The sequence below is a fragment of the Kogia breviceps genome, chromosome 13 (assembly GCF_026419965.1).
Source record: "Kogia breviceps isolate mKogBre1 chromosome 13, mKogBre1 haplotype 1, whole genome shotgun sequence".
Lineage (NCBI taxonomy): Eukaryota > Metazoa > Chordata > Mammalia > Artiodactyla > Physeteridae > Kogia > Kogia breviceps.
In genome coordinates this window covers 74086865-74231043 of record NC_081322.1, presented here as the reverse complement: position 1 = coordinate 74231043, position 144179 = coordinate 74086865, and the positions used below count along the sequence as shown (strand labels likewise).

The 144179-nt window shown below is 40.5% G+C and overlaps 1 protein-coding gene across 1 annotated transcript; it reads right to left on the bottom strand.

The window, feature by feature from the left end:
- Positions 1 to 36025: 36025 nt before the first annotated feature.
- SAMD5 (sterile alpha motif domain containing 5) lies at positions 36026 to 96999 on the bottom strand. Its single transcript, XM_059083497.2, has 2 exons — positions 96450 to 96999; positions 36026 to 37462 (listed from the first exon to the last, which is right to left on the bottom strand). Exons 1-2 carry the CDS (start codon positions 96912 to 96914, stop codon positions 37400 to 37402), a joined length of 528 nt encoding a protein of 175 aa, XP_058939480.1. The 5' UTR covers positions 96915 to 96999; the 3' UTR covers positions 36026 to 37399.
- Positions 97000 to 144179: the final 47180 nt, after the last annotated feature.

Here is a 144179-nt window from a genome sequence, read left to right as displayed (position 1 = left end):
TCACTAGTCAAAATATCGGGTTTAATCTTGAAAAAGGGAATAAAAAACTTAAAATAATGCATTTCCCCTCCAACTCTGACAAATGCTATAGCTATATTAGATTAGAATTTACATCTTACTTTAATCATTAAGATGGAGGTGATATATCAATGTCCATTTTTATCCTTATAGAAACCTTATTTCATTGCAAATTTTGCATTTTTCTGGCAAGCAAAAGTGTCTGGAACATATCACAACATGCTCAGTCTCCTTCATCTTAAAAAACAAACCCGTCTTACCTTTTCTTGCCTCTTTTTTTGCCTTCTTTCCTACAAAGCCATGCTTCTTTTGAGAAATCTCTATTTCTACCTTCCTATTCACTTCTAAAACTATGACAGTTCGGCATTCTTTGTCATGACTGCATAAGGTCACCAATATCTTGGCCTTGCCCAATCCAAGAGACACTTAGAATCTGTCCAGTTGCCCACTTGCTCCTTGGAACTCTTCCTTTGTCTTCTGTGACACCACCCACTGTGGCTCTCATGCCCCTCCTGTCCTCCTCCTACTCCACCGATCACACCTCCTTACTGTTCATCACTGACCCCTCTTCTTCTGCCCTCCCTGTAAATGTCTCTGTTCCCCACAGGTCCATCCTCAGCCTTTGGTTTTTTTAAATTTGCATACATTCATGCTGGTGACTTCAGATGGGTCCACAGCCTCAACTACTGCCCAGGGCTTTTTCTTCCCTCCGCTTCTCTTCTCTACCCTTATGCACCTGGGACATACCTTCAAGACATAAATCAACACAATGTTGGACACATAATGGATGCACACTTAGCACCGTAAGTACCGACTGAGGAATGGATGAATGAATGAATGAATGCATGAGTCTGATGTACAGAACGTTCTTCCGAGGTCTGGGTTTCCAAAGAGGAGCCTGGATTACATTCAGCCTTTCAATACCTCAGAGCTACCCTGTAAAGTCAGTATCATCATCATTACCCTCTGTTTAATATATGTTCAAATCCAGGTCTTTCTGGTTCTAAAACTGATGTTGTTTTTTGCTATATTATACTGTCCCACAAAAAAAGAGGGGAGAACCATTCCTTCCCACTTTTAAAAAGAATACCCTGCAGCTTTGTCACCTCATGGACTCCACTGCATCAGTGGGTCAGTGAGGCTGCGCTGGACTTATTATGCCTGGCATAATTGAGCCAAAGTAATGTAACTCCAGGAAGGAGACAGCTACACAGCAGGACTGGCCAAGCAGAGCTGAGGTGCTGGGTGGCCTTCTTCGGAGAAAGGTGGTTCTATCTCTGCAGTAGATGCATGACAAAGGGACAGAGCAGTTCAGCCAAGCCCGGAGGAGGAAGGCAGGAAGGAGGAAGTCATTCCTTTACCTACTAGACAATGACTCCCTGGGGAGTCCCAGGTATTGTCCCAGAAGGGCTATTCCTGGGACCTGGAGTCCCTCATGAGCTTAAAGCAAGACTCAGGAAAGTACAGTTTGCCACAACAATTTTAACCTTAGAAAACAGTAGCTCTCGAAGAAGTCATGAAATTTAGATGACTAGAAATATCAGTATAATTTCCTTGCTTTACTGAAATAAATAAATCATGTTTTAGAATGTGATGACTCTTCTCTTTTCAGCTGGAATATTTAATGTTGTAAATACACTTTCCAGTAAGCTAAGGGGAAATACATCTGAAAAGCTATTACGATTTTATCAAATGTTATCAATTCATGACACAGAAGGATGTCACATATGAGAGTGAGAAGGAGATCCTGAAATAATTACAAATAGATTTTTGCTCATAGCAAACCCACAACAAGCTCTGTTATAAATAGTCTCCTTTTACTGTAAAGTTGAGTAAGTGAAGGATTAATCCGTGGTCTGAAAGCACATCCCAACAGTGCTCAAGGGACAGTATCTCAACAGACATCTGGAGAAACCACTGATTAATTAACAGATTAATTAATCAGACAGCTGTACTCTTAGGACAGAATTTAATTGTTTAGATTAATAACTCTACTAATTAATCCTAAAAATCAACAACCTTACAGTTGAGGAATTGCTGATTGTCTAAAGACCTATCTGTATGATAAATATCCTTCTCAAACACTCACTGGCTAACTGGACAACAGGATGCTCAGTGCCATCAAGAATCTGGGTGATTTTTCAGCTGGGTCAACACTCTTCCCCCCTTTCCCCCACCATCATAACCCCATAAGCCCTTGTGGCAGGAAGGGAACAGTCCTTAGATGGTGTCTGTTTGAAACCCGAAGCATGTGGCACCAAAAAAGTATGCCATTTCCTAGAAATAAGGCTTGAATAAATTTAAAGAAAGATCACCACCAGCTGGGATAATTTGTTCACATGACAGTTTTCAGGATGAAATAAAAGCAGGCAGACCCTTCTTCCATAGCACCTATCTAACAGATAAAGTAGGAATGTACAAATATTAATAAATGGTCATGTTTGTCAAGTAAGGAGGAAAAAACAAATTTGGGGGTAGCGGCTTATTAATAATTGGGGACAGAGCTACACTAGAGTGTTTGATAACTCACTATTCAAATAGAATTTTTTCAAGTGACATTCTTAGAGCAAAAGATGATGCCGTTTCTCTGGAAAATGTGTGTTTAGAGAATGGACGTTAGTCTCCAAGTATCACCTGCATATACACACAAACCAAAATTATGCCGGAGTAGCAATTATGGCCGTAATTAAACACTAGTAAGTTTAATAAATAGGCAACCAGAAACACACTTTGTAATCAATTTTTTTTCAAATCATATTAAGTTTAACAATTTGAGAATATTTTATAAGGAAGTTTATAGTAATGAATGTACTGAGATAAAGACCACAGTCATGAACCAAAAAGTCCATCTACATTATGACATATTGTTTGACAAAAGTAGAGGAGTCATTAAGAAAAAAAAACCTTACAGAGAAAACAACAACAACAAATACATAATCCTCCTGGCTAGGAGGAAAAAGGTAATGAAGATAAAAGAAATACTAAAATAATCTGGGTTTCTAGAAAAATTTTAGTTACTTTCACATGGCCTTGGGTATCTTACTGAACTGGGAACCTGGCAAACACAGAAGGCATTACAGCTAAACACATCATGTAAACAGGATGTATCCCAAATATATTTTCCTTCGATACCCCTGGCCAGCAAAATCTAGCTGCATAAGTCTATATCACATTCATTTGTGTCATAATAATAAAATAGTAACACTGAGCTGTATAAAGGACAGTTGTTATTGTTATTTTCCAGATAAGAAAACAGAGGCATGAACAGTATGGATGATTTGCCTACAAATTAAAATTTAGGTAAATGCTGAAGAGGGTGTGGAGAAAAAGGAACCCTCCTACACTGTTGGTGGGAATGTAAATTGGTGCAGCCACTATGGAGAACGGTATGCAGGTTCCTTAAAAAACTAAAAATAGAGTTACCATATGATCCAGCGATCCTATTCCTGGGCATATATCCAGAGAAAACTATAATTCAAAAAGATACATGCACCCCAAAGTTCATTGGCTATTTACAATAGCCAAGATATGGAAGCAATTCAATGTCCATCAAAAGATGAATGGATAAAGAAGATGCAGTACATATATATGATGGATACTACTCAGCCATAAAAAAGAATGAAATAATGCCATCTGCAGAAACATGGATGGACTTAGAGATTATTATATCAAATGAAGTAAGAGAAAGAAAGACAAATATCATATGATATCACTTATATGTGGAATCTTAAAAAAGGATACAAATGAACTTATTACAAAACAGAAATAGACTCACAAACATAGAAAACAAACCTATGGTTACCAAAGGGAAAAGGTGGGAGAGGGATAAATTAGGAGTTTGGGATTAACATATACACACTACTATATATAACATAGATAACCAACAAGGACCTACTGTATAGTACAGTGAACTATATTCAATATCTTATAATAACCTATAATGTAAAAGAATCTAAAAAAGTGTATATGTATATATATATATATATATATGAATCACTTTGCTGTACACCTGAAACTAACACAACATCGTAAATCAACTACATGGCAATAAAAAATTTTTAAAAATACAGTAGTGCAACCACTATGAGATGGGGTAGGAGGTGAGGGGCATGTAGCCCACAGCACACTGACTCTCAGGGAGGCCAAAGAGCAAGGGGATAAGGGCTGTGCTGAAGACGTGAGTTCGAATCTGGACTCCACTGACTAACTCCTGGGAATGTTACTCTAAGCTGCAAACTATTAAATGGGAAAAATAATAGCTCTACCTCATAAGGCTGATGTGAGCATGAAGTTATTTATTGCATATAAAGCTTTTTGCACTGTGTTAAAACGGTAATGCTTATTGCCATTAGTATGAAAAAAAAAAAGATTTCACAGTCTGTGTAAGCATTTCAAACATAGCGGGGACTTTTTCAGGGGTTGCTCAAGAAGCAGTGAGTCTCAGAGCTAGATCAGTTCTCAGAATGACATATAATGCAGTGGTGTTAACAGGTAGAACAAGTTCTAAGGCAGTTTATGAAAATTATTCTACAATTTAATAGCTTTACCCAGGTTTTCTTCTGTAGCTTCAGGCAAGTAGACTAAATTCTGTTCTCCAGTTGGGACTGGTGGAGGGGATGTTCAACTGAATAAGTATTCTGGTAACAGAACAGTCACATTTCAAGGTGCACATATCACCAACTTCTAAGGAAAGCATACACAAATATTTTTAAATGACACCAAAGGTACTTCAGTTTTTTATAAGTCTTCAGAAGATGCTTCAAGCTCTTGAATTACCAGAAGACCATCAGGTTGAACCTCAATTTTCCTCACATGGCCAGAATTCGGACTCATGCCAGTTGGTGACAATCTCTGATTAACTGATTGTTAGTGAGGAGTGTTTGGAGTTTTCATCCTGATGATATGGCTCTAGTTTGGATGAGCTCGGAACTCCCCCCTGCTCCATACTCCTGCCTAGTATCTTTCTCCTTTCACTATTGGAAAGAATCAGCCATAATAATAACTCTCCAAAATCTGTTTAATTACATACCTTAAAGTGTAAACAGCTATTTACCCATACCTGCCCTTGTAACATAATAGATTAGATGAAAACTTGCAAAATACACTCAGTCTCAATTATCTCCGCTGCTCAGAACTTGGAATAATTAAAGTCGATGGCATTATCTGTAAACATCATGATAATCTTATTTTACCTTCAATCTTCCCAGTCACCAGAACCTGTTACAAGAGCTGTTAATCAAAAGAAAAGAGACTACTGCATTCTCCTCTTTCTGCTCTTACATAACCTCTGATAGAGCCTTAACAAGCAAAGAAATGAGAGAAAGATGAGCAAGAGAGGGGAGCAAAAAAGATCAAAGTTCTCAGATAATACCAAATGGATTAATTAAGGCTGGGAAATGGAAGTGCTCTTGGTTGCACTTTCCTCTTTGGCTCCTGGTGCTTTTTATTTTACTTTCATGGGAACGAGTTTGCACAAAGACTGAGTAGACCTCCTACAATGGATATGTTCTCTAAGCCTCAGGACGTGGAGAAGGAAACTACGTACAAGAAATAATTTGGGGGAAAAGGCACAATGGAGTCCGATGTTGATGAATTTTTTTTCTTTTTAAAAATAAATTTATTTATTTATTTTTGGCTGAGTTGGGTCTTTGTTGCTGCGCGCAGGTTTTCTCTACTTACGGCAAGCCGGGGCTACTCTTTGTTATGGTGCGTGGGCTTCTCATTGCAGTGGCTTCTCTCGTTGCGGAGCATGGGCTCTAGGTGCACGGGCTTCAGCAGCTGAGGCTCATGGGCTCTAGAGCGCAGGCTCAGTACTTGTGGCTCTCGGGCTCTAGAGAGCAGGCTCAGTAGTCGTGGTGCACGGGCTTAGTTGCTCCGTGGCATGTGGGATCTTCCCAGACCAGGGATCGAACCCGTGCCCCCTGCATTGGCAGGCATATTCTTAACTGTTGTGCCACCAGGGAGGCGCTTGATGAATGGTTTTACAGTTTCAATTCTTCTGAAATTCCTGTTCAAGTCATGACAGTATCTGGGACAACCCTTCAGATACAGGCAGCCTGAAAAGTGCTGCATTCAGCCAACTGCAAATACCTGATAACCAACACCTCTATACAAAGCTGGGGCATTAGCTACAATTACAAATACAAATAACTATAAAAGTAGATAGCTAGTGGGAACCTGCTATATAGCACAGGGAGCTCAGCTCGGTGCTCTGTGATGATTTAGAGGGGTGGGATGGAAAGGGGAGGGAGGTCCAAGAGGGAGGGGATACCTGCATACATACAACTGATTCACTTCCTTGTACAGCAGAAACTAGCACAATGTTGTAAAGCAATTATACTTCAATAAAAAAAAAATCCACCAAATGTATTGACCAAATATTTTATAGTACTGATATCAGCTCTATTAAATAGTAACTTTTTGTATAGAAAGCCTTTCTTGGTCCCTCAGTCTAAAGTAGGTCCCCCCACCCCCCATATAAGAGAAAGACCCAAGAGGTGGTTCTTCTGAGAGCCCATCATATAGAAAAGAGACCCAAGAGGAAAGCTGTGTGCAGAGATCCAGGAGATATTTCAGATGTACTGCCTTCAAAAAAAGGTCAGGATATATCAGAAGATCACAGTCTGAATACCCACGTGAAGAAGATAAAGCAAAAGATACACGCTACTATATATAAAATAGACAAAGGAGCCCTGAACCAAGATGGTGGAGAAGGACATGATCGCATTCCCTCTTGTGAGAACACCAGAATCACAACTAACTGCTGAACAGTCATTGACAGGAAGACACTGGAACTCATCAAAAAAAGATACCCCACATCCAAAGACAAAGGAGAAGCCACAATGAGACAGTAGAAGGGGTGCAATCACAGTAAAATCAAATCCCGTAACTGCTGGGTGGGTGACTCACAGACTGGAGAACACTTATACCACAGAAGTCCACCCACTGGAGTGAAGGTTCTGAGCCCCACATCAGGCTTCTGAACCTGGGGGTCCGGCAATGGGAGGAGGAATTCCTAGAGAATCAGACTTTGAAGGCTAGTGGGATTTGACTGCAGGAGTCTGACAGGACTGGGGAAAGCAGGGACTCCACTCTTGGAGGGCACACACAAAGTAGTGTGCACATCGGGACCCAGGGGAAGGAGCAGTGACCCCAGGAGAGACTGAACCAGACCTACCTACTAGTGTCAGAGGGTCTCCTGCAGAGGTGGGGGGTGGCTGTGGCTCACGGTGAGGACAAGGACACTGGCAGCAGAAGTTCTGGGAAATACTCCTTGGTGTGAGCCCTCCCAGAGTCTGTGATTAGTCCCACCAAAGAGCCCAGGTAGGCTCCAATGTTGGGTTGCCTCAGGCCAAACAACCAACAGGGAGGGAAGCCGGGCCCACCCATCAGTAGTCAAGCAGATTAAAGTTTTACTGAGCTCTGCCCACAAGGGGAACAGCCAACCCTACCCACCACCACTCCCTCCCATCAGGAAACTTGTACAAGCCTCTTAGATAGCCTCATCCACCAGAGGGCAGACAGCAGAAGCAAGAAGAACTATAATCCTGTAGCCTGTCGAACAAAAACCACATTCACAGAAAGACAGACAAGATGAAAAGGCAGAGGGCTATGTACCAGATGAAGGAACAAAATAAAACCCCAGAAAAACAACTAAATGAAGGGAGATAGGCAACCTTCCAGAAAAAGAATTCAGAATAATGATGGTGAAGATGACCCAGGACCTCAGAAAAAGAATGGAGGCAAAGATCGAGAAGATGCAAGAAATGTTTAGCAAAGACTTAGAAGAATTAAAGGACAAACAAACACAGATGAACAAAACAATAACTGAAATGAAAACGATACTAGAAGGAATCAATAGCAGAATAACTGAGGCAGAAGAACGGATAAGTGACCTGGAAGACAGAATGGTGGAATTCACTGCTGAGGAACAGAATAAAGAAAAAAGGATGAAAAGAAATGAAGACAGCCTGAGAGACCTCTGGGACTACATTAAATGCAACAACATTCACGTTATAGGGGTCCCAGAAGGAGAAGAGAGAGAGAAAGGACCAGAGAAACTATTTGAGGAGATTATAGTCAAAAACTTCCCTAACATGGGAATGGAAATAGTCACCCAAGTCCAGGAAGCGCAGAGAGTCCAGGCAGGATAAACCCAAGGAGAAACATGCCGAGACACATAGTAATCAAATTGGCAAAAATTAAAGACAAAGAAAAATTACTGAAAGCAGCAAGGGAAAAACCACGAATGACATGCAAGGGAACTCCCATAAGGTTAACAGCTGATTTCTCAACATAAGTGCTACAAGCCAGAAGGGAGTGGCATGATATACTTTAAGTGACGAAACAGAAGAAAATACAACCAAGATTACTCTACCCAGCAAGGATCTCATTCAGATTCAATGGAGAAATCAAAAGGTTTACAGACAAGCAAAAGCTAAGCAAACTCAGCACCACCAAACCAGCTCCACAACAAATGCTAAAGGAACTTCTCTAAGTGGGAAACACAAGAGAAGAAAAGGACCTACAGAAACAAACCCAAAACAACTGAGAAAATGGTCATAGGAACATACATATCGATAATTACCTTAAATGTGAAAGGATTAAATGCTCCAACCAAAAGACACAGGCTCGCTGAATGGATACAGAAACAAGATCCATATATATGCTGTCTACAAGAGACCCACATCAGACCTAGGGACACCTACAGACTGAAAGTGAGGGGATGGAAAAAGATATTCCATGCAAATGGAAATCAAAAGAAAGCTGGAGTAGCAATATTCATATCAGATAAAATAGACTTTAAAGAATGTTACAAGAGACAAGGAAGGACACTACATAATGATCAAGGGATTAATCCAAGAAGATATAACAATAGTAAATACATATGTGCCCAACATAGGAGCACCTCAATACAAAAGGCAACTGCTAGCAGCTATAAAAGAGGAAATCAACAGTAACACACAGTAACAGTGGGGGACTTTAACACCTCACTTACACCAATGGACAGATCATCCAAAATGAAAACAAATAAGGAAACAGAAGATTTAAATGACACAATAGACCAGACAGATTTAATTGATATTTATAGGACATTCCATCCAAAAACAGCAGATTACACTTTCTTCTCAAGTGTGCATGGAACATTCTCCAGGATAGATCACATCTTGGGTAACAAATCAAGCCTCAGTAAATTTAAGAAAAGTGAAATCATATCAAGCATGTTTTCTGACCACAACACTATGAGATTAGAAATGAATTACAGGGAAAAAAACGTAAAAAACACAAACACATGGAGGCCAAACAATACGTTACTAAATAACCAAGCGATAACTGAAGAAATCAAAGAGGAAATCAAAAAATACCTAGAGACAAATGACAATGAAAACATGATGATCCAAAACCTATGGGATGCAGCAAAAGCAGTTCTAAAAGGGAAGTTTATAGCTATACAAGCCTACCTCAAGAAAGAAGAAACCTCTCAAATAAACAATCTAACCTTACACCTAAAGGAACTAGAGAAAGAAGAACAAACAAAACCCAAAGTTAGCAGAAGGAAAGAAATCATAAAGATCAGAGCAGAAATAAATGAAATAGATACAAAGAAAACAATAGCAAAGATGAATAAAACTAAAAGCTGGTTCTTTGAGAAGATAAATGAAATTGATAAACCATTAGCCAGACTCATCAAGAAAAAGAGGGAGAGGACTCAAATCAATAAAATTAGAAATGAAAAAGGAGAAGTTACAACAGACACTGCAGAAATACAAAGCATCTTAAGAGACTACTACAAGTAAATCTATGCCAATAAAATGGACAACCTGGAAGAAATGGACACATTCTTAGAAAGGTATGTCCTTCCAAGACTGAACAAGGAAGAAATAGAAAATATGAACAGACCAATCACAAGTAATGAAATTGAAACTGTGATTTAAAATCTTCCAACAAACAAAAGTCCAGGACCAGATGGCTTCACAGGTGAATTCTATCAAACATTTAGAGAAGAGCTAACACCCATCCTTCTCAAACTCTTCCAAGAAATTGCAGAGGAAGGAACACTCGCAAACTCATTCTATGAAGCCACCATCACCCTGATACCAAAACCAGACAAAGATACTACAAAAAAAGAAAATTACAGACCAATATCACTGATGAATATAGATGCAAAATCCTCAACAAAATACTAGTAAACAGAATCCAACAACACATTAAAAGGATCATACACCATGATCAAGTGGGATTTTTCCCAGGGATGCAAGGATTCTTTGATATACACAAATCATTCCATGTGATACACCATATTAAAAAACTGAAGGATAAAAACCATATGATCATCTTAATAGAGGCAGAAAAAGCTTTTGACAAAATTCAACAACCATTTATGATAAAAACTCTCCGGACAGTGGGCATAGAGGGAACCTACCTCAACATAATAAAGGCCATATATGTCAAACCCACAGCAAACATCATTCTCAATGGTGAAAACCTGAAAGCATTCCCTCTAAGATCAGGAACAAGACATGGATGTCCACTCTCACCACTATTATTCAGCATAGTTTTGGAAGTTCTAGCCATGACAATCGGGGAAGAAAAAGAAATAAAAGGAATACAAATTGGGAAAGAAGAAGTAAAACTATCACTGTTTGCAGATGACATGATACTATACATAGAGAATCCTAATGATGCCACCAGAAAACTGCTAGAGCTAATCAATGAATTTGGTAAAGTTCCAGGATACAAAATTAATGCACAGAAATCTCTTGTATTCCTATATACTAATGATGAAAAATCTGAAAGAGAAATTAAGGAAACACTCCCTTTTACCATTGCAATGCAAAGAATAAAATACCTAGGAATAAACCTACCTAGGGAGACAAAAGACCTATAGGCAGAAAACTGTAAGACACTGATGAAAGAAATTAAAGATGATACAAACAGATGGAGAGATATACCATAGTACTGGATTGGAAGAATTAACATTGTGAAAATGGCTATACTACCCAAAGCAATCTACAGGTTCAATGCAATCCTTATCAAACAACCAATGGCATTTTTCACAGAACTAGAACCATAAATTTCACAATTGTATGGAAACACAAAAGACCCCAAATAGCCAAAACAGTCTTGATGGAAAAAAGCAGACCTGGAGGAATCAGACTCCCTGACTTCAGACTATACTACAAAGCTACAGTAATCAAGACAATATGGTGCTGACACAAAAACAGAAATACAGATCAATGGAACAAGATAGAAAGCCCAGAGATAAACCCATGCACCTATGGTCATCTAATCTATGACAAAGGAGGCAAGGATATACAATGGAGAAAAGACAGTCTCTTCAATAAGTGGTGCTGGGAAAACTGGACAGCTACATGTAAAAGAATGAAATTAGAACACTCCCTAACACTGTACACAAAAACAAACTCAAAATGGATTAGAGACCTAAATGTAAGACTTGACACTATAAAACTCTTAGAGGAAAACATAGGAAGAACACTCTTTGACATAGATCACAGCAAGATCTTTTTTGATCCACCTCCTAGAGTACTGGAAATAAAAACAAAGATAAACAAATGGGACCTAATGAAACTTCAAAGCTTTTGCACAGCAAAGGAAACCATAAACAAGAAGAAAAGACAACCCTCAGAATAGGAGAAAATATTTGCAAACGAATCAACAGACAAAGGATTAATCTCCAAAATATATAAACAACTCATGCAGCTCAATATTAAAGAAACAGACAACCCAATCCAAAAATGGGCAGAAGACATAAATAGACATTTCTCCAAAGAAGATATACATATGGCCAAGAAGCACATGAAAAGCTCTATAATTATCACTAATTATTAGAGAAATGCAAATCAAAACTACAATGAGGTATCACCTCACACCAGTTAGAATGGGCATCATCAGAAAATCTACAAACAACTAATGCTAGTTGAGAGGGTGTGGAGAAAGGGGAACCCTCTTGCACTGTTGATGGGAATGTAAATTGATACAGCCACTATGGAGAACAGTATGGAGGTTCCTTAAAAAACTAAACATAGAATTACCATATGATCCAGCAATCCCACTACTGGGCATATATCCAGAGAAAACCATAATTCAAAAAGACACATGCACCCCAATGTTCACTACAGCACTGTTTACAATCGCCAGGTCATGGAAGCAACCTAAATGCCCATCGACAGACAAATGGATAAAGAAGATGTGGTACATATATAGAATGGAATATTACTCAGCCATAAAAAGGAACGAAACTGGGTCATCTGCTGAGACGTGGATGGATCTAGAGACTGTCATACAGAGTGAAGTAAGTCAGAACGAGAAAAACAAATATCATATATTAACACATATATGTGGAACCTAGGAAAATGGTACAGATGAACCGGTTTGCAGGGCAGAAATAAGAGACACAGATATAGAGAGCAAACGTATGGACACCAAGGGGGGAAAGCGGCAGGTGGATGGGGGTGGGGGTGGGAAGAATTGGGGGATTGGGATTGACATGTATACACTGATGTGGATAAAATGGATGACTAAAAAGAACCTGCTGTGTAAAAAAATAAATAAAATTTAAAAATAGTGCTTCCCTGGTGGCGCAGTGGTTTAGAGTCCACCTGCCGATGCAAGGGACACGGGTTCGTGCCCCGGTCCGGGAGGATCCCACATGCCGTGGAGCGGCTGGGCCCGTGAGCCATGGCTGCTGAACCTGTGCGTCCGGAGCCTGTGCTCCGCAAAGGGAGAGGCCACAACAGTGAGAGGCCCGCGTACTGAAAACAAACAAACAAACAAACAAACAAAAAAAAACAAATGTCACTCAGTGAGGTCAAGTAGACTTCTTATTACTGAACTTTGTTCCTGGTAAACAAGAAGTGGAAAGAAAAAAAGACCGTGAAATCCAGCAGTGGCTGACACCCTCCTGTGGGCTGCAACCCCCTTCACTTCCGCAAACGCTCACTAGTTTCTGACGGGTACAGGCTCTCATGCCAGGTACGTGACGGATACGAGATACTTCATTCGCTGAAGAAGCTTGTATTCCCCTGGAGTTACACCTTCTTTGAAGAATGCTAAAGAAATAAAATTTCTCCCAGTTCTTATGTGGAAATAGCTATGGGCCATTTAAGAGATAAATACAATCTCTCTCTCCTGGAAAAACCCAAAGAAATATTTAGGACCATTAAAGCATCACAATTCTGGCTCTGACTTCAAATAAACAGGACAAATAAACCCTCCTTTCTCTGCATTTCTAATTTAGCAAAGCCTTTATACACCCTCTAAGAGCAAGTGAATTTCACATTTGCATCTGATTCCAAATGTGCTGGCATTTCACTAGATTTTTTAACTGTAGTTTGGCAGCACTGAACTGCCTGTGTGGGGATACAAAGAAGTATCTGTTCAGAGTTCCTAATTCTGGGTCCATATATACACACATACGAATGCACATATTTAGGATATCTATGATGAATATATTTTTGCTGGGATGAGGAGGGAAAAAAACAGAGACATGCCAGGTCAGTATCCAGTAATACCACTAGATCTCATTTAACGAGTGCTGACTATATGTTAGGCACTAGCCTTTATACCATATTTAATTCGCAGAGCACTAATAACAATTGCTAACATTTACTAAGCACTTTCCATTTGCCCGGCTTTATTTTAAGAACTTGTATATACGTCAGCTTGTTTAATGCTCTCATAGCCTTAAGTTGCGGCAGAGCTTGGATTCACACTCAGGCAGCTGGGCACCAGAGTCTAGGCCTGTAACTGCCTCCCAGTGAAGTGCTACTTCAACCCCATGTGCAAATGAGGACACTGGGGCTTGGAGGGCTGGCTAGCTGGCCCAAGGTCTCACAGCCTGCAAATGGTCAAGCTGGGCTCTCAAACTAGCTCATCTGTCTCCAGCTCCCAATCCTTTATGTCCTCATGGTATAATGGCCATTTATCTCTGTAGCATATGTGAGAAAGGAAAGCTTGTTGTTAGAGAAGCAGAGGTGGAGAAAAGTGGGAAATGTTTAAAGTGTGAAGAGGTTGTTCTGAAAGTCCTTATAGATTGACTAACCACATAAGTTACTGTCTAAAGTTTTGAAAGTGAAATGGGCGCTGTTAATAATAACGCCAGGACCACAGGTGTAAACCAAGAGGTATGGTCACCACCAGAACTCTGATAAAATCATGCCCATATCTCCATGAATCATGTTATTAGCTGAAGTGAGTAAAAAGATGCATGGGGGAAAATAACCCACATACCACTTTTTCTAGGTTAGGGGATCCTTACAAGTAACAAAAGTATAAAACATCTTGATAAGCAAACGACGTTTTTTTAGTAGTCCTCTAAAATCTATTTCAAAATCACATCACAGAGTAAGAAAACAAATTTTATTCAGGGAACTGAAATGACTGTCTGAAACCAGTTAATATTATTCACATCATATATTTATCTAAAATACTTGAAAACAGATTAGATGTTTCAGACTCCTACAAAGATTTGTTAATTAGCATATAATGATTTCTCTCAAGAATAAATGAGGGAAATTTAAAGCAACTTTACCCTGGTCTTTGTTCCTCATCCTCCTATTGCCTCACGTGATGGCTTATTTCACCTTAATTTCTTTGCTTCCGTTTTCTAAATCCTGTAACGGCAAGTACCTACCATTGTAAGAAGTCTCCAGAGAGAAGTTTAAACTTTAAAAGTGGAAACAGGTCCTCATTCGTTTTGCAAAAGGCAAAGCTTCAAACATGGAAAGTTTCCAGGTTGTAGAATATCCTTCAGGGAAATGAATCCTCACAGCTCACCTCTGTTACTGGAAACTCAAAGGTGAAACAGAGAAGAGGGGCTAACTTCTAGGAGCTTAAGAAACAAAGTAAGTCCTTACTCTGGCAGGCTGGGAGGGGCAAACTATGTCAGACTGTAGAAGGGAAAACTCGGAAGAGAAGTCCCACCAAGTCTTGAAAAAGCTGCAATAAAAAAGTAATCACATGGTAAATTCCGTGGCCTGCACGTGCATCCCTGTTTCTGTGCTAGTATATTCATTAAGACATGAATGAAGAGTATCTCTAAACCGTCTATATTTATTTATTTTAGATTTGTTATACTGGATGATACTTTTCCAGAAGAGCATGTCTTCAAGAGTCATTGAAAAAAATATTTTTAGCAAGAATTATAATAGTTGTTGCAGGTAGTGGGAATACAGTGATGAAAAAGACACAATCCTTACCCGGTAGAAGCTTACAATCTAGCGGAGAAGACAAGAAGTAAACAAGTGGACACACAAATAAATAAAGACTCTTAAACTCCATTAACTAAATCTAATGGGAAAATAACATTCGTTTTGCTGGCATTCACGCTACAATCAACATTGCAGAAAAGCAGCTATTTTCTTCAAAGCTTAAAATAACATAAAACCATAGACGAGGAACAACGGAATACATAATTTATGTACTAAGAATTGTTTGTTAGTTCCCATAACCTTTCCTCTTTCAGCCAATTGGAAAGAGAAAGACGAGAAGCAAGAAAAATGGAAGAATGCTAATGTATTTCTTCATTTCGGCTTTTCTTTTACTAATTGGCCTTTATTTTATTTTTGCTGCTGTAGGCGCTTTTCCATACTCTATCTTTAGGTTCATCTTTATGTCATGTATATCTTTATATTATTGCAATATAAATTATAATAGCTGATACTTTCACCCCCATTATTCTCACAGAGTATGGAGGAAATGATGATTTTTAAAAAAGTCTAGGCAACGTGGACTTATTTAAGAAAGACCACGGTATTGTTGATTAGTTTAAATGTGGAGGTCAGGCAGAAATATTCTAGTCTCTCCACTCAGCAATCTCTCTGTAAACACCCAAAGAGCTATCATCAACAACATTAACACAAATATTTCTTCTCTAGTTTGTTCCCCTTGTGAAAGGCATAAACATTTTTATTAAACATATGAGTGAAATTCCATAAGATTGGGTGTTTCTGAATATACGTACACAAGGATTTTTCCTCACCCTTTTAAAATAAGTTAAATATTTCTGTTTCCAAACTTTCCAAATACACACATCCTAACAAATTGGTTTGTGATGATATGAGACTAGGCAGCTTGCCCATAACTGAAGATATTTTGCCAACAAGTCACAGGCTGCCAAGAGAAGCGGTGACAGCGCTCTGAATATGAGTGTATGATCCCTATGTAAATACCCAGGCTTTCTGCCCTTTTCGAAGCAATGATTCAAGCCCACATGACTGGCAGATACCTTAATTAATAATGGCACCTCGTGACGGCCATCCTTAAGGATGACTGGTATCTCAGCTCCGAGCTAATATTCATTTCCCACCCCATTCTTTGATGTGACCCATTTGTTTTTGTCATGACCACATTGTTCGGAACTGAGGCACCAAGAAAATTCCATTTAAATTACAACTCATCTTTTTTGTGGTGCTTTCTGCAGAATTTATGTCAACACTGAATTTTCACTTTTTGCTAGCTGTTTTCTGCATTCACGGCATGAAGATATGCATATATTTTCTCTCTCAAACTGAGATGGCATTATGACTTAAGAAAATCAAAGTTCTTTCGAAATTCATAATTAAAGACCAAAAACAAGAATCCTTGAAATGACAAAGAAATGGCAGGTTCTTCATACTGTATATGGGGTTTGTTCCTCCTGAAAAGAAGGAAGTAATTCGCTACTCCTTTGGAACACTTTTTCAGGCTATTAAGGAGAGATCTCTTATGCTAGAGTAGTAATTTATTAAATGAATTCCTAGTGGCCTGAGAGACTTAATGCACCTGCTAACAGGAGTACTTTGCTGCCTTCTCATTAATAGTTCTTGCCTAGTACATAAAGTTCATAAGAGGCAGCAGTTAACCCATCACAGCTCTTAAGAGCAAAATCTTATTCTCTTTGGTCAGATTGATTATTGACTTTGGGGGTATGTTTTCTGACTTAACAATCACTGGAAAAACGGTTCATGCTATAACTCCATCAGCCTCCTCCTTTCCTTCCTCCATTCCGTCTCATAATATTTACAGCTGCATTTGGAGTTATCTCTGTAACTTTTCATTTGAAACTGTCAATGTTTAAAAATCCTCCACTGGCCTCCATCTCTCTCCATTAACAGATCCTCATCTAGTTGCCGTGATATTCTCCAAATTCTTATATCACTATCAGTGGTTCTCAACCTTTTGTCTGTACCAACACAACTCCCATAAATAAAAAAGGCTCACTCAAGAGGCTGGGGCATCAGAGTTTGGCAGCAAAGCATATAGAGTCAATGTGGATGGGTGCAATTTTTAGAACGCCCCCCCCCAAATTTTTTTTTTTTTTTTTTTTTGGCGGTGTTGGGTCTTCATTGCTGTGTGCAGGCTTTCTTTCTCTAGTTGTGGCGAGCGGGGGCTACTCTTTGTAGCAGTGTGCAGGCTTCTCATTGCGGTGGCTTCTCTTGTTGTGGAGCACGGGCTCCAGGGCGTGCGGGCTCAACAGTTGTGGCTCGTGGGCTCTAGAGCGCAGGCTCGGCAGCTGCGGAACACGGGCTTAGTTGCTCCGAGGCAATGTGGGATCCTCCCGGACCAGGGATTGAACCCGTGTCCCCTGCATTGGCAGGTGGATTCTTAACCACTGCGCCACCAGGGAAGTCCCCCCACAAATACTTTTAATATAACCATACATTTATACATCCTTGATGATATAAAGAACCATAGATTTGCTACATCTATTTCTACCAGCAAGCTACTTTTGTGAAGTCAACGATTTTCTCTCATGCTCTTTTTCTCCTTTCCGTCACATTTTCTAATAAGGGTTTTATAACTGATGCTGCCAAAGATAACACACAAGTTACATTTTGCCAGGCACCCACAGAGCTAATCTAATTAGTTGCTTGAAACACTTAACAATAAATATGTGTCCTCATTTACTTACTCTAAGAAGGTATGTTACACTAACAAAATATGTATATAATTGTAATTTATATAATAATTCATCAGTGATAAGACACTGTGTAGAATCAGGGGAACAAATGTCATCCAAAGCTATGTTCCCACACCACCTGGCATGGTCCCTGGGCTTCTTATCCAGTAATAAGGAGAGGGTTGTGGACCAGGAACTGGCCAGAGCAGCAGCTGTGAGGCCAGATCAGCTCTGGCTGGGCTGGAAAAGCAGGTGGAAGACTTGGGCTCTGGGCAGCTTCAGGTTAAGTGAGCCCTGCTTGAAACCAGTGCCGTGGTCCTTGGTATCTTAGGGTACGGAACATGAGCGGCAAAGAGTTAAAGAAGCAGTGCATCAAATTACAGGGAGTAAAGAATTCTGTTATAAATCCAATATAATGTAAAGACAAATGACAGTTCTTTGAGAAACAAAAGGAAGTCCTTAGTCAAGACCATCTGAATGGTGTTCACGAACTCTCTATAAAAGTGTGTGAAACACTTAGGGGTTTTTTTGGTGGGTTGTGTTTTAGTAATCATGGAAGTCATACATGCTCAGAGCTAATATTCATTAATAAAGGAAAAATCATAACAATGCCTACAATCATACCAACCAGAGATAAAAATTATTACATACTGGCATTTGACCTTCCAGTATTTTTCCTACATGGATAGACTATATAAATTTTTACTGAAATCCTAAATGCTTCAGAGTATGTTAGAGTATTTTAAGGACTTTTTTTTAACTTGGCAGTACAATTGAACATTTTATCTTTATACATTTTAGAAACAGAAGAATAGTCCAGAGACATAGTTTACATTTGTAAAAAAAAAAAAAAAAATCAACTAGTTTTTTTCTAATGAACTTCTTCCAGTCAACTTGCCAATTTTTGCAGGTTTTTTTAAAATCCACTGCTTTACATAATTATCAGGTAACTCATTCTAGAGCAATGGAATCCTTCCATAAATTTCTCTTGCTCTTCATTTTACCATTCCTTGCAGAATGGCAATAGGTTACACAGACTACTTTATGAGTAGCTTTTCACTTCAGTATAGGGCTGATGGTTCCTGCATAAAAATTACCTATAACCTTCTGGATCTATCTTTCAAGTAGCTATGCATATGATTTAATATGCTGGCCCAGGAATAATTAAAGTCAGCTAAATATATGGATTGTATGTGTCAGCTCTTTCTCATAAATAATAATGTTATACTTTCTCTCTCAAAACAATTGGCTGCCACAATGACAACTGATTGTAGGGAAAACAAAGAGGGTTCCTTGTGATGGATCCTTAATGGATTTTAAATAATAAAAATTACAACGTGATAAGCACAGAAGCATAGCAATTACATTTCCCTTGTTCAGAATGCAACCCAAATTCTCGCATTAATTCCACGCTGTGTGTTTAAATTTTGGTTCACTGAGGCTTACTGATTAGACCAGATATATCTGGTGGTATTTCTTTCAATATCTAACTAACTGTGGTGTTGGACTGAGTAACTAACTATTCCCTCCAGAGCCCTGATGTGGCATCTGGAGAAACAGCTGCTCTGTTTCATACTGGAGAAATAGTCACATAATGAAATGTTTATGTTTAAAACTAGATATGGATATTTTACATACAGTTTTTATGTAATGAAAAGAGTATGTTATTTCAAGAAATCATTAAGTATTTTAATGTTTAGTCATATTTTCATTTTGCATAATAAGACTTTCTCAGAAGCTGATGCCAGTCAGATCCCAACCCACCCCAGCCGATTGAAGCAACTGTGTTTTCCAGCACCTGTGAAGACAATGACGGCTTCAGCTGTGCACCAAAGCAGCCAGGCAGGCAGGCACCACAGACCCCTGTCTCACACAAACAGGTGCTTCTAACACTGGGCCTCTGGCTGCAGCGCTGATCCAACCCGAAGCATAGCTCACAGCTTTTAGGGCTCTGCGCCTTAGAAACTCAAGGATGCGTTTTTGTAGAGTTTTAAAAATTAAAACCACACATGTGCATTACAAGCTGCAGAGAGGAAAACCCCAAACAATTATTGTGCCCGCTTCCAGCTTTTAACTTACTCAAGGGGGATACCTAGAGCTCCTCTTGATTTTATTTTTTTTTAATTTATTTATTATTTGATATTTATTTTTGCTTGCGTTGGGTCTTCGTTGCTGCGCATGGGTTTTCTCTAGTTGTGGTGAGCGGGCTCCAGAGCACAGGCTCAGTAGCTGTGGCGCATGGGCTTAGTTGCTCTGCAGCATGTGTGACCTTTCCGGGCCAGGGCTCGAACCCGTGTCTCCTGCACTGGCAGGCAGATTCTTAACCACTGCGCCACCACGGAAGTCCGAGCTCCTCTTGATTTTAGAGCCTCAGGACCGCTTGCTGCTGAGTCCTGCAAATGACAGTGAACCCGTCTCTTTCATAAACCCTAGACCAACTTCAGAAGCACAGCTGATTTGGATGGGGACTCTTTATGAGCATATTTCTATTAGGGTAAATATAAAGGTCACTTTAGGGATACAGAGAATCTTAGACATAAAACTAGTTTTGGCAAAGCCAGCGCTCAGACCGGACTTTCTCACCATCTACTGAGTCTCTTAACTCACCCGTGGCCACACCGGTCCTTTCCACTTAGACTGAAAGTCACCCCCCTCTCTGCCTAAGGTTGATGTCTCCCCCTCCACCCGTTCCCGGACCCGAGCCATCCGCCCTTCTCATGAGCCCCCTCCCTGGATGACCTGCTCACTCCCTTTCCCATATCACACCTTCAACCCCTCTCTATGGACCCCTCAGCTTGAGCCAACTCTAACCTACCTTTAGAACTAAACAAAACCAAATCCAAACACCTCTCCACCCATCTCGCTTTCCCTCAGCTACAGCCATTCCAGCTCTCTCCCCATCACAACCAAACTTTTTCTGAGTAGTGGAACATACTTGCTGTCCTTGTTTTCTCACCTCCTACCCACCCCTCAAAGCTGTGTCACCCGTTCTCACTGGAGTCTCTACTTCCCATGTCATGTGGCTTCATCGAATGGCTACTTTTCAGTCCCTCCTTAACTGGACCTTTCCACAGCACATGACACTGTCAAATATTCTTTTTCTTGAAACTGTCTCTCCTTTTGTCTTTGGTGACTGTCTTCTCTTGGTTGCTTCCTCCTACCTCATTCAAAGCTCCTATTCTTCATCAGTCACGTAAACACTGATGCTGTGGCTATGTGCTGTCTCTCGTCCTTTCCTTTTCTCACTCTACACACTGTGTCTGGGCCATCTTATCTTTCCTGTGGCTTTAATTAGCATATGCCAATGACCCCCAGACATGTATCTCCAGAACAGATCACTCTCCAGAGGTGCAGATATACATCCCCCATCCAACTGCACATCTCACCACAAAGACCTTGAACTCAACATGTCCAAACCGGAACGCATCACCTCCCTGGCCCTGCTGATGGATTTCTTCTCTCGTGCACCCTTCATGAACGAATGGCACCGCACATGGAGTTGCCTGTCAGGTCATACGTGACCCCTCCCTCTCCTTCACCCCACAGCCCTTAAAAACCAGGAGCCAGTGAAGAGGAACCATATCATTTTGCAGGGGACCTTTTTGTCTAAACAGACCTACCTCTTCTCTTTTGCAATTCTTACCCTGAGGTAGCTTGTTTAGAAAAGGGAAGAAGAAAAAAAACCCTGTTCTTTTCCTCGGCTAGAGACTGGCAAGAGGTAGATTAAAATAAAAAGCCACCGTAGAGCTGTACCCCCGAGCTGGCATCTCTTTCCTGCCTGCTACTCTGACCGGAGGACCATGTATAGACAAAGAGCAAACAGCAATGTCACTCTCCTGCTCCTCGATCTAGTTGAGGATTTTTAATTAAAAAAAAAAAAATCATAGATTGGCTGCAAAAAAGAATTCCAGGTACTTGAAAACTAGAAAAATTTGCCAGATATATGATTGTCAAGGAAGTAGAACATGGCATTGGACATTTTTTTATGAACGTCTAGATCTACACTAATATGTTACTGCTAGCCACCTAAGGCTATTTAAATGTACGTTAATTAAATTTAATTTAATTTAAGGTTGCCTTCCTCAGTAGCACGAGCCATAATCTGCACACTCAGCAGTCATGTATGGCTAGCGGTTACTGTATTGAACGGTGCAGAATAAAACACTTCCATCTCTGCAGAGAGTGCTACCTGACAGTGCTGATCCAGAAAAACACAATTACAGAAATGAGAACGGTAAATAAAGCAAAGAGAGGTAAGACTGAATGAGAGGAAAAGGCCAGTGGTGGCTCTGCACTGTCAGGAGCTGCGCCTTTAGCCTGTATGGTATAAAGGTGGCGCCGACAAACCAGTAAGAGCAAGTCTCAGGTGGAGCCCAGCGGAGGGCTGCCCGTGAACTCATGGAATGACGGTGCTCACAAGACTAGCCTTTTGTTTGTTTGTTTTTCACACCATGCAGCATGCAGGATCTTAGTCCCCCGTGCCCCCTGCAGTGGAAGCGCAGAGTCTTAACCACTGGACCGCCAGGGAAGTCAAGACTAGCCTTAATATTAGCATCCTCTGGTTTCTTCTCAGATCGCATCCCTTCCCTCCTGAGCGGCAGTTGTCAGACGCTCAGAAGAGCTGGCATGGATTTTGAGTGTACCAGTAATCTGCTGACAAGTATATATAAAGCAGCAGTTTGTGCATAATCAGCAATTTTATGCACTAGGCTCTTCCTATCATAACCACATTATCATGGATTTGCATTCTAATATGCCTTCTTGAGTTAAAGACGAAAGGAATAGCCACTAAATGACCCACACCTATATTTCTCTAGAAATACACTCTCCATGATGGCAGGATTATGTCTAGTTTTCCCTAGCACTTAGAACAGTACCTGGCATGAGTCATGAATCGATACATATTTGTGGCATGAAAATACATTGTGCGTGTGAATGCCATCCAGCCGTACACCCCGAGGAAGAAAAGCTTGGGGCTTCCCTGGTGGCGCAGTGGTTGAGAGTCCGCGTGCCGATGCAGGGGACACGGGTTCGTGCCCCGGTCCGGGAGGATCCCACATGCCGCTGAGCGGCTGGGCCCGTGAGCCATGGCCGCTGCGCCTGCGCGTCCGGAGCCTGTGCTCCGCAACCGGGAGAGGCCACAACAGTGAGAGGCCCGCGTACCGCAAAAAAAAAAAAAAAAAGAAAGAAAAGCTTGAAAAGACCCAGCCTACAAAATAAAACATGTCCTCTTAGCATAATATTTAAAGATCTGAGACCTGCTTCCAAGCTATGACAGACGTATCTTTCTCTTATTCACCTATCTGTCCTAGGTTCCTAGGCTCCAGAGCCACTGGCCAACATCCTGTCCTCCACAGACACCACACACTCTCATCCCTTTAGTCCTCTGTTCGTGCAGCTCCCCCATCTGGGAATCCCTCCCCCTTCACTCCTCCCCCAGCCCCCCAATAATCAAAATCCTACCCACCTGTTAAAGACTGTTCACATCTAAATCATACACATCTCTTGACTTCTCATCATGTCCTAGGAATTTACTTGGCGCTAGTGCCATTTTGTTTTGATGGAGTTTGAATCCTCTGCACACCCACCTCCTCCTATACAGTAAATCCTTTGTTCATTCCCCCCTGTGGTCCCCGCAGAGCCCGATGCGGTACCTGTGGCCACACTGCTCAATAATTTCTCCTCAAACAGCATCGTTTAGGAAGTGGGCCTTGGTTCATCACACAATCTTAACAGTATAGTTGTCAAATATGAAAATGAATTCTGATGACAACTGCTAACTAACATTTATTGGGCACTTACTATATGAATAGAACTACACAAATAGTTCATATAATCCTGACATAGGTGAGGTAACTTGCCCAAGGCCACATCGATTTAGGTGGCAGAAAGGAATTCAAAGCCACATCCAACTCTTTTCTTTCCACTGATTTTTCTTTGCACTGTGTTTTATCATCTGTAATAAGTGTGGACAGGTTTGATTTTTTCACTTGGAAGATATTACTCTTGATGCTATCTATAAAACATGAATGATTATTACCCACCAATGACTTTCAACCTCTGCCATATGTTTTTCCTATGGACATTAACTGCAAAACGTTTGAAAGCAGTTTTAACTACAGGATGTGGACTGCAACGTATTAAGATTTATCACTCTCTATGTCTACTGTAACCTTTACCATCAAGGGGAAAATCATGCTTAATTTTTTTCTGTGACTAGATAATGCCTCAGAATTATTTCTGAATCACGCAAGAAATAAACTCATCCTTTATTGTGAAGAAATATTTAGTCTCATGCAGTTTTTGTTTATTTGTTTGTTTTTGGCTGCATCATGTGGCACACAGGATCTTAGTTCCCCGACCAGGGATCAAACCCATGCCCCCTGCAGTGGATGTGTGGAGTCTTAATCACTGGACCACCAGAGAAGTCCCTCTCATGCAGTTTTTTAATAACTGATGTGAGTTAAAAGCTCCCTCAGTATCTCCAAGGTGAGCAGAGAGGTGCATTACCCAGTGCAGGTTACCCTCCTAACTTAAGGTCACTCTTCTTCTGGGAGGTGGGAATGAAAACGGGCAGAGCATTTTAGCCGCTGAACATTCTCTGCTGTTTATGAAGCCAGGTAAATTATACATAAGTAGACCCTAAACATTCTACTAACACCACAACTAAGCAGCAGAGTATCAAAATGATTAAACCTTAAGCAACTATTAATTAGAGTCAAAAAATCCTGGGGCATCCCTGGTGGCGCAGTGGTTGCGAGTCCGCCTGCTGATGCAGAGGACACGGGTTCGTGCCCCGGTCCGGGAAGATCCCACATGCCGCAGAGCGGCTGGGCCCGTGAGCCATGGCCGCTGAGCCTGCGCGTCCGGAGCCTGGGCTCCGCAACGGGAGAGGCCACAGCAGTGAGACGCCCGCGTACCGCAAAAAAAAAAAAAAAAAAAAAAAAAATCCAAAGGCAAGATTCAAAAATCTCATAAAGCAGAAGGGCAATAAACTTCTTCCAATGGATAGTAAACTTAATTCCCAGAACTTTCTTGTCCTTCCTTATTCCGTCAGTTGTATGTAACTCCATGAAGTAGGCTTTGTAAATGTCTTCCAACTTCTCCTCGTTGTATGACACAGATGCTTTGCCTTATTCCTAACATTGCATTTAACAGACCTATTATGTTGATAGATTGGACTTTTTAAATAGTATACTCAATGTTAGAATACAGGCCTCATTGGTTTATTCTTTTCCAATTATTGGTTGAGATGACACTATGGTTTGTGTTATAAAAACACTGAAAAAAAATAAATAAAAATAAAAACACTGAACACTAGATTTATATATATATTTAGTTGCTACATGCTTTTTTTAAAACTCATTCATCAAAATCACATACAACCTAGCTATTTTCCTTACTACAAATAGCTATTTTGGTTTACATCAATGATGTCTCTGGAGATTTTAAATCTAAAAGAGATTTAATTTTTCATTCAAAAATCACTTTTTTTACCAACACTTTCCTCCCTCCAAAATCTAGGAAACATGCCAAGATTTTCAGAAAATATATTTACTTATTCTTTGAATGTACTTGGAAGGAGAGTAAAGCATAGAATAATAAAAGCAGATGAATAGGACTTGTGGGCTGAAAGAGATATATTTGGTTCATTTTGTTGTCACTTCCAAGGAAGAAAGAGAGAAAAAGAAGGAAGGAAAGAAGACAGGCTCAAAAACTTAAGGAAGTGATTTTAATGTTTCCAAAAACTATGCCTTAATCAATTACATCTATCAAATTCTTGGACGGACTTCTTTGTCTTAATATGTATATAAATACTACCCTGTTTTGTATTTTGTTGGGGCATTGAAGTGATTTTCTAAAGGGAATATTTCTAATGCTAACACTGGGATTTTATCAAGATAGGAACTATTGGAAGTTATAGTTTGTTATGTATCTAACTGGATGATTATTGGTTCATTAAAAGTACAGAAGATATTAGGTTTTGTCACCCACAGGTCCAATTAAAAAATATTTGGTCACTAAATTCCTTCAGTTTAGGCATCATGGAGAATATTCACAAACATTTAGAAATGTTTGGTCCTTGGTATGAAGCTGCCTGCAGGGTTTTCTGAGTAAAAAAAGGGATTGACATGTACACACTGCTATATTTAAAATGTATAACCAGCAAGGACCTACTGTACAGCATAGGGAACTCTGCTCAATATTCTGGAATAACCTAAATGGGAAACGAATTTGAAAAAGAATAGATACATGTATATGTATAACTGAATCACTTTGTTGTATACCTGAAACAAACACAACATTATTAATCAACTATACTCCAACATAAAATAAAAAGTTTAAAAAAATTAAAGGTTATCAGTCACTTAAGACAAAACATGAAAAATCAATATGTGTAACAGAAAACGACTTGGGCGGGGGGAACAAAAATTCCAAAATGTTTATTTTTCCTCCCAGAATGTATAAGGCGATTTCAGATGGCAAATTATTACACCTTAGGGCATGCATGGAGGAGGAGAAAAGCAACTAAAAAACAGTGTAATAAAATTAGTTTCCATTTCAAGCACCTGATATATGCAGTGTGTTTTCAGGATATGGCTAGTACTCACAAGTAATCACTTTTATAAATCTAAGGACACCTAGAATGAAAGAGGTGAAATAACTTTCCTAAGAGACTTAAAAAAGTCTCTGAGTCTTAGTTTCCTCATCTGTAAAATGGAGCAGTAGCAGCAATTACTTTATTGGGCTATTATAAGAATTAAATGGAATTTGTATATACTTTGCTCTGACCAGTGAAAGCACTTGGTGTTTTTTCACCAAGGCCACTCAGTAGAGAGTTTGGTATTCCTTTCTTCCTGGTCCCAAGGCCCCACCCTCTTTCTGCCACCCCACCCATAATACTCTGAGCACAAGGAATGGAAGCCTAATAGCTCCTGAAGACATTTAGAAACTTCAAATATTTTAACAGACCCTAATTTTTTTTTTTTTTTTTGGTGGTACGTGGGCCTCTCGCTGTTGTGGCCTCTCCAGTTGCGGAGCACAGGCTCCGGACGCGCAGGCTCAGCGGCCATGGCTCACGGGCCCAGCCGCTCCGCGGCATGTGGGATCTTCCCGGACCGGGGCACGAACCCGTGTCCCCTGCATCGGCAGGCGGACTCTCAACCACTGCGCCACCAGGGAAGCCTAACAGATCCTAATTTTTAAAGGTCAAATAGTAAATTATGAGCTGCCACTTGGAATTCTAACTACAGTATAGAGTATTTCTTACCCTGAGGCATTAGTGAGAACAAACTCCTGCTTGAACGGTGGGCAGGTACATTGGTGCTATGATGGTTAACTCTATAATGGGGCATCATTATTAAAGGACTCAAATAAAAATTATCATTCCATGGGGGAAGGTACTAAATTCTAAAAAATATTTAAATCATTGTTTACAGACTCTCCATGAGCCAGAGATCCCCATGAAATACAGAATGCAGTAAGCCAAATTTACCAATATGTATTATGTGGCTATGGGGTAAATCATGTCAGAGAGCCACTGGAGAATAATACTAGCACAGGCTCAAATACAAAAAAGTCAAAAGAAATTCTTATTGAGTCTAAGATAGTTACAGACAAAATTACTAATATATAATTATCAACAAAGTAGAGGAACATAAAGTAAAATGAGACAGGTGTCTAATTTTCCTCATAACTTAACACACAAGTATATTTTGTGGATTTGAATGCACACTTTGTCACATTTCAACAACACCAGGGCTGAGAACAATGGAGGGGGAGCTACAGCTGCTGTTGACCTGCGGCTAGCGATGCAGTTGCCCCTGGGTGCATGTATGCAAAGCGGATGCCATTCCTGGTGGCACAACTGCAGAGCCGCAGGCCCACATTTCAGCTTACAAACCACTTAATGATCATTTGAAAAAAGAATGAGCCGGAAACCTTCTGCAGTCAAGTAAGATCAAGATAGTACCAGCCTCTAAACTTGCAGAAGGGTTTGAATGAAATCCAGAGATGACAGAGGCGCTCTCAGACAGGCTGCATTAGCCATCTTCCTGCTGACCATGACACTGTGAGGATGGACCTGAGTCCAAAAGTGACTCAGAAGAGTCTGCCTAGAAAAATGCTGATTACCTCCTACTTGCTTAACTTTACTTTTATAGTTACGTATGTCTGAGTGATAAGTCATAAACATCTATGTATAAGTTAAGTCTAAGACAGCTCTGTCAATCAGTTGAAAATAAAAATCTTAATGGAAAAAGCAGTATCGTGTACCAGCTGAACATTTCTTCTTTCTCAGTGGCACTTACTAGTGGTCTTACCCTTTATGGCACCTAAGACTTGCAATATATTTCACACCTTCTTCACCTTGTCTCCTGACCCCTCAAGCACTCCCTCTTTTAAGATAAACCCTACTCTCATCCTCCTGCCCTCTCCTACTTCTTAATTTATGGCCCTTATGTTTGGTCTCATAATAATTTGGCCCCATAAATTGTAAATAAAGGTTAAGGAGAGAGACTTAAAGTTACACGGCTGAGATTCAAATTCTGGTTTTCCTGCTTGCTGGCTGTGTGGCCTCAGGGAAATTATCAAAAACCCGTCTTTACTTCAGTTTCCTGAGCTGTAGAGGGCAAATAATGATGACATCTAGCTCATGGGGTTGTCGAGAAGATTAAAAGAGAACATACATGCAAAGTGCTTTGAACTGTCCTGGGTGCCATATTAAATATCCTTTAAAGTGTTGACAACTATACGTTTTAATGTTATCTGTAATCAAGTCAAGGCGGTAAGCTTTTTGCTAACAGATCTGGAATACAATTTTAGCTCATGAGTCACAAATTGTTTTTCTATGTCCTGCGTCTCTACTTCCTACCTGCCAATATTGCCCACCGGATCTGTGGTAAGGACTCGTGTTCCTTCAACACAAGACCTTCTCTCGGCTACGGGTTAGTTTGTTCAATTTCCACAAGACCTCTTTGAGAGGGTTTTATTAACCTCACGTTTCAGATGGCAAAACAGACCTGAAAGAGTTCAGTAACCCGCTACAGTCACTGAGCCCAGTGTGGGGAGATTTGCAACCAGGTCTTTGTGGTTCCAAAGCCTTAATGTTCTTCCCTTCCTTCCACGTGATCCACACATACCAGCACAACAGAAGAAAGACAAGACATGTGACCATTGTAGAGTCACAAGTTTCCTTCTAGGTCAAGTGACTGTAATTCTCAGTGCTCTCTGGGATTCAAATCCAGTCGGAACAACCCTGGAATGACTGGGTTTTTAAAATTTTTATTTTAAATTGGAGCATAGTGGATTAACAGTGTTGCATTCGTTTCAGGTGTACAACAAAGTGATTTAGTTATGAATAGACATATATCTATTCTTTTTCAAATTCTCCTCCCATTTAGGTTATTACAGAATACTGAGTAGAGTTTCCTGTGTTATACAGTAGGTCCTTATTGGTGACCTATTTTAAATATAGCAGTGTGTACATGTCAATCCCAGACTCCCAATCTATCCCTCCCCCCACCTGTTTATATCACTCGTGGAATGACTATTCTTAAATACTCCACTCTTTTTTTGCCTTTCTAATGGTAGAAGGTAAACATAATCTTTAGGGAAGAAATCATTATTTCCAAGGACAAAACCATGGATCATATATTTATATTAAATATATCTAAAAGGCGGTGTGTCCAAAATGCAACAAAGAGGGAAGTTACAATTTGTAGGACAGGTTATCAAAATATCTTTGCATGCTGTCTAGTAGCACACCATACACTAGCATGCATATGATAAGTATATTCATCATAGTTTGATTAGCTTTAATCGCAAGAATAGATTGATATTTTGTAAGCTTTAATCGCAGGAATAGGTGATATCCCTCTCACAATTCAGATTAGGAAAATACAGCCAAAAGAAAATCAAAATTCAAATAGTGTGTCATTTTAATACTTCCAGATGCCTTCACAAATTATAATATTTAATACATTTCTGCAGAAGAAAACCTAAATGAGCATGTAAATTTTTATTTTATAAAATATTTGCATTTATAGTTTTATATAAAAGGAAACAGGAAAGCCAGAGGACTTGAATAACAACAAAACCACACCCCAAGGTGAACTTCTGATAAAAAGAAATTTGGTTTCCCGCTTCTTGGAGTGAAAGGCAGGCTCTCCTTCAGACACAAAGGGCATGGAGTTCCTGCAAATTCCCTGAGACCAGGAAATGCCCTGGTAGAACCAACTGATACAACTTCAGTGTTCAGTTTCCTTAGGCACGTGAGAAAGTTCACTTGGTTCTTCATTCATTCAACAATATTATTGAACACCTACAATGTGCCAGAAAATACACCAGAACTACAGAAGTACGAAGCCGTGAACAACTCTATTGGTGGTGACAGAGACATGCTCACAGCCTCGGGGAGGTCATAGTAAAAAACCAGACCATGTCGCTCTGTGCCTTTCTTCTAAAGGGCCTGATGGTATTCTCAGATACCATCTGTTTCCCAGACCTTTCACAGGGTATGTTTCGGTAACACGGTTCTCTGGACACTTTTACAGACGTGAGAGCAGCAAAGGGGTAAAAAGAAGTGGTTAGACAGCTACTCACCAAGAAAACCAAGACTGGATTGGATTCAGGGCTTCTGATTTATCAGTCAGGATTTAGAAAGAAATTAAATGTATATTCTTCACTCAAAATGGCTATTTTTGCAAATGCTATTTTGTAGATTGATTAATTTCCAAAATGAAGTTGAAGTTAAATTGATGGAGCTCAGCGGATATAAAAGAACGCACACGGAATACATACAGTTCGTGACTGGGGCTCATTCTTCAACCAAGAAACAGATGAGATTCCACAGACATCCTGTTAATGGTACATGGATATAATAAAGTAGAGAAGGTGGGCCAAAAAAGTGTCCATAATTACATGAAGGCACTCTGTCCTCAGAGTAATTCTAGGGTAGGGGAGGGAGGGAAGTAAGTTTTCACTTAAAATGTTCAAGATTCCTCTTTTAAATTAAAAGGTCCTCAGTGGGACAGCGTATGACCTGGAATGAGACTAAAAGGTATTCATTTTCCAGATTCAGTTGACAGACTTTAAAGGCTAGCTTATTAAGTCAAGTGATTTTATTTATGATATAAACCATCCTACTCTTTATCAAACGCTGCTTACCCGGGATTTCTATCGCATGCTCACATTTTCCCTTTTTCAAAAATACATTTTAGTGCTGTTCACCAATATCACTGACTTTTCTATTATTGACTTTTGCGCTGACAGATCAACGAAGTCTTGAAGCATACGATTTTAGAGCTGACAGATTAGGTTTTCAAACCATAATGCTGGCCCCTACAGAACCCTGGGGCTGGTTGGAGCTTTAGTTTATGAACAAAAGCATTCTAAGACTATGTCTTGAGAACCATGAATCTAAGTTGAAATTTCGGACAGTATAGAAAGATGGGTCTTTTTTTTGAAGATGCCACATATCTCAGGTATACTTTCTAGGATCTGACATCAGACAAAAAGCTGGGATTAGAGGACCTGGGAATAACATCGACTGTCTATCACCAGCCCAGTGTCACGGCGGGCGTGTCACACACTCTGGGCTCCTTAGTGTCTTAACTACACAATTTCTGAATCCATCTAGGACATCCTGGTCCCTTTTCATTTCTAGAAATCAAAAATGTAGCTATTTCTTCCTAACATTTACCCCACATCTTCCTTGCTTTACATTTACTTTCCTTTCATTCTGTATTCAGCGTGAATAAAAACAGCTATTCATCATCATCAAAACATATCACATGATGCCATTTATACAGAACCCAAAACACTATTCCAAAACTTCTCTGAATTAATGTTCAGGGCTGCTTACCATGTGCTAATTATCGTGTTAAGCATTTACAAGAATTATTCCATTTGCTCAAGGTCCTGAAGGAAGAAAGTAGTAAGGCTGGGATTCAAATCTTTAGGTCTCATGACCCCTGAGATGCTGCTTATCTATAGTTGAATCACAACCTTTGGGTGGAGATTCAGGGACTCTGGCAGCCACAGCAGGATCCCATATGGAGAAACTCCACATATGACCCCGCCTACCACCTAATATACACCACCACGCCACCTCCCACTGTGGGGGGGGGCACAATTACTGGCACAGAATCACATGCTATCACCCTCAGAAGTATTTTTTTAGTTAGAAGCGGGGTGGGGGGAGAAGGGAGAAAGCCACAACATACATGTATATATATAACCATCACACAAAAGCATCCAAGCAAACATCATTAAGGATTTATTTGAATTTTGCAGGCAGTGTGGGGAGGCCCGCTTTCTCCTCTCTTCTGGGTTCGCACTCTGATTTCCCATGCTCACCATAATGCTCCAGTACCATAAACATTTATACATTGTTCATTTAAATACCCCACATACTCTGTCCCATTCATCGAAATGTAAACGATCACAAAAGAGCCAAGGCGGGAACCGCGGTGAAAGCTGTAACATTTATTGAACAGAGGACATATGTTTGCAAATTACAGCGCTGCACGAGCACACAGTCCAGGGTTCATAATGCTGTTCCAGTTCAGCTCTCCAAAGGGCCTTCTCACGCAGTCCCTTTTTAAAACAGTAACTGAAAGGAAAAACTTGTCAATTTCAGTTACATGCACAAAACCACATGGCAACTTTCATTTAGAATGAATCTCTACTCTACTACTTAGATGGACACAACGTGATTCTTCAGGTCCATGCACACGTTTTTGTACGGTCAGAACTTTTCAAAGAATAATGCTTTCGTAACCCATAGAGTAACTCAGAATAGTGTCGAGATTAACAAGCAGGGCAACAGCTTCAGTGAACAACAGAATTTCTACCATTTACGCCAATCAATATCCTACTTTGCCCTCAAGAAATTCAACACAGCACTTCATTTTTGGAATAACGAGGGAAAATTCATCTGACAAAGGACATGATACGGAATACACCTATAAAAGGTATTTCTCATCTCAAACAATGTTTAATAGTCGACTTCTTTCCTTTTATTCTGGTGGAAGAAAGGTTGGTCAAATTGTCAAAAAAAATACCACCAGGTTCTTGAGGTAGACTTTAACCTCCAATTTTCCTCTAAAAGTTATCTTTTAACAACAAAAATTTTTAAAAAACTTAATTTCCAGGAATTTAAACAATTTAAAACAAAATATCAATTTTTATAAGTAAAAAACGTTATGTTGTTCAATTTTCTGAACTACCATTCTATCTCTTTTTTTTGCCTTTTAAGGAAATATCTAAAATAGTGATCATGGAGTAGAAAGTTATTAGATTTTTATCTCCTTAGAGATTAATAATAGAAAACTGAAGAGGATTTTCTAATCAAAGAATCTGATAGTATAAAACATCTGATGTAGGAATACTTAATTCATGACCACTGAGACTGCTAATAAGAATAAAATTAGAAAATTCTAGGAGAGAAAGTCTAGCTGATTCACTTTGCTCTGCACAACTTATCTGGTTTAATTTAATACAGCATCTATGATGATTTTATTCTAAGCATAAGATGCCAGCTGGTCTCTTCTAAGAATTCTGCTACTCTGTCCTTGGCCTGAATGGTGAACTGGCCATTTCAGAGGTGTAGCTCTTGCTCATTTCTTGCATATGTCTGTGGATATAATTTTCTACTCTTTATTCCTTATTCACTTTGAAATGCAGAAATCCTCCACCTGTCTGCACATGATATTTTGACATGTCATTAAATATTACATGTAAAAATTAACCATTTTGTCAAAGAATTTAATTTTCTTCAACCTTCCTTTTTGTTACTGTTCAATGCCCATACAAAGGACCTGTTTACAACACCCAGATTCTTCATGGAGGACAATCCAGACAGGCTTATCTCAGTTTGCTGGCAGGTGCAACCCCGTCACTTGCGCATCTGGTTTCTCTTTGCATAGAAAAGAGTTTGCCGATCCACCATCATCTGCTTCATGTCTTAGATGGATTTATCCCAGCAAAGGCTATGGGGGAATGCCCATTTGCACTCTTAATTTGTAAATCACAGTTATAAAATCAGAGAAAATGCATATCTGCCACTCTCTAATTTGCACACTAAATTTATAAATCTAAAGCTGTTTTAAAAAGGGGCAACTTAAAGAAAACCTTTATATGCGTCTATGTGACAATTTCCCCAGACTTGAAAAATGTTGGCCTTAGCTATTCGCTCACTGCTTTTAAAAATCACATTCTTTTCATTCCATCAATAAACATTTACTCAACTCCTACCATGGGCAGGCACTGTAGCTCTCCTTTATCTTTCCTAAAAGAAAGCAAAGGCCTTATTCAGTGGGTTTAAGGCATCAATAAGGACAATTTATGCTTGAGTCAATTTATTCTTGAGTGTTCTAGTCAGTTTTAAGGTAATCTCTTTCATATAAGAGGAAAAAAAAAGGGAAGGGAGAGAGGCACTGCGCACCTACTATGTGTCAACACCGAGTGAAGAACTGTGTGGGTGTATGTTGCAGAATTCTTAAGCCTCTTAAAAAAGAACTAAGGGAGAGTATGTATTCTTCCCATTTTATGGACAAGGATAAAAAGCTTTGATGAGCTTAATAATTGTTCAAGATCATTTCTCATGCTACATTCTTAGCTTATGTTCTTAACAGATTCATGACAGGAAAAAGCTATCAACGTGATTCTAGAATTTGAACTCAGATCTGAGGAACTCCAAAATAAAAACTCAATGCTTATTGTTCCTGTTATTAATTTCACAACACCAAGATGCTGTAAATTTCTCTGGATTGAAAAACTGCTTAAGTACAGCTGTTCTACGTTGCTGTAAATTCCTTTGTGAGGAAAGAGCCCTTAAAATCATCCATTCCCTATGCCAAGAATATGTGTGTAAAATCTTTCTTTCCTCACCTTAAAAATTTTGTTTTAAGATGAAATGAAGAAACTGTTGCTATAATCCTCCCATTTCCTCAATATTACGAAGTAAAAGTCTGTAATTAACCTCTCTTGATGTTCTAGGAAATACAAATCAAGATAATCCTCTAGTTTTGATACTATATTTATTTGTCCCTCCACTATTTCCTTTACCTTAAAATATTAAGGATATCATGAATATTAGATAAAGAAAAAAACACTATGAAAAAATTACTCTTCTTACGCATAATTATCTCCAGATATAATTCATGGTAAGATTACTTCCTTTCTCTTATGTCTTATATTCTAACTCTTAACTCATCTTCATTTAATGCAAAAGAATTAATGGGCTTCATTTAATATTTCTCTGCTTATTTTAAAGCTTTCTTCCTCTAGCTTTAGGTAAGAAGTCCTTAAAATCCATGGGCTATTTCACCATTCTAAATTGTGATAGAGGATTGTTATTTTCAAATTCCAATAGCAAACACAAAGAGAAGATTTAAATTTGGCAAAATAATTGAAGCTAGACATTACATAAATAGAAAATAAAACTTGCAATGACCAAAGAGCCCGCTTTTTGGTTGCAGTAGATTGCATCATAATGCCCACAGTGAAAATACTAGATTTTTCAGAAATCGGGTCCTCTCTAGCAACAATTCAACAAATGCATGTAAATGTACATCTGTGAAATAAATCTGCCACAGATCCTGCACCTGGAAATGAGGTCTCGAACAGGAAGCCATTTATTATCACAATAAATTATATCTATAATCTATAGAGACCCCCACTCCTTAAAAAAAACAAAAACCAAAAAAAAAAAAAAAAAAAAACCTAACTTGGAAATTTTAAAGACTCACTTGGAAAAAAAAAATGATGAAAGGTTGATTGGCATATAATTCTTACAAAACTGCAAGCAGTTTTTTTTCAAAACATGTAGTTTAAAAGACAACATATAGGGCTTCCCTGGTGGCGCAGTGGTTGAGAATCTGCCTCCTGATGCAGGGGACACGGGTTCATGCCCCGGTCTGGGAGGATCCCCACATGCTGCAGAGCGGCTGGGCCCGTAAGCCATGGCCGCTGAGCTTGTGCGTCCGGAGCCTGTGCTCCGCAATGGGAGAGGCCACAGCAGTGAGAAGCCCGCGTACCACAAAAAAAAAAAAAAAAAAAAAGACAACATATACATGCTTTTAGAGCTTAATTTCCTTGCATTTGTACTTAAGAATGAGACTGACTTTACCCGGTGTCTAAATTAATCTCTAGAAGTAGCTAAACTATGTCAACCTTAGATTTTTAAAGCAGTATTGTAATTAAAATAGCCCTTGGAGACCTTAACTGCCTACCCATTCCCATATGCACCAGGAATAAATGAATGTACATCTATCTCTTTTTCTCCGAGGGTTCCTACTCTTGAGCATTACAATGTGATGTAAGCTTCAATCTCTTTTGTACTTCTAAGTAGTGCAGGGAAGATTCTGGAATACAGTACTGCCTAGCTGCTCTCAGGAGCTGTCTGACCGTGGAGCTTGCTGCATGTCTAGATCTCTTTTGATGATCTCCTTTTAACTAAGTTTTGGGTCTGGTCAACATGACTGGATTTTCTAAGCAGAAAAGAAAACTGCCAACATCCAAAGGCAAAAACAATAGGAATTAGAAGAACTCCAGATTCATCTTAATTTCTTCCTCCCACCTCCTTCTACTCCCCTTTTTGGCTGTGGTTATATAGGGCTCTTAATGTCCACTGCCACGGCCCACCTCTCTGCCCCCCCCCACCAAAGGCCTGAAATCAGAATCTGGGGAGGGAATCTGGGCCATGGCGGTGTCCAGGGCTGAGGACAACTGGCTTTCCAGTCACACAGCTGGCCCTTGCTCCGTATACATCACAGTAAGACACTCTTACAGGTCCTAACACTCAACTTCAGCCAGATGAAACTTAAAAAGAGAAGTTAGAAAAAGGTTTCTTCCTTTGCAGATGTTCCTGAATTTGTCACCTTTATCATTGTACCTACATATGAAATAACTATATAAAGCACCTTACAATAAGAATTCCTTCACCAAACTATTCTATAGAGAATTCTATAAAATACTTCACCTATGAAAACAGTCCCATATAATGTGCAAAAATCTGTTAAGATACAAAATTAAAATGACTATTCTCAAGTTAAGGCTAATTTGGAAATGATGTTATTTCTAGCTATTGCCAGAAATCTTTTTGTCTTGTATGACCACTTAAAATTAGTCAGTACCCAAATGCCTTAGCCAACCTCACTTATTTTCAGCAAGAATTCATAGTACCGAGGGCAGAATCCCCAAATATGTAGAAGACTGTATCTCACAAAGGTATGTCTTTAGAAAATGAACTCAGTACTTCTTTATGTGTGATATTTCACTGCCTTTTGTCTAGCTATTGTAAGTTCGTTACCCAGTGTCCTAAGTTGATTATTCCAGAATTTTTCCAAGCAAAAAGTTAGGCTGATGAGTATTTCCAGGGTCATCATCCATTTCCCTTTTTGAAAGAAGGTTCTAAATATGCCCTTTTCCAGTCTTCAGACACCTCATCAGTCCTCCACGAGTTCTCAAAAATGATATCTAGCGGTTCTGTGATGACTTCGGCCAATTCATTAAGAACTCTAGGATGCCAGCCATTGGGACCTGTGGATTTGAACATATTGGGGTTATTTAAGTTCTCCTTTACCCATTCTTCCCCTAGTCCATCATGGATTCCTGCTCCAATTTTTAAGTCATACTTGTCCCTTTCTGGTTACCGCATGGACTTTGGAAAACTAGCTTTCAGTCTCTGCTTTTTATCTATCAATTTCTCTTTGAAGCTAAAAAGAGAAAAATGTATTTTATTCTTCTCAAGCCTATGTTTTGTTTAAAAAAAAAAAAAAGGTCTACTCCTCTTTCCTTTCATGTTTCTTATAAGAAAAGGAAAGTTAAAAACAATAAATAAATAAAAGTGTATCTTGCCTTCCTAAATCACATCAATGAATTCTACATTCTGGCAGCCTTAGTCATAGGTAACAGTCAACATACTGCAAAACATTTCAAAGGCTACCTAGCTCGTGCTCGGAGGGTATATATATCTATCCAGCTTGTCTGTGCAAGTGCTAATTCAAAATGTACCTTCCAAACTAAAGATTCACAATCATTTTTATGCACATAACTTTAACACATAGGCATTTAAAAAGCATAGTTGTGCATGAACTGAAAAGAGATGAAGAAGGATTTCTTACAAAGCAGTAACTTAGTTGAATTCATCTGCTATCGTGTGGTCATCTGCACCAGTGTTCTGGCGTTGATATTACACTAATTATCTCCAAGCTCTGACCGGTGTTGACAGTTTTAACCCCTTCGTGGTCACCATGATTCCTCCAAAATTGAAAGACAGCAACAGATTACAGTTTCCTGCCCATCTGTCATAGTTACGCCCTGGGCCTAGAATCCTTTGACAGATCGAGAATGGACAAAGGAGAAGAAGGGAAAAAAAAGAGTGCAAAAGGAAGAATGAGGATGCCTGGGTCTCTCCTATGATTTTTGATATGAAAGGCAGGCTGTGCTGCTTGGATTCAATGATTTTCTTGGTGGTGTTTTTTTAACTGGAAAAGCTTTTGGAAAAGGTTGAATCAATTTTGCTCTCTTTTGGCTTTGTTTTGTTTTGTTTTTCTAGTCTGTATCTCTCCAGTGGTACCCCCAGTTTTATCTCTTGCAAAAAAAAAGCATATTGCAGGGATTATTAAGACTTTTAAGAAACAATTCTGCATATTTCTCTAGGGTATAGTAATTTGTTTTAGCATATGCCATCTTCACCCTTGCTCAAACCTGCCGATGGCAATATGTTAACTAATATGTCACCATTAATTACTTTGGGTAATATCATCCGGCAGTTGCATCTAAATGGATAGGAAGTATTACCAGCCAGGCTCAGGAAGTTTCTTTCTCCAGAAAATCAAGCTGTTTTCAGGCCTTTTTTGCCCCTGTAAGACCAAGTAATAATATCTTACTACTCACTAATATATTCACATAGTCACTCAGATAAACCCATACCCAAGCCAATCAATGCCTCTATGAAAACCAAACTCCTGTTATAAACTATGTAAAAGTAATGTTCAATCTGTCTTGACAAACTAAGCTTTTATTTTTTTTGAGGGGGGAGTGATCAAAGTTACCTTAACATGAAGAAGACAAAACTTTCATTTTTAATGCTCTAATGAATGAATGAATGAAAAAGCATTGCAACAAAAATTGTATTTGCTATAGAGTGCAAGATAACTTGCTATTTCTATCTGAAAAACCAGGAAGAGCCTCAGGTTACAGCATTAGGGTTACTAAGACCTCAGGAAGACTATAGCTGAATTCTGAAGGGGTCACAAAGGAAGGAGGCAGCATCCTGAGGACATTCTTATTAAAATGATTCTCAGATGTCTGCACCGCACCTGATAGGCTCTGCCTGAAGTCAGCAAGATGACCTTGTCTACTGTTAAAGGTCATTTTATTCCAGGAACCTGTGGAAATAAAGAAAACGCCTTTGTACAGACTGTCATCTAGTAAACGGGCAGACACCCTCCACCTTAAACTTATCTAAAGATGTGGATCACGAAGTCATTCACAAATCTAGCATCAACCTAACAGCCTCGGAAACCTCTTATGTCTTTGGTTCAACAAAAATAAATCGCATTCATTAAACAAGCCCAGCCATGCAATTTGCTACTTTTCATTCTTTGGGGGAGGGGGTGGGAGGCAAACAGGATTTCCACAGTTGGGTCATGGAGAGTTTCAAGATGTGAGAGCAGTCGCAGAGAACAGTAATTAGCTGAGCACATGTTGCTTCATGATCATAGGAAACATGAGTTATTTCCATGCTAGGAAGGCTCCTTGGAGCTCTGGCGCCTGGCATGCATTGTGACATCCCAGATTCTGCTCCTTAAGACCGCAGTCCTCAAGCCGAATAGAAATGAACAGATGTTTACAACTCTGACCAGCTTTAAGGAGATAACTGCTAGAAATACATCTTACGGGCAAACAAGCGATACCAGTCCAACCTAATTTCACAGAGCTGCTCCTACCACCTCACATTTTTTCCCTTTCATTTTTCCCCCCTAAATAATCCAGCATACTCCTACAAAGAAAAAAGCCCTTTCTCCAGTCCACGAAGAAAAATAACAATCTGTTTATATGTGTTTACAGCCTTCTTTGGATATGACTTAACAAATCATGAAAGGAATTGCCTCATATCTGGTCCTTTCTTAAAATTCATAAAAGTCAACCTCTGGACCAATAAATAGCAAGTTATAGTTTTGGTTCTACTAATGCTCCTGAAGTTTTCCTGTTTTTAAAGTTCGTAAAAATTGAAGGCCAGCGGTTTGTAATATGCCAAATTACTATCTATGTCTAAGGAAACATTACGAAAAGGTTTATACTCTGGTTTGGCCTAATTCTTCCCTGATCTGCCTTTGAGCCCACTCTCAGATAGTTCCTACATCAGGGCCATACAAACCTAACTCTTGGGCTGAACTGTGACTTTCTCAGTTTTATTTGCTCTAAGCTCTTATGGGGGATGGGAGGGGTACAGGGACAGTCTTTCATTTCACAGATATTTGGCAATTCTAATCTATGTTAGAGTTCCAATCTGAGAAACAGAGGGGGTGGGCAGGGGTGCAGAAAAAGGTATTTAAGGAAAAAAGAAACTATTATCCTGTGGTTAAAAATTGTTACGAGATTACATTTTTTTTTTCTCAGTTGATTATTCTGATTTTTAACTGGCTTCCAGTCTGTTGATCTTTTCAGCTTGTGATTTTCCCCCTAATTAAAAGACAATCAGAGTTATATGCAGGCTAAACCATTTAGAAGTTATTTCTCTATTGTGATATGAGTTTAAAGGATGTAGCTCCATTACAGATGTAGAACCAATAAATTCTCCACATGTGGTGGCTGAGATAAAAAAAATAAAACTGGTGACTGTACAATAATAGGCCATGCAATTTCCTTACGGGGGGGGGGAGGGAGGGGGACAACTCTCTCATAGGAAAAAATTAATAAAGGACAGTGGTGCAAATATTGCCTTCTCTCCTGGATGGCACAAGGCACACAAATGTGAACCTTTGGGCCGCTGGTGATAAGATTTTTTTTGCCGCATAACTTTCTCAACATTCAGCCATGTCACACTACTTATTGTTATAGAAGGTTGGTAATTTGATAAAAGACTGGGGAGGTGGGCGAGTGTAAACACAGCCTCATTTTAGCTGTAAATTTCTCCAAAGGCAGAAACCACATTTTACACTTCTTTCTATCTGACTCGGGAATATTATATATAGCATGTCACACACTTCTACTGCTGATTGATTCAACTGTCCACAGTATAATTTTTACATACAATTTCTCAGTAAACGAAGTTACTATGGAGAAATGTTAGTCTAGCAAGTCAGACAGGAGTATAGTTTCCTTTGCCTACACAATAGAGAATAAAATAGCAATATGTTCACTAAACCCATCTGCATCTTCACAGTCATCTTTCAGTTCCTCGAAAGGCCTCTAGGGGGGCACCTCTCAGCTGCTGGGAAGGCTGGGGCTGCCTCCCAGCCCCCAACAGGCTGGAGGATGCAATGTTACGTTACACAATGAGCTGGCATATATGTCCTTTTTTCTATAGGAGTCTTGCAGGGTAGGTTTCCAGGGATTCTATAGAAAAATGTTTGGCCTGCTCCAGAATGATCCACGTATATTTTCTTTTTCTGACTTTAAACACAAATACCCAGACGCATGATAAACCATTCTGTACAACTATCCTGCCTCCATCTATGGTGTGTACTTGGTAAGTACTGATTTACTATCTTAATTCCTGGAACATAATAGGTTATAATAAACTGAGCGGCTTCTCACCACCTTCTCTGGACCCACAAGAGTTCTAAGCTTCACCCAGGACTGAATCTGCAGGTTTTAAGCAAATGGAAAGTATACCGGAGAGGATGGAAATTTTCCTACCCCTTATTGTTCAGAAAACTCTCAGGAACAAATTCAGAGGTTCAAAGACAAAAGCATCTTTATTTATGCTCTCCTCAGGGCACTCACCGATTTTATAATTTTTCCAAGTGAATAGCTATGTAAATTCCCAATTTCTTAAAAGCACTCCGTCATAGTCATCTTGGACATATTCTGAACATGCTAAATTCCCCCCACACGGAGGACAGCCCACAGGGCTGTGGCGGCAAGCGGCAGCAAACTCAAGGAGACCACGCTTCAGAGGCCCGGGACCTCCTCACTGCCCAGAGTTGGGTCATGTCTTATCTCTACCAGGAAGAAACGATCAGGAGTTTAACTGTTGGGAATTCTGAATTCTTCTTTCAACAATTTTATAATAATTAACAGCTGGTCACAGCATGAAACTGGGGCCAGGTCACCACACTTTCAAGAAGTTTAATAGTGCTGTTAAGGAGGCAAAATAGTAGCTGGAGGGGACAGTGCTTTTAAGAACAAAGAGGGATTCTGAGCATGTTTACAAATGCAGTGGAGGGATTCCATGGAGAGAGACCAAATGCAAGAAAATAAAGGCATAATTATGACTAGGGCCAAGAGTAGATACCCAGAGGAGGGATTAGTCTTAGAGGGGAGAGAGGCAATTCCTCATCCGAAACAGAGGGAAAGAAGAACAGATGGGCAAAGATGTCAACACACTTTGAGATGAAGGAGAGAGCGAGGGAGGTAGCTCGTGTGCAACAGACTTGCAGTTCTCAGGAACGACCTAGCCAAGGTCATCTGCGGAAGGGGAGGTGAGAGGAGCAAGGGTACAGTTTTAAAGAGCCCAGAAGAGGTAAGGGGGGCCTGAACTGGGACATGAAACCAGTTCGACAGCTGCAGGAGGGCAGATTCAGCTGGGCTGGACTGCATAGAATTACAGTGACATGAGCTTTTAGAGTTTTTCTGTATTATGCTTCAAAGTCTCCAAATACTACCCAAAATAGTGATCAAGACATAGGCCTGGAAATGCGCAACAGAAGTCCAGAATAGAAATAATAATAAATGCTACGGTATGTTGTATATGAGTGTTCTGTCTTCCAGTAAAGCTCTTTAAGGCATATTTGATATGCCTTTGAACGAAACAGTGCCACTGATGACTAGCTTGGTCTGTTTGGGCTGCTATAACAGAATACCACAGATGGGGTAGATTATAAACAACAGAATTATTTCTCACACTTCTGGAGGCTGGGAAGTCCAAGGTCAAGGTGCCCACAGGGTCAGTGTCTGGTGAGCCCGTCTTCCTGGTTCACAGACACCATCTTCTCACTGGGTTCTCACAAGGACGAAGTGGCAAGAGAGCTCTTAGGCCTCTTTTATAAGGGCATCAATCCCTTCCTGAGGGCTTTACTCTCATAATCTAACCACCTCCCAAAGGCCCCATCCCCAAATACCATCATATTGGGGATTAGGTTTCAACATATGAATTCTGAGAGGACATAGACATTCAGTCTATAGCATCAACTGTCTCTAACCAGGCTCCCTGGCTACCCATTTAAGGGTTTCTCACCTCTTTGTCCCTCCCTGTCTCCTTCTCTCTCACCTACATACTTACAGTAAAATCACCCTTTATTATGTACTAATGGTGCTTGAAACCACCATTAACACTAACCTGCTAACTCTGATTACAATTATCACCAATGTAATTGCCATCAACTGTACGTTTATAGTACATATTACAATTATTACTACCTGCCTACCCCGCCAGCAGTAAACAGCTATGAACAGTAACTGAGCGACCTTCTTCTGTGCCAAGCACTGTGCTAAGGACACAGTATATTTAAACATAATCTCCCTTACTTCTTACCACAAGCCAGTGTGTTGGCTATCAGGGACTCAGTTTTACATATGCGGAATCTGAGGCTTTAAAGTGTAGATACCCTGAGAGGGTCAAAGAGCTAATCAGTGCTAGAGCAGTCCTGTCCCACAGCAATACCCAACCTTGTGAAAGTATGTCTGCACTCCCCATCATTTTTGTTTTTATTTATTTATTTTGGTCCGTGCAGCATGCGGGACTTCCTTGACCAGGGATGGAACTTGTGCGCCCTTCAGTGGAAATGCAGTCCTAACCACTGGACTGCCAGGGAATTTCCCCCCCATCGTTTTTGACTGTGAATGTATAGTAGTTAAATAGCATCCTCCAAAATTCACATCCACCTGAAACCTCAGAATGTGCATTTGGAAATATAGCCTTTGCAGATGGTTTAAACTCTGGAGATGAAATCATCCTGGATTTAGGGTGGGCCCTGGATGCAGTCACTGGTGTTCTTTCAAGAAGAGGAGAAGACACAGACACACACTGAGAAGAAGGCCATGTGAAGACAGAGGCCAAGAGCGGAGTGCTGCAACTACAAGCCCAGTAATGCCAGGAACCACCAGAAACTGGGAGGGGCAAGGAAGCATTCTCCCTTCGGGCCCTTAGAGGGAGCATGGCCCCCCCCCAAACTGTGATTTCATATTTCCGGACTCCAGAACTGTGAGAGAATAAACGTCTGTTGCTTGAAGCCAGCCAGTTTGTGGTACTTTGTACAGCAGTTCTCATAAACTAATAGGGAATCCTTTCACAGAAATACTTAATTTCTCAAATGCTCTTGGGAGTATTTTTAATCACTCCATCGTTTTTAGCAATACATGCAAATGTGATTTTAGGCAAAAGGTATTTTATTTTTATTCAGGATACAAAATGTTGCGCATAATGCTTACTTAGATATTATATTTAATGTCATTCATAATATATAAGAAAAATTTAACTTTGTCCTATTAAATAAATGATGCAAACTGTTATATGATTTGTAAAAAATACATTAAAAACTATATGCTGTGTTTATGCATCCTCCGTGTATATTAAGATGCAGACTGAGATTTAACTATGTCCTACAGCATCAAAAATAGAAAATAATCAGCAGTTGAGATGATTGTTTTCATCTTGCTTGATGTCCACTAGTTTATTTACTTGAATATTTATGATTTGCTTTAAGTTGCAAGACCAGAGGGAAGTGACTGTTTGTAAGCATTTCTCTACAAATAACGTGCTATATACATGGACATTTTTATTTCCAATAAGTTAAAATTGAATGTAAACACCAGTATTTTTCTGTTTTGATATCAGTTTATTGAAGAATGTGAGTTTAATGTGCAATGTAAGCATATCTGAACTCTAATGAAGCTCTCATTTTACAGGGGAAAACATTTAAATAATTTTCACTGATATACTTAAAGATATATAATGAAACAGTTACTATTCCCAACCTGGAAAACTTTCTTGACTCTTTTGACAGCTCAGAAACCTCCAGCTAGATAACATGGCAGTTTCTATATTAGCAGTTCTCAAACATTTGTTCCTAGGAGCAAACTGCATTTTTAAAAAACACTGACGAGGGCTTCCCTGGTGGCGCAGTGGTTGGGAGTCCGCCTGCCGATGCAGGGGACACGGGTTCGTGCCCCGGTCCGGGAGGATCCCACGTGCCGCGGAGTGGCTGGGCCCGTGAGCCATGGCCGCTGAGCCTGCGCGTCCGGAGCCTGTGCTCTGCAACGGGGGAGGCCGCGACAGTGAGAGGCCCGCGTAACGCAAAAAAAAAAAAAAAAAAACACTGACAATTCCAAAGAGCTTTTGTTTATATGGGCTATAATTATCGACATTTACCATATTTGAAACTGCAACTGAAAAATGTTTAAAATATTTACTTAATTCATTTAAAAATTAAAATAGTACATGTATCATGTTAACATAACATTTTTATTAAAAATAGATATATTTCCCCCCAAATTAATAATAAGCATGACATTTTTGTTTTGCATTTTTGTATATCTCTTTAATGGCTAGTTTTATAGGCTACTGAGTTCTCATATCTTCCACACTTGAACTGTGACAATATGTTGTTTTAGTTGAAATAGATGAAGAAAATCTGTGCCATTAGAGAAAGGAAAATATTTTAATAGCTTTTTAAGATAGATAACTGTAGATATTCTTTTGCTACCATGCCAAAATTTGACAACATATAGATTCTTAAGTCAGTTACCATGTGAAATCTGAAACCATATCAATGAACTTTTTGTACTCCATCAACTACATGAAAATCTTTGGTCTGTCTTCTACTGTTAACAGATCTCTTGTCATACGTGATTTGGCAACATCATACATTAATCATTTGGAAAATGTTAGGTTCCTGAGTTATGCAGATCTTTAAATGTTAACACATATCATCATTCAATATCAAAAAAGTAACATTTGTTACTATCACCACCCATCTCATCAAAAAAGCCTTCAAGGGCTTCCCTGGTGGCACAGTGGTTGGGAGTCCGCCTGCCGATGCGGGGGACACGTGTTCATGCCCCGGTCCGGGAAGATCCCACATGCCGCGGAGCGGCTGGGCCCGTGAGCCATGGCCGCTGAGCCTGCGCGTCCAGAGCCTGTGCTCCGCTACGGAAGAGGCCACAACAGTGAGAGGCCCGCCTAGCACAAAAAAAAAAAAAAAAAAAAAAAAAAAAAAGCCTTTAAGTCTTGGGAAACTGTCAAGCTCACTGTGGCAGACACAAGTTTTTTTTTAAATGTAATTTTTACTTGAATATTCAAATTTTATCATTAACAAATATTATCCATTACTTTTCTTGAAATATTAGGTTCACTTTACTCACTTTCAAGAAATTTAGCTGCCGGGACTTCCCTGGCAGTCCAGTGGTTAAGACTCTGGGCTTCCGCTGCAGTGGGTGTGGGTTCGATCTCTGGTTGGGAAACTAAGATCCCACATACTACGCAGCATGGGCAAAAATAAAATAAAATAAATATTAAAAAAGAAAGAAATTTAGCTGCCAAATACCCAATAAGTAACCACAATTTGTTCCTCAGTTGTTCTTCTAAGGCAAAATGCTGTTCCATGACTAAAGCAGCTAGTTCAGCTAGTAACTTAACAGCAGAAGTGGTTAGTGAGGAGACAAGGTTCACATGCACTTCCATTTGCAACAGAAGTCTTTGTGAGTAGTTCTCATTTTGTCACACAGAATATCAAAAAAAAAAAAAAGTACTCAAAGGTTGAGAATTTAATAAACCTACTAGGGCTTCCCTGGTGGCGCAGTGGTTGGGAGTCTGCCTGCCGATGCAGAGGACGCGGGTTCGTGCCCGGGTCCGGGAAGATCCCACATGCCGCGGAGCGGCTGGGCCCGTGAGCCATGGCCGCTGGGCCTGCGCGTCCGGAGCCTGTGCTCCACAACGGGAGGGGCCACAACAGTGAGAGGCCCGCGTACCACAAAAAAAAAAATAAATAAAATAAAATAAAAAAATAAAAATAAACCTACTAATTTCTACTGCTTCATCCAGGATATTTTAAGGAAAACAGCTATTTTTTGGCATGTGTGCAGGTGACGAATGCCATAAGCACTAATGCAGTCTGATGCCACTGCCTTGATTGGCACTATTGTGCCAGCATTTTTACCCACTGTGGCTTTTGTGCTACCAATGCAAATGTCCACAATGTGAAAAAGGCAAATAATGTTACAGTATTGTTATGAAATAATTATTACCTCAAAGACCCCTGGGACCCCAAGGATCTGTGGACCACACTTTGAGAACCACTGTCTAAAACCACTTCTAGATGGTACAGGCCACAAAATCAGCACCAGTAGATCTCAGACCAACTCATCAGTCTGGAATATAATTCTGCCCTTTGAAATGATAACTCCTTCCTAACAATCGCTCTGTATTTACCCTCCTGGCTCCCCACCTGCCTCAGTCCCATGAAACTAGAAAGTCTGTAGCCTTCCTGCCATGAAGGTGAGTTGACTTTCCTCCTGTGGGGAGAGGGTTTGCAAAGGTAGCTGGGCTGGCTAGCAGGGGAAACGCTTCTCGGAGGGACAGTGCTTGCCAGCTTTGACGAAAGCAAGAGCTTTTCATGTGACTTAGGCAATTCTGATCAAAAATAACCCGTGGTCTCTTGGCGTCCAGTTCCAGACCCCTGAACAGTGAAGCGTGGCCTCCACTAGGCCTTAACCTCATCTGCCAAATTGGAATGGGCAGGGAAGCAAGACAACTGTCATAATCCTTTTTAGCAATTCCTTGGAAAGCACATTTGCATGTATAGCGGCAGCCAGGGTGAAGCACTACCCAGGGAATCTGTGTTGTTTTCCATTACTCTACCTCTTCTCTGGTTTGGGCAGGGGAAAAGAGGGACTTTTAAAAATGTCTCAAGAAAGCCACAAGCTCTGATGCCATCATTCTGGGTCTTAAGGACCATCAGCTAATTGCTTTAAAGAAACAGTACTGGGCTTCCCTGGTGGTGCAGTGGTTAAGAATGCGCCTGCCAATGCAGGGGACACGGGTTCGATCCCTGGCCCGGGAAGATCCACATGCCACCGAGAAACTAAGCCAGTGCGCCACAACTACAGAGCCTGCGCTCTAGAGCCCGCCAGCCACAACTACTGAGCCCATGTGCCACAACTACTGAAGCCTGAGCACCTAGAGCCCGTGCTCTGCAACAAGAGAAGCCACCGCAATGAGAAGCCCACGTACCGCAAGGAAGAGTAGCCCCCCCCTCGCCGCAACTAGAGAAAGCCTGTGAGCAGCAACGAAGACCCAATGCAGCCAAAACCAAAAAAAAAGATAAAAGAAAGAAAGAAAGAGTACTTATGAAGTCATCTGAATAATCCTCAAGATGCTGGCCTTGTCCAAATAAATTCTGAGGACATGTAAATGGGTTACCTGAAGCAGCAAAATATGTAAATAGGACTGAGTTCCATCATACACTGAAGGTCTTTACCACACACACACTTGCTGTTATGAAGTGACACTTCTAGGTTTGGGAGCAAAACCCAAATCGCAGGCCTTCACATGGTTACAGTTCAGGTAGCCTAATGTCACTGTGTCCAGAGTGAGCCCAGAGTGGCTCTGTGTGTGTGTGTGTGTGTGAGAGAGAGAGAGACAGAGAGAGACAGAGAGACATTGAGGGTTGGGGGTGGGGAATGGAAGACACCTGGGTCTACCTCCTCAAACCAAACCAGCCTATCCTCCAGGTGTCCTCAGCAGTCAGTGCATCCCTTCCTGCCAGGACAGAAGTGAAAGCCCCTGGCAGGAAGCAGTGCAGGGCTAGAGACCCATGCTCAGACTCTGGAAGGAAACGCCAGGTTTACTACTTTCTGGATGGGTGGCCTTGGGCACATTACTTAACCTAACTGCTCTGTGCTTCAGTGTCCCATCTGAAATGGGAACAACCAAGTGGTACCATTTCAGAGAGCTGTTATGAGGATTAAACGAGCTAACATTTGCAAGACTGTTTAGAACAGTATCTGGCACAGTGTAAGCCTATATAAGTGGATGTTTCTTCTAACACGTACCCCATAAAAAGCATGGAACTCTATTTCTTCATTCAATCACCGAGTGATATAAACCCATCCCTAAGGAGGCACAGATACTTAGTCACATCTTCAGAACAAAAACATAATGGATGTACGGCAACGTTATTAAGTTAGTCATCCACAAATGTTATTAGAATAAATCAGGAATAATGTGTATGCTTTAAGCACTGTCTAGCCATTAAGTTTGAAAAATTTCATTTAGCTTTGTGAAGCATGCCCTATAGAACATAACTGCCATAGCAGTCATTCTCAGCTTGTTCAAGCATAAAGACCCCTTTAATTGTTTTAAAACGTTAAGTCACACCCCCCGCCACAGGGCACATGTGTGAGTGCACACATACACACATAAACACACACACACACACACACACATGCACAAAAGACAGTAACTTCACTATTAACTTATTCTTACTTTCCTACCACTCTTTGAGAAAAATTGTTGCTTTAAAAGTGACCAAGAGGGCTTCCCTGGTGGCGCAGTGGTTGAGAGTCCGCCTGCCGATGCAGGGGACGCGGGTTCGTGCCCCGGTCCGGGAAGAGCCCACGTGCCGCGGAGCGGCTGGGCCCGTGAGCCATGGCCGCTGAGCCTGCGCGTCCGGAGCCTGTGCTACGCAATGGGAGAGGCCACAACAGTGAGAGGCCTGTGTACAGCAAAAAAAAAAAAAAAGTGACCAAGAATGTAAGAATACCTTCAAATAAATGTATATGAAACATATTTATGTACAGATCCACTGAGGATAGTTGGTACCCAAGTAGGTTCCAACTTTTTTTTTGGCTGCACCGTGCAGCTTGCGGGATCTCAGTTCCCCAACCAGGGACTGACCCAGGGATTCCACGGCTGTGAAGGCCCAGAATCCTAACCAGTAGGCCACCAGGGAACTTGGTTCCAAGACTCCTGTATTAATTCCTCAAGGGTCTGGGTTTCTCAGATTAGAAGTCGCTTTCACAAAGGAATGGAATCATCAGAAGCTAAGGTCGTGTTCTTGAAGAAATTCAAATATATTAAAATAAAAGTTGATTAACCAAGTGAAAGTCAAACCTCAGGGTCCCGACTTTTATCTAACACCGAGTGGTCACTGCAGGCTTGCATGGGTTAGCATATGGCAGGCGAGAAGTATTTCAGTACAACTGAATACAGCAGTATTCCAAGAAGCTAAAGGCCAACATTTTTTATGACTTAAATCAGAATAGCTTGCTTTCCTCCCCACACAATCTTCCACAGTTGAGCCTCACAATTTTTCACTGTTTACTCCTTCAGGAATCTGCCCTCTGTAGCAAAGATGTTAAACAGAGAAACAGATAATCCCATGTAGTTTCTACAGGAAACATGCCTGGTTCCAGAGATAATAGAAAGGACCCAAATTTCCTGGAACTCATACAGATCCATGGAAACATCCCCAGGCAAAAACAGAGAAGCTCAGTGGACTGGACACTTTTTAGACAATTCAAAACTAGGATAACAAGAGATTTCAGAAACTCACTACTGTTTTGTTTTTTTTTGTTTTTTTGGGGTTTTTTTGCGGTATGCGGGCCTCTCACTGTTGTGGCCTCTCCCGTTGCCGAGCACAGGCTCCGGACGCACAGGCTCAGCGGCCATGGCTCACGGGCTTAGTTGCTCCGCGGCATGTGGGATCTTCCCGGACCAGGGCACGAACCCGTGTCTCCTGCATCGGCAGGCGGATTCTCAACCACTGCGCCACCAGGGAAGCCCGGAAACTCACTACTGTTGATAGGACTTTGCTCTGTATGACATGGAACGCAATCCCAAGAGCTGACTTTTTGTCCCTCAGACAAAATAGTATTTGAAATAGGTATAAACGTCTGCTGAAATTACGTTTAGGAACAAGTTATTCAGTTATTTTCATCTGTGCTTCTCATTCCCTTTGAGAACAAATGTAAAACAACCTCTCACATAATTGCATTTTGCTATCACTTTAAAGGCAGAGTTGTTTTTATTTTAGGACATAATGTGCAAAATCATGCTATTTGACACTACATTATACTCACGGATCATGCAAGCTAAATAAAGACACCTTGCTGATTTCTTAATATAGATTCAGCTAAGATCAGTTATGCATCTGCCACCTGAACATTCAGATTGGGGGGAAGAAAAGCCTTAGTTAAAAATCACACTTGCATTGGAAGCACTTCTAATTTCATGGTTCATTTAAGAGCAACACAATCAAGAATTTAATTATGTCAAAAAAAGAACGGTATCTTTTTAACAACCAGAAGTGGATCCCTCTCAATTTCTCTCCTCCCCAGCCACCAAAGTGGGTCATTCTTCTTAACCTTTATGGGCTTGTTTTCTGACCTAGGAAATAACAAGTGTGATTAGATGATCTTAAGATACCCTCTGTTTCTATCATGCTGTGATTTTAAGATTTCTAAGGAATAGCCTGATGAGGCAAAGGGGAAACAGAGCCAAGATGCTATGGGAACTTGGCCAATTCAGTTCCTAAACAAGGCAGTATTTCCCAAGGTGCAGACACACATCCCAGTGGGCACTGTCAGTGGACTGGCAACTCGAAGCTACCACAGAACAACAGTTTCACCAAAACCTCAACTCCACATTAACACTTACACATCTGCCTACACACTGTATTTAATCCATTCTATTGTTAATGCAAGGATCTCTATGACACCTGTTAAAAAAACGAAATATTCAACTGAGCATTGGCTTTTAAAATAAATAAATAAAAATGAAACCAATAAACATTTGCCTCACAATATGCCTTTCAATAAATCACTGACCCCACCCCCCAAAAAAAAGAAAAAAAAAAAAAACATGGATTCCTCCCAACTAAGGTCTGTGTCACTGCATCAGAATGGACTGAGAACTAATGACAGGAAATTAACCTTTGTAGGGGGGAAGGGGAAAGTCTTATTTTTGGATCATCAAATCTAACAATAACTTCCAGGTTGAGTAACAAAGTTCATGCTTTGCAAGTTTCTATAAATGCACAGTATAATCCTTTACACCGCTGAATTACTTAAATAATTCACTCTGGCAGTGGATAACGTTCTGATTGGTTCAATGAAATGAATGTCTGACTGGTTCCCCCACCAAACAGAGCCTGAGACAAAAGCTTAGGTGCGGGTCGTTTATTTGGGAATGTGATCCCAGAGAGCAGAAGTAGGGGCCAGGGAGAGTGAAAAAAAGAAGGGAAAGCCAACACAAGGCTGCATCTGGACTTGGCCACTCAGTGACATGCTGTTCAATTCTGTAAGACCTTCAGGGGAGCCTTAGGAAATGCATCTCAGAACCATGCATGTGAAAGAAGAAAGGAGGAACATTTAGACCTCATCTTCTATTACCCACTTGTCAAGGTTTTCCTTGTGGGTAGCAATTTTTCTGCGCTTTGTATTTACACACGGTGAGAGCCTAGTCAGCTCCCATAGGAGTGAATGACTAAATCAAAGAAGCTCCTGGTTGTAAAGCAAGAAGCACAGGCTTGAGCCAATGAGCCGTTAGGCTACACTTATGTGCTACCTGTTTAATCCTGTGCAGAAGTGTTCACTCAGCAGTGGGTGGAATAAGAAACAAGGCTAAGATGATTTGAACTGGTGCACACAAGCATCAGGCATGTGTATGAGTCAGGATGGGCCAGTTATGCCGCAGTAACAAATGACCCCACGATTTTAATGGCTTACAATAACAAAGGTTTATTTTTTCCTCATGCTACAAATCTAAGGTGGGTCTGCTATGGCTCTGGGCCATTTTCTTCACTCCAGGACCAAAGCTGACAGATCAGTCTCCATCAAAAAATATAGCCAGTCACTGTGACTTGAGGGAAAATATTATATTTGTGAACTATGCACAGTTTTATAAAGCTTCTGCCTGGAAGAGGTCCACATCACTTCTACTCACCTTTCATTGACCAAAACATGCCATCTGCCTATTCTTAGTTTGAAGGGCTGGAATATATAATCCTCCTGCAGGGAGGGGAATGTAGGAAGAATGACTTGGAGTACAGTAATACAGCCTATTACTCTATACTTTCATTTGCATGAGAGAAAAGCCAAGGGTAGGAGGAACAATTAACTTTAAGGAATCTTGTGAAAATTATTTCATAGCACCATTTTTCTTTGGGCTCATGGCAACCAATATTTAGGAATATTAAGTCTCAATCAAAGAAAGCAAATCTTTTTTCCAATGAGAAACAAAAAGCATGGGGGATACCTCATGGGGAAGGATAAGAAACCATCTACTTCCTGTTTTGTGAATTTCTTCATTTTATAGATGTTCAAATGATCTTAAGAAATCCCAAATGAAGTGACTCCTGAGGAAGTTAATGACAGACCTGGGACTAGGCTTCAATTCTCTGTATTCCCATTCCAGGACAGAGTTGATAGAAAACATTAGTCATCATTTTATGTTCAAATTACCAGAAAGGTACATACATTTTACAGAAAATATCTGTTTCTTTTATAAAGTTAACAACCTAACGTAACAATGAGACAATTTAAAATAGCGAGGTGAGCGTATAGTGCTCACCTGACAAGACAAAATTCAATTTAATTTGTTAATAAATTAAAGGAAGCATGTTACAGTTAGAGCATTTGACTTACCAGCCTGCTGACCAGAGACATCGAGTTCTTTGTACAAACTTAAGAACCATCAGAATTTTGTCAGATGAAACAACCAAGAGGGAAGAGGCAAGAGGTTAGACGAGCCTCATTTAAATAAAGGGAGTCCCTATTTGGGAGAGGAAACTGTAACCTCCGAGCCTTTACCTAATTTGATCTGCCTTCGAGGCCAATGATGAAAGCCTGGCAAACTATTCCATCCGCTCATTCATTCAATCCGCTTTTACTGAGCGCCCATCCTGTGCACAGCACAGTTCTAGGCACTGGGCTGACAGTGAAGAGCAAGGCAGCAACGTCCCTCCCCTCATGGAGTGTACACTTTGGGGAGGGGATGGGGGGGGTGCAGAGAATAAACAATTAGACATGTAAATAACCAAGATAACTTCAAATTAGGGTAGGTCTTTTAAGACAGTAAAACAGTGGTTTGATGGTAAGAGGTAGGATGTCAATCTGTAAGTGGTGGTCTCTGAGCAGGCATCATGTAAGAAAATTATGACACTATTTATGTAAAATCACAACCCGGTTGTTAGTAACAATCAGCGACATTATCCTTTAAGGGCTATTGTTACTCTAGTAAGATCTCTGAATGGATTTTACGCCCTGTACTTTCCCTCCACTTCCCATTCCCCACTAAATCTCTCTTCTAACTGCCCATTACTACATTTTTCTTGTTTTATTTATGAAATGCACTTTTATGAATTACAGACAATTTAAAAATGAAGCTATTTTATATCCTCATTACCCAAATTAAGTTGCTTTTTAAATATTTTCTAAACATCATGAAGGCTTTGAAAGAAAATTCATCCTCCCTCCCCACCACCCTCAGTTACCCCCTCTTCTCCTACCTGCATTTCATTCTTGCTGTGGAAAGATTTCTTACCATGCAAGTCTGGATTTGGGCAAAAATACAGGTTCTGCTAAACAAAAAATTCCTTTCTTACCTGTCCCGGGCAGAAACGCATACAAGAGGCAGAATTCTAAGAACGGCCCCAGTGACTCTTGCCTTTGTCCAAGTCCCTGCCCTTTGAGTGAGGGTGAAACCCAGGAATCCATGATGTCACTCCCATGATTAGGTTACACCACTGTGTGACAAAAGGCAGATCCTTCAGGTGGGCTTAATCTAGTCATTTAGAAGCACAGTGCTTCTCTGGCTAGAAGACAAGAAGACAGCGAAACTGGGAGCATGAGAGGATTTGGCTCACCACTGCTGGTTTAAAGATGGAAGGGCTACAGGAGAGGGGAGGCAGTCAGTATCCAGACGCCCACCGCTAACAGCCAGCAAAGATTTGGGTTCACTTTGTTGTAAAGCAGGAACTAACGCACCATTGTAAAGCAATTATACTCTAATAAAGATGTTTAAAAGAAATAAATAAAAATAATTTTTTTTTAAAAAAAAGAAGATTTGGGAACCTCGAATCTACAGCTGTGAGTGGAGTCCTAGCCACTGGACGGCCAGGGAATTTCCTGCAAGGAACTGGATTCTCCCAACAACTTACCACCTTAGTAGCAGATTCTCCCCCAAATCCTCCAGATAAGAGCCCAAGCTGGCTGATACCTTGACTTTGGCCTTATAAGACCCTGAGCAGAGAACCCAGCCAACTTGCCCGGAGTGTTGACTTACAGAACTGTGAGATAACCAATGGGTATTATTTTTAGCCATTAGGTTGGTAGGAATTTGTCATGCAGCAAGAGAAAACTAATACAACATGTAACCAGATTTATCAACTGACTGTTCTATCGTTAAACAGCTAAATAACGACTCTTTCCCACCTTCAGAATATGCACCATTAATTCTAATGAAACGAGGGGAATTGTCTGGGAGAAAAGGGGGAGGAGGGTCAGTGATGGAAAAGTAGGACCCAGTGTGGGACAGACTAATGGCAAACACTGTATCGTTTACTCTGCCCGGTTGCAGTGTCACATGTGCTGGGCCACCAACTACAGTACTCTAAAGGAAGGGAAGAGGCAGAACAGCTAGGAGAAACTAAAATGTGCCACGGCACAAAGTGACAGGAAACTGGGTACAACCAACTGTTTTTCTTGTCAATTCTTAGTACATGGGGTGGGGGAGAGAGGGGAGACGATGAAATTGCTTAAACAATGTCATGCCTTTCTGGCATTTTTCCAATTATAAATTCACAAGATTATATGCAGAGTTCCGAAGTATTTACATATTGCAGCAGAGGAAACACTGTGTGTTCACCTGATACCCTTTCCTGTTCCTTGGCACAAAGGAAGGCTACCATTTCAGGCTCCCCTACAAATATGTTGGGAATATGATGGAGTTCTGGCAAATGGGATGTAAGCAGAAATAACAGAGGTCATTTCCAGGCCACCCTCTTCAAAGATATCGTGAACCAATCGGAAGTTCTCTTGTCCCTGAAGAGGCCACGTGTTGAGGGAGCCTGGATCTCTGAGTCACTGCATGGAAGAGAGTCTCCACCAAGGTACACTGGACTTTGTTGGAGCCAGAAATAAGTATCTCTTAAGGTTTTCAGATTTGGGGTGGGGGGGAGGGTAATATTCTTATTACAGCACAGCTTAATAATATTCACTTATCCTAAATAATACAAATATATTTTCTCCTTGGATTTAATTTAACAGGTTTAGACAGAATCTCTTTATCTTAGACTTTTTCTTGATTTAGTGCAACATCCAAGCATTACACAAGGACATTAACACAGGAATTTGAATATCAAATTTAATTACTGTTACAAGACACTCACATTCCGACACATCTGATATTTACACTGGATAATTTCTGTCTTACGTAAAAATACAATGAGGAGAACACATATACATGCAAATTTACACACATACACGTAATTATTAATAATAGGAATAATGACAAACTCCTTCCTGCAATGCCAGTTTAAAGTATACTTAATCTTGTGGAGACTTATTTATGCAATAACAAGACTTTTAAAATAAAACTAGTGTAATAAAAAAGAAAAAAAGTACATGGAACCTTAACCACATCTCCATCCCCCACTGCCCCCACCCCGACCTCAGAAGATGGGCCCAGGAGCTCTGATCTTTTCAGCCTAATGTAAGCGATCGGTGTCAACCTGGAACAAAGACAAGTTTAAAGAGAAAACTAGCATTTGTTTAGCAGGCAGAAGGACTCACAATGAGAAGTCAAATTATTTTTCCTGAACATTCAGAAAAGGTGTTAACCACTTACAAACCAGGAGGCAGAAGTGAATATACCAGGCCTTCTAACCCAATCACCCATTTTGCCACTTACTTGAAATGAATTTCAAAAGATCTAAGAAGAGACAAAGGGCTAACACGTATTCCCTTAATGTACAAGATTATAATTAACCCAAAGTCTGTTTCAAATTTACTGTTAGCTATTAAAGAGTAAATAATTTTACAGCCCTCTAATACAGCTCTTAAGCTTTAAATCACTGACCAGAACGAATAAGCAGCTTAATAGCAAGAACACCCTAAATAGAGCCACAGACGGCAATTTCACTGAGCATAAATCATCATCATTTTTAATGCAAAGGCAACAGCAAATCTCTGTAATTACTGGGTGCATTTTGAATCACTTTTATTATTACTGCACTGGCCCCATTAAAAATCCAGAACATTGAGCTGCATGGAATATAAAACTGGAATTATGATATCCTACAAACTCGAATTGAAATCCATAAATTTTCTGCCAGTATTCAGAATCATTTTGTTGCCAAAGAATTTCAGCTATTCTGAAATAACTTTGAAAGCGTTTGCTTTGTCTAGAGCAATAAGTAAGAGCATTTTACACTGCCAAACTGGGGGAGTTGATTTCGGAGCAAAACTTATGTGGATGGTTTCTTAAGCACTCAGGATTTTACATTTCTAAAGCAAACCACAATATGCAAAAAGAAAAACAGAATAGAAAAATCAAATAGAATCTACCATCCACGAAAGGATATTAAATGGTGCGTCCCTTCCCAAATCACTTCCATAGCCCCCTCACCCAATGGGATGTGATGGGGGCTACAAGAGACCCGGCAACATCAGCATCAACCTCCTTACTACAAATGACCAGGGGGGTGTCAGGACATTTACAAAAAAGTAACAACGACAACATTGTTATCTGTGTGCATATGAGCAAGGAACACAGGATCGGCCACCAAGCCACTGGGAGGGATGGTGATACTATGAATATAACTCTAAGTGTAAGTTTAATAGCTAATGATCTAATAACTCCCTCTTAAATATATTCTGTAAGTGCTGGAGTTCACATGAATGGATGTATCTATGTAAGTGCTGGAGTTCACATGAATGTATGTATCTATGTAGATACAGTATTTATTATTTACATCACATGGCTGAGTATGCAGTGTAATCATTCTATTAAAATTAAATTTCCTATATACTAACTCCTACTAATTTACCTGGTGTCCACAATAGATGTTACAGCCCTGAAAGACCAACAGTTTGTTTTTTTTTTTTTTTTTTGCAGTACACGGGCCTCTCACTGTTGCGGAGCGCAGGCTCCTGACGCGCAGGCTCAGCGGCCATGGCTCACGGGCCCAGCCGCTCCGCGGCACGTGGGATCTTCCCGGACCGGGGCACGAACCCGCGTCCCCTGCATCGGCAGGCGGACTCTCAACCACTGCGCCACCAGGGAAGCCCCCAACAGTTTTCTTTCAATGAGGTTGTGCCACCATAGAAAGCGTTTTTATAAATTATATGCGTTAATTTTCTATTCACAGTGTACTGGCATCTGAAGGGCCTTAATCTCCTTTGAGTATCTTTTTTTTTTTTTTTTTTTTGCGGTATGCGGGCCTCTCACTGTTGTGGCCTCTCCCGTTGCGGAGCACAGGCTCCGGACGCACATGCTCAGCGGCCATGGCTCACGGGCTTAGTTGCTCCGCGGCATGTGGGATCTTCCCGGACCAGGGCACGAACCCGTGTCTCCTGCATCGGCAGGCGGATTCTCAACCACTGCGCCACCAGGGAAGCCCGAGTATCTTATTTTTGAATATACTTTTCTACTACCTTTCAAAGAGAGGATCTTGCTCTCCCTTGAACAGACCTTTCCTACTGCTTATATGTGTTCGCTCATATTTTATTACATTCCCCTGGAATGCCTCTGCTCTTCCTCCTCACTCATATCTAAACCTGACTCAAATGCCATCCTTTATGTTATAAATTCCCAGATCACCCCATCCTGAAGAATTCATTCTCCTTATTCTAAACTCTTAGTTCATTTAGCAGCCATCCTGCTTTCCCATCTTTGCTGCCTTAAGCTATGCATTTAACATTTCACAAATTTCTGTCTTTCCTTATCAAGTATAAGTTCATCAACAGAAACTATGCCTTAGTGCTGAAGTATTTTTAAAAATTGTCCAGGGGGGCTTCCCTGGTGGCACAGTGGTTGAGAATCTGCCTGCCAATGCAGGGGACACAGGTTCGAGCCCTGGTCCGGGAAGATCCCACATGCCGCGGAGCAACTGGGCCCGTGAGCCACAACTACTGAGCCTGTGCGTCTGGAGCCTGTGCTCCGCAACAAGAGAGGCCGCGATAGTGAGGCCCGTGTACCGCGATGAAGAGTGGCCCCCGCTCGCCACAACTAGAGAAAGCCCTCGCACAGAAATGAAGACCCAGTGCATCCAAAAATAAATAAATAAATTTTTAAAAATTGTCCATAATTCTCAACACTCAAGAGTTCCATAATTTTAGGACTAGATGTTCTTTCTCAAGTTATTTAGACCTAAATATTGTATATTCTGGTCATTACATCCGATCCAAGCAGATCAAACACACAAATGGCAAAACAAATGGCAAAAATTATTTTTTAATTAAAATTTTCTCACTTCTAGGTAAGTTCAACTAAGTTCTATAATTCTGACCTTGCTCTTGCTAGAACTTTCTCCAGAGGAGTGAACAGTGGATGTTCTCATGTGAAACCATAAAAATGTTTCTAAAAATAAAATGTTTCTAGATGTCAGAATGTATACATGTGTTTAAGCAAATCAATGCAAGTCAGGCCAAATGACAGAGCTTTCAGAGAAAATAATTTTGCAGCCAGAAGGAATGTGACTTCAAATCTTGATTTTGTCATTCCACAAGCTTGGGACGTTGATTCAGTGGTTTAGAAAACCGTGATGGGAAAGTAGGGTTAGAATGACATGGATCAGTGATTCTCAAACCACTGAATTACCCAGCCTGCTGTGTATTTGTTATCTGATTTCTTAGTCCTTGCCTTAACTGTTCATTCAGACAAGCTCCTTTTAACTCTGTTTGGGAATTCCTTATGAGATTTTTGCTTCAAAAAAGGCATTATAGGGCTTCCCTGGTAGCGCAGTGGTTAAGAATCCACCTGCCAATGCAGAGGTCACGGGTTCAAGCCCTGGTCCAGGAAGATCCCACATGCCGCAGAGCAACTAAGGTCATGCGTCACAACTACTGAAGCCCACGAGCTACAGCTACGGAGCCTGCATGCCTAGAGCCCGCGCACCGCAACAAAAAGCAGCCCCCGCTCACCCCAACTAGAGAAAGCCCGCTGCAGCAACGAAGACCCAACGCAGCCAAAACTAAATAAATAAAATTTTTTTTTAAAGTACTATAAGAAAAAAAACCAGGAAAACCCCAGTCCTTTCGCCTCTGACGTGGCATGCCTCTACAAATGCTTTCATTTAATATAGAAGAAAACGCAGGCTGGAAAGGGTAAAGGGCTCACCTCCCTCAGGACCCCAAACTAAAGTAGCCAATAGCAGAGCAGGGATTGGGCCCCCATATTCCACCTGTGGTCATTCTAGGTGTAGCAGGCCACCTCCACACTGTGGCAGCAGGTGACCTGCCCTCCCCCACCCCTTGTTGTGGTCCAGGTTGAGTACTTGCACTGGGGCTTGTGATGGTTAATTTTCTATGTCAGTGTGGCTTGGCAATGGTGTCCCAAAACAGTCTAGATGTTGCTGTGAAGATATTTCGTAGATGTGTTTAACAGTAGTCAATAGAGTAAAGCAGCTTTTCTTGTACAATGTCGGTGGGTCTCATCCAATCAGGTGAAAGCCTTAAGAGAAAAGCCTGAAGTCCCCCAAGATTGAAGAAATTCTGCCTTCAGACTGACTTTGGATTCAAGACCATAACAACATCAATTCTTCCCTGAGTCTCCAGCCTGCCCTGCAGATTTAGACACACCAGCGCCCACAATCACACGAGCCAATTTCTTAAAATAAATCATTCTCATTCTCTCCTTCTCTCTCTACACTCTACACACACACACACACACACACACACACACACACACACACACACACACACACACACACACACACACCTATCGATTCTGATCCTCTAATACAGGATACTCACCCTGCTGGATTTGCAGTAAGTCTCTCACTGTCTTCTGCCACCACTGAGCTTACTGTGTATCCTGGTCTTTCAATCCTGTTGTCTATCTTCCTGATCTCAGCCTGAAAGCTTTGCCTGATCTCTAAAGGCAGGTATACCATGAAGTAGAAGCCTTGAGGCTTCTTACCTGGGCTTTTCCCAGGCCTTTCACCTAATTGTGTATTTTGTTTCTTAAAAAGGGTCCTCTCAGGCTTCCCTGGTGGTGCAGTGGTTGAGAATCCACCTGCCGATGCAGGGGACGCGGGTTCGTGCCCCGGTCTGGGAAGATCCCACATGCCGCGGAGCGGCTGAGCCCGTGAGCCATGGCCGCTGAGCCTGCGCGTCCGGAGCCTGTGCTCTGCAACGGGAGAGGCCACAACAGTGAGAGGCCCGCCTAGCACAAAAAAAAAAAAAAAAAAAAAAAAAAAAAAAGGGGGTCCTCTTTATTTGATAAACCTCATCTCCGAAAGACCTGGCTCCACCCCTGGGTTCCATGGATGTGTGGGCATGGGTCCCTATGTTGGAGTCTGAGCTCTGAACTTTCCTGCTTCGTCTCTGGCAGTGCTGCGGGACTCTTACCCTGCCCAAGGCCTGACCATTCCTGGGACTAGGCTGAATGGCAGGTGTGTAAAATCTCAGCTCACAAGAACTTAAGTTAACCTTGACTATCCAAAACCCTAGAAGTAACTCTAATAATAAGGCCTCCTCAGTGGAGTGCTATTAATATTTAGTAACCGACTCCCCAGGGGGAAAAAATGTATACATACATACACATTCATAAATATATTATAAATTTTACTGATATAAATGATGTGTAGCACACCATTTACAAAAAGATAAAACTCTGTAATACCTCTACTGTAATTCCATAATACCCAATTGATTCTCACAGAATGCTTCTGTTGATTTTGGCTGAACTCTTATATTGGAAGCCAACCCATATTATAAGAGTATAGTTCTGACATGAATGTTGGTTGCTATGTTTGTTTAAATTAATGAGCAAGACGAAAATGGCGGCAAGTGTCCTCTTGGTGCACATTCCATTGAGTGGGTGCCTGCCAAGCATTTAGGCATGGTGTCCGGCCTTGCGGCTGAAGAAGTAAATAAGACACAGGCCTGCCTTCACATCTTACGGAACGAAAAAGACTTAAAACAGCAATTATCCTGCTAATCATCTAAGATTACAATTAAATGCTGTAATTTCAGGGAGAATATTTTAAATGCTGAGCCAAATTCACTTCTATAATTTACATAATCATAACTGACTATTATGACTTGAGTGTAGATTTCATGTGGACTGGACTTTATTCACATAAACAAGATTAAAGTGTTTTTTCTAAAACATTAGAACAAAAATTAATTGAGAGTTTTAGAGCCTAAAGAACCTCTTTGATCTCCAAAATAGAAAAGGGAAAAAAAAGCTATTATTTTTAAATCGTTGAAAGTTTAAATGTCCTGGGGTAATTGAAATACATATTCTGGTTTTGTTATAGAAATTTCTCAAGCCAGAAGTGATCTACAGTAGGAAAAAAGGCATATGTTTTATAAACAGAACACTGTTTAATGTGCCATAGTCATGACAGTAGTTTACAATTTTAAATAAGGCTAATTCTAAGTGAAAGTAGGTCAAGTTCAGAGGGTAACTTGGATTAACCTGGATCTCTGTAACACAATTTGGTAGTTCTAAGAATAATAGATTAAGACATCCGATGACAGAAATTGCAAAGAAGGCTGATTATGCAAAATGCCCAGGGCTCAGAACCCAGGACTTTTCTCCCAGTGTTTGGGAAATAGTGGCCTGGCCATGCATCTCACTAGTTCCTTAACTCCACCCCAAGCCACTCTGCACCCCAGCTCTCTGCCGTTTAGTTGCTGATTCTTAGCGTTTACAGCCAATCCTCTGTAAAGTTTGCTTCTCACTGGTTGTTCTGCTTATTAAATTAATTTCACAATCCTCAACAATCACCACAAAGATTTAAAAAAACAAAACAAAGCAAAAACAAAAACTACAAGCCGGCTGTGGTTGAGAAGGCGGGGATAGGGGCTGGATGGCATGTCTCCCGGATACCAGCTAAAGGACGGAGTGGGCTGGCCCCAGAGGGCACCGTGGGCTGCTTCACTTTGCACTTACTTCTCTGCAGAAGGAAATGAGAACTGACAAGCCCTATCACTCATAAAAAGCTGTCTGCACCTGCCTCCTGCACACTGCCCACAGGCCCTGCTCCAAGGTAAATGCCAACAAGAAAAATAGGCACGTGTGTGCACCCACGTGGCTACAACATGGTAGTAACTAACCATATTGCCAAAAAACATTCCTCCACGAATATTGAAGTGATTCCTGTCCAGGTCGCATCTGTTTATAGTATAAAAGCGAAGGTTAATTATTACTGAAGGGAAATCCCAAACACAAACAACAAATATTTCTGTTCCTGTGGCAGAACCTCTTGATATGTTTGCTGGATAGTTCTGCTTGTAGTTTTGTTTGTTTTTTTTTAAAGCAGAACCTAAATATTAGAAAAGTGCTGTCACCATAAGTAGTAAAGACTAATCCACTTTAAATAAAAAAGTAAGGTCACCAAAAGAAAAGATGCTGAAGCATCCCAACTGTTGACAATATTTTTAAATGTCCTTTCAACCCGTCTCTAAAACTAACAAACCTTTCCCACTAACTTTATTCTTTTAAACGCGCAATACAAATGTTAAGTATCTCAGTTATCATTTGTATTGTATAAACTGGGCAACCTCTGAAAGAATTATTTTATGATACTATTCAAAACAGCCATATATTACAAAGTATATATAAGCACCTGACTCATTTTTATTGGATATTTCAAAATGTTCTAAAACAAGTATAGGACTAGCAAAATAAGTGGTATGAAAAGCATAAATAATAAACTGCGGCGTAGAGGAGCTCCAGAAACGGGCGCGAGCCGCGTCTGTCGGCACGGACAGTAGAGACGGGTGTCGGACGCTAAGGTTGCTGCTGCTACCACCACCAAGAGGCCTGTGTGTGAGCACAGGTCACTCTCCACACCGGCCCTCCCGGGAGCCCGTGCAGTCCGCCACTGCCGGGGTCCCGGGATCCAGGGACAGCTTCCCCGGGAGAACGCACGGCGAGCCTTGGGCCTGTGCAGCGTCACGTCGGCCTCTGCCGCCGCGGACTCGCCCCGCCCCCGTGCCACTCCCTCCCCCCAGCCTGAGAGAACTGGAGCCCCCGAATCAACTGCTCCTTTAACATCGTCCTGTCTGAGCGAAGGGCAGTCGCCCTCGGACAACCTACACGCAGAGGCGGGACCAAGTCCAAAGCTGAACCCCAGGAGCTGTGCGAACAGAGAGGAGAGGGGGAGGTCTCTCCCAGCAGCCTCGGAAGCGGCGGATTAAAGCTCCACAATCAACTTGAAGTGCCCTGCATCTGTTGAAAACCTGAATAGACAACGAATCATCCCAAGTTGAGGAGGTGGACTTTGGGAGCAAGATATACTATTATTTTCCCCTTTTTTTTTCCTTTTTGTGAGTGTGTATGTTTGTGCTGCTGTGTGAGATTTTGTCTGTATAGCTTTGCTTGCACCATTTGTCCTAGGGTTAGACTGACCCATCTTTGTTTTTTTTTTTTTTTTTTTTTTTTTTTGTGAGTGTGTATGTGTGTGCTGCTGTGTGAGATTTTGTCTGTATAGCTTTGCTTGCACCATTTGTCCTAGGGTTAGACCGACCCATTTTTCTGTTTTTTTTTTTTTTTTTTTTTAAAGGAAATTTTTCTTCTTAATAATTATTTTTTATTTTAATAACTATACTTTATACTACTCTGTCTTCTCCCTTTCTTTCTTCCTTTCTTCCTTCCTTTCTTCCCTCCTTCCCTCCCTTCTTCCTTCCTTCCCCCCTTCTTTCCTCCCTTCCTCTCTTCCTTCCTCCCTTTCTTCCTCTGCACCTTCCTTCCTTCCTTTCTTGCTTCCTTCCTTCATTTCTTCCTTCCTTTCTTCCTTCCTTCCCTCCCTCCCTCCTTCCTTCCTTTTCTTTCCTCTCTATTTATTCTACCTTTTATTTTGAGCCGTGTGGATTAAAGGTTCTTGGCGCCCCAGCCAGGCACCAGGGCGGTGTCCCTGAGGTGGGAGAACCAACCTCAAGACACTAGTCCACAAGAGACCTCCGAGCTCCACGTAATATCAGACGGCGAAAATCTCCCAGAGACCTCCATCTCAACACCAAGACCCAGCTTCACTCAAGGACCAGCAAAGAACAGTGCTGGACACCCTATGCCCAACAAAGAGCAAGACAGGTCTACAGCCCCATCCATTAGCAGAGAGGCTGCCTAAAATCATAATAAGGTTACCAACATCCCCAAACACACCACCAGACGAGGACCTGCCCACCAGAAAGACAAGATCCAGCCTCATCCACCAGAACAGAGGCACTAGTCCCCCCAACCAGGGAATCTACTCAACCCACTGAACCAACCTTAGCCACTGGGGACAGCCACCAAAAACAACAGGAACTACGAACCTGCAGCGTGCAAAAAGGAGACCTCAAACACAGTAAGATAAGCAAAATGAGAAGACAGAAAAACACACAACAGATGAAGGAGCAAGATAAAAACACACCAGACCTAACAGATGAAGAGGTAATAGCCAATCTACCTGAAAGAGAATTTAGAATAATGATGGTGAAGATGATGCAAAATCTTGGAAATAGAATGGACAATTTGCAAGAAACAGTTAACAGGGACCTAGAAGAAATAAAGAGGAAGCAAGAAATGATGAGCAACACAATAAATGAAATTAAAAATACTCTAGATGGGATCAATAGCAGAATAACTGAGGCAGAAGGACGGATAAGTGACCTGGAAGATAAAATAGTGGAAATAACTAATGCAGAGCAGAAGAAAGAAAAAAGAATGAAAAGAACTGAGGACAGTCTCAGAGACCTCTGGGACAACATTAAACGCACCAACATTCGAATTATAGGGGTCCCAGAAGAAGAAGAGAAAAAGAAAGGGACTGAGAAAATATTTGAAGAGATTATAGTTGAAAACTTCCCTAATATAGGAAAGGAAATAGTCAATCAAGTCCAGGAAGCACAGAGAGTTCCATACAGGATAAACCCAAAGAGAAACACGCCAAGACACATAATAATCAAACTGTCAAAAATTAAATACAAAGAAAACATATTAAAAGCAGCAAGGGAAAAACAACAAATAACACACAAGGGAATCCCCATAAGGTTAACATGTGATCTTTCAGCAGAAACTCTACAAGCCAGAAGGGAGTGGCAGGACATATTTAAAGTGATGAAGGAAAAAAACCTACAACCAAGATTACTCTACCCAGCAAGGATCTCATTCAGATTTGATGGAGAAATTAAAACCTTTACAGACAAGCAAAAGCTGAGAGAGTTCAGCACCACCAAACCAGCTCTACAACAAATCCTAAAGGAACTTCTCTAGGCAAGAAACACAAGAGAAGGAAAAGACCTACAAGAACAACCCGAAACAATTAAGTAAATGGTAATAGGAACATACATATCGATAATTACCTTAAATGTAAATGGATTAAATGCTCCCACCAAAAGACACAGACTGGCTGAATGGATACAAAAACAAGACCCATATATATGCTGTCTACAAGAGACCCACTTCAGACCTAGGGACACATACAGACTGAAAGTAAGGGGATGGAAAAAGATATTCCATGCAAATGGAAATCAGAAGAAAGCTGGAGTAGCAATTCTCATATCAGACAAAATAGACTTTAAAATAAAGACTATTACAAGAGACAAAGAAGGACACTACATAATGATCAAGGGATCAATCCATGAAGAAGATATAACAATTGTAAATATTTATGCTCCCAACATAGGAGCACCTCAATACATAAGGCAAATACTCACAGCTTTAAAAGGGGAAATCGACAGTAACACACTTATAATGGGGGACTTTAACACCCCACTTTCACCAATGGACAGATCATCCAAAATGAAAATAAGTAAGGAAACACAAGCTTTAAATGATACATTACACAAGATGGACTTAATTGATATTTATAGGACATTCCATCCAAAAACAACAGAATACACATTTTTCTCAAGTGCTCATGGAACATTCTCCAGGATTGATCATATATTGGGTCACAAATCTAGCCTTGGCAAATTTAAGAAAATTGAAATCGTATCAAGTATCTTTTCCGACCACAATGCTATGAGACTAGATATCAATTATAGGAAAAGATCTGTAAAAAATACAAACACATGGAGGCTAAACAATACACTACTTAATAACGAAGTGATCACTGAAGAAATCAAAGAGGAAATCAAAAAATACTTAGAAACAAATGACAATGGAGACACAACGACCCAAAACCTATGGGATACAGCAAAAGCAGTTCTAAGAGGCAAGTTTATAGCAATACAATCATACCTTAAGAAACAGGAAACATCTCGAATAAACAACCTAACTTTGCACTTAAAGCAATTAGAGAAAGAAGAACAAAAAACCCCCAAATTTAGCAGAAGGAAAGAAATCATAAAGATCAGATCAGAAATAAATGAAAAAGAAGTGAAGGAAACAATAGCAAAGATCAATAAAACTAAAAGCTGGTTCTTTGAGAAGATAAATAAAATTGATAAGCCATTAGCCAGACTCATCAAGAATAAAAGGGAGAAGACTCAAATCAATAGAATTAGAAATGAAAAAGGAGATATAACAACAGACACTGCAGAAATACAAAAGATTATTAGAGATTACTACAAGCAACTGTATGCCAATAAAATGGACAACCTGGAAGAAATGGACAAATTCTTAGAAATGCACAAACTGCCGAGACTGAACCAGGAAGAAATAGAAAATATGAATAGACCAATCACAAGCACTGAAATTGAAACTGTGATTAAAAATCTTCCAGCAAACAAAAGCCCAGGACCAGATGGCTTCACAGGCGAATTCTATCAGACATTTAGAAAAGAGCTAACACCTATCCTTCTCAAACTCTTCCAACAGATAGCAGAGGGAGGAACACTCCCAAACTCATTCTATGAGGCCAACATCACCCTGATACCAAAACCAGACAAAGACGTCACAAAGAAAGAAAACTACAGGCCAATATCACTGATGAACATAGATGCAAAAATCCTCAACAAAATATTAGCAAACAGAATCCAACAGCACATTAAAAGGATCATACACCATGATCAAGTGGGGTTTATCCCAGGAATGCAAGGATTCTTCAATATACGCAAATCAATCAATGTGATACACCATATCAACAAACTGAAGGAGAAAAACCATATGATCATCTCAATAGATGCAGAGAAAGCTTTTGACAAAATTCAACACTCATTTATGATAAAAACCTTGCAGAAAGTAGGCATACAGGGAACTTTCCTCAACATAATAAAGGCCATATATGACAAACCCACAGCTAGCATCATTCTCAATGGTGAAAAACTGAAACCATTTCCACTAAGATCAGGAACAAGACAAGGTTGCCCACTCTCACCACTCTTATTCAACATAGTTTTGGAAGTTCTAGCCACAGCAATCAGAGAAGAAAAAGAAATAAAAGGAATCCAGATAGGAAAAGAAGAAGTAAAGCTGTCACTGTTTGCAGATGACATGATACTATACATAGAGAACCCTAAGGATGCTACCAGAAAACTACTAGAGCTAATCAATGAATTTGGTAAAGTTGCAGGATACAAAATTAATGCACAGAAATCTCTGGCATTCTTATACACTAATGATGAAAAATCTGAGAGTGAAATTAAGAAAACACTCCCATTTACCATTGCAACAAAAAGAATAAAATATCTAGGAATAAACCTACCTAAGGAGACAAAAGACTTGTATGCAGAAAACTATAAGACACTGATGAAAGAAATTAAAGATGATACAAATAGGTGGAGAAATATACCATGTTCTTGGATTGGAAGAATCAACATAGTGAAAATGACTATACTACCCAAAGCAATCTACCGATTCAATGCAATCCCTATCAAATTACCACTGGCATTTTTTACAGAACTAGAACAAAAAATTTCACAATTTGTATGGAAATACAAAAGACCCCGAATAGCCAAAGCAATCTTGAGAACGAGAAATGGAGCTGGAGGAATTAGGCTCCCTGACTTCAGACTCTACTACAAGGCTACAGTAATCAAGACAATATGGTACTGGCACAAAAACAGAAATATAGATCAATGGAACAGGATAGAGAGCCCAGAGATAAACCCACACACATATGGTCACCTTATCTTTGATAAAGGAGGGAAGGATATACAGTGGAGAAAAGACAGCCTCTTCAATAAGTGGTGCTGGGAAAACTGGACAGCTACATGTAAAAGTATGAAATTAGAACAATCCCTAACACCACACACAAAAATAAACTCAAAATGGGTTAAAGACCTAAATGTAAGGCCAGACACTATCAAACTCTTAGAGGAAAACATAGGCAGAACACTATACGACATAAATCACAGCAAGATCCTTTTTGACCCACCTCCTACAGAAATGGAAATAAAAACAAAAATAAACAAATGGGACCTAATGAAACTTAAAAGCTTTTGCACAGCAAAGGATACCATAAACAAGACCAAAAGACAACCCTCAGAATGGGAGAAAATATTTGCAAATGAAGCAACTGACAAAGGATTAATTTCCAAAATTTATAAGCAACTCATGCAGCTCAATAACAAAAAAACAAACAACCCAATCCAAAAATGGGCAGAAGAACTAAATAGACATTTCTCCAAAGAAGATATACAGATTGCTAACAAACACATGAAAGAATGCTCAACCTCATTAATCATTAGAGAAATGCAAATCAAAACTACAATGAGATATCATCTCACACCGGTCAGATTGGCCATCATCAAAAACTCTAGAAACAATAAATGCTGGAGAGGGTGTGGAGAAAAGGGAACCCTCTTGCACTGCTGGTGGGAATGTAAATTGATACAGCCACTATGGAGAACAGTATGGAGGTTCCTTAAAAAACTACAAATAGAACTACCATACGACCCAGCAATCCCACTACTGGGAATATACCCTGAGAAAACCATAATTCAGAAAGACTCATGTACCAAAATGTTCATTGCAGCTCTATTTACAATAGCCAGGACATGGAAGCAACCTAAGTGTCCATCAACAGATGAATGGATAAAAAAGATGTGGCACATATATACAATGGAATATTACTCAGCCATAAAAAGAAATGAAACTGAGTTATTTATAATGAGGTGGATGGACCTGGAGTCTGTCATACAGAGTGAAGTAAGTCAGAAGGAGAAAAACAAATACCGTATGCTAACACATATATATGGACTCTAAGGGAAAAAAATGTCATGAAGAGATTAGTGGTAGGACGGGAATAAAACACAGACATACTCGAGCATGGACTTGAGGATATGGGGAGGGGGAGGGGTGGGCTGTGACGAAGTGGGGGAGTGGCAGGGACATATATACACTATCAAATGTAAATTAGATAGCTGGTGGGAAGCTGCTGCATAGCACAGGGAGATCACCTCTGTGCTTTGTGACCGCCTGGTGGGGTGGGATAGGGAGGGTGGGAGAGAGGATGATGCAAGAGGGAGGAGATGTGGGAGCATGTGTGTATGTATAACTGATTTAGTTTGTTGTAGAGGGAAAACTAACACACTATTGTAAAACAATTATACTCCAATAAAGATGTTAAAAAAAATAAAAAAATAAAAAAATAAAAAAAAAAAAATAATAAACTGCTTTACTCAAGGTGGGAAGAAGTAGGCAGAAAGTACAAAAGGTCCAAGAAAATCATTACTGATGAGTTTATTCAGCATTTTCTATGAGTGCCACCCTTCCTTTATGCAAACCTCCTGGAAGGCTTCCTATGACATTATCTGTAATGAAATGATAATGGCGTCCAATTGTTTTGTGTATCTTAACAACACAAAGAAATAACTTATTTGTATCTATACCCCGTAAGACAATTAAAGTTTATACTATTAACAGAATCCAATGTTCAATTCTAGAAGATAAATCCACCTAAGTTACATCTCAATTGGTATTCCTCAAATTGTTGGATTAAGGCCAAGGAAAGTTATTTTTCAATGATACTATAGTGTACACAAGAATAAGAAGTACATTTATTTAATAAGGGTATTGGAACAATATTTATGATCTTTTTAAAATATATAAAACAAAAATTATTTCTGCTATTTATATAAATATGGCTACAAAGACTAATATTTTGCTATAGTTCTATCGCTAACATGCCTATGAATAGATCCACCATTTTCATCTTTAATAGCAGCTAACATTGAATACATATTAGATTAGTTAACTTTCTGAGTGCTATGTACCAAGCACTGTGCTAAATGCTTGACCTACATTTTCTCCTTTAACCTTTCAGAACAATCCTATGAGGTAGGAAGCATTATCTTTGATTTATAGATAAGGAAAGAATGGCAGAGAAAGACTCAGCCATCTGCCTGAGGTCACACAGATCAAAAATGATGGAGTCCAGGGCTTCCCTGGTGGCGCAGTGGTTGAGAGCCCGCCTGCCGATGCAGGGGACACGGGTTCGTGCCCCGGTCCGGGAAGATCCCACGTGCCGCGGAGCGGCTGGGCCCGTGAGCCATGGCCGCTGCGTCTGCGCGTCCGGAGCCTGTGCTCCACAACGGGAGAGGCCACAACAGTGAGAGGCCCGCGTACCACAAAAAGAAAAAAAAAAAAAAAAAATGATGGAGTCCAGTACACCTGACTTGACTCATCTCATCAACTATACTGTTTAGCACTTGCTTGGTTGGTGATTCTCTAGTAAATGTCATACAACTGTGCTCTGGATTTATGTTCATCCCGTCCAAACTTACTTAAAACTAGTATAATATGGACTGCTTCTGGACTTGGTAGAGACTGAGCACTTCGGAAGGGATCACTTTCACTAGGCAACAATCGAGTTCCATCAGCTTCTGAGCAACTAGCCACTTACTTAGATTCAAGCTTAGATCCCAACCACATGCGACACAAATTGCCTTAAACCCCAACAGTATGATTTCCTGTCAGGTGGTAGAGCACGGATGTAACTTCTTAGGTCAGTGTTATGGGTTGAACCGTGTCCCATCCAAAATTCATGTGTTGTAGTCCTACCCCCCGGTATTCCAGAATGTGACTGCATTGGAGATAGGGCCTTTAAAAGGTAATTACGGTATAATAAGGTCCTATGGGTGGGCCCTCATCCAATATGACTGTCTGGTGTCCTTATAAGAAGAGGAGATTAGAAGATTAGGACACAGACAACAAACAGAGAGGAGACCATATGAGGACCCAGTGAGAAGACGGCCATCTGCAAGCCCAGGAGAGAGTCCTCAGAATGAAACCAGCCCTGCCCACACCTTGATCTTGGACTTCCAGCCTCCAGAACTGTGAGAAAATAAATTTCTGTTGCTTAAACCACCCAGCCTGTGGCATTTGGTTATGGCAGTCCCAGCCAACTAATACAGTCAGCAATTAAATCCACGTTCAACCTCTGCAGGAACACCTAGCTCCTGAATTACATGCTTTTGACCAATAAAATAGGAAAATTAATTGATTACCATTAGAGCAAAGTAGGAGATAGTCTTTTAAAACAAAGCCCCCAAGATGGGGGTAGGGTGGAGCCCAATACACTGGGTGCTTGTGGATAAAGAGATTCAGAACTCCTGAGGAGATAACAGGAAAGAAAACAAAGAATGGTGAAAGCATGAAGGAGCTCTGTAAAATAAATAAGTTTAGGTAACTCTCCAGGTCAAACATATCCGACAGGTCCCAGGCAGCGGAATAAATTCTGAACTCCTTAGCACCTATAGCAAAGTCCCTCAAAAACCCAGCCCAGCGCTAAGCTGCCCCCTATCCCATATAAACACTGGCCCCTAGCTGAGCACCACCCATGGCGGACCACTCACCAATTTACATTATGCCCCTCTTTACTCTGAAATTTTGGTGATGATGTTTCATGCATGCATTCACTCAACAAATGTTGTATAGCAAGGTGCTGAATACTCAAAAGTTTATCAAATGGACAAGTTATAAAATGGACAGTCTATTTCCCTCAGTTTCCAGTCTCTAGTCCCCACCGTAGCTCTGCCTAGTGAAACCTACCATTTACTCTCCAAACATCCTCCCAACCTCCAATCAAAATGGACAGCTTTCTCTTTGGTACCCCCCCAAAATTCTGTTTATATTTCATTTTGGCATTCATATCATACTGAAGTATTACGTATACTTACATATGTACATATTTACTATGTATGGATTTGTGGATGTATTTGTGTGTGTACATAGATATCAATACAGATACAGATATATCCATATAGATCGTCCTCTAGATTATAAATTCCATTAGAGCATAATTTATACTTTAGTTACCTTTGAATTCCCCACAGAACACCTAACAGTACTTTGCACATTCTTGGTGTTCAAAAAATATTTGCTGAACGTCAATTAATTTTAAAATATTAATGAACAATGATCAGTAATATGCTAAGGTACAGAATTAAACAAAAATATGAAACTCACCAAATCCAGGCCCCCAAATTTCTAGGTTTACAATGTTTTCTCTGCGAAACACTGTTTCCCATTCCCTCTGCAAACGTTTGTACTTTTTTTGAGCTGAACTGCTACAGCCCACTTCATAATGCCTGGACTCTGCCCCAGGAATTCACCTCTAGCAGGCCATCTAGAGTGTGGTGTGTAGGTGACACTAACAAAATGACAAAGGCCAGCCAGATATGGTCTCTGTGGTATATCCAAGGATAACGGCCCAAAGGTTGGACCTGTACCTGCTTGCTGGAACCTAAGATCGGTTTAGAAATCAACGCTTATCACTATCATAAACTGTCTCGCTTTTCAGATGGCATACTGGCTTTCTTAGTTGTGTTTTTCTACCTGTAGGTAAGCATATCAACACACTGATCCTTCTAAAGCACATTCGGGGACATTAACAATAACCAGTGCTTCTCTAACACAGGCTGACAGATGTTTCTCTCGCCATCAGGCTTTGAGACACAGGCTTCAGATGAGTTTGCCCATGCAGGAACCTACCACCATGGTTCACGGCTCAGTTTAAAAACCTTGACTGCTCTCTTCAGGAATGTGATGGTTGTGGTTTAAATTTGACATTTCCACGGTGACTAACAACAATGCCATGTCACAAATGGGAAAAGTTAGAATCTGATGCCTTGTGACCTCTAGCTACCTAAACTTTGCATAGGAACTGATTTTACTGAAAGGTCGAATACTATTTATACAGATCCAGTTCTGTTTTTTAAGTTTCTTTTCCTTCTGTATCAGTGTTCCATGGACCTGTAACAATGTATTTCCCAAACAGGCCAACTGATGGCCAGCTTGCATCAGGGGCCAGCCACACCCTCACCTCCTCCATAAAATCTTCCCGCTTTCCAGATCAGATACCCACTCCGTATAGAGTCCCATAACAGGCTCCCAGGCCTACTAAGTACTTATCACAGTCAAAGCATTGTAATCCCCTACTGAGTGGTCTGTTTTCACAGTAAGTTCTTGAGGACACAGACTGAGTCCTATTCTTCGCGACAAACAATGTCAAAAAAAAAAAAAAAAAAAGACAAACAATGTCTAACAGAGAGAGAATGCCCAGTTAAAAAATTTCAAATGAATGCAGAAGTGAGTCTATGCAACAGCACAAGCAAACATCAGTTCTGAAGTAAAATTGTGTGGACAAAGAATGGCACCTGCCACTTCAGTAAACAAAGGATGTTGCAGCTATCAAGTCGTCAGCCACTGCAGCCACCCCTGATGGTGCACCTGAGGGGATCTCAGGGTGGAGAAAAACAGGATACTGGCCCTAGATAGTTAAGGTGCATATCAAAGGAATAATTGCAGTTAGCTGAGACTCTTGTATCTTCCCATACATAGAAAAGCATTAAACTCATTAACTTGAGATGTCTCTTTTTTCTTTAGTTAACAGTAATCTTTTGATGTTCTGACTACGTGGGTTTGGGGGTTTGTTTGGGGTTTTTTTTGTTTTTTTTTTTTTGGCAAAAACTCCTATATTTCCTGGCTCCTCTCTTACCTCTTTGGAACAGTCCCTCAGAGCTATCTGAGAGGCTGTATCCGGGGTTTAAGTCCTCAGTAAGTCCAGCAAATAAAACATAACCCTCAACTTTTAGGTTGCACATTTTCTTCAGTTAACAATAGTAATGTTTCTCTAAATCCTTACTTCAGATTATCAACAACACATGGACATCTAAGTTTTCAGTCCCCTATTATACACAGAAGCTAAAGCAGCACAGAAGTAACATTATTTGAGTACTTACTAGGTTCTGGGAATTTTTCTAAGTCCTTTATGAGTATTATTTAAATGCTCACAGAAAATTCATATAAGGTAGGTAGGACTGCTATCTCATTTTACAGATAAGGAAAATAAGGACCCAGGAAGTGAATTAACTTGCTCAAGGCCCCTCACATAGCACAGCATTACTGTAGACAGAAAGTACCAAAAGTTCTTAAAATTACATTTTAAATTATTTTCTGAGAACTTACTATATGTTCGTCGATGGTTTAATAGTGTCTTCGGACAAGTTTGTTGAAATATAATTTGCATACAATAATTTACTCTTTTTATCTATTTGGCTCAATGAGTTTTGACAGACGTATACAGTCATGAAATCACAACCACAATAAAATATATAACATTTTCATCATCTCAAAAATTATCCACGTGCCCTTTTGCAGTCATTCCCATCCCTCCAGCCCAGCCCACGGCAATCACGGATCTTTTTTCTGTCACTATAGTTTTGTCTTTTCTAGAATACCATACAAATGGCATTGTACACTATGTAGTCTTCTGCATCTGGCTTCTTTCATCTCGCATAAGTCTTCTGAGGTTCACCCATGTTATTGCCAAGTATCCGTAATGTATTCCTTTTTCTTGCTTGGTAGTATCTCACAGTATGGATATGTGACAATCTGTTTATCCATTCACAAGTAGATGAAGATTTGGGTTGTTTCCAGTTTGGGGCTATTTGAAGTAAAGCTTCCATGTATATTCATGCATAGGTCTTTGTATGGACATATGTTTAATGTCTCTTGGGTAGAGAGCTACGAGTGGGGCTGCTTGGCTGGATGGTAAGCTTACACGCACCTTCATAAGAAACTGCCAAACTGTTTTCCAAAGAGGCTGGACCATCCTGCATTCTCCACAGAAATGTATGCGAGTTCTACTTGCTTTACATTCTAAATAGCGCTTGGTTTTGACAGGCTTTTTAATTCTAGCCATTCTAATGGCATCTCACTGTGGTTTTAATCTGCATTTCTCTTATGACTAATGATGTTGCCCATCTTTTCATGTGCATAATTGCAATCCATAAATCTTGTTTGATGAAGGTCAAAATGTTTGTCCATTTTCCTGTTGAAATGATTTTCTTACTACTGAGTTGTTAGAGTTCTTTCTTTAATCAGACAGGCACTTTGAAAATTCTTTCTCTCAGTCTCTGGCTTGAACTTTTATTTCCTTAAAATATATTTTAAATGTATTCCCTAACAATATAGTTTTTAATAAACTTTATTTTTAGAACAGTTTGATTTACAGAAAACTGGAGAAGATAGTACAAAGAGTTCCCATATAACCCCATACCTGCTTCCCCCTGTTTTGTTTTGTTTTTTCCTGCGGTACGCGGGCCTCTCACTGCTGTGGCCTCTCCCGTTGCGGAGCACAGGCTCCAGACGCTCAGGCTCAGCGGCCATGGCTCACGGGCCTACGTGCTCCGCGGCACGTGGGATCCTCCCAGACCTGGGCACGAACCTGTATCCCCTGCATCGGCAGGCGGACTCTCAACCACTGCGCCACCAGGGAAGCCCTCCTCTGTTTTTAACATCTTACATTACTATGGTATATTTTTTATAATTAATAGCCATTTTTTAAGTTTCTGATAGTTGCAACATCCTGGTCATTTCTGGGTCTGGTTCTATTGACTGCTTTTTCTCTTGGTAGGTTAATTTTCTTTTCCCTTTTTATTCTGCATATCTTATAGATTCTGATTAAATACAAAACACTGTATACAGAAGAGCAGCTGAGACTGAGGTAAATGAATTTACTTCTGGAATGGGCATATCTCTTCTGTTGTCAGGCTATTATTGTGAGGGCTTGAGTTAATCTAAGAGTACTGAGGTGGGTATGTGTTTTGTTGATGCTATAGTAACTTTGGGTACAGTGAAAACTATGAATTCTTCTAGCAGTGGATTCCAGCCACCTTATGTTTAATGTGAGATCTGGGGTAACAGACGGTTTTTCTTAGTGTTCCTGTTCCACACCAATACACGGTGGGGTCAAAGGAGTTTTCTTTATTCTCCTGCTGCAGCCTCTGTCTTTGACAGACCTTGTGCACCTGAGCTTCAGAAGTGAGGCTTTCTCAGCATCCCTTCCTCTTCTACCTGTGAATGACAGCCAGTCTCTACCTTGCACCATTGGTGGATCAGTGGATCATGAATCCAAGCCTGCTCCTCCCCAGCTGATGGGATTTATCCAGCATCAGTGCAGGGCTGAGACAGTATATTTTCTATCCCTGTTCCAACAATGTGCCAAACTTTGCCTGGATCCAGGTTTGCGCAGGTTTCTTGCCCATCCCCTGCCTATGACAGCTTTTGTGTCCTATGACAGAAGTTCTGGGACACTGGTGGATTTTGTGCCTGCCTCCGAGGGGTAGAGTTGGTCATCACCCACATGCCTGCACCACTGACAAGCTTCCTCCGGTTTCCTGCCCCACTCATTCTTTCTCATGAGTATTGAGTTGAAGGCCTATGGTAAAATGGGGTAAGAACTGATAGATACAGATCCTCTTTGTATCTGGGGTTCCTGACAATTTAAAATTGTCATGCTAGCCCATGCTAGCTTTTAAAAATTCACAAAAATTTTACTTGTTGTCTTCACATCTGCTTTGATGGCTGCTAACCCTCCTTCTCGGGCCCTGCTAAAGACAAAACAATGATGTGTTCCCTTCTCTCCTTGGAATTTAGATCATCTGACTACCTTTAGAACTCAGGTCTCTGATGGGACCAAAAATAGGTACAATACTGTACATTATCCACCTTTTTCTCATGGTTAATGTGGGAGCAGTATCTTCCTGTGGCTTTCTACACCTTAAATGAAAGCAGAACTCTAGAGTTAAATATTATTTAAAACAAGTTAATGATCCTATAGGACTTTACAGTATAACCAAAGGCTTTCTCATCATTTTGAAACTTTCCTTTCCTTCTTTCCAACAAAATTAAGCCTCATATTCAGTATGTGAGTCTTTTTTCAGACTCAAATGATATGAAGGTATCCTAGGAATATTCCCATTAAGACACACACAGTGTTCACAGATGTAACATGGGCTGAGTCTTACTGGAATTGAATAATATGTCAGCTAATTCTTCAGAAGAGGCTAATTCCCTCTTTTATAATTAAGGCCTAGAAGAAAACCTACTTCTCCAAGTTTATAATTGCTACTCAATTAATATCTATTCTTAATTTCAACTGCAAAATAAGACCATTAAAACACATGAACCTAAGCAAAGGGGATACTTATTACAAATGATTAAATAGATTTGTTTAGCAAACAAATCAAGACTTACATAGGACCCAAAAAGGTATCTTTAAAAGTAATTTTTGTAAATAGTGTTGCAATGAACATTGGGGTGCACGTATCCTTTCGGACTATTTACAATAGCCAAGACCTGGAAGCAACCTAAATGTCCGTCAACAAAGGAATGAATAAAGATGTGGCACATATATACAGTGGAATATTAGCCATAAAAAAGAATGAAATAATGCCATTTGTAGCAACATGGATGGACCTAGAGATTATCACACTAAATGAAGTCAAACAGAGAAAGACAAATAGCATATGATATCACTCATATGTGGAATCTAATTTTTTTTTAAATGATACAAATGAACTTATTTACAAAACAGAAGCAGACTTACAGATATCGAAAACAAACTTAGAGTTACCAAAGGGGAAACGTGGGGGGAGGGATAAATCAGGAGCTGGAGATGAGCATACACACACTACTATATATAAGATAAATAACCAACAAGGAGCTACTGTATAGCACAGGGACCTCTATTCAATATTCTGTGATAACCTATATGAGAAAAAAATCTAAAAAAGAATGAATATATATATATATATGTATAACTGAAACACTTTGCTGTACACCTGAAACTAACACAACATTGTAAATCAACTATAACCCAATAAAATTAAATTTTTAAAAAAAATTTAAAATAAGAAATTTTTAAAATTAATTTTTGTTGGGAGACAATGCTTATTACAACAGTAGAGCTATGTACATGATCAAGACATTAATAAATCATTTCTTCTGAAAAATGCACACTTCTAAGAAAATCAGACTTGTATCGTGATAGTCACATTTTTGTTTTATTTTTTATTTGATGGTTTGGTATTTGGGACTAAAATAGGACTACCCACTAACTAACTTGTTTACCAAAATGACTTTCAACTGTTTCCAAAACCCACCTCAAACACCAAATATGCCATTATGGATATTCAAAAACTGTGCTGGAGGCTAAGAAAGCAACTCAAATTAACTTCAAGAAGTGTTCCAAGAAAGAAAAGAATCATTTGATTACATGCCTGCTTCCAATACTATTCTCCACCTTGTCTAAAAGAAGAAAAGCCCTGATCTTAAGAACTTATCTTAAACTAAAATCACAAGTTATGTATGTATTAGCAAAGACATTAATTCAGTAAAAAACTCCTGAAAAGCAGAACCAAAGAAAACCAATATTTGCTTTGCAGAGTATGTACCACAGTAACGATCATACATAGTTAATGATGGCTACTCACTTCATCAGTGGATGCTCAAGATTAACAGGGCCTTCTGTCACCAAACTGGTGTGATTTACTGTATTTGTAATGCATGTGGAAAGAATGAAGGAATTCTCCTTATCTTAAATCAAACACGAAATATGCATTCATTCTCCCGTGTGTGAAACTTACACTTATTAGTATGCTATTAAATTTTAAAAAGAAAGTAAAAATCTCTAGGACATATCCACTGCCTACCCCACAACTATGCCTCATTTTTTCCACCTATAAAACAAGGATAGCAAAAATAGCATCTTCCTCAGAGACCTGTGATGAAGATTGAATGAAATAATGTGATAAAGCACTCTTAACAAATAAATAATATAGACTGTTATCACTATTATTATCCTGCATGAGGGAGGTGGTTCAAGGAAGAAGAGAAGTCCTCCCCTGATGCGAAGAGGAAAATCGGACATATCCATAAATAATTCATATAAGGTTGAATCCAGAATAAGTCTAAATTTCACAGTGAATGAAATCAAAGCACAGTGAAAGGTGCTCAGACTACAGGGTGAGTTCCCTGCTCTAGGAAGCTCTTGCTTTTTCAATTCGCCTGCTTTCAAAAGAACACCATTCCTCTCCCCGTTTCCCTACAAACCACTTTAAATATAATTTAGCATGTGCATCCCAAAACAGCGATCTTGGGGATAACAAAGAAGATCATGCTTCCTGTCAGGGAGCAGGACTAATATGCCTCAGCAGATCAAGCATGTCACTGTCACCATGTTTGAATAAACGATCAGAAGATTGAATTCACCACCATTTTCAAGGTAAGTATATCAATACAAGGAACCATATTAACAGAGATAAACATATGGCCCAAACTGCTGTGCCAAGAAGTGACGGCGAAAACTCTGATTTAAAATGACAGGGCTTCCCTGGTGGCGCAGTGGTTGAGAGTCCGCCTGCCGATGCAGGGGACGCGGGTTCGTGCCCCGGTCCGGGAGGATCACACATGCCGCGCAGCTGCTGGGCCCGTGAGCCATGGCCGCTGAGCCTGCGTGTCCGGAGCCTGGGCTCCGCAACGGGAGAGGCCACAACAGTGAGAGGCCTGCGTACTGCAAAAATAAATAAATAAAATAACATAGCAAGGGGCTTCCTTGGTGGCGCAGTGGTTAAGAGTCCGCCTGCCAATGCATGGGGCACGGGTTTGAGCCCTTGTCCGAGAAGAACCCACATGTCGCGGAGCAACTCGGCCCGTGCGCCACTACTACTGAGCCTGCGCTCTAGAGCCTGCGAGCCACAGTTACTGAAGCCCACGTACCTAGACCCCGTGCTCCGCAACAAGAGAAGCCACCGCAATGAGAAGCCCGCGCACCGCAATGAAGATCCCGTGCAGCCAAAAATAAATATAAATAAATTTATTTAAAAATAAAATAAAATGACACAATAAAACTCAAAGTTAATGTCACCAACCTAACTCCCACTCTCCACCACCTCTCCGTAATGAAGTAGGTCTCAAAAGAGTAAATTATTTTGCATACCCTCTGGCTCCACTCTAATCTATAATGGATGCAATATGCATATCCTGCATTTTTCTCCTACTGTGCAAGCCAGAGATACAGGGGGTTCGTGCAATCCCAGATAGCAATGAATCCCCCTTTTCTTTAGATGCCTTATCAATGACAGTGACTAGAGCACTGAACTTGGATGCAATTAACAATTCACTGAATTATCGGTTTTTTCTTTCACATTTAGGTAGAGCTATTTTTCACCTTAACTGCATCCTGTAGTTAGCAAGTCCTAAGAATTGCTCAACGGTTTTTTATGTAAAATATTTTCCTCTTCATAAAGATTATCTACTGCTTTATGACTTTCTGGCCATGAAAATATTGCTGCTACTTAATGCAGTACTACTTTTGTCAATCAAGAGTTTCCCAAAGGAGCACTTCCTAATCCAGCAGTGTTCCATTCTGCATTGATATATGGTTACTTTAAAGTGCCTATATATTTATTGCGTGATTGATGGCCAGCTTGGGAAGCGTTGGGTGCATCCATTCCTACACACTGAGCTGAATTCAGCACCTGAGCTAGGTACTTCTTCCAGAAACATACCATTCCTGTACCCCATATTTAATCCTTGCTTCAATGACCTTTTAAAAAAGTAATTCTTTTTGACCTGTCAACACACGTTTAAATGTAAATCAAGGATTTGTTATAACAATATTTGTTACAGAGTTTTCCAACTTCATCTTTGTTTCAAGTGGGCTATTGTTTCTATGCAAAGCCAAACATTCAAATTAAAATGAACGCCACTTCAATTTCTTTTATAAGGGTTTTTTTTCAGTTTAACATGGCATCTGGCAAGCAGCCCCCATCTGTATTTTCCACCAACAGGCCTTGGGTAGGGTGAGGGCAGGAAGGGAGCAGACTAGTGGATGCAGGAGTATGAGGGGGTGGGGGAAGTGTGAGAGTGGGAGGATGAAGGAGAAGAATATAATTCTAGAATCTGGGAGTAATTTCCCGATTGGGAATAAAAGCCCATTTTGGCTGTGAAAACAGTAAAATCAATAAAGATTCAAGTTAACCCCTCACCCCCCTCAGAGTCTCTGCCCTCTGGTTCAAAAACAAAATGTCTGCAAAACCAGAAAATTAAATCGTTACCCACGACTATGTGGCTGTTGTCTTTTGAGCAAGAAGGGTGGGCGCTGGTCCCCACGTCTTACTGCTGTCACTGCCTCTCTTGCCTGTCTAGACGGGGATGGCAACTTCCAAAAAGCTATTGGCAGGAAGTCAACTGTAATAATATCATGACAATAACTGCCATAGTAGTTACCAAACTGAAGGTAAATGTCAAACATCGTTCATGAAAGAAAAGTTATGTAATGTAAAAGAATGTCCCAATAATCTGGGAGTAAGATCACAAAATTCCTCCTCTCACACTCAGGTTGCTTCAAAAGAGAACACTTAAGGATGGTTTCATATTAGGAAATTTGTTCATGCAATACATCACAACATTAGGCCCAGGAAGAAAAAGACTTTCAATTATTTTTAAGTTGTTACAAAGATATGTAATAGAATCAAATATCCATTTCCAATAAAAATGCCTACAAAATTAGGAAAACAAAGATGCTTTTCAACGTCATGAAGAGTATCTTAAGCTGAGAGCCAATGGCAGAATAATAACAAAATACTTGTAGCATGTCCATTAAAATTTGGAATAAGACAAGAACATCTAATTATCACTATTATTTAACAATGCTACATAAATTCTAGTCAATGCAGTAGGACCAGAACACAGAAATAAAAGCTATAATTCCTGTAAAGTAGGTGATAAAATTATCACCTGTGTATGATTACATATAACATTAGAACTCCATCTTATATCATGTCCCAAAATAAATTTCAGATGAATTAGAGTTAAATGTAAACCTAAAACCAAATAAATTAATTGAAGATATAGGTAAATATTAACTGATCCTGGACTAAAGAAGGGATTTATTATAAGAATAAAAGTAATCACAAAAATAGATTGATTATACTTCTCTGTTAAAAAAAAAAAAAGGTTCAATACAATCCCTATCAAATTACCAATGGCATTTTTCACAGAACTAGAACAAAAAATTTTACAATTTGTATAGCCAAAGCAATCTTTTTTTTTTTTTTTTTGATAGATTTGAGTGCTCTCCCTTTTTTTCTTGATGAGACTGGCTAAAGGTTTATCAATTTTGTTTATCTTCTCAAAGAATGAGCTTTTAGTTTTATCGATTTTTGCTATTGTTTTCTTTGTTTCTATTTCATTTATTTCTGCTCCGATCTTTATTATTTCTTTTCTTCTACTAACTTTCGGTCTTGTTTGTTCTTCTTTCTCTAGTTGCTTTAGGTGTAAGATTAGGTTGTCTAAATTTTTTAATTAAATTATTTGTTTATGGCTGCATTGGGTCTTTATTACTGAGTATGGGCTTTCACCAGTTGTGGCAAATGGGGGCTACTCTTCGTTGTAGCGCACGGGCTCCTCATCGTGGTGCCTTGTTGCCCAGCACAGGCTCTAGGTGTGCAGGCTTCAGTAGTTGTGGCATGCGGGCTCAGTAGTTGTGGCTCCCAGGCTTTAGAGCACAAGCTCAGTAGTTGTGGCACACAGGCTTACTTGCTCCGCGGCATGTGGGACTTTCTCGGACCAGGGATCGAACGTGTGTCCCCTGCATTGGCAGGTGGATTCTTATCCACTGTGCCACCAGGGGAGTCCCCAAAGCAATCTTGAGAAAGAAAAACAGAGCTGGAGGAACCAGGCTCCCTGACATCATACTATACTACAAAGCTACAGTAATCAAGACAGTATAGTACTGGCACAAAAAAAGAAATATAGGTCAATGGTACAGGATAGAAAGCCCAGAGATAAACCCACGCACCTGTGGTCACCTAAGCTATGACAAAGGAGGCAAAAATATACAATGGAGAAAAGACAGTCTCTTCAATAAGTGGTGCTGGGAAAATTGGGCAGCTACATGTAAAAGAATGAAATTAGAACACTCCCTAACACCAGACACAAAAATAAACTCAAAATGGATTAAAGACCTAAATTTAAGGCCAGACACTATCAAACTCTTAGAGGAAAACATAGGCAGAACACTCTATGACATAAATCACAGCAAGATCCTTTTTGACCCAACTCCTAGAGAAATGGAAATAAAAACAAAAATAAACAAATGGGACCTAATGAAACTTAAAAGCTTTTGCACAGCAAAGGAAACCACAAACAAGATGAAAAGACAACCATCAGAATGGGAGAAAATATTTGCAAATGAAGCAACGGACAAAGGATTAATCTCCAAAATATACAAACAGCTCATACAGCGCAATACCTAAAAAACAAACAATCCAATCAAAAAATGGTCAGAAGACTTAGACATTTCTCCAAAGAAGACATACAGATGGCCAAGAAACACATGAACGGATGCTGAACATCACTAATTATTAGAGAAATGCAAATCAAAACTATAATGAGGTATCACCTCATACCAGTTAGAATGGCCATCCTCAAAAAATCTACAAACAATAAATGCTGGAGAGTGTGTGGAGAAAAGGGAACCCTCTTGCACTGTTGGTAGGAGTGTGAATTGATACAGACACTATGGAGAACAGAATGGAGGTTCCTTACAAAACTAAAAATAGAACTACCATATGACCCAGCAATCCCACTATTGGGCATATACCCTGAGTAAACCACAACTCAGAAAGAGTCATGTACCACAATGTTCATTGCAGCACTATTTACAACAGCCAGGACATGGAAGCAAACTAAGTGTCCGTTGACAGATGAATGCATAAAGATGTGGTACATATATACAATGGAGTATTCCTCGGCCATAAAAAGGAATGAAATTGGGTCATTTGTAGAGACGTGGGTGGACCTAGAGAGTGTCATACACAGTGAAGTAAATCAGAAAGAGAAAAGCAAATATCATATAATAAAGCATATATGTGGAATCTAGAAAAATGGTATAGATGATCTTATTTGCAAGCAGAAATAGAGACACAGACATAAAGAACAAATGTATGGATACCGAGGGGGAAAGGGATGGGGTGGGAGGAATTGGGAGACTAGGATTGACACATATACATTATTGATACTACGTATAAAAGAGAGAGCTGATGGGAACATACTGTATAGCACAGGGAACTCTACCTAATACACTGTGGTAACCTAAATGAGAGGGAAGTCCAAAAGGGAGCGGGTATCTGTATGTGTATGGCTGATTCATTTTGTTCTGCAGTGGAGGCTAACACAACAGTATAAAGCAACAATTCTCCAATTAAAAATTAATTTTAAAAAAGAGAAAGGAAAACCTAAAAGGCAAATGGTAAATTGAGTAAAATATTTTCAATTATTATAACAGACAAATTATGTATATTATTGCTATTTAAAGAGCTTTTTGAAATTATGGAAAGAAGATTTAGCCTCAACAGAATCATGAGGACATGAACTAATAATTTAAGATAGGTCTTCATATTGAGAATAACTTCATAATCACAAGATTTTGTATTATACGACAAAGACTAGCCAGATGTTTTGAGGAATTACTGTCATTTATTCTTGAGGCACTTTTCATATACTGTCTCTCTGATTCAACACCCTTAAGAAGTAGGTAATATTATACCCATTTATAGATGAGGCAACTCAGTTTTAGAAAGATTAAATAATTTGTCCAAGTACATGGTAAAAAAGAATGTAACTTCAATTCTAAGTCTGTACCCTCTATATTCCTCCAGTCTGGAAGAAACAACTAAAATTATTGATAAGGTGGAATACATAGGAGTTTCTAAATTTTGGACATCCAAAAATAAATCATTAAAATCTAAGGTAGGGCTTCCCTGGTGGCGCAGTGGTTGAGGGTCCGCCTGCCGATGCAGGGGACACGGGTTTGTGCCCCGGTCCGGGAGGATCCCACATGCTGCGGAGCGGCTGGGCCCGTGAGCCATGGCCGCTGAGCCTGTGCTCCACAACGGGAGAGGCCACGGCAGTGACAGGCCCGCATACCACAAAAAAAAAATCTAAGGTAAACCACACTCTGAAAAATCTCTGCAACCTCTATGCAACAATGATTATTTTCCTTAATATATAAAGAGCTCTTGCCAAGCAACTGGAAGTGGTCTAAGACCAACAGAAAAAACAGGCAAGCACAGTGAACGAGCAATACATAATTATAAAAGCCACAAACATGAAATTATGTAAATCAATAATCTAAGAAATGTCAAAGAATGATGAAATACTATTTCTCAAACATGACATTTTCAAATTATGAAGAAATTTAAATAATCAATAATAACATGGGTGAGGTTTCAACCCAATAAGAAAATGGTTAAATTATGGTGCTAAACTAAGATGGAATATGTCTTAGCATTAAAATCATTTTTCAAATGATATCTGCCAACATAGGAATAGCCTTATCCTTACTCTTATCCAATACCAGATTTATGCATGTGTACAAGATAGAAATTCTAACTCATAGGTGATCTTTAAAGAAATACACTGTAGTGTTAGAAACTGTAAAACAGACCATTTTAAATTTCTTCTCAGTCTGCTTCAGTGTTCTCCAAATTTCCTCAATTCAGTATATTTACTTTTCAATCAGAAATATTTTCAAAATTGTATTAGAAACAATGATTTATTCACTATCAGTAAGAACACTTCAAATTTGTGAAGTTCTTTTAGAATTTACAAAACAACCTCATAAATATTATCCCATTTAATTCATACTACAACCTTTTGAGATAAATACTGGCATTATTTTACAGAAGAAATAACGTTTCTTAAACTAAAAAGATCACATTTCCTTATGTCTTCCAAGGATAGGACAGAGAGAAAGGGCAGGCAAAGAAGGGGCCCTTAAAACAAAATGAAATTTTAAATTATGAACAAGACCTATAGAAACTCTAAACAATGTAAGTGATAAAACACTTCTCCCTGAAAAAAACCTTTTGTTGGCCTAACTTCTAGCTGTCACAGTTACTGTCGAGTTTCAGTGGCATTTACATTCGCTTCAAATTAGCATATTTTATTACCTGTCCTTTTATAGGCATTGTGTTCTACCTGGGAGTTAATTCACAGAACTCCTGGTTATACAGTTGGCACCAACCCACAAACTTTGTTATAAGAGTCCTTTCTAAAATAAGTTTGTAGGACGCCCTGGTGGTGCAGTGGTTAAGAATCCGCCTGCCAATGCAAGGGACACAGGTTCAATCCCTGGTCCGGGAAGACCCCACATGCCGTGGAGCAACTACACCCATGCACCACAACTACTGAGCCTGCGCTCTAGAGCCTGCGAGCCACAATTACTGAACCCGTGTGCCACAACTCCTGAAGCCCGTGCGCCTAGAGCCCGTGCTCCGCAACAAGAGAAGCCACCGCAATGAGAAGCCAGTATACCACAACGAAGAGTAGACACTGCTCACTTCAACTAAAGAAAGCCCGGGTGCAGCAACGAAGACTTAACACAGCCAAAAGTAAATTAATTAATTTTTTTAAAAAAACTTAAAAATAAATAAAATAAGTTTGTAAAAGTTGTCATGTCTCTCCCATGGTACTACATGAATAAGTTAAACTGTAGATTGACAATAAACAATGATAGCATCATGATTTGTAAAAACAAAACAGAAAAACGTGAAACTTGAGTTAGTTCAATTCCATTATTCTTATGACCACTTATATGTGTTAAAAACTCAAAACAGTGAAACAGAGTTCAAACTGCAAGGTGCAATATGTTAGTTTGGTTAAGTGCAAATTCTATTTCATAGATGAAATGTTTTTACTAAATTTGAATTCTTTAAAACTGAAATATATTCCTTATTTTAACTGTTAACTGTTTAAAACTACAGAAGAAATCAAGAAAATAATTTCTGTGTATTATTCCATGACTTTTACTTAAAATAGTTTTTTTCAAATAGAGGTAGGGTGTTAAAAAAATATGGGTGTCAAATACAACAGGTACACTTCTAGTCTTGTTATAAAATTATGGTATGCTCTAGGGAAAATAACTTAAAATTCGGATTTTGGTAAAGAATACATGCTGATCATCTTTTGGACATGTTCCAAATGAAGTAGGTCTTATTTTGTTTGTATTTAAAACTTTATGGAAACATAACAGTAAGGTTTTAAGAGCTCATCAGACCATTTATTTCAATTAGAAGCAGTAATGAAATCTCTTTAAACTATTAGATGTCACTTAGTCTCTGTAAGACGGATTGTATGCTTAATGCCTTTTGGCACCATCCACAATTATTTGCCCTTAATACTTTTTATATTGACTGAAAACAAGGATTCCCTTCCTACTTCTCCCAGGCGTCCTCAAGTCCAAATCAGCGGTTGATCTGAAATAGCATTTTTCATAAAACTTAGAAAATAACTGTTAAAAACTTTTTAACTCAAGTGCTAGCAATAGTATAATAAGCCTTAGCTATAGCTAGGGACTCGATGCTGTTTCTAGCTCTACACAGACTATAACCTTGAAAAGTTATACCCATCATGGTCCTGGGTGTGCTTTCCCTCACCATGGGCAATGTTCTTCCAAATATCTTAGGATATCCCTTGTTAATTTCAAGCACCAGCATTGGTTGAGTCCGTGTCATCTGACTTACCTTACTTCAAGAAAATTCATTTCAGAACATATTTCTGGTGAATTGGAATGTACTTACATAATCTGAAAAAATGTGCTTTTTAATCAAAATTTCTTTCTTATTTTTCATGGCATGCGTTAGACAACTACCTAAGAGCTGATTGTCAAGGTTCACGAGGCCACCCTTAGTACTGCTAACCCTGCCTTGAGCACCTTTTTCTCATTGAACAGTGAGGACAGAAGAATAAGCACAACCGAGCCTCTTTAAGACTGGAGATGCCAATGCAGAGGAAAGAGCTTTCTTTTTTTTTGACCTTTTGCATTTTAATAAAAATATGAAAATAATAATATGTACCAAGAAGGAACAGCTGCATTTTTCTTCCCATCCACAGAGGCAGTAGTTAAGAGTGTGACCTTGGGCACGTTGCTTAATTAACCTCTCTCTTTTTTTTTGCTCTTTTTTTAATCTTCCTTTTTAAAAAAAATTTTCATTGCAGTATATTTGCTTTACAATGTTGTGTTAGTTTCTACTGTACAGCAAAGTGAGTCAGCTATACGTACATATATATTTATATCTATATCTATATCTATATATATATATATATATATATATATCCCCTCTTTTTTGGATTTCCTTCCCATTTAGGTCACCACAGAGCACTGAGTAGAGTTCCCTGTGCTATACAGCAGGTTCTCATTAGTTATCTGTTTTATACCCAGCAACAATAGTATGTATGTCAATCTCTCACTACCAGGTGACAGTTTTGAACATTACAACCGAATTTTGAAAATCTAATTTTTGAAGTTTTTACAAATAATTTTCATTATTGTATCCTCAGGCCTGCAGAAATGACTGGGTATCACTTGTACTAAAAATTTACTGCTGATTAATTACCAAATCTCCCTATTATCAGGAGTAAGATCTAGGCCAACAGGCTTTTCTGTACACAGCCAAGACATGACCACTATGATGGTGGCTGAAATGTCCAAGCAAGGACAGGTACGGGGTGACAGGAGCCAGGCTACCCATCTGGCAAATGTTGTTTGCTCAATGCCTGCTAATATCCACAAACTTGGTTATAAGAGTCATTTTCTAAAATAAGTTTGTAAAAGTTGTCACGGTACTACATGAATAAGTTAAACAATAGATTGAAAATAAACAAAGATAGCACCATGAAGGCAGAGGAATTCTTGGGAGAAGAAATATTTACTGTCATTTCAGCTTCTGCCAGGACCCAAGGCACAAATCCAAAGGACATAAGCATATTCTCTGCCAACCTCTCTCTTTCCTTTCTAAATATTTTTTCTATATCCTTCACCCTGGCCCCAAAAAACAGAAGCCCTCATGCCACCTGTCTCTCCAAACACCTCCATCCCAAGCCATGTCTCCCCCAAATCCATGAATAACCCTATTACCATGAGAGTCTTGTTACTTACAGTAATTAAATTCACACTGAGGCGTGAATGAAGCTTAACACTCCTACAGCATTGTTAAATAACATTATATTAACTCAGCTCTACTTGGTAGTGTGTGGCAAGGAGATATTTTCCAGTGAAGAAGTCTATACACCTTCCCCATCCACCATCTACCCTAGAGCCTGCCTTCTGCTTTTCCAAGTCTGCTAGAAAACAGGATACTTTTACAGTCCCATACGACCCACATCTACCACAACCCCCATGCACAAGCACTGCCAAACTTACAGGACGCAATACAACATCACACATAGCTTGTAAACTGCAGTGCAAACATAGGAATGGTGAGGGTATTTTCTATTCACGTATAGCTATATACATCCTACAAGCATTATTGTATAATGTTTACATTTAGGCATTGCTATAAACACCAGATGCATAATACCTAGTGTTTGTATATTAACACAATATGCTCCATAAACCTCTAATCGCTCCATCTCCCCCCTCACTGGTATCATGTGAGCAGACAGAGAAATGAGGGCTCTTCAACGCCTTCCCCACAAAGTTCCCAGTCTCCTCATCCATCCTTCCTCTCCGCCCCTCTGTCATGGAGAAGGCATCCCCTCCCATTGGAAGTGTGTCCCCCCTTTTTTTCCAGGGCTCTGGACACAATTCCCTCCCACCTCCTTGATCTCTTGGGGAGTCTCCCTTCTCCCACATCTTCACCCCCTCCCTCTCTCTGGCTCCCTCCCACCAACACTTAGACACGCTGTAGCTTCTCTCATCCTTAAAAAAAAGATATACATTCACAAAACTCTTCCCTTGACTCAAATTCTCCCTTCTTCCTCCAGCTATAGCTTTAGTTTTATCTTCTCAGTCTGACTTCATTAAAAAGTTCATACAGTACATCCAGACAATGGAATATTACTCAGCGCTAAAAACAAATGAGCTATCAAGCCATGAAAAGACACAAAGAAACCATAAATGTCTATCACCCAGTGAAAGAAACCAATCTGAAAAGGTTATAGACTATGTAGCCTTCCCAAATATGTGACGTTCTAGAAAAGGCAATACTGTGGAGAGAGCAAAAAATCATTGCTTGCCAGGAGTTGGGGGAAAAGAAGAATGAATGTGCAGAGCAAGAGGATTGTTAGGGCAATGCATATACTCTGCATGATACCACAATGATGGCTACATGTCATTCATTACACATTTGTTCAAAGTCAAGCACGCACACCACCAAGAGTGACCCCCTAATGTAAGCTATGAACTTTAGGTGATTATAATGTATCAAGGTAGGTTCATCAATTGTATCAAATGTCCCACTTCTGGTGGGACTAAGGAACACTAGGCATGTGTGGGGCAGGGGTAAATAAGAACTCTCTGGACCATCCTCTCAATTTTGCTGTGAACCTAAAACTGCTCTTTAAAAAAAATTAAATCTTAAAAAAAAAAGTTGTCTATGCTCCCTGTTTCCACATCCTCTCATTGGTCCATCACTTGAATCTGCTATTTCAGAGGTCCCCACTGGCATGGCTGCTACTTCCCATGGCATGGATACATTTAGTTCTTGTCCTGCTTGACCGGTCTCTGACCTCCCGACCAGCCCCTCCTACTTGAAGCGTCACTGCTTCCACTGACTCACCCCTTCCGCCTCCCTCGAAGGTTCTTCGTCCTCTGACCATCTCCCAAATCCTGGTGTTCCCCCCAAGGTTCTGTCCTCCTCCCTTCTCCCTCTACAGATCACTCATATTTGTGGCTTCAATGTGCAGACTACCCCCAAATCTGTACCTTTTGTCCCAGCATCTCTCCCCTGCTCCACAACTCTACTTCCAACTGCCAACTAGACACATATGTTCAAATATGCCTCCGGCATCAGTATATTTAAACCTGAAGGCAACATCTCTGTTTCCAAACCTGCTCTTCTCCTGGGCCCCCTGCTCAGGAAAGGGCATCGCAATCCTCAATCAGAAATCTACACGTCATCACAACCTCTCTCCTCTCTCATCCCTGTCATCCAAACAATCATCCAGTTCTGGCAATTCTACCCCTCAGTTACCTCCATGGCACCTCCCAGCCTGTCGCCACGCAGTCCAGGCTGCCAGCAAATCTCTCCTGACACTGCAACCTCGTCCTAATCATTTCCTCTATCTCTGGTCAGGATCTATCAATAGCTCCCCTCTCGAGATACCCGCCAATGCCTACATATGACTCCAAGGCCATCCAGGACCAGCCCCTGCCTGTCTCGCCATCTCTTGCCACTTCTTCTAAGCATTCTGTGCTCCAGCCAGACTGAATTCCTTTAAGTGCCCGGTGCCCTGCTGCACTTCTTCCCTTTCTGGCCCTTTGCACATGCTGTTCTCTATACTTAGAACACTTGTTCCCTTAGCACCCTCCTCTCCTTCAGGCTAAACCCTCCATCCTTCAGTTCTCATACCAAAGGCCAGTTCTAGAAAGTCTGCCATGATCCCCCCTCCCCGCAAACTAGGTTGGAAGCAATCACTATACTTTATCATTGTTGTTCATTCCATTTTATGTCTTCCCCTCCAGATCCCAAGTTCCTTGAAGGCAGGGCTTCTGCATCCTGCCAATCCTAGAAACCTAGAGGCTGGCAGAGCCTCAGCATAGAGAAGCTTGGTAAAGTATTGAGAACATGTACACAAAGCTTTTCCTAATCCTTACCTTGTGAAAACATATCCCCACTTCATTAAGGTAGAAATCACAGCAGTGGGAGAAGCTAAGGACAGGGCAGGAGAGGAACATTCATCTAATGTTTGTAGATTTCAAGCAGCACTCTTTCCAAGCTCTTGGTTTTCCAAAGCTGGATTGCCTTGGTACAAAGAGAAACTTACTTTTCTTACATTTTAACTCACCTAAAAGAGGAAAGTGGCAACTGTTGGTAAGACAATGAACAGAGCACTGCAGCACAGTTCCTGGTAACATTAACTGTTATTGGGGCAAATACCACAATCCTGCAGTTCTTTCAAGTGATTCCTGGGAAAATTCCTCAACTTACCTTCCTCTGTAAAGATTCACTATTCCTGCCGTGATCACCCTACGTAAAATCCGCTTTCAAACCATCTAATATTCTCACCAAAGTACAAAAAAATTACAAGGATCAGCCAGGCAAAGACTATAAAGGAGACGTGAGGCCTCTCTAACAAGCAGAATTCCAAACACACAGAATGAACACTGTGTTCTGATCGTGACAGAGCCAAGGAATATGGAGAAATTGCAAAGTGGATCACACTTTAAAGAAGAGTCCTGGGCTTCCCTGGTGGTGCAGTGGTTTAAAAAGCCACCTACCAATGCAGGGGACACGGGGTTCAAGCTCTGGTCCGGGAAGATCCCACATGCCGCAGAGCAACTAAGCCCGTGAGCCACAACTATTGAGCCTGCACTCTAGAGCACGCGAGCCACAACTACTGAAGCTCGCGGGCCTAGAGCCTATGCTCCGCAACAAGAGAAGCCACTGCAATGAGAAGCCCGCACACCGCAACAAAGAGTAGCCCCCGCTCACTGCAACTAGAGAAAGCCCGTGCGCAGCAACAAAGACCCAATGCAGCCATAAATAAATAAATAAATAAATAAATATTTTTTTAAAAAAAGAGTCCTAACACTATTGCAGAAAACAACGTCTTAGATCATTTAAAATCCAAAATTTAAGAGGCAATGCATACGTAAGCAACAAATTCAGAAAAACCAACACGATCTGGCCCTATACATTAGCATGTTCAGTTTGGGGTACATTAATTGTATTTTAGTTTCTATTTCAGTGTGTGTTTTTCTTGCAACAAATATATGAAGTGACAGAATTTTTTTTACACTTAAATTCGTCAGCTCCATTTTTTTGGTGCCCACTTGGAGCATCAATGAAGGACGTACAAAAACACTTCTGGCCTCGTCTTATTCCTCATCAGTTTGAGAAATTACATATGTATAGAAAGTGAATGAGGGTATATTGTTACTATCAAACATTATTGTTATGGGATTTATATAGAAGTTGACAGAAATTATTATTTACAAAAGTAAATAGTACTACAATGTAAGTCAAAATTTTCTTCGATAAATTGCACTTACTCAAATGCACTACCATCTCACACACTGATCTAGGCAGGAATGCACAGACCAAAGCCAATGTCCAGACATTCATGTCCTTAGAATTCCCTTCCACTCTTCCTTTTCAGCTTCTGACTTTGATATCGAGGCCTTTTTCAGCATCGGAATCAAAATGTGTTACATCATCCCCACCTGCAGCGCACACTCTCCTCTGCCCTCCCAGCCCTGTACCCAGCTCTTCTCCTTAAGAGGAAGCAAGCCCTAGTGATATTAACTTCTCAGCGTCCCTTTCTGGCCAGGACTTGACCTCTGCCCTCACCATGTGCCCAGGAGCTCACACTCTCTCAGCCTAAGCCCGCCTCACTTCCCGGAACGTAGTCACAAAAGTCTGACTGGCCTTGAACTCCTTTGACCTGCCTTCTCCAGGAACGAGCCTTTATTTTACACTGATGGTCAGAGTCACTATATACACACTACACATCTCTCCACCTCTACCTGCCTGGGAAAACTGTGTTCTCCCCTTCATCGCCCTGTTTGGGGCACATATCAGAAACACAGTCAGGGTGGGTAATTGGAACATGTGTTTAACTTGAGGCAAGCTGTCCTCCGGACTTGTCCTCTTTATATAGTTCTTATAAAACAAATTTATACTCAAACAGGTTATCTCAGTTGCCTGCCTTACAAGATAACATACGGGTAATATCAAACCTTCTCTTCTCATCTACCCTAGATATTTTAATCTACTTTTTACAAAGTTTTCTCTTGAACTTCCTTAAATCCAGACCTTATGACTGTAACTTAAGACTATAAAGCAACGCAAGTGTCCTAGACAAGCACACAACATTTGGATTATTCGCATGTCTCTGTTGCGGTGCTGTGTCTACTCCCCTCCAGCTACAGCATCCTTGCCATCATTTTCTGCTGGGCTTCTCTCTATGTCTTGACTTTCCCGCTGAGGTGCTCCTTTTCCTGGGCAACTCCAGGCAAGCTTGAGGATTACATGTACTGTTTACTTCTCCCTTTCAAGTCAGGACCCTCTACCTGGATGGCTGCAGAAGCCTGAACTGAACAGACTCAGCTGGTGGCCGAGCTCTTGTAAGAAATTAAGACTTTCTGTAGTTAATTATTAAAGGCCCAAATCCGCAGTTCAGCCTTCCTCAAAGATCAGCTGCCATACTTTCCCAGCTTCTCCCCGGGGAAGTCCTCACTGGTGATGGAAAATCTCACTTCCTTGTGTTGTGCCTTCCTTTCCTACATGCGAATCCACTTAGGCTTTCTAGAAGTCACAGATGTACCTGCTTCATCCCATCTGTATTAATAATCAGCCAAACCAGTGACCCAGCACAGAACTCAGCAGCACGCCCTCAGCGACCCCATCACCACCAATGTCCTTAGCACCCATCACCTCCCTCTACTTAAGCTGAAGGAACTTATCCCAAGCGGACTGACTTGTGTTTTGTTCACTTTCCCCCTAGACTGCTCATGTCAGTCGTTCACTTTTCCAATTTGCAGCTGGGATTCGACTTCATGGAATTGAGAGCAACAGGGCATCATTTCTCACTCTCTGAAGAAAAGAGTCGGCCAATTTCCCTTGGGAGCTTCTCAAAAAGGTGAGAAAAAGAAAGGTCGAGAACAATGTGGGTTTTAACCAGTCTTCTGGTACCTTCAGACCCAAACACGACCACGGAGGGTATCATGACCTGTCCTGTGCTCCTGGAGAAGCACCGCGCGCCCAGTTCCTGACCGAGACTACGCGGACACCTGGTCCTAGTTTAGAAGTAACACCTGGGTGAGGGATCCTGTCTTATCAACCGTTGGTGACACCGGGAAGCAAGAATAAAAGAGCGAACACAGAAAGAACCCAAAAGAGAATCCCAAATACCCAGAGCCTCCTCGTCTCCCGTCGTTTCCTGGGAAAAGTGGGCTGCCAAGCCTGGGCAGGAGCGGCCGGGCCGCGTCCCTCCCGCCGCGCGCCCACGCCGCCTCCTTACCTTGCGGGAGTACGGGGGCTTGCTCAGGTGGATGCCGTCGCGGACGAGCTTATCCCTGATCATGATCTTCAGCTTCAGTTTCGGGTAGCTCACCAGCTCCCTGCCGCGAGGGGCGGTCGTCTGGCTGCGGGGGTCCCCACGGGGGCCCTGGGCCTGGCCGCCGCAAGGCTCCCCCCGGCGGCGAGTGGGGACGGCGAACGCGGGCGGCCCGGGTGGCGCGGGCGGCGGCTGCGGCTCCAGCGTGAAGTAGAGGCCGGCGGCGGCGGCGTCCTGCTCCCGCAGCCGGCGCACGGCCTCCAGGATGCGGCGCCGGTGCACGGGCGCCAGCACCCCGATGGCGTCCAGGTCTGGGTCCCCGATCTGCTTGCACACCTCCAGGTCATCGTAGCCATTATCCACGAAGGACTCCGCGTACTGCGGGAGCTGCAGCGCTTTCAGCCACTCGTAAACTATGTTGGTGCACATGGTGGGACTGGAACCCCCGCCGGCAAACGGCGTCCCAGCGCCCGAGCGGCACGGGCGGCACCAGTTCTGAGAACTTTTAATCCTCTCCTCCAAGGGAAGGGGAAAGAAAAATCTCAGTGAAGTTTTCCTTTTAAAGAAAAGGATAGGGCCGGAGATAGAAAGCCATCAGAAGCCTGAAGAGGAAGAAGCGGAAAAGCGGCAAAGTGAATTCCCCAAGCAGCCTGGAGCTCACAGGCACTGGCGGCTAGGGGAGCCGCTCCGCGCCGCCCCTAGATTCTCCGCCGCCGCCGCCGGCGCCGCGGGGAGGGGCGCGCGCCCGGCGCGCGAGGGGGCGGAGGCGGGCGGCGCCCGGGCACACCCCTCGGACCCGCGGGGGGTCAGCGGCGCGGCGCGCCGCCCAGGACTTTCCGCAGCCCGGACAGTCCTGGAGCCGCGCGCCGCATCTCAGTTTCTGGCGCCGCCGTTGGCGTCTGAACGCGCGCCCCACGCTGCGGAGGCAGCTCCTCGGCGCAGATCCGCGGCCGCCCAGGAGCGCCTCGTCTTCGCGAGTGCGAGTCACTGTCGTCCTCCTAGCGGGCAGGGGGTGTCTTCTAAACTGCCGGGCTCCCGCGGATGCCTTGGATTGCTTTTCACATTTGTTTTTAATCCGCTTTCTCTAGCTCGTGGAAATCTCTGCGCTCACTTCTTCCCGAACCTCTCTGGCTGCAGCCTGCGCGCTCGCCGGCCGCCCACGGGCACTTCCCCAGGCTGGGCGAGGCTGTAAGGTCAAGTTTCCCTTCTCCTTTCCCGATCCGCGTTGGATCCCCCTTGCTCGAAGCCCGCGCCCAGGCTGGAGCCCGGCGTTCTGGCTTCTCCCAGGGACGGCCGCTCGGCGCCCGGCCGCGGCGCTTTGGCTCGGCGGGTGGGCGCGACGCGGGGACCGCCCGTTTCCAGCCGGCGCTGCGTGCGGCCCCTCCTCGCTGCAGCTGGGCACTCTGGGCGGCGGGAGAGGCTGGTGCTTCTGCCTGGCTCTCCCTTCCTAGGCCCCCGGGTCTGCAAAAGTTTGGGATGGGTTGTACTTTCCCCTCGACTGGCGCATTCCCTGCCGCCCCCCACCCCCGGTGACTTTCTGCCGGGTCCCCTCACCCTCATCTCCACTGTGCTTTCTTTCCGGTCCCCCCCCCCCCAGCATTCTGCCCTGCATCTCCGGGTGCTCTGGCCCCCAGGGACGACACTTCGAGGCGTTCAGTCCTGGAGCCTGGGGAGCAGAGCTTATGCATCCCGCCCCGGGATCGCGTGGACATCGATACACCAGCACCCAGCTCGCGTTAGAGGAGACGCACGGACCTCCGCCCGCCACACTGTCTCTCTAGGGAAGAACACAATCTACCGATTTTCCCTCTCGGGCCCAATGCCTGAACAGGCGCCTGGGGCGGGGACCCGAGGAGCAGGTGGCACCGCCGAGTTCCTCGCCCGAGTTTCCTTAAGTGTCTTGACCTCTTCTTGGGGCTAAGGGAATTTTGGTCTAGGTACTCAGTGGGGCAGGTTCACTGCCTACACTCTTTTCGCGGATGGGCGTTTCAACTTCGCACCTGAGCCATTTCAGGACCTGAACTGGACACTTTTCCTGGAGTCGCCGTGGGGCGTGCCAGCCGCTAGCCCCGACCCTGGAGGTGGACAACGATGATTTCAGTGTCGTTTCCAGACCTGCTCATTTAGCCTTCAGAGCAGGGAGGGGGTCCTCTTTCCTAAATCAAAGGAGCTGAACCCCTTTGGGGACGTAGAGCCCTTAAAGAATCAAATGACAGTTTTGGCCCTTTGGGCGGGCAAAACAACCCACCTAGGTGCACCCAAAATATTGCCTATAGCTGGGGGCAGGGGGAGAGTGGGCCGGGTTCCCAAGCCTCCGGACTCGCGGAGTCGAGCGCGAAGAGCTGTGGGGCTGCATGTAGCCCGTCCCCCACCCGCGCTGGGTCGCCCGGGTCACGCCTGACGGAGCTCGACCTGGGGTCGCCGGCTCTGCTAGGTTGCGTTTCTCCTGCGCGCTTGGGTTCTAAAAGCACCAAGCCCCTTCCGCCCGGCGCAGCTCGCCGCCTCTTTCGCGCCAAAGCAGGCTCACAGTGCCCCCTAGCGATGGAGCGGCCAAATTATAACGAGTTGCTCAAGCACCCCTCCCCCCAAACTTACTCAGCCAAAGAAGTGAGCTTCAAGGCTTTATATTAGTTCCCCGGCCCCCTTTTAAAATACAGATGTTTACATCAGGTTTACCTTTGTACGCCGACACAGTTTCATAAGGACCTTTGACTTTTAGGAGGAAAATACTCCAGCAGTTTGAACTATGCTTCTAAGAACAGACGTTACAGCAGGTTATTTATTTGTAATTTACCATACGCCAGGCACCTACACATATCTCCTTATATATGGCAAGCCGTATTATTACCCAGCATCTTACAGAAGAAGAAATGGAGGCACCGAAACATCAGTTTGCCCACCCACCCCACCCCACCCCAAAGATGTCACTGTTCACGATAGAGCAAGGGCCAGAACCCTGAAGGAATAAATTCAGCGCCTGTCTTCCAGCCAGGAAACTTCCTCGTCTCCAGCGTGTGCTGGGTAACGTGCAGGAAAAATTGGTCTGGTTGTAAGAGGGGAGCGCTTTTTGTTTTTAGACTGTGAAACTGAAAGCTGCAGAGTTTTTTAGTGCTGTGGTTTTTCTTCTTTCCCCAGTTGTGTGAAAAGTCCAACAGTGTTACCGTGGGGTTCTTTGCTTCGTTATATACAGCCTTTTCCCCTCTGGGAGCTTGGAGACACCTTGCTCATTAATCCTCAGTGACGGCAGCAAGTATTTGTATTTCCGTTTTATAATTAGGGAAACTTGTTTGGGGGAAGATAAATTACTTGTCCAAGGTCATACAGTAAATCAGGGCAGAGACAAGAAGAAACCTGCCATGTCAAAGTGTCTTCCCAACCGGTGGCGGGGATTCTCCCTTTATTTAGGTACAAAGCCACTATCCAATTAGGAAATAAAGCATCCTGGAGCTTTCTTTGGAAGGGAAGCCTTTTATAAATCGATCGCTGTTAATCAGTCATAAATAAAAATTACTGTTATCTGTAGAGAAAGCCTGCTATGTGGAGACTTCACTAGTCTGAACTACTGAGACACTTTTTCCCTTCTACTTCTGTTATTTCCTACACTTGCTCAAGTCTTTTATTTGTGAGCCCTCAAGGCTACTAACTTTCTTCTGCTTTGCCTGAGCATATTGAGCCTCTTAATAGATTTAGTTCCAGAGGCAACTACATATAATCGCAAATACAAAAGTTTTATAGGCTAAACAGGAGGGAGAGACACAAGGCTAAAGTCCAAGGTACAACAGGCAGTTTTAAGATTTATAACTGTAGTGTTTTGGAGCTAGAAGGCCATTCAAGGTCATCTCAAACATCCAGATTTACATGAAGTTAAATTGAAGCTCAGGAAGGTCAAATTACTTACCTAAGGTCACACCGCTAGTTTGTGACAGATCTAGGACAGAAACCCGGATCTGTTTCCTCCTATGTTCTTCACAATGCACTGCATTACCTCATTTTTTTTGCTGTAAGCGCCTGGCAACTGTCAAAAACATTCATTTGCTCATCAAACGTTTATTAAGTAGGCATTTCAGTGCCAGGCACTGAAGCAAAAAGAGATGAGTTTTCCTTCATTAATTGGAACTGGAGAGATTTCAGCATTCTAAATATGTAGAGAATAAACCCATAGTCTTTTGTATGTGAGTTCATGAATTAAGATTACAAAGGTGATATTTTCTTCTATCTTTAATTAATTATTCAAATTCCAAGAATCTTTACACTAGCCAAAATTTGTAATTAAACTATTTTACATCCAGACAGAAATGTATTTTAAAAAACCAAGTGGCTATTATGCTTCTAGGCACACCCTTAGAACACCAAATTAATTTACTCAACACACATTGTCGAGTACCTATAATTTTACAAGTATTTTCAAGTGGTATTGCTTTATTAGAATCTTTTTCTTTTTACAAAAATGTTCAAAACATTTATGATGCTGATTATTATTTAATACGTTTGGAGCCAGATTTTTTTGCAGAGAGGACTCCTTGCCTGATGAAAATTAATGGGAAAATAGGTTGTAGACCTCGTTTCTTTGTAGGCATTCTTTTAGAACTGTTCTGTAATGGTAATAACTATGGCACAATGCCTGTTGATACTCAGTGTCATAAGTTAATGATAATTATATTCAAGTTTTAAATTCTAAATCTCAAAAGACAGCTTTTCTACTTTGCTCGGACTCTGTAACCTGATCTTAGGATATAGAGTGAAAAACAATTTGTTCTGAAATTTTCTTGGTGCCACTTAAGGTTTCATACCATTTTTTTTCGGAATAAATTGTTCGCATGTAGGGTATGTAAAAATTAATTTCCATTAACATCTATTAAACGTCAGTCCCCAGTGTGTCTAGTCTTGTAGAAGTCAAGGATATATAATATTAATCTTAAAATGCAGTAAAAAAAAAAAAAAAAGTTCAAAGAAGTCAGAGGCGGGCTTCCCTGGTGGAGCAGTGGTTGAGAGTCCGCCTGCGGATGCAGAAGACACGGGTTCGTGCCCCGGTCCGGGAAGATCCCATGTGCCGCAGAGCGGCTGGCCCCGTGAGCTGTGGCCTCTGAGCCTGCGCTTCCAGAGCCTGTGCTCCACGGCGGGAGAGGCCACAACAGTGAGAGGCCCGCATACCAGAAAAAAAAAAAAAAAAAAAAAAAAAGCATGAAAAAATAATGGAAAAAAAAAAAAAAATGTCAGAGGCCTTTCTCACCTTCTGAGATGGCCCACACTCTGTGGAGTGTGTTTCTCTCTAAATAAATCAGCTTCTTACCTAAAAAAAAAAAAAAAAAAAAAAAAAAAAAAGGAAAAAAGAGAGACCTGGAGATCACTAACAGAAAAAGCCAAGCAAGAGACTAATAGTGATAGAAAATAAAATGAGATCCATTAAAAAAAGAAAAAAATCTATGCTCTTATCTCTGGTAAGCCCGAAACATGCTGTATTTTAAAATTCAGTCAAGAAGAGGAGGAAAGGATTGATTAATTCAGTGTTTCCTAAAGTAAAGATGGTAGGTGAAGTATTTTGTTAAATGATAGGCAGCTCTTAGGAGTACCTTTTTTTTTTTTAATCTAAATCAGCAAAATTAACTTACCACCTGAAAGTTAGGTTACATAATCTCATACAAGTGAAATGATATTGATTAAAAACTGTTTCAGACAAGTGTACGTTATCTACCTAATCACAAAAGTGAAATTTGACCAGGTGTCAAAACTGAACACATACTAGCTGTTCCCATCTAAAAGTTTCTTTCCATTCAGGTTTTAGGACAAATGATTTGGTGAGGCTACTTCCTGAGATCTATTTGGCTCCCTGAGTGAGAGGTTGTAGGTGGTCTCTTTTGAGACAAAGTAATTTCATGTGTTTGTTTTCAAATCTTTCTTCCTCCTTATTTGGTTCAAATTTGCTATTGGAATATACACTCTAAAACTCTTGAACCCTTAACTTATAGGAAACCTGCAGGTAATTGGGGCTCCTATGGAAACCTTAGGCCTTGTGCCTTTTCCAGCTTTAGAGAGAGGCAGGTGGACTGTCTGTGAACTTTGAGGTCACTCTGGATATACATATGCAAACTCAGACCTCATTTATGGGTGTGTTAACAGCCTATCTGAGTGCAGCACCAGATTCTTTTTTTTTTTTTTTGCGGTATGCGGGCCTCTCACTGCCGTGGCCTCTCCCGTTGCGGAGCACAGGCTCCGGACGCGCAGGCCCGGCGGCCATGGCTCACGGGCTTAGTTGCTCCGCGGCATGTGGGATCTTCCCGGACCAGGGCACGAACCCTTGTCTCCTGCATCGGCAGGCGGATTCTCAACCACTGCGCCACCAGGGAAGCCCAGCACCAGATTCTTAAACCAGCAAAGCCCTATTCCTAGAAGTGTGTTGGACAAACCCGGGAATAGTAGATGTTTTGAATACATCTTTAAAACTTTTCAGCTTATCAGTTTCACCAAAGCCAAATTTCAGACTCTTGGGGTTGTTGCGCTGTCTTGTCTGAGTGAGCCCAGACCCTCACAGCTTGGACCATGGCCATGGTCTTGGCAGCATGCTGTCCGCCAATGTGTCCTGACTTCCGAGGACCTGCTGGTTTCATGAGCAAGGAGAGCGGGGTCTTCAGGGACCTGCCCAGAAAAAATATAAATGATACATTCCCTATACTGTACATCAGGATAAATTCCAGATGGATCAACAATTTAAAGATAAAGGTGAAACAATATACATACTAAAAGAAAACATGGGTATATTCCTCTGTAACTTGGGAGTAGGGAAGACGTTCTTAATTTTGAATCCACTTCTGGAAGCAATGGGAAAAAAGATTACTGCCTTTGATTACATAAATATAAAAAGCCTTTGCATGGCAAACAAATAAAATTAAAATTTAAAAAGGCAAATGACACCCCCTGGGAAAACATTTAGAACTTACGTGACAATCAAGGATTGGAAAAGCTAATACCCAAAAAAGCATCTCAAAATAGAAAAGGAAAAAGGCAATAGACCTAAAGGAAAATTGGCCAGAGTTCCCAGTAAAAATGCAAATGGATATTCATCTGAAACCATTCTCTACCTTCCTCAAGATAAAAGAAATGCACTTTCTAAATATACTGAGAGACCACCACTTACCTATCAGATTAGCAAAAAACAAAAGTTTAGCAACAAACTCAGTTGGCAAGACTGCAGAGAAACAAATATTCCCAAAATTGAGAATAAAAAGGCAAAATGGTACAACCTCTGTGTTGCTCAGACTCAGAAAAATAAAACTCACAGTATCTATTTAACTGAAAGAGAATTCAACCAAGTATTGAATCTAAAAGACAAAAAGTAAACCCTGCAGTATACCAGATGTCGTAACTTCAGGAAGTAGCTATTTATCCTTAAAAATTGAGGGAACAAAGGAAAGAGGTTGAATTATTAGAATATAAAAACTTCAAGGAGGAGCCCTGCTGAGCTGGGACCCAGAATTCTGAGAAAGGTGTGCTGCCTGATTGGTTAGGAGGAAGGAACCCCATGGAGCTGGGGTCAGACTTCTGAAGAAGGAGCACCATCTGGCTGGTAGAGGTACCTCAGGAGTTCCAAGGAGGTCTCCCTGCAGAGCTTAGGTTTCTAAGGAAGGCTGCTTACGAGCTGGGGCTGAAATCTTAGGGAGGGTTCTAAGAGTGTAGAAAACTGGAAAGCATAACCTGTCCCTACTGGATGAAAAACCATTGCAGGGGTGACTCTGACAGGAAGAGGAAACAAAGCAGAAAGCAGCAAGGTCCCTCATTCCTTTTCCTGCTTTGCAGCCTACCTCTAGCACACTTTTGCCAGAACTTAGCAGGGAGCCAGCTGGTAAAGCAGAAAGGTGGAGTGCTGAGTCCCAGCACCTGCATGTCAAAGTGGAGGATGAAATGGTGGGTAGAGAGATGAGAAAAAATGAACAAATAATCAGCATAACACCTATGGAGGGGGACTTGGTGATATCCAGCAAATTTCATGTTCATTTATCCTTCAATTTCGCATTCCCACTTCTGTGAATCTATCCCAAAGATATACTAGCAAAAATTTTTTAAAAAACTTGTTTAAGTGTGCATAAGACTGTTAATCACAGTTCTTTCTGTAATAGCTAAATATTGGCACCCGCCCAAATGTCCATCAGTAAGAGACTGATGGAATAAGCTATGGTTGAACGGCACAGTGGAGTACTTGGCAACTGTTAAAAGGGATGAGCACTCCCTCTGTACATGAGCATGGAGTGAGCTCCAGGCTATACCACTATTTGTAAAAAAAAAAAAAAAAAAAGAAGCAAGATGGAGGAAAGTATTCAATACTTACATTTAGTATTCTATACTTAATTTAAGGAGGAGGCGGTGTGAATATATGTCTTACAATTTGAGAAATGATTATTCAGAAAGAGATAGATGGCATAGGGTAGAAGAGATGGGGCTAGGACCTAGACTTTTTTTTTTTTTTAACATGTTTTGTTTTGTAGATTTGGCTGTGCAACAATGAAAATGTTTCAAATAATCATAAAATTAAATTAAATTTTAAAATCAACCTCCCCAAATTAGAAACAAAACAAAACAAATAAACCTATTTGCCCTGTAGGGGCATAACCTCACAGAGAGGAGCTATCTAAGGGACTTAAAAGGGCAATTTGACCATACAAACCCAACGGGATCACCCTAAGGAAAAAAGAACAACAACAACAAATAGTAAACTATTTGTTTACTAATGAGACTGATGTTAATAGTATTTGGATTATTACAAAGACATTGTTACATGTATAATGTGGTATAAATCAAATAATAATTGGTGGTGGTGTTGAGATCCAAGATTTTTGAAAGCACGATTGAAAAGGAGCTAGAGTTGTAAGATCAATGAGTTAAAAATAAACCTCCGTAGTCCTAAATTTTAATTTGAAATGTCAATGTGAACTCATAATATATTTTATCTTAAAAAAAACCACCTTTTCTTAGCTTTGTCTACAAAAAGGTTTAGAAAAATTGATTGACCCAGTAGTAATGAGACCTCTAGAACCCAAATTCTGATCTCAAATACTATTTCCCACTAAAGGGAACTACTTCCTTAAAAAAATGCCCAGTTCCAGGTTTGGGGAAGGAAATGAACAAGATTAGTCTGGGAAACCTGAACAAATTCCCACCAGACAAAGAGGGAATAATTTGAGCATTATCAATTAGGATCATAAGTGTAATGAATGAAAACTGATCAAATATGTTTAAACTCATAAGTTCCTATGATATTTTAATAAGACCCTACTTGGTAACCTTTAGAGAATATTAGAGAAACACTTCATTATTTTAAAGACTGGTATCTAAAGAGAATGAATCAAGCACTTTTCCTGCTTTTCCTATATGATTTGTAACTGAGGAAACAAAATCATTGATGAGGAGAAATTTCTTCATAGAAGCATCCCAACTATGAAAATTAAAATGTCACCAATGCGACTCCTATTAAAGTAATATATCTACCAGTAGACTTCAAAATAGGAATCCCTAAGAAGCTTTTAGGGAGACCACAAGTTCAATATTATCTTCATGGCACTATGAAGACATTATTGGCCTTTTCCCCTGTGTTAACTTTTACAAAAATGGTACAAAAGTAATGGTGGGCAAAACTGCTGGGGCCTCAATACCTGTCAAGGCAGTGGCACAAAACTGCCTTACTAGCAGCCCTTTTATTTCTACCAACACACACTGCAAGACAAAAAGAAGCCAATTTCACCTCAGAATTTCCTAATGAAGCAGTAAAAGTAATTAATTGTATTAAATCTTGACCCTCGATTACAAAAAAAAATTTTTTTTTCCATGGAAAAAAAAGTAGAAATACACATAAAGCCCTTATGCTGACTACTGACCCCTGGTGGTCATCTCCTTAAAAACCACTTGTGTGACTGAAATGCCCACTGAACTAACTGCTTCTTCCAAGGAACATAATTTTCACTTCAAGGAATGATTGACAGGAAAATTATGGTCATTCAGATTTGGGTATTTGGCAGGCATTTTCCTGAAACTGAATGAAGTGACGCTGACACGTCAAGTAAACAAATGACAGTATCTGTTGCCAGTGGTAAAATTCAAATTTTCCAATAAAAACCTGAATTTCGGAAAACTTGAGTTTGCCACCATGAGCTCGACAGCTTCCCAACACCTACAGATTTTTTAAAAATAACCAATGGTTATTAATAAATGTGTTTTTTTGATATTGAATAATGAAATATGTCCACATTTGGAAGTTCTACATATATCAGTATATTTTCCAAATATTGTCACAAAATCATGCCTGGTGAGAGATCCATTCAAAGAGGAAGATAAGCCTATTCTTAATTGAATAGGAAAAGTCCACCGACATGGTTTTAGATTTTCACACTGCAACTAACCTTTAGAAAACTACCATTCATCAAGATTCTGTATAGTGTCCAAGAAGAATATCTACAGTTATCTGAAAAGGGTATTAAAATAATTCTTCCACTTCTAACAACACATCTTTGTGAAGATGGAGTTTTTATGCATTTCAATTAAAGCAACATATTGCGACAGATTGAATACAGAAGCAGAAAGAAAAATCCAGCGCTCTTCTATTCCATTAAACTTGACGATAAAGAGATTTGTAAAAAATGTAAAACAATGCTCTTCTTCTTGTGAGTTTTTTATTTTGGAAAATATAGTTTCTCCCATAAAATATGCTATTTATGTTAACATATAATGTTTTATTATTGTTATTTTAAACAAATAAATATTTTAAAGTTTTCTCAGTTTTAATTTTTAATATAGTAAAAACCAGTAGAAAAAATCCACAAAAGCAAAAGCTCTGCAGGATCCTCAATAATTTTTGAGTGTAATGTACTCATAAGGCAAAAAGTTTGATAACTGCTGATCTTAGTAGTATGTCAATGGCTGACAAGCAACACTAAAAGAGAGACATCCAGACATTATTATTACTTCCATTGGAAGTAGACACTACCTATGAAGAAGTCTTGCTAAAAGTTATATTGAACCTGACTCTGAACAAAGTTCTATGAGCAGCTACCAGTTTATAGGGAATACAACAGATGAACATGTGGGAGATGCAATCAGCAAAATCCAGACTGAAGGAGATTCCAAAAAATGCACCATTTTTCTTGAACAAAAATGGCAAAGTCGGGGTGTGGGTGCGGAGAGGAATTGAGAGACAGAGACTTTGACAAGAGAAACAAAAGGCAGATCAAACATTTTAAAATATGGGCTTTTCCTGGGACCTGATTTGAATAGACATTGTTAAACAAATACTGTTATAAGAAAATGAGAAAAATGTAAATACTGAGTAAATATTTGTTGATATTAAGAAATTGATCATTTGGGGGGGGGAGGTGATACCAGTATTGTAGTTATGTGTGTTTTCTTTCTTTTTTTTTAATGTAGCAATTCCATAGAGATGCTGTTTTTGCAGGTGAAATGATATAATGCCTGGGATTTGCTTCAGAGTAATTTGGAGAAGAAAGAGGTAGTAATACACGAAACAAGCCTAACCATGAGTTAATTATTGAAGCTGTGTTCATTTTATTATTTTCTTTACTATTTTACATGTTTTAAAATTTTCGTAATAAGTTAAACAAATATATAGGCGATGCAAACTCCACATTGTTCTGTGGGATGGCTTGCAACCCTTTAGATGGGCACAAGGTGGCCTACCGTAATTAGAACAGGAGGTGAGCTTGCCAATGACAGAGATCAGAGACATTACGTAGAGGCCGGAGTTGCAGATGGCTAGCACTAGAACTGTGAAAAAAATATCTATATAAAGAATATGCGGCTTCCCTGGTGGCGCAGTGGTTGAGGGCCCGCCTGCTGATGCAGGGGACATGGGTTCGTGCCCCGGTCCGGGAAGATCCCACACGCCGCAGAGCGGCTGGGCCCGTGAGCCATGGCCGCTGAGCCTGCGCGTCCGGAGCCTGTGCTCCGCAATGGGAGAGGCCACAACAGTGAGAGGCCTGTGTACCGCAAAAAAAAAAAAAAAGAAAAGAATATGGTCAATGGCTATTGCATTAGTAGGGTGGAACCAGAACCAAAAAATTGGAAAATACTGTATCATTGATTAGTTCTTTGTCATTTAATATTTATTGAGTGCCTGTCATGTTTCAAGCACTGTTCTGAGTGGAGATACAGCAGTGCCCAAGAGAGACAGTTTCTCTCCTCATAGGGCTTAAATAAATAACTGTATCATTTCAGATGAAGATAAAAAATATTAAGAAAAATAAAGTCTAAAAGGAAGAATAAATGTCATGAAATACCTGGGGGAAGGAATGTTCTGGGTAGAGGGAACAGCAAATGCAAAGGTACTGAGGCAGCACCAAGCGTGGTGCATTTGGGGAGAAGTAAGAAGGCCTGTGTTGTGGAGAAAAAGTAAGAGTGAGGGACAGCTGGAACAATTGGAATCAGAGAGGAGGGCAGGGCCGAATCACCTTGAGGGCGTTGGAGCTTGTTCCAAGTGTGATAGAAAACCATCTCTTCAGATTCCTGGCAGGGGAATGTGAGCTAATTTGTAATTTAACAGGACTATTCTGGCTGCTTCATGGAGGGGAGACCACAGGGACCAAGCGTAGAAGCAGTGAGACCACTTAGAAAGCTACTTTAGTCGGTCTAGCAAGGCCTTGGACTTGGCACCTATAGTGTCAAACGTGGTGAGAAGCATTCAGAATGTCTGATACAGGCATACCTCGTTTTATTGTGCTTCGTCTGGTTTATTGAGTTTCACAGATACTGCGTTTTTTACAAATTGAAGGTCTGTGGCAACCCTGCTCTGAGTAAGTCTATCAGTACCATTTCTCCAACAGCATTATCTTTTAATTAAGATATGTACATTGTTTTTAAAGACATAATGCTATTGCACACTTAACAGACTACAGTGTAGTGTAAACATAACTGTTATATACACTGGGAAACCAAAAAATGCGTGTGACTTTCTTTATTTTGATATTCGCTTTATTGTGGTGGTCTGGACCTCAACCCTGCAGTATCCCCGAAGAATGCCGTTACACTAGTAGAGCTTGCTGGGTGTGGACTGTGAAAAAGAGAGAAACCAAGGTTGACTCCTAAATGTTTGACATGAGCAACTGAGGGACGGGGTCGCTGTTAGACCTGAACGGTCTCTGAGGAGTCCCAGCTCGCCCAAGAACCGCCAAGAGTCGAGAGTCGCTGCAACACGCAAGAGGTTTATTAGGAGCCGGTGCACCGGGGTTCCTTGGTCCTCACGCAGGAGGCCGAAGAGGAACCCCCCCCAAGCGGAATCACATACATTTTATAGTTTTCATTATGCAAAGTGTGGATACATCAAGGGCTTTTTTTCTCATTGGTTTGTTTGTTCCTGGACCGGAGTGGGGACTTGGCTCCAGTTCCTTGATTGGTTAGCTGTTGGATGCCTACTTTACATTTACCGGAGTGGGGGTTGAGTCACATGAGTTATGGTTGGCTAGGGCGACCTTTAAACTCTGGCTTAATCATTCTTATCACCCGCCATACTGGTTTGCTCGGAACGGTTTCTGCCCAGGGGGGGACATTCCATTATCTTATTGCCAGCCGAGAAAGCTTAAAGCTCAAAAGTATCGATAGGGAAGTAGGGGTGTAAGCATAGTTAAGGCCCTACAGTCGCCATATTCTATTATAATGGAGAGACAGGAGTGATTTGGGGAGTGGGGATAGAGAGGAAGCAAGAGTCCTCATTCAGACATATCAAGCTTCAGACGCCTAACAGTTATCTAAGTGGAGTCGTCAAGGGGCGTCTGCAGCTAGGGGAGAACAGTAGGGCAGAAGTACTAAACTTGGCCATTTCAGCATGTAGTTGGTATTTAAAGTCACGGGATGAAGTGAGATTAGATTAAAGAAGGCAAGCGGGGCTTCCCTGGTGGCGCAGTGGTTGAGAATCTGCCTGCGGATGCAGGGGACACGGGTTCATGCCCCGGTCCGGGAAGATCCCACATGCCTCGGAGCGGCTGGGCCCGTGAGCCATGGCCGCTGAGCCTGCGCGTCCGGAGCCTGTGCTCCGCAACAGGAGAGGCCACAGCAGTGAGAGGCCCACGTACCACCAAAAAAAAAAAAAAAAGAAAAAGAAGGCAATCGATGACAATTTAGGGCCCCCCGACATGGAGCATCTGGAAGGCACTCTGAGGAACCACAGGAGAGAAGCTGAGGGCCAGGCAGTGAGCTGGGGACGGGACCTGTGAATGAAGCCACTTCAAGAAGGCAACGAGCAACTGCGTCCATTGCTGCCCAGGGAGCCAGACTGACTTTGGGTCAAGAGCAGGGAGGTCGGTTTCTGGCCTTGCGCAGAACAGTCTCAGCCCAGGGGTGGGCTCAAGAGAGACTGAGGGGAGAAAGTAGAGGTGACAACACAGGGAGTGTAACCATAAGGGATTAGAAAAATGGGGTGAGGGATAGAGAAAGGTATGCGGTAAAGGGAGGGTCATTTTTAGTGACAAGAGAAATTTCTGTACGTGGGCTGCAGAAGGGAAGGATCCAGGAAGACGGGGGAACAGGTGATGCAGGAACAGAGCCCCTGGGCGGCTGCGAGGGGATGGAATGGGGGCATGCGTGGAGGCTCTGGCCTCGGGTAGGAGCCCGGCTGGTTCGTTTCGTTTCTAACAGGTGGGAGAGCAAGTCTGTGGGGGGACAGACACAGGTAGATGAGCAGATTTGGGGATGGGACGATGTGGAAGTTCTGTTCTGATTGATGACCGAAGGCAAGGTCATCTGATAAGAAAGAGGAGGAAGGCAATGGAGATATGAGGTGGTGTAGAAACAGTCATCCTAGGGAGTGGGAGACCGAATCAACTAGAGACATATAGCAGGGATGCCGGAGACCCTGGGGTCGTATTTGCAGCTTATGGTCATAACCTGAATGAGACAAGTCAGCAGGATTGTATGCTATCCTTGAGCAGCATGGAGCTGCTCCAGTGCACGTGCAGAGCTGGCAGAGCATTCACTTTAACCAAACCTTGACTTAGAAAAAAAAAACCCCAGAATACAATGCAAGAGAGGATTTACACATAGGAAATGGAAACCTGAAACAATCCAACAAACAAACTTAGAAGTTTGACAGTCTTTCTGTTATCCTGCATAAAGCAAAGAAAGAATTGAGCTAGTTAATCAAATAATCTGACTAACAAAAAACTTTGTTACATAAGATTATACATTTTTAAAGGATGAGTGAACCTTCTAAAACTATACTGGAAACCTTCTTGATTCAGAGGACAGCGTGGTACCTTGGGGTTATAATGATGAGCATCAATTACTGCGCTACTGAAAGAAGTACTAAACTTGACAGAAGAGGAAAGAATGACTATACTTGATAGAATTCCAGATTACCCAATTTACATTCTAATTGAAATTACCTTAGCATACATAACCTACCGCCCTGAAAATGCTGCAGGAAAGGAAATCAGGACTCAAAGCTCTTTTTCCAGGGCCTGAGTTCAGTGGTATAGATGGGAAAAGATGATTTACAAGTCACTGTGAGCACAAACAGACATAAATTTCAGGTACAAAGGAAATAAAAGAAATGAGTATAAAAGCTACATGAAAGGAAGAGTTTCTTCTTTAAATTTTATTGCATTCATTTAATTCTATACCTAGAAATAATGGAAAATGACTTAAGGCAAATTTGTTTTTCCAGAAAATTCTGAAAGATTATGCTTTGGATTGGTAGAAGGAAGGTGGGAATAATTTACAAAAATCACCATGAAATATTTATAAAATATAACAGCAAAAGTAGACTTTTTCTGAAGACATCGAAATAGAAGATCTTTAGAACTATGTTCTCCAAGAAGTTCTGTGAGGCTAATGGAAAAAAAGTGTTTAAATTTTTTTGACAAAAAACTTAGGGTGTCCATTAAAATGGAAATTCCATGAAGAAAATACTAGATGATAAGAACAAAATGATAAATTATGTAACTTTACAGGGACTTATGTCTATGTATCTCCTAGCTCCTTATGGAATTTCTGGGTAAGGGCAGATTTCTTTGAAGCAAGTGGTGTCAGTGTTAGTGTGTGGTAGAAAGACGCAAGGTTGTGCCTTTTTAGAAAATACACAGAGCTCCAGCACTTTCAAGGGAATTCTTAGGTGGTTATTATGAGCCACAGGAATTAGCTAATGGTTTTTGTTTTTTTGGGGGGGGGTACGCGGGCCTCTCACTGTTGTGGCCTCTCCCGTTGCAGAGCACAGGCTCCGGACACACAGGCCCAGCGGCCATGGCTCACGGGCCCAGCCTCTCCGCGGCATGTGGGATCTTCCCGGACCGGGGCACGAACCCGTATCCCCTGCATTGGCAGGCGGACTCTCAACCACTGCGCCACCAGGGAAGCCCTAGCTAATGGTTTTTTAAAAAGTGTCCCATACAGTACAGAGTAATCTATAAGCAAAATATTTTAACATGACTTCTTTTAGTAAAATTCCACTTTTTCTGTAATAATATCCCATTCTAAATTTCCCTTTCATATAGATTTTTCAAGTATCCTATAATCAAGTTAAGACGAAGTTCAAAATATGCTCTGTAGATTAGAAGAAAAAATGTCTTATGCTTCTTAATATCAGTACAAAATAATGAGCTTTAAAGACCCCAGTAAAACACGAATTTTCAGATCCCGCAGCCCCTGCTTAGTCTCATTTTAACCCTAGTGCCTTGCAGTATGGGACGCTGGTCCTTCCTGTCATCTACACTTCCCGTGACCTTTCTAACACTGCACCGATTTCTTCCGGCTGCTAAACTTGTCTTACTGAGTCTCGTCCTCTGGCCCCAGTTTGGCGGACGACCATCCTTCACCGATTGCTAAAGAAACCGGTATTCCATGTCCTCTCAGTACACTTCTCTACGCGCAGTTCCCCGAAGCACTGGTCATGACTCAACAGCTACGGCTGCAGCTTGGCTCCCACGACTCTCTGTTGTGTTTTAAATCCAGAGTTCTAGATTTCCTGAAGGACAAACGTACATGAATGTCTCACTACCAATCAAATCGATCATGTAATTCCATCTGCCCCCAGTAGAATCATCTTTCCTCCCAAACTGGTTCTTCATGCTCTGTTCTCTGTTTGTTTGAGTCAACAACACTGTACTCAGTACCGCTGTGCCAGGGGCTGTGAAAGGCCCTCTGGACGTAAAAGACACTCACTCACTCACTGCCCGGAGCCCCTGCTCACGATGGGAAGCGCGGAGGCCTGAACACAGAAATAAGTCCTCAGCTGGTTTGTAAGAATGAAGAGCTACACGTGCCCAGCCGGCTCCACGCTGAGCAGCTGAGCCGGGAGGTACAGGTAGTGATGAGCTCTCTGACTTGTAGTTGTAGGCTGGATATGCTGATGACAAAGTGAAGCATAAGCTGGGAAATGCCAGGTATAACATCTATACTGTATATCAGTATTAGGTTTATATATTGGTATACAGAAGATACCATGCATTCCTGGGAGGCAGGGTACAGACTGGCTCAAAGATTTAGCAATTCCAACTCAGCATACGTATCCCACCCCAGTTCTCACAAAGGGCTATAAGGATGTTCATTGCAATGTTATCTGTGATGCCAGGGCCTTAGAGGCAAACTGTTCATCACTGGGAGGGTGGAAAGGTTAAAAACATGGTGGGTGCAGAGCACAGAATGGAGAGACAAAACAAGGATCTAAGGACGCAGCTCTCTTTTTCAGAATACTTCTGGAAACACAGGGGAATTGAAGGGAAGGAGAGGAAACTTCAGCTCGGTGTTTCTAACATGGGCTTAGGACAGAAGGGGTGCAAAGAGAGAGGCTGCTATCCTCCTAGTTACCCTCCAAATTGAACGGGGCTTGTTCAGAGACTAAGTAGAGATAAGCCTGTGGCCCAAAGAGCTTTAGTATCTGCAGTTAAAAATTACCTGGGAAGGTTGCAATGTATCTTCCCACACTACCACAAAATCTTGTTTTCATTCTGGACTCAGCTCTCTGGGGAGGCCTCTCCAGTAACTCCATTCTCCCACAGGGTTTTGTTTTTGGTTTGTTTGTTTGTTTTTATTAATTCTGATTGGAGTATAGTTGCTTTACAATGTTGTGTTAGCTTCTCCTGCACAGCAAAATGAATCAGCCATACATATACATATATCCCTTCCCTTTTGGATTTTCCTCCCATTTAGGACACCACAGTACGTTAAGTAGAGTTCCCTGTGTCCCACAGGGTTTTATTATGGACCCTTCACCAGAGCACCTACTATGCAGGATTGGAGCCTTTGGGGAAGTAGGGTACAGAATGGAAAAGTATCTGAGCTTTGAGCTACACTGCCTGGTTTAGTGTCCTGACCCTGAATCTTTGTAGCTGCGTGGCCTTGGACAAGTTATTGAATCTCTTGAAGACATGGGATTTCCTCTTTAAGATGAGATGATCTTGCAGTACCTACTTCAATAGGGCTGCTGGGAGGACTAATTTAGATAAGTCAGATCAAGTGCTTAGAACGGTTTTTGGCACATAGTAAGAGTGCCAAAAATGTTGGTGAATATTATTATTATTATCGCTGCTGTTGTTAGTATAATTATTATTAATAATAATAGTGTTAATATTAGCTTCTTTTTTTTTTTTTTTTTTTTTTTTGCGGTATGCGGGTCTCTCACTGTTGTGGCCTCTCCCGTTGCGGAGCACAGGCTCCGGACGCGCAGGCCCAGCGGCCACGGCCCACGGGCCCAGCCGCTCCGCGGCATGTGGGATCCTCCCGGACCAGGGCACGAACCCGTGTCTCCTGCACCGGCAGGCGGATTCTCAACCACTGCGCCACCAGGGAAGCCCAATATTAGCTTCTTGAGAGAAAAATTAGACTTTCATAGCTTTGTATATTTTGCACCAAGCCAAGTTCACTTAATATCTGTTGATGAAGTTGAAGTAGGTCTTATGCTTATTCTTCTCACAATATAGTTCAAGTGCAGGAACTAATGAGGCCTGAAGAATAAGTTAAACAACAGGCCACATGCTTTCTTCCAAAGTCACTTTCTTTGTTTTTTGTACCGTCTGATTCCAATGTCCTGCGCAGGAATAATATTCTCCATTTCTAGACAATTTTGCAATGGGTATAATCTCATTATTTTATGAGTCAGTGACTACCAATAATTTACTTTTAAATTAATCTATTTACTTATAATGCCACACTAACTAGTAATTTTTAACAAATTTTGGCATAAATAAACAGTTCTTTCTGTGTGAACATGTATGACTGGGGCAAGTATCAACAAACTTTTGCTGTAAAGGCCCAATAGTAAATGTTTCAGTCGTTGTGTTCTGCATAAATATCAGAAAACATTCTGCTCTATGATTCCACAGAGTCCAAAATGCATTGCCCCCTTTAAAAAAACTTGCCACCTGTGTACATTTATATTATACTTCACACAAATGTCTCTGATGTAAATGAAGTGGAAAAATGTTCACGTATTTCCATGATTCAAAGTCAGCCTTCTTTTGACAAGCCATAAGGGGATTTCCTGGGGACCACCTTGAGGACCAAGGTTGTTGAGGGTCCTTGCACATTTGAGGGTTTTTTTTGCAGAGCCCAAGGCCATGACCACCTTTGCCTTGTGATAGAGCTAACTTCACTCATTTTATAATGGAACTGACTATGTGGGTTGATGTTCACTAAAGAGAACACAGCAAAATAAATGTGACCAAGAAAGAACAGGCGACAAGCAAGACAGGACAGAGAATTCTTTTTCTTATTTGTCCCTAAGTTGTGGCAATGAAAAATACTTTGAGGTAGAACAGTAAGGAATTTGAAAAGGTGAGAGTTGCCGGGGTTAGTAGAGCCTACCCTACCTGTCTTCCGAAGCGTCATCACTAAGCCTCCTTGAAATCTTTTAAACATGTTGTTCTGCCTTTGAATTTGACAAGTTCCTTAAGCACCTGAAAGACCAAAGTGTTAAGAGACTGTGGATTTCCAAATACACATGTATTTTTTGTGGAACTGTTTGGTCCTATGGTGATTCTTAGCTATCCTACAGGCATAGAAGAGGAAAGGTCAAGTTTGAACTCCAGCAGTTTCTTGACAGCTAGATGGAAATACATGTGGTAAAGATAACACTTCTCTAACAAAGAAACATAGATTTGCCAACGTTTAAAAAAATACAGTAGGTTCAGTTTCTGCCATGTTTAAAAAAACAATAGGCTAAAAGCACCACTAGAGATCATAAGCAAAATTGAATAGAAGTGTTAACTTTCCTATAAAGAATTTTGAGAGTAACAATTATACCGTGACTTCATTGAGGAAAAAGGTAAATGCACTGAAAACACACCAGAAAAAATGTTATTAATTTTTTATAGTTTTTTTCCTAATAATCAAACTAATCCATACGGGAAGGAAATGCAGAAAAATGGTCACTGTGGTTATTTTAGGATGATGAGTTTATGAGTGAATTCTTATTTCTGTTTTATACTTTACTGTATTTTCCCATTTGTTTGCAATTTTAATATATTTACAAGCAGACACAAAAGATAGTGAGTCCGTAAATACTCCTTTCCTAATATTCATATTATCTCTGGCATTACCTTCTCCAGGAAAGCTTCCTAACCTTTAGAGAACCCTATTCCTTTAAAACTGGGTGAGGGACTACAATAAAGAGTCAGACTCCAGTTTTGATGTTTGACTGCCACAGCTTTTAAGCCTCACCCTGTTCTCCTTTGTCTGCCACATCCGGGCAAGTTGATAAGAAAGAGCCGGTGTGCCTTCCTTTGGATCCAGTGAGAGATTCAGACCACACAAACCCCGTCAGCTCCCAAGAATTCTGCCCGAGGCTCCAACCCTCAGTCACAATAAAAACCCGGAGTTAGTTTCCTTTCCTTCCTCTCTCAAGCCATTTCCGATCTGCTAGAGGAGCCTCCCCTCCCCTCCCCTCCCCCGAGAGCTCAATTATGTAAGTAATAAACTTTTTCATACCCCCTGAAGGTGTGTGTGGCATTATCAATCTTGACATCTGAACCAAAATTTAGGTCGGGGTCCCTCCTGCTTTTAAAGGCTAGCCACAGGGACCTCCCTGGAGGTTCAGTGTTAAGACGCCAAGCTTCCATTGCAGGGGGCACCGGTTCAATCTCTGGTCGGGGAACTGAGATCCCACATGCCACAGGGCCAAAAATGATAATAATAATAATAAGTAAAAATTTAAAAAGCAATACATAATTTTAAGTGTAGCCACACCCACTACTAGGCATATACCCAGAGAAAACCATAATTCAAAAAGACATATGCACCCCAATGTTCACTGCAGCTCTGTTTACAATAGCCAGGCCATGGAAGCAACCTAAATGCCCATCAACAGATGAATGGATAAAGAAGATGTGGCACATACATACAATGGAATATTACTCAGCCATAAAAGGAAACAAAATTGGGTCATTTGTAGAGATGTGGATGGATCTAGAGACTGTCATACAGAGTGAAGTAAGTCAGAAAGAGGAAAACAAATACCATGTATTAACACATATATGTAGAACCTAGAAAATGGTACAGATGAACCAGTTTGCAGGGCAGAAATAGAGACACAGATGTAGAGAACAAACGTATGGACACCAAGTGGGGAAAGTCGGGGGGATGAATTGGGAGATTGGGATGACATATATACACTAATATGTACAAAATAGATAACTAATGAGAAACTGCTGTATAAAAAGTTAAATAAAATTAAATTCTAAAAAAAGTGTAGCCACAGAAGGGAACCCCTGTTATTTTGTGTTCCTACAGTAACCCGCATAGTAATCTCTATCACTGTGCTGTACATTATCTATTTATGCCGCTGTATTCCCCATCAGCTTTGAGCTTCTTGAGGATGGAGGTGGGGGGCTATTTATTATTATCCATTTTTAGTCTTTATCCAGCATCCCAGGGATGCAGTAGGTATCTGTAAATGTACAACAGGTAGGAATTGCTCCACAATTTCCAAGAGCATGAAATATCCATTCCTTTGTTTCTCAAAATTAAATCAAATCTGGCCACCCCCATGAGCCAGAGGTAGCAGGAAGGAGTAAAACATTTTTCACCATGCTCTCATCTCCCAAGTCCAGGTGCAAGAACACTGAGGCTTCTGCACGCCAAGAAACTGGAGAAAAACTACAGCCTTCAGTCTACCCTGGCTGCGTGTCCTCGTCCAGGCTCCTGGGAGCCATCTGAAGGTGACATCTGTAATGCCAAACTCAGCCCAGCTGTGCTCAGGCCCCAGCTAAATACAAAATCTCCAAATGGGGTTCACCACCACTTCCTGGTATTCCAGAGGGTGGCGGGTCTTTACCACTGCGAGAATCTGCCACCAAACAAATTTGTTTCCCATCCTACCTCTTCCCACCATTTCCTTTGCCATAGCCCCTCTTTGATCAAGAGAGCCCCAAACTCAAAGTCCTGGCTTGCCTTCTTGGTCAGCAATTAATTTTCAATAAACCTTGTGACAAATAATTGTTTAATGAATAGAGGAAACATTAATTACTTTAAATTTCTTCACCCAAGCTAAGATTCTGCTTTTAGTATTGCCGTAGTGGGGGGAAAGATAGAATGATTTATTGTGATAAGTAATATCGTTTAGTCCAACTTTTGCCACCTTCTTTTATACATTTGTGGGATTTCCTTTCTGTTTAAATTTTTAAATTCGCTTTAATTAGGTACAATTTACATCCAGTCACATTCACTCACTCGAATTGTGTAGTTCTATGAGTTTTGTCATACACATACCACCCTGAACCAGCAGAACAACTAAGATATGGAACATTTCTCTCACCCCCAGAAGTTCCTCTTTCCCCTTTACAGTCAATCCCTACTCCTATCCCAGCTCCAGGCAACTCCGGATGTGCTTTGTATCATGGATTCTGCGTTTTGTAAAATTTCTTATGAATGGAATTCAAAATATGTGGTCTTCTGTGTGTGACTTCTTTCATTTAGCAAAATGTGTTGAGATTCAACCGTGTGGTGTGAACCTGTAATTAGTGCCTTTTTATTATTGAGTAGTAATTTATCATTAAGAATGTACCGCCATTTGTCCATTGAACGATTGATGGACGTTTTGGGTTCTTTCCAGTTCCTGGTTTTCATGAATATTGCTGTCATGAACATTTGAGCACAAATCTCTGTGTGGATTGATGCTATGCTTTCATCTCTTTTTGGATAAATACCTGGAAGGGAATTGCTGGGTCGGATAGTGGCTATAAGGAACTGCCTTCTAAAGTGACCATATAACTTTACATCCCACTTGTGATGGAGGAGAGCCTGATTTGCTACTCATATTCTACAACGTTTGTCATTGTCAATTCCTTTCATTTTAGCGATTCAATTTTATATGCAGTGGTATCTCACTGTGGTTTTAATTTGCATTTCTCTAATAACTAATGACATTGACCATCTTTTCTGGTACTTATATCTGGTAATTTTATCTTTGGTGAAGTGTCAACTTTTTGCCTGTTTTATGTTATCAAAGTTGTTTTAATATTGAGCAGCAAGGGTTCTTTATGAATCTGCATAGTTTTTTTTTAATCAGATATATGCTTTGCAAATACTTTCTCTCAGTATGTGGCCTGCCTTTTCATTTTCTTCACATTGTCCTTTAAAGGACAAAATCCTTAAATTAAGTTCAGTTTATCAATTCGTTCTTTCAGGGTTCATACTTTCTGTGTTTTCTTTGAGAAATTTTTGCAAAATGAAAGGTCAGTAAGGTTTTCTCCTCCGTTTTCTTCTGGAAGTTTTGTAGTTGCCACTTTTACACTTGGATCTATGATCCATTTCAAGTTAATTTTTGTATGTGGTCTGAGGTAAAGGTCAAAGTTCATCATTCTTACATATAAATAATCAGCTTTGCCAATACCATTTATTGAAAAGATTATCCTTTCTCCATGGCATCTTTGTTGAAAATCAGTTGGGCACCTAGAGGGCATTACGCAAAGTAAGTCAGACAGAGAAAGACAAATACCATACGATCTTACTTATATGTGAAAACTAAGAACAAATACAAAATCCAGCAAGCTGATTCATACAGAGAACAGATTAGTGGCTGTCAGAGATGAGAGGCAGGGGAGTGGGAAAAGGGGGTCAAAAGGTACAAACTTCCAGGTATAAAATAAGTAAATAAATCTTGGGGATGTAATGTATAGCATGACAGCTATAGTTGATAATACTGTATTGCATATTTAGGAGTTGCTAAGAGGGTATGTCTTAAATGTTCTCAACAAAAGAAAATGTTCTGCAACTATGTATGCTGTGGATGTTAACTAGATTTATTGTAGTGATCATTTCATAATCTGTACAAATACTGAATCATCATGTTGTACATCTGAAACTGATATAATGTTGTATGTCAGTTATAACTCAATAAAAATAATATTGAGGGCAAACAAAGATATGTTTATATTAAAAAGAAAAAGAAAACCAATTGGTCAATTATGCGTGAATCTATTTCTGAACTATCTATTCTATTTCATTGACTTATATGTCTATATCTATGCCAATACCAAACTGCCTTTACTGTTGCTTTACAGCAAGTCTTGAAATCAGGTTGTATAAATCCCCCAATTTCGTTCTTCTTTTTCAAAGTTGTTATGGTTATTCTAGGTCCTTGTAGTTCCTTTGAAATGCTAGAATGAGTTTATCAGTTTCTATTCCTCCTCCTCCTAAAGCCAGCTGTATTTCCTTGAATGTAGAGATTAACTTGGGAAAATTTGACATGTTACAAATATTGAGTCTAAATTTATGAGCAGGATGTATCTCTCCATTTATTTCTACTTAAAAAAAATCTTCATTACCACTGTCTTTGTAGTTCTCAATGTACATGTCTTTTGCAAATTTTTGTAAAATTTTATCTAAATATTTCATATTTGCATTGTTATTGTAGATGTTTTTTAAAATTTCAGTTTCTAATCATTCATTAATATTATAAAGAAATATGACTATTTTTTATATTGATCTTGTATCCTGTAACCTTGCTAAATCACATATTAGTTCTAGTAATCTGTGTGTGTGTGTGTGTGTGTGTGTGTGTGTGTGTGGTAGGTTCCCTTGGATTTTTTACATAAATGGTCATGTTATCTGAGAATAAAAAAAGTTTTATTTTTCTTTTCCAAATGGTATGTCTTTTGTTTCTTTTTCTAGTGTTATTACTCTGGGTAGGGCATCTAGCACAATACTGAACATAAGTGATGAGAGCAGACATTCTTGCCTTGCTGCCTCATGAGGATATAATAACTTCTTGGTCCTTCCTGCTTTAGAAGTCTAGCAGAGACTCAGACCTCTTGGAACGCTGAGAGTACGTCTGGTTTTCTCTGCGAATTCCTCTTCTTCTTCCTATATTATAAATATAGGCATTTCTGAATTGACTGTCTACTGTCCTCTCTGTCCACCATCTTGGATGATTGTGATGACACTTTCAGGTAATCTCAGAATCGCTAGCCTGGTCCAGGCCTTTCATCACTTCTTGCAATAGCCTTCTAACTGTTCCCCTTGCTTCGGCCCCTGCTCTCCTCCCGTCTATTCCCACACAGCAGCCAGAGTGATCCTGTTCAGATTAAATCAGGCCATGTCACTCCACTGCTTGGTGCCCTCCATGTTTGTTCATCTTTTCTCTCAGAAGAGAAACCAATGACCTTACGATGTTCTGTTAAGCCCTACAGGATACAGGTATGGCTCCAGCAACCTTCCCACTTCCTTACTCCACTCCAGGACACTCATCTCCTTGCCGATGCTCAAACGTGCCAGACAAACACACTTGACCTCAGAACTTTAACACCTGCTGCTCCCGCCATCTGGAGGACTCTTCCGAGTCCTCGGCAGGACTCTGCCGAGCCTGCTCCCTCACTGCCTCCTTCATCTTTTCTCAAGTGTACTTTTTCTGACAACCCTCACTACAGTACCAAACAAACAAGCAAATAAATAAACACAAATTCTCCCTCCCATGCACAGTTTACTCTCCACCCTGATTTTATTTTTCTCCCTGGAACTTATTATTATCTAACATAATATTTACTGTAGTTTCAATGACAGCAGAGATTGGGGGTAGGGTAGTGGCTGTTTTGTGTGCTCATACTTATTGCCTAGAACACTGCTTGGCATATGATAGGTGTTTAATGAATGTCTTTGGAATGAATGCAGAAATGATGAGCACTGGTAGATGTTCTTAGAAAGATCAGTAAAGAAAGATCAGTAAAGACATACATGGTGGAAAAATCCATAAGGCACTTCTAGACCTAGCAAGGTTATGTTAAAGAGCTTGCATAATTTCTGCAATTTCTTGGTAAAGAGAATACTTTCATTATATGCCCATCATGGAGTAATGTATATTACTCCAATCATTGGGAAATGTGTACAATAGTAGAATTCAAAGACACTTAGCTGTTGGGACTTCTAAAGCCTCTAAGTTATCTGGCTCTAAGTTATCTGGCTCTCTTGGCCTATTCCTTTGGATTATTTTATTTGGAAACATTCATTGTCTATTGTGTTTACAGATTTGTAGCAGAATGATTAGCGCAGCCTCAAAGAACTTTGAAATAAAATGAAAATTGGTCTCGTTCTTACTAGCTCTTCCTAACAGTTTTCTAATTTATCTCTGTCATTCCATTGTTTAAAGTTTAGCATGCTGCATTGCATGCTCCTCTGCCTAGAACCGTGCCTGTGCCCTATAGATAAACTGGGAAAGAATAATGTGCTAATTTGTGGGCTCCAGAGCATGGTTGCATTTAGGTTTTAGCATAAACTTTAATTTTAACAAAGAGAAAATAGCAGATTCAATTATAGATGTGGAAAGCCTTGGAGACAACTAGGAGTAAAGGAAGACAAAGTCAGAACGATTACAGTCTTAAAATAACAATAGCGTTAGTATTTCACTGTACAAAGCACTTTATCTTTTGTGCACCTCATTCACTATAAGCCTTGAAATAACTATTTTTATCACTTTAAGATGTGGAAACCAGAGCTCAGAAAGGCTGTGGGTTATTTCTAGTCACATAACTATTAAGCATCAGACAAAGGATTATCAACCCCATGTCTCACAGTTACAAATTATATGTTCTTTTCACTGCATTTCATTAACATATAGTCGATCCTTGATCAAAAATTATCAAAGCACCTGAAATAATCTGATTTTTAAAAACTTTCCAAAGGCATCTGTGTAAAAACAATGGCATAAAACCTTGCCAAGGGTAGGTATTCCATAATTGAAGAAAGAGGTTGAGATGCACAGAGAAAACCAATGGACAGTGTCAAAATCAAAAGAAATGTCAAAATAAATAAAAACTAGAAACCTCACAGAAGGAAAGAAATGTAGTAACGATTGAGATAAATGGCCTCTCCATGTACCATCAGCATTTCTGTGGAGCCACAGTGAACCTCCTAACATTCAAAAAATGATTGTGATTATTATTAAAGATAGAAGAAGGAGCTTAAAGTTCAGTGAGACCTTCCGGGTGGTTGGTAGTCAAGCAGTATTAATAAGATCACAGTCTATTGTGTTATTTCTTTATAGCAGTCTTTTGAAATGTTTCAGATTTTGTTTTCACATTATAAAGATATTTGGTTTTTAGCTATCATACTTGAAACTGATGCTCATAAAAATAAAGGATACATGTTATACATTTGGACATAACCAGAATTTCAAAAATAAAGTCAGGGCTTTGAACACGGGAAAAATATTTCACTAATGAATTCAATGTCTTGTGAATTTTTTAAAATACAAGAAAATAAATAATACCTTATAAAAACTAAAGTAGCAGATCCTGCTGTTGTTGTAAATTATATACCTAATATAACATCTTTCTTCTTTAATATTTCAGGGAAAAAAACAGTTGTTCCAGAAGATAATAATGAAAATTAAATTAAATATAAAATTGTGTTGTTTGTGAAACCACTTACAATAGAAATGACTTTTTGAAATATATATGGGCTTATTTCAAACTTTTCAAAGCAGTGTATCATAAATTAATTATATACAAGGATAAATTACACATTGGTATCCTAGGCATCTGTTTTGTCATCTGCTTGACTATATTCTAATTATGAGTTTTAAGCTGTACAACCTGCACATGGTAGAATTATTACACTTAAGATATTAACAGAAGTATTTCTTAAACATTTGGTTTACACACTTAACTTACCAAGAGGCGTTTAATTTGATCACAATTTATACACTTAATGCAATTTTTGTAAATGCACATAAATCCATTTGATTGAATTGTGTATTCATATGGAATGCTTGCAGGTCTAGTAGAAGGTAAGCAGTTCCCTTTTTGTAAAAATAAATATTACCTGCAAGTTTTATTTTTCCATCTTTAAAATTATATGTCAGGTTTGGAAATAAATATTCTCGTCTTAAAGTGGAGAATATAAAAACATTTGAAATTCTTATAAACATATGTCTTTTCTAGCTATTCTGTGCTTTCATCCGCAAATAAGAATTTCCTTTTCCTTAATCAGACTGTGTTTAGGAGATGTTGTCATGAGGAATAATATCTGCACATATCTAATGGGGCTTTTGACACATTCACATGTTTAAGAAGAAAATGTTTTTCTTAAACTTATTTAAAGAGAAATATGTACTCACGTTGAAAATTTAGAAAGTAGGCGATGAAGGAGAAAATGGTACTTATTCATAATTTCATCAACCATGGATAACTGCTGTTGACATTTTGTCACATTTCTTTCCCACTTTTATATGTACTTATACCATTTTTTTCACTAATTTAAATAGACATAAAATGAACATTTTTGTACATTCCTCTTTGTTCACATTTCTGATTATATTCTTAGGTTAAGTTCCTAGAAAAGGAAATACATTGTTAATATCCACTGGATTATTCTCATCTGCACACAAACTTCTCTGATCTTTCCCTTCTTAGGAACACTTCCTTGACCCCCGCGATCCTCTCTGGATACATCACTAGCTCCTGTTATTCTTTACAGAAGAATTACCAGAGTTATCTTTACACGCGGTCTCCACTTTCCATCTCTCCTTAGCTCCTACCAGTCAAATGCTTTCCCCTCTACTCTCTCCAAAGGCCACCAATGACTTCATCCATGTTGCCAAATCCAAAGGGCTCTTCTCTGGTCTCTCAGCAGCATTCAATGTAGTTATCCACTCCCTTCTCTGGAAATGCTTTCTTTTCTTGGTTTCTGTATCACTAAACCATCCCGTGAAACACACAGCAGGATGTATATCATGCTTTCTAAAGCTGGGCAAAGAGAGACGGAATTTAAGAAATGCCCATGGGCTTCCTCCCAAGTGACCACGAGGTGTGGGAACAGAGCACAGCAGCATCAAGACAGTCAGAAGCCCCCTCCATCTCATTCTCACACTTGGCAGGTGTGTCCCTGCCAGCACAACAAGGGGACCTTGGGGCCTGGAGTACCAGGCGTGGGCAAATTGCAAGCAGGGTAGGAAAAGTAAATAAATCACTTCCTTCAGGAGCTCCTCATATTTGTTGAAAATAAACAGACTGCCAAAACAACCTTGGAGAAGAGAACTTTCAAACTTTTACTTTTGTCATGGGACTGACCCATTACCACGCCAAACGTGGCCCAATGGGTCTTTTAAGGCTTTATAAATGGGTGACAGTCTTACGAATGTAGCTTAGACTCATAGACTTTGTCCGGAATGTCCTTTAGGCGTTGACCATAATTCAGGTTCAAAGTCTGTTTCTGAACCCACGTCGTCTTAGACCATCCTGTTATACTGTTTATACTAGATGCTGTTATTGCACTAATATATCCTAGAAGCAAACTAATTAAATGCCTTTTGATTTGAATGAAGTAAGTACAGTTAAAGAGACTAGATTCTAATTTGCTTTTAAAGTTACCGGGAGTCACAGACTGGAGGGAAGCAAAGGTGTTGATGGAGAAACTCAGTGGGGACAGAAAAACTCCCCCCTCCCCCCAAATTAGGCTGCTTTCTTTGACGGAGAAGAACACTTGTTAATTATGAAATACTCATAAATCTGCCTCAACTTAAGTGCCCACGAGCACGGAGGATAATGGAAGGAAAAACAATTTAAATCACATTATGTAGCAAGCAACTGAATAATGTATTTTATACTGTCTCAGTGCATTTCATCTTCTCAAGGCCACAGAGGTGCTCCTGCAACTTCAAATGGCAGAAGGAAAACTCACTTTTGGTTTATATTGTTCTCTATGATTCATGGGTTTTTAGTAGTAAACAGTTTGCTTCAAGAAGATTTTTCCTTTTCTGTGCCTGCTGCCTATTTATGGTTTGTTTTTCTGAAGGGCTTTGAAAGTGTTGAAGCTGCTAAATATATAGTTATCTCTGAATGTTATCTGAAATTTTAGGAGAATTTCTAGGGCCAACACTTTTAAAGAAATCCAAACCGTATCTTAAAAAAATTTTAACGGCATGAACAGTAGTTATGGAATGTTTTACTTTCAAGGATAAAACATTGTTATTTTACCTCTTATGGGTACTATTAAAATCCAAGGGAAGAAAAAAACCAAATTTTTACTTTGGTGTATTTTGTTTTACTCTTCTAATATTTTAAAGTGGAATTACAAGAGTAATCAATCAGATGTGCGGGCCCCAATATAAGAAGAACTCCCACTATCCGAGAGAAAAGGAGTGAGCCACTCAGGTCAGAGAAAAACTGTACTTTTGAGTAGAACTATCTCATCCCTGCTGATGTAAAATAACTCCTTGGATGTGATTAATAACTATTGAAGTTCCTGTACGATTAGGAATTATTGCATCTAAGAGTCATGGACATTTACAGCTGAAAGGGTCCGTAAAGATAATTTAGCCCAACCTCTTCATTTCTCATAGATGGAGGCACAGAGAGAATGAAAGACTAACCAAAGGTCATGTGGCTAGAACCAGAATCGAATTCCCTACCTTCACTGGAGTGAAATTAAAAAGACATTAATTAAATTCCATTGCAGGCAATATTGCAGACGAAATGTTCAGAAGAAAGGAAAATTGCTGTATAGTTTTGTTTTGAGTATTTTATAATGCATGGTTGAGCTGGCAGAAAAGTACAAATATTAAGAAGGGCAAAGATGATAAGAAAGTGTGAATTTAGAGTGGCATGTAAGTGCTGGAATCAGGTGTTTGTCCATGGTATTTGCCAATCCCTGGGGGCCAAGAACTTGGGATTTAAAGAGCCACATACAAAATCTGGAGCTTTGAGCAGAGGGGGGATTTGGACAAGTCTTTTTCAATACTTTTTGGTCACATAAAGCTAGAACTTATAAAGGATGTTAACCTCAATAATAGGGTAAAATAGAAAACCGTCACCATTTGAAGGGAGAGAGCTAGCAAACTTATCTCACATTTGACTCTGAGTGTCAGAGGAAACACAGGTTTCCCCAGAAGATTCCTAATATTCAGGTAGGTGTGGTATCAGAATACATACTTCCTGTGCGGTGAAATTTATTTCCATGTGATCCAGGGTTGGCAGTGTCCCCAAGGCTATAGCAGAAGCAAACCACATGCTCTCTGAACACTTTCAAACCAAGCCTTACACCATTCCTGCAATTGAAGTTCCAAGGAACTAATCAAAGGAGGAAAGAAATCCCCGCAAGAGAGACATTCATCACATGACAAGAAAACAAGTGAGAAAAACATACTTGAAGTGACTTCAGATATTGAAATAATCAGATACAGAATAAGTTCTGTATCTGATGGTTCCAAATCTGATCTTTTATTATGTTAAAAAAGATATTAAAGCATGAATGATTAGATCAATATGAAAATATATATATATATATATATAAACAGGACTTTCAAGAATTAAAAATATAGTGCTTGAAGTTAAAATTCAATGGAACCATGCAAAAATGAAAGTAAGAAGAAAAGTCCCGTTTACAATAGCATAAAAAAATACTTAGGAATAAATTTAACAAAAGAAATGCAAAACTCTGAAACTCTGAAAACTATAAAACATTGTTTAAAGAAATTAAAGAAGACCTAAGTAAGTGGAAAAACATCCCAAGTTCTTTGTTCAGAAGACTTAATGCAGTTAAAGTGGCAATATTCCCTAAATCGATCTATGGATTCAATGCAAACAAAATTATGGCTGGCTTTTTTTGCAGAAATTAACAAGATGATCCCAAAATTTGTGTGTAAATTCAAGGGACCTAAAATAGACTAAAAAGTATTGAAAAAGAACAACATTGGAGAACTCTCATTTCCTGATTTCAAAGTTACAGTAATAAAGACAGGGTGGTACTAGCATAAGGGTAGACACAGAAGGATAGAATAGATCAATGGAATACAATTGAGAGTACAGAAATAAATCCTCACATTTACAGTCTACTGATCTTTGGCAAGGATGCCAAGACCATTCAATGTGGGGGAGAATAATCTTTTCAACAAATAGTGCTGCAGCAACTGGATGTCATATGCAAATAAACAAAATTGGACTCCTACTTTATAACATATACAAAAATTAACTCCAAATGGTTCAAAGACCTCAATGTAAGAGCTAAAGCTTTATAGTCTTAGAATGAAACATAGATGTAAGTGCTTCATGACCTTAGGTTAGGTAATGTTTTCTTAGATATGACATTAAAAGTACAAGCAACTGAAGAAAAAATAGGTAAGTTCATCAAAACTAAAAATTTTTTGTGCTTCAAAGGACACCACAAAAATGAAAATACAACCTATAGAATGGGAAAAAAATTGCTAATCACTTATCTGATAAAGGATTTGTATCTAGAATATATAAAGAATGCTCACAATAATAAAAAGACAAGTGACAATGAGCAAAAGATTTGAACAGAAATTTCTTAAGGTGTATGATGACATGAAAATATCCTCAACAAAAGAAACCACTGGCCATCAGGGAAATGAGAATAAACACAACAATGATAAACAACTTTATACCCAAAATTATGGCTACAATTTTTTAAAAGGTAGATGCTAACAAGTGTTGGTGAGGATGTGCAGAAACTGGCACACTTACATGATGCTAATGAGACTGTAAAATCATGCACTTGCTTTGGAAATGAGTTTGGGAGTTTTTCAAAATATTAACATAGGATTACCATATGATCCAGCAGTTCCACTCACAGGTATATACCCAAGAGAAATTAAAATATATGTTTACCTGAAAAGTTGTACAGGAATGCTCATAGCAGCATTACTTGTAATAACAAATAAGTAGAAACAACCTAAATATCCATGAAGTGATGAATGCATAAATAAAAGGGCTTATATCCCTACAATAGAAAATTAGCCAGCAATAAAAAAAAATGATGTACCAATATATGCTACAACATGGATGGCTCTTGAAAATATTATGATAATGAAAGAAGCCAATAACAAAAGACTATATTGAATGATTACATTTATATGAAATATTCAGAATAGGGAAATTTATAGAAGCAGAATGTAGATTGCCTAGGACTAGGCCTGGAAAGATTGAGGACATGGGAAATAACTGCTAATGGATATGGGATTTCTTTGGGGGATGATGAAACTATTCTAAAATTGATTGTGGTGGTGGTTACACAACTCTGCGAATATACAAAAAATCATTGAATTGTACACTTTAAATTGGTGAATTTTATGGTATGCAAGTTATATATCAATAAAGCTGTTAAAAAAGTCAATGGATGTAGAAAGGCAAAGAGGATTCCAGTTCCAAGCAAAATGGAATAAGTACATGCCACTCTCTCTCCTCTGCTAAATGCAGCTATAAAAACTGTGAAAATGCATGGAAAATCTACTTGAGGACTCTGAAAAGTAAATAGTACTAGGCAAATTGGAGAAGAAGACCAGAATTCTAGGTACCACCGAAAAAGCAGTTAATTCACCGTTTTTCCTCTGGTATCTTCCAGCCAGAAGGCAATGCAGCATGAAATCCAGAATTGGGAACTGAGGACCGGATGGAACATCTTCAGAAGAAAACTTATACTTCTGCCTCAAGGAGCAGAAAGAGCACAGAAATACCCGGTTCTTTTTCTTCACTTCATTCAATCACGCTCACGTCTCCAAATAACAATCAGATGGCATACAAATGGGATAATGTGAATAGAACTGTAAAGACTTTGAAAATGGAGCTGCCATTAGAACCCATCCACAGAAAGCAGGTTGGACCCTGTGGCCTGAACCTAACCAGGTCAACTGCCTACTGACACAAAAATGTCAACATTCTCCACAGGATTTAAATGAGACATAGAGTCTTGTAACATAATATTAAAAATATCCAGGACACAACCTAAAATTGTTCAATATGTGAAGAAGGAAGACAATTTCAACTTTCACAGGGAAGGAAAATCAACAGATGCCAATGCTAACGTGACACAGATGTTGGAAGGATCTGAGGAAGCATTGAAAGCAGCTACTATACAAATATCCCAACCCACTATTGTGAACATTCTGGAAACACATGGAAAAATAACCTCAACAAGGAAATAGAAGCTATAAAGAGGGACCAAGTTGAAATTTTAAAACTGAAAAAATAAAGTAATCGAGAGCAAGGCAGGGATGGCCACTCTTTCCATTCCTATTGACCATAGTACTGGAAGTCTTAGCCAGTACTATAAGGCAAGACAGATTAGATATAGACAGATAGATATAGGAAGGTAGCATACCGATTGAAAAATAAGAAATAAAACTGTCTCTATTTGCACAAGGCGTGATTGTCTACAATAAAAATCTCAAGGAATGTACAAAAACATTTCTAGTACTCATATGGGAAGTCACAGGATAAGAGGTCAACACACACATAACTGAATCACCTTTCCATATAGTAGAAATGTACTGAAAACTTTTTTTAAAGTACCATTTACAATAGCTCCAAAAATCCAAAAAGAAAAATTTAGGAATAGATATAGCAAAACTACAGAATGTGCTTGTTGAACACCACAAAATACTGGGCTAATATGAGCAAAAGACTTGAGTTCACAATAGGAGAGATACAAATGGCAGATAAGCACATGAAAAGATAATCTCATTAATGACATGCAAATTAAAATAAAAATGAGATTCTGTCATACACCTACTAGAATGGCTATAACTTTTTAAAAAACTGACAATACCAAGGGCTGACAAGGATTTGGAATAACTGGAGCTGTCATACACTGCTGAGAGAAATGCAAAGGTGTGCGTCCACTTTGGAAAAGAGTTTTTTAGGTTTGTATACAACTAACCATACACTCATTATACAGCCCAGGATTACCAAGTAAAATGTTGGCAAGTGTTATCCTAGATGACCAATACGGCCAGATACTCCTTAGTAGAGAGAGGTAACCAAAGAGACAAATCTGCTTCAGTCTCAGATGTATAGGAATGACTCATAGTCTGACTCCCATACTTAAGTTACTCAAGTCATTTTCCCTCCAGAGATGATTATATGCCACAATGATGACATGAACATTGGAAATGATTGATTATTGTGTTTTTCATTGTAAATTATCCCATCATGTTTCTGGTTTACCACTCCATCTCTTGTCAATATCATTTGCCTGATCACTTTTACGTGAACTGATTAAGCCATTTCTTTTTCTTTTTTTGCGGTACGCGGGCCTCTCACTGTTGTGGCCTCTCCCTTTGTGGAGCACAGGCTCCGGACACACAGGCTCAGCGGCCATGGCTCACAGGCCCAGCTGCTCCGCGGCACGTGGGATCTTCCCGGACCGGGGCACGAACCCGCGCCCTCTGCATCGGCAGGCGGACTCCCAACCACTGCGCCACCAGGGAAGCCCTGATTAAGCCATTTCTGGAACTGAAAATTTGAGAACTGGTCTGTAAGACACAGCCTGCCAGTCAGTTACACTGTAGTAAACGGCTGGTCTGCGAGGTCATACAGGATGCCAGGGCTCTTTAATCCATTGGACACCATAAGCACAGTGCCTGGGGCCTATAACCTTCTCATGGTACCATGAAATGTTTGTGATTTTAAAAAGAGAGATTTCATATCTTGAAGGAAAACTGCTGAATCAAATTAATAAATTTTAACAAATGTTTGACTAAATATCTATAGAATACAAAATTATGTCAACTAATCATCTGCATCTAAACTCAACACTTGTAAGATACAAGTATATATAATATGAGATGTGGCGGGAGACTGCCGGGTAGGAGTGCCGAGGACCCACAGAGATTTAAAAACAGCAGACACTTGAATCGTTGTTTGGTTTGGCACTGTAAATAATATTGGAAAAAACTTTTCCTTAATTACTTACCCTCTGTGGGCTTCAGTTTCCTCATCTGCCCATTGGATTTGAACTGTAATCCCATTGAGGCTCGCCAGCTGTAATGAGTTTAATGCTTGGTCCAACAACCCAGTCACGTTCCTCAGAAGGTCTGAGCCTCGGTGCCATGATTTCCAAGCTCTAGGAGAAGTCTGTGGTGGCTGCACCTTGTACCTGCATGACCTTGGCTCCTTAGACAGCAGTTCTCCAACCTTGACCCGAGAAGCACTCAGGTCTATTTTCTGTAGTTGTTTTTTGTGGGCTTTTTGGCCATGCAGCACGGCAAAAACTCTGATTTAAAATGACAGGGCTTCCCTGGAGGCGCAGTGGTTGAGAGTCCGCCTGCCGATGCAGGGGACGCGGGTTCGTGCCCCGGTCCGGGAAGATCCCACGTGCCGCGGAGCGGCTGGGCCCGTGAGCCATGGCCGCTGCGCCTGCGCGTCCGGAGCCTGTGCTCCGCAACGGGAGAGGCCACAACAGTGAGAGGCCCGCGTACTGCAAAAAAAAAAAGAAAAAAAGAAATGGCTTAATCAGTTGAAAATAGAACATCTGGGTTTCCCTGGTGGCGAAGTGATTGAGAGTCCTCCTGCCGATGCAGGGGACACAGGTTCGTGCCCCAGTCCGGGAGGATCCCACGTGCCGCGGAGCGGCTGGGCCCGTGAGCCATGGCCGCTGCGCCTGCGCGTCCGGAGCCCATGCCCCGCAACGGGAGAGGCCACGACAGTGAGAGGCCCGAGTACCGAAAAAAAAAAAAAAAGAAATGCAGATTCCACAGCTCCTCTGCCAGATATTTTGATTTGTTAATCTTGAATTGAGCCCAAGAATTGCACTTTAAGCAAATTACCAGGTTATTCTGATGAAGATGATGTTTGAAATACACGAAACTATCAAGATTAATAATACCACAGACTGACTGAATTAATGCATTGCTGAAGAGCCACTATAACATTGCACTGTGTCCTTTGTTTTGGAGAAAAATAGACAATCAAAAGAAACTTTTATGCAAGGGACTCTGAATGTGCTAAGTTCCTTTAGAAAAAGTGTTGCAGAGGAAAGGGTTACATAGTGAAAGGAGTTTTCTCTCTAAATAGATTTTTGTTTTTTGAACTTGTTTAATTGTCTATGAGGGCTTCCCCAAGCTAGAAGATATGCGTTGTAGGCTGAAATTTCCCAAATTGATGACATCCAGATGGGACTCCTTTATACTGCTGTGAAGTAGTCAAGAAAATACCAGAGAAAATGATATAATTCAGAGGAAAGAAGAGACAGAAGAATTAGGGAGACGATAATAGTTTGTAGTTTGAGCCTAATCCAGAGATTAGGGGGCACTTCCATTTTGTGAGTCTCAGTGGATCCACTCATTCAGAATTCAGGGGTTGTCATATATCTTGAGTGTTAGGAGGCCATGGTGGTGTTGTGAGAGTGAAGTGGATACAAATCCATTGGGTGCAAGTCTAGCTCTGACATTTGCAGAGTATGTAATCTGGGGCAAGCTGCTCAGTCCATTGGAGCTTCATTTTTCTCAGCCCTAAAATGACATAAAAGTGACCCGTATTATGGGCTTGTTGTAAAAATTGAAATAACACATGCACAAATCCATTGTAAAATTTAAGCCTTATCAAAGTTAGAGAATCCTTAATTTTATGAAGTAATTTGCAATTTACCCCAGCTAAAATAATTAAATTATATTTCCTCATAAGTATGGCAAAAAGAACACTGCAACTTGAAACCCAAAGTTCTGAAAACTATGGGGGCTTTGTTCCACCATGTAAAAAAATGAAAATTTCTCATGGAAGCAATATCAAAGGCATCCCCCCACCCCAAATCACACTTATTATAGAACTAAGTAAGTGTCAAGAGTTTCTGTAAAGCAATCAAGCAAAGCCATGCATTCAGGGTCCGCTGAGCCAAAGAGGCTTGGGTGTAATTTAATGAATATAATAGATGGTCCAACATCTTAGCCTCCCTTCTCTGAAAGCCTGAATCTGAGTGCAGAGATTTCCAAGTACTTATTCTGGAGAAGGCAAATTCTATTTGACCTCAGAATGTCTTTCATTTTACGAGCTTTTTACAGCTATCATTGAATATATTGCTTGACCAGCTTTTTTTTAATTGAGAGAAAGGCTTTTGGTCCATGATTCATTCAAACAACTCTTGATAATTGACCATAGTATTAACTACAGAAAAAAAAGCATTCTAGTGGTACAGAGTCCAATTTCAGTATTGACATAAGAGGATGGAAAGCTGTTCAGATCAAGTGAAAAGATCAAGAGAGTCATGAAGAGATGTGGGTACCTATGAGGGTGTGCTTGGGGCGGGGTGTGGTGATGGATAGGGTATCCACAAGTTGCACCTGTTTCCTGGAGCAATTAGCAATTGAACTCCTTTCAGTCTCAGAAGCAAGCTCAATTTTGCAATAAATTATGGGTCACTTTAATGATAAGTCAAATTGGAATTGTGAGTTTACTCTGCCTGGTGTGGTAAATGCAATCACTGAATTTTCCCTATCCCAGCTCTGGTCCTTTCACTCCTGGTCCCTGACCCTTTATGACTCTTTCAAGGAAGTCTCCAGCTCCTGTGACATCAGACTTCACCACCCCCCAAAGCAACTTGAAAACAGTTTAGGCCTTCATAAGAAACCTCACCCAACTTTTAGTAGCATTCACATTTCAAACACACAGCAGGAAAGCAGTAGGCTAACGTAGCAAAATTACACCAGCATACCCCACACCAGACACAACTTTAAACCTTAATTAAAATAATTTGTTCATCTGGATTAAGATGCTGTGGAGTTTTTTTGTTTGTTTGTGTTTATCTAAATGTTTGAGATCCACTTCTCTGGCCCTGTGCAGAGTTACATGGTTAGAAGTACTCTGCAATCCCCCACTCCTCGTTTTACCAGAAAAAAACTCATTCATATTGGTTTCATGCATTGGGCATTTTATGTAGGGTCTTATATTAGAAACAAAGTGTTCCCTTGCTTTTAAAAAAATTGCCACTGTCCAATTTAAGGATGCTGTTGTTAGATGCAGTGGAGACAGTTGGTATCTTTCTGACAACTCCTACCCTTCTTACTACCTAGTTTGGCAGGAATTGCAGCTAGAGGCAATCAGGGACAGTCCCCAAGAAGGCATAACTGAGTAACACTATGGTCTTTGTCCCAATACTTCTGTTTGGGAGACTGTCATTATAGAGTTCCTGGTAATTGTATCATTTTTATAATGGTGTCTTTACAGCTCTGTTCATGTGATTGTCCTTTTCTAATCACAACTCATAAGATGACTAGATGGGAAAATGAGTCTACTTGGATTTAAGTATTTCTTCAAGAATATTAGTTGAATAGTAACTCTTCTGGTGATCCCTGGATGACATAAGAGTTTTCATGTGTTTGGCTTTTTAAAAGAACATAATTACACTTGAACTTTATTTTGAACTTTGTATCTTGGAAACCAATTGCTTATTATGCGCTGAGTTCTATTCTAAGTACTTCATGTATATTAACTAATGCAGTCCTCCAATAATCCTATAAGAAGCATCATTATTGTTACTTTTTGTTTTACAAATGAGAAACTGAGCTATACACAGTTTAAGTGACTTGCCAAAGGTCATAGAGCTAGTAAGTAGAGGAGTTGAGATATAATCCAGTCGGTATAGCTCCAAAGGTGGAGCTCTTAACTACCAATCTGGGCTGCCTCTATAAAGAAGGGATCTCATGTAGTATAGAGTATTTGCCAATCCTACAACACTCCTCTATTTCTTTTATTTTATTTATTTATTTTTTTGGCTGCACTGCGCAGCTTGCGGGATCTTAATTCCGTGACCAGGGATTGAACCCGGGCCCCAGCAGTGAAAGCTCTGAGTCCTAACCACAGGACCACAGGAATTCCCTATTTCTTCCTTCTTAACAGGGCCTCAATTGTCTTGGACTTTTCACTACATCTCATACATTCAGTTTCCTCAGGGGAGACTGACTCCATCCTTTGGGATGGAACTAATTAGTCTAAGAATGGTCCATTCCCCATCACTGTGTTTAGGTCAGGAATGGGCATGATCCAATGAGATGTGATGAAGTATTTTCTAGGAATAGGAAAATTCTTCCTCACTCTTCTGGAGAGAGCCTATTGAAGCCCCTGGGTGTGCTTGTGAATAGATGTGAGCCCGGGAGATGCTGCTGTCATCTGGCTCCCAGCTCCGGAATGAAGTCAATACATGGAGCTGAAGAAAGCCAAGGAAATCATGGCATCTTGGAGCTGGAACCACTGGGTTAATTCAACCTCTGTGGTATATACCAGGCCTGGATGTTCTAATTATGTGACCCAATTAATTTCAGTCTTCATCAAGGCATCAAGTTGACCCTTGATGGTTTTAGAATATGACTTATGCACAATGGGCTTGTCATTCCTGAAGTCTGTAACAAGTGCTCTTGTGCTTGTTTTTCTCTCGGTTGAGTCACAATGAGACATCTATGTAAGCTCAGCCATCAGTATGCAGCACATAACAGGAGACAACTAGTGTGGTTCAAACACATGTACTGTGTGTTTCCCCCTTAGAAAGATACCATCCTCGGGGCATTCGTGGTGGATATCATCAACAATTCATGGTGATCTGTACCTACTTTTGGAAAGCTCCTGTGATTCCAAGAGGTGGTGGAGGGCAATTAATAACTTCATATTTCAAGAGTTATATTTGTAGTCATGAGGAACTATTTAAAGCTCATTTCGTCAGTGAATTTACATCTAAAGTGCTGAATGTACATGTGAAAGCCCTCAGACCTCTTGAAGAATGCTTTACTTTGGCGTATACGGCATACGCAGTGTGCAATTTCCTTTCATAGTTGAATGTTTTTCACCGGAGCAAAAAGAGATTATTCTGAATCAACTTTAAGAGGAAGGTGAAATTTATGATAAGATGTACACTATTGGAACCACAGGTGATAATTTGATGAATAAAAAATTTCAACAAACAAGATGTTCCATATGTATTAACATGTTCAATAGTCTATCTTAAGTCATATGTTAACTGCTGATAGTAGAGAGGAACTTTTTACAGACAGAATTAATCTATGGACCATTGAATTCTGAGAGTTCTGAAAGTTAATTCAGTAAGAGGTGAAATTAGTGTCCCTAAAATTTACTGGGTATTCCTAAATTGACTAGGTGGTTTAAACAACGGAAATTTATTTTCTCACATTTTTGGAGGCTACAAGTCTGAGATCAAGGTGTCAACAGGGTTGGTTTCCTCTGAGGGCCATGAAGGAAGGATCTATGCCAGACATCTCTCCTTGGCTTGTAGATGGTCACTTCCTCTGTGTTTACCCATGGTCTTCTCTCTGTACTTATCGATGCCGTAACCTCCTCTTCTTGTAAGGACGCCACTCAGACTGGATTAGGGTTCACCCCAATGACAGTATTTATCCTCAGTTACCTCTTTAAAGACCCATCTCCAAAAAAGTCACATTCTGAGGTATTAGGATGTCAACATATGGATTTTGAGTGGACACAATTCCGGCCATAACAATTGACAACAAAAAAGTTAAAAAACATATTTTTTTAAAATCAAGACACAATCTAATTTAAACATGAGCTCTGAGTGAGGTAGTTTGTCATCCTTAGAAAGTGAAGCTTTTAAAATGCTTTTCTACTTTCTTAACATTTGTTTGGTGTTGACAAATTCTGCCAAAAGGTTTTATTTTTACTAAACCAAGTAGCAGATAGAGATCACACCAGGGGGAAATAAGATATAATTTTAATTACCAATTTTCATTTCTATTAATTATAAGTCTGTCAGTGTCATTCTACTTTAAACCAGCAATCCCTCCTTTCTAATGATTTCTTAATGATCCTGAAACCATGAAGCTGTGTCAGAGCTTCAGAGCAGTTTCTGATCCTTGGGGCCTCATCTGCTGTGCACTGGATGCATCTCAGTGGGAGAAGGGGCTCCTAGGGGTTCGTGTGGAGGGCACAGACAGCCCAGGGACCCCCAGAGTGGGGGAGTCCAATTTCATAAATGAGTTGAATGTGGTCAGGTTCCTGAAACTGCAAATGCATATTATTAACTTGAATGTCCTTAGAGTCCATAGCTCTAATCTTTGTTATCACTCATCTTTATCAAGTAAAGAGCTTTTGAGCACCCAACACTAGGTGAAAGTATAGTTTTATTTTTAATTTTACAAATATCACAAAAATGGAAATGATAAAAGCAAATACAAATGACTTATCTAATATTTTCTTCTTGCCCTTCCTTTTTCTGTCATGTACATTTCCTGGGGAGTAGATGCCCCATTTTGGAGACTATTGCCTCAGATGCTTTATGACATCAGTCCAGGTGTGGATATGGATATGGATCAGCACGTGGAAGGGATATACAAGTCCTTTGTTGAAAAGGGGAGGTGTGTGTGCAGATTTCTCACCGTCCATCTGGCCTTCTCCAGGTCCACAGATTCCACAGGTGGATGGGACAAATGTTCTCTGATCGCTAGTGGTCTTTTCTTGTTTTCTCACCTTTGAACCCACAACCTTAAATGAAATGAATAGTTTACTGGTTTAATGCTAATTCTATTAAGAGACTCCTCCTAAAACTGACCTTATTTCCTGGCTGCACGCTCCCGTAGAACCTGCCGCAGCTGCCATTTCTTTTGTGGACATCTTTATGTAGCCTCTACAGAGATGAGCTTGGAAAGAGGCTATTCCAAAGTCTGAGGAAGAAGGCATGATTCCCATGGCCTTCTAAACTGGGAAAATCTTCCGTTGGAAGCTTATATTTTCTCAGAAGCCGGTAAAACTGATGACCGCAGTGTGGCCCTGGCTCTGCTACACACACTCACTCTGTTTACAGAACCAGGTTTGTATATTATCATGAGCTGCATGGTTCTGGAAGATGAGTCTTCTGGATCAGTCTCTCAAAAAAAAAAAAAACAGACTCAGTGGTGGTCTCTCCATACTTACTTTGACTAGCTGTTTTCCTAATACTTATCAGTAGGGAAATGACATGGACTTATTGTGGTGATCATTTTGAAATGTATAGAAATATCAAATCGCTATGCTGTGTAACAGGAACTAACATAGTTGTAGGTCAATTATACTTCAAAAACAAACCAACCATAAAAATCATAGAAAAAGAGATCAGATTTGTGGTTACCAGAGGTGGGGGTGGGGGGCGGTGTGTGTGTGTGAGGGGAGGGGGAATTGGTTGAAGGCAGTCAATAGATCCAAACTCCAGTTATAAGATAGATAAGCACTAGGGATGTAATGTATAACATGATAAATATAATTAACACTGTTGTTTGTTACATATGAGAGTTGTTAAGAGCGTAAATCCTAAGAGTTCTCAACACAAGGAAAAATTTTTTTTCTATTTCTTTAATTCTGTATCCGTATGAGATGATGAATGTTCACTAAACTTACTGTGATAATCACTTTATGATGCATGTGAGTCAAATCATTATGCTGTATACCTTAAACTTATACAGTGCTGTATGTCAATAACATCTCAACAAAACTGAAAGGAAAAAACTTAACAGTAAAAAAAAATATTTCTTTCTAAAAAGGTAAGAAACAAGATTATGAAAATATTGATAAAATACAGTTATTCCCTTTCTAAATGACATATTTCAATTTTAGATAGTATTCATTGTCACTTTGCCAAGAAAAATGAGATTCACACTCATACTCATACACTCATCTACTCATACTCATACACTCATTCACACTCATACTCATACACTCATCTACTCATACTCATACACTCATTCACACTGATACTCATACACTCATTCACACTCATACTCATACACTCATCTACTCATACTCATACATTCATTCACACTCATACTCATACACTCATTCACACTCATACACTCATCTACCTCTCTTCCCCACCATTCCAGTTTTCATTACTCACTGTATTATTTTCATTTTGACAGATGTCAAAATCTCTAAATGTTCGGAGAGTTTACTACTTGCAAACTAACAAGTTAGGCTGCCATTGCTGAGAGAAGACACAAGACTCCTGGGTCAGAAACAAAGGACTTTATTACTCATGAAACAAGAACCATGAGTCAGCATATTTGCATCAATTCCTCTTTCCCTCAAGTCCCATGAAGGCAATTCAGATGGACCCAGATAGATACCTGTACATGCAATGAGTTGCATTACAGGAGAGGAACCATGAACTTAGGAATCCCTAATTTTTTCTAATGAGCAGTAAGCGTGGCTGCCCCCTGTTGCATAGGGATTCACTATTTCTATCTTCCAAGACTATTTGCTGTACAAACATCTTTGAAAAGATAGTCCAAGACAAAGACAGTCAGTGCCACTGCTTGTAAGAAACATGAATGATCCATGGAGAATTGTCTCCCAACAAGAGTTTGTATTTACTTTCTGCAGAATAATGATAATTCCTAATTGTTTAATCTTAGTTCTATGTTAAGGGTATTTATAGTTTACCCTAGTTCTTTTCCTTTTTATTTCTCTCTTTCTGCAGTTTTGTTTTGTTCTTGTTAACTTTATTTCTTATTTGGCTAGATTTTATTATTAGGTAGGTTTTCATTTCTGTTTGTTATATTTTTGTTTTGTTTTGTTTTGTTTTTGTTTTCACTATGGATACCATATTTCCAGATCTGTTTCATATTTAGGAACATCTGCTGTATTTTTGCTTTAATGACAAGCTGACTCTGCATAATATTCTTGGATCACCCTTTTCTTTCTCTTAGAACTTTACATGTTCCAGTGAATGTTGTGGAGAAGTGTGAGGCTCACCATTTGACTCCCACCAGAGTAAAAATGGATTTGGGTGAAAAGCATCAGTGGATGTGAAAAATGGGGGGTAAAAGTTTGAGGAGGAACAGAACATTTACATGGAAAGAAAATGTTTGAGTCCAAGTTCCCTGCAAATCCTCCCACCTCCTTCTCTTGTGATTTTAACCAGAAAGATCTAAGGTGGGGGGGCAGAAACTCCAGGTATTTACCTAATCTTTTCCTCCAGACTCTGGTCCTCCTGTGCTCCACATGCCAGGCCAGGTCTCACCTGCCACAGACCACCTATACACATCTCATTTTACATACCAAAGGACTGGGTTCTACCAACGTTACATGAAATTGCAAAGGGCAGAATAAAAGAGGTATTCGAAAATAATTAGTTCGAGACAAGCAAAGGAATAAAAAGGAAGTTGTTATACAAAGACAAGCCATCCAGGGCACTTAGGCCTTGAGGAGTGTTGTCAGATTCCAGATGATTCCTGTTTTTTTTTAACCTTTTGGTCCTAGTTCATTTAATTTCATGTGAAAATGTGGCCTCCTTATAATCGCTGTTAGGAAGCCACTGTAGCGTCAGAACTTGCACCTTTATTTTTAGTCTGATTAAAGATTAATTTTCTAGGTCCAAAAGTGGAAGTAAGCAAAAACCTTTTTTTAAAAAAAGATCATAAGTAATGGGCATTTACAATGAAAAGTTTGACTCACAGGCATGTGCAAAACCAAAGTGGCACTGAAGGCTGCCTCTCACCCTCCCTAGGCCTGGTCTTATCATTCAGGACTATGTGACACACGCCAGTGACAGTGGTGATACAGGAGTACTCCCAGGAGCCTGTAGGGCCCAAGAAGTTGAGTTTTCCTTGTCTGGTCTAGGAAGGCCCAGCAATCCCTCCTCTGGCTCCCAGGAGCAGCCACAGTGTGAACGAGTCCTCGCCCTGCTCCCTCAGACTGCCCTGGGGCCCTCCCTTTTATGAGACTAGCTGGGTGTGTGTATGTTCTCGCTGAGAGCAGCCCCATACCAGGAACTGTGCTATATACCAGTAACTAGTAAACCATGACAAAGACTCTCCCCTGGACCAAACTTGAGTCAGGCTCCTCTGAGCTCTCTTCTCAACTAGGCCCTGACCTCAGGCTCTGTCCTTGGTCTGCTTATTTCAGTTTTTAGCAAGAATCCTGCTGGGCTAATTTAGTGAGAATTCTCCACCCTGGACATCTGATCAAATCTGTTATCCCCTGCCTTCCATATCTTATCACCCTGGCCAGCCTTCAGAAAGAATCCTGTTGATTCTGTCTAACAAGAATCCCCTATTCTTGATGTTTCCTCTTAGTAATTTTTCATCCACTGACACCACCCTCTTCCTTAGCCATAAATCCCCACGTGGCCTTGTTCTTGAAGTTAAGCCCCGTCTCTCTCTCCTACTGCAAAACCCCCGTTGCACAGGGGGCTTTGAATAAAGTCTTCCTTACCATCTTTAACAAGTGTGATGAAATTTTTTCCTTTAACAACCACCAGTCCTTTAAAAAGTTTTACGAAAAGCCAATCCACGCTTACATTCTAAATGTAATGGGGAATCAAGATCCCGTCAATATACCCTTTCTGGCTCTGCTGTTTCATTGGTAAATGCTTTCGACATGAGAGCTGTGGGAAAGGATTTATTTCCAAAAGGTAGCTATCACTTCTAAGGTTTTAAGGAAGAAAGTCTCAATGGATAGGGTCATCTTTTGACTTATTAAGATGTTAAATTTGGTTCTGGCAGGAGATATGTAATTGGGGTGTGTTGTCATGGGTTCCACGAGCAGGCTGATATGATAATACAATTGATCTATCAACTAAAGAGTCCCCAAGTTTACAGTGTTTAAATGATTGGCACAGTTTTGGTGATGGAAGCAAAAATGCCCTTGTCTTGCTTTTCTGTTTTTGAGATTGTAACCTGATAATAGTGAGTGATGGTATTATTGCAAAATAATTTAGGTGCTTTAAGACTAGATGACAATATGTAATGTTAAAAAACAAAATTCAGCTGAGTAAAGTTTAAAGATCTTATTGCCTTTATTCAACGATTTATGAATCCAGCAGCATCCAATACAGCAGATAGAAAGGAGCTCCAAGGAACTCCTTTTTGTACAGCCAAGCTGTACAAAATGAAAGACTTTTCCAAGCAGAAGAAGGGAGAAGGAACAAGGAAGTTATATGAGGCAAAAAAGCAGATTGGTTATTTCAAGGTTACTTTCCTTTGGAGGATGGCAGGGGTCTATCCAGCAGATTACCTACTGCGGATCAGGGGGTTCCTGATTGACTGGTTTAAGATTTCATTTCTCAGAGAGTCGAAATTGAAATTAAGTCTTGGTTCAGTGACACGGGGCTTAGCATACCTGACTCCATCTTGGGCCTGTCTCCTGTTTTTAACAGTAAAATGGTATGCAGCCATCAGGATTATAGCATGTATCTATTTAAGGTTCTGTGTTCTGTGCCTTTTGCTTCAATACGGAAGGAAGGGCTCTCAGTGAAACTGCACATAAAACATTGACCAGCTTAAATTGGCTTTGCCTCCTTAAATAGGTGGTTGATTAATCACATCTTGAGTTATTTTACAGAGACAGCATTGCACAGGTGTAAGATGGGAGCCCACATCTCCAGGATGACCCCGGCACCAAGAACCTTCAGTCTGCAGAGCTTAAAGGATAGGAATACTGCCACTGGAGCCCCTTCTGAAGCGAGAAGTCCTTCAGTAAGGAAAATCTAGCTTTCAGCAGCAAGAGTAGTTTATTTGGACTGATTCCAGATTAACCAATCAGCTTCCAGGTTTGAAATTCCCCT

What these genes read in the sequence shown, in the direction of transcription:
- SAMD5 (XM_059083497.2), bottom strand. Translation starts at nt 96,914, where the DNA reads ATGTGCACCAACATAGTTTACGAGTGGCTGAAAGCGCTGCAGCTCCCG. An exon ending in AGCCCCCGTACTCCCGCAAG is followed by an intron (nt 37,463 to 96,449) that starts GTAAGGAGGCGG and finishes TCAAATCCACAG; the next exon opens with GTCCCAATGGCTGGCATCCT.